A 144,179-nucleotide genomic window follows, 5' to 3' on the forward strand; every position below is an offset into this window, starting at 1 on the left:
GCGCGGTAAGTTATTTTTTAATAAAGACTTCGCAATTTAAAAGTTTCATTTTGTCTTTTTTTTTTTTTTTTTTTTTTTCATTCTATGCTAACGCGTTTTTTTAAAAAAAGAATTGATGTTACTGGTCCTTTAACAAACAAACCAATAGATATATATATATATATAGCGCATCAGGTATTTTAATTGGCTACAGAACACCGTAGGGGAGGTCACTGTAAGAGGAGGAGCAATACATCACTTTGAATGTACAGTGTTTTCCTATTTGAATCACTAAATTCTGTGGCTCTTCGTTCCATTGAAAGACAATTTTTTGCAGAGTGCTGAGACGGTGATGTAACTTTGCTTTTATGTTTCTATATATAAGCTCTACCATTCCTTTCACAAATCACTTTTATGGGCAGAGACGCGATGCGATTCGGGGAGATTAGTCAGACGGCGACAAATCTCCTCTTCTTCAGGGCAACTAATCTCCCAGAACTGCCTTCCCGCCGGCTAAAATGAAAATTAGCGGCGGGATGGCATTTGGAGAGATTAGTTGCCCTGAAGAAGAGATTTGTCAGCGGGCGACTAATCTCCCCGAATCTAATCATGTGTCTCCGCCCTTAGGCGTCTTTCACTGGTGTGTGGGGCGCCTTTTTGTATTTTTCTTTTGCTGTGTGTGTATGTAACACATTTGGGGGGTGGGTGGGGCTAGTACCAAGCTGTAGTCGGAGCCACTGCTGTTTTGTATGGCTAGGCCAACCTGTAGCTAGTCAGGACATTGAAGTTAAAGGGGAACTATCACGAACATGAAAATGTAATATAAACTTCATGATACTGAAATAAGAAACTTTGTAAATGTAATCAATTAAATATTCTGCATTGTTTCTGAAATAATCAAGTTTATCTTCACTATTCTTTTCTCAGCATCTGTTTCACTTCATTCTGTCTTCATGCAGCACTTGGGTGTCAGATGAATGATCCAATATATCTTATAGGGGGGCTTCCTTTCCTAGCAGATGTATTAGAGCTCACTCAAATAACTGATTCCAGTGCAAACAAAATCTAACAAAATAACTGCCTTTTGCACATATTCTGCATGTAGAGAGACGCATGATGTCTGGTGATTTTAATAGAGTGAGCTCTAATACATCTTCTAGGCAAAAGGAGCCCCCTATAAGATATACTGGATCATTCATCTGACGCCCAACTGCTGCATGAATACAGAATGTGGAGAAACAGATGCTGAGAGAGATGGTGAAGATAAACTTGATTATTTCAGAAGAAATGCAGAATTTTTTAATTGATTGTTTTTAGAAAGTTTCTTACTTTCGTATGCTGAAGCTTATATTAAATTTTCGGCATAGTTCCCCTTTAACTGCAGTAGCAAGTAATTCCTCTAAAGGTACCCATGCAGTACTACTGAATGACCAGCGTCCCACTGAACTCACACAGAGGGGTGTCACGTGGAACTTGCCACTAAACCCCCCCGGGGTCAGAGGGCACGTTCCATTCTGCAGTATAAAGAAAGACAGGGCCGCTGCTGTCTGGAAGTGGATAAACTGTCCCTGAATTAAATCTGATCTATTGAGCATAATTACAAAGGTTTCACATTTTGCAGCTTGTGGCTGGATATATAAAGTGCTGTACAAAGCTGATCAATAATGAAACATGTAAATGGAAGCTGCCAGACTGGGTTATCCACATTGTGTCTAATGTATATATATATTCACTGCATCTTGTGTTAATGGCATCTCATTCTGCTAACTTATGCTACCTGTCCATGCTGAACATTGGAAATCCATGTGCTCATCTGAAAACAAATAAAACTTGTTAACACTGAGTATGATGTCAGAGCTAGGTCACTGATGGCTTCCATTGGATCTCTCATTCACACTGCTCTGCAGATTCACAGAACAGAAACTTATAAATGCAGGTCAATGGCCAAGGCCATTACTTACATTGCTGAGTGTGCATTAGGGCTCCCTTTGCTAGCAGATGTATTAGAGCTCGCTCAAATAACTGATTCCAGTACAAACAAAATCGAACACAATTAACTGCCTTTTGCACAAATTCTGCATGTAGAGAGACAGGATTTCTGGTGATTTAATATAGTGAGCTCATGTACATCTTATAGGTAATAGGAGCCCCTTATAAGAAATATTGGATCATTCATCTGACACCCAACTCCTGCATGAAGACCGAATGAGGAGAGTGAGACAGTGAAGATAAACTTGACTTCCTGTAAATGTGAAATATATGTGATTTTCTAGTAGATTTAAGGTATGAAGATCCACATTATGGAAAGATCCATTATCCGGGAAAACCCCCAGGTCCCGAACTATAACGTTATGAATTGTAGTAGAGCAACTCGTGCTGGGACTGACCATAGATTTCTTAGATTCATTGTAACACCTGTTCTGTGGGACTTTAACACCAAGCAATATGGTACTTCAACAGCCTGGGATTCATATAGATATCAAGTTATTCACAATTCTGTGTCCTTCCCACTTCAGTGTTAGAAATATCTGTTGAGACGGGAGGTTGTGAATGAGCCTGCTGCACATGTGCTCCTGTTGTTACAAATCTGAGCTTGTATGATGTTTTACTTAATATGTGAGACGGTCAGATCTCCTCATGTATTTTGAAGTGTAACAGAGGAAAGCTTGGGTAGTGTCTAAGAGCTATAGGTATGTGGATATACTGAGCTTTGTGTGGCTGCTTGACTTGCCATGTTTTTGCAATGAGCCCAACACACAAAAGATACGCGTGGGGAGTATAGTTTTGGTTTTAGCCAAAAGGCCAGTAATAAGATTCAGCACAATGCCATTACAGGTAGGGTTGCCACCTTTATAAAAAAAAAAAAAAAAATACCGGCCAGTGGTGGGGGCGGATAATAAAGGGGCAGGCTGTGAAGCAAAAGGGGCGGAGCCGGTCGGTCAGCAACGTAAAAAGGGGCGGAGCCACAGGGTAGCGCTGCAAAAGGGCCGGGGCCACATAGCAGAAGCCAAAAGGAATTACGTTTTTACTGGAGGGCAAGGGCTTTTGTACAAGGTATTACAAATTACCGGCAGCTACATTGCCGGTAAATTTCTAATACTGGCCCTGGCAGGTGTTTTACTGGCTAGGCCGGTAAAATACCGGCTGGGTGACAACCCTAATTACAGGTATGGGATCCGCTATCCAGAAACCCCCAAATTACTGAAAGGCCTTTTCCCATAGACTCCATTGTAAGCAAATAATTCTAGTTTTCAAAAATGATTTCCTTTTTCTCTGTTATAATAAAACAGTAGCTTGTACTTGATCCCATATAAAATATATATATAAATATAATATTGGGTCTATTTAATGTTTATGTGATTTTATAGTAAACTTAAGGTATGAAATTACAGAAAGATCCATTATCTGGAAAACCCCAGATCCCGAGCATTCTGGATAACCAGACCCATACCTGTACACCAGAACCATGAATATCCTGTTAATTATATCCCACTAAATAGAGCTTAGCGATATAATTTGTCACATGACTTACTGAAACTTGTGTATTATAAGAAATACGGTAATGTTCCTCTTGTCAAATATGAGGATATTTTTTTCAAGTCACCTTGGAGTTCCATGACCTGTATAAATACACCTTGGTGACTTACAGGGGGTTATTTATCAAAGGTTGAGTTATTTTTTCCAAAATATTTAGTTTTCGGGGTGTTCAGTAAAACCTCAATTTTTTTGAGATTTATTATACCCCGAAGCTGGAAATAAGTTGAATCCAAAAATACATCTTGTGGGAGTCGATGGCAGAGATCCCTTGAACCATTTGAAGATGTTTGTAGCCTTCACGATGTTTGGGATTATTCGATGGTTTGCTCTCAAAACCTGTCAATTTGAGCGATTCAGTTTTTTTCCATGAAAACTCTATACATTAGAGTATTATGGCTTTTCACCTCAAATTCACGGATTCGAGTTTTTTTCTATTCGAGTTTTTTTCTATTCGAGTTTTTTCATAAATAAGAAAACGTTCAAGTTGTGAGTTTATTTGTGGTATAAAACACAAACTCGACCTTTGATAATATCCCTATATTTTACAACAGGGGGTACATACGTCACTATATAAACGTGTGACTGTGCAGCATGCAGTGATGATGTGGAATGTACTCTAACATCTGAATTAAAGGGCATGTAAAGTCTAAAATAGAATAAGGCTAGAAATGCTGTATTTTGTATACTAAATATAAACATGAACTTACAGCACCACAAGCCTAATCAAACAAATGATTTATGCTTTCAAAGTTGGCTACAGGGGGTCACCATCTTGTAACTTTGTTGAACATCTTTGCAAGACTAAGACTGTGCACATGCTCAGTGTGGTCTGGGCTGCTTAGGGATTGTCATAAACAAAGCTGCTTGAGTTCTGCATGGCTGGGAAGTAAGGCGGGGGCTCCCCCTGCTGTTCATAAGTATGATTGTTTCCCTGCTCATCAGTTAGGGTCTGTCTGACAATTCCTATCCACAGCAGTAAATGAAGGGAGAATTTCACTGCATACAGTCAGGTTTCTTATAAAACGGTACACATTTTTTAATTAAAGTATATTGGAGATAGGTTTCTTTTTCATTAAAGAAAGTAAACATGGGATTTTATTTTTTTGTCTTTGCATGCCCTTTAATTGTCCCAGGGCAACAACATGGTGTCTGTGAACCTCCTGCATCTGATGTAAAACACACAGCAATGTGGCCGGCTGGGATTGCAATCTTTTGTTCACAGTCAGAAAAATATGTGACAGCATGAGGTTTTGGGGTCCACATAAAAAATGTAATTTCTATACATATAACAGAACTGTAAATAAGTTGTTACCTGAATAAACCTTCCAATGCTGCCACTAACTTCTCACTAACCAATAACCAGCTTCAATGTGTTGTAACAAATAAAAACTTGGTTGAAAAAAAAAGGCTCAAAAGCCAGTATCTTATGGCAATAGATTGTGCCAAAATTGCTATATATACAGTCGTATGAAAAAGTTTGGGAACCCCTCTTCATTCTTTGGAGTTTTGTTTATCATTGGCTGAGCAACTTCCTTTTAATATATAAAATGTCTTATGGAAACAGTAGTATTTCAGCAGAGACATAACGTTTATTGGATGAACAGAAAATATGCACCATAACAAAATTAGACGGGTGCATAAATTTTGGCACCCCAACAGAGATATTACATCAATACTTAGTTGAGCCTCCTTTTGCAAATGTAACAGCCTCTAGACGCCTCCTATAGCCTTTGATGAGTTTCTGGATGGGCGATATTTTTGACCATTCGCTCATACAAAATCTCTCCAGTTCAGTTAAATTTGATGGCTGCCGAGCATGGACAGTCCGCTTCAAATCATCCCATAGATTTTCGAGTTCAAGTCGGGGGACTGTGACGGCCATTCCAGAATATTGTACTTCTCCCTCTGCATAAATGCCTTTGTAGATTTTTAATCTCTTGTTGGAATATCCAACCCCTGTGTAACTTCAACTTTGTGACTGATGCTTGAACATTATCCTGAAGAATTTGTTGATATTGGGTTGAATTCATCCGACCCTGGACTTTAACAAGGGCCCCAGTCCCTGAACTAACCCCACAGCCCCACAGCATGATGGAACCTCCACCAAATTTGACAGTCGGTAGCAGGTGTTTTCTTGGAATGCGGTGTTCTTCTTTTGCCATGCAAAGTGATTTTTGTTATGATCAAATAACTACATTTTTGTCTTGTCAGTCCAAAACACTTTGTTCCAAAATGACTGTGGCTTGTCTAAATGAGCTTTTGCATACAACAAGTGACTCTGTTTGTGGGGTGAGTGCAGAAAGGGTTTCTTTCTCATCACCCTGCCATACAGATGTTCTTTGTGCAAACTGTGCTGAATTGTAGAACAGATAAGATACACCATCTGCAGCAAGATGTTCTTGCAGGTCTTTGGAGGTGATCTTTGGGTTGTCTGTAACCATTCTCACAATCCTCCCCATATGTCGCACCTGGATTATACAGCAACTGTGCCTGTGGCCTTCCATTTCCTGATTACCTTCCTTACAGTTAAAACTGACAGTTTAAACCTCTGAGATAGCTTTTTATAGCCTTCCCCTAAACCATGATACTGAACCATCTTTGTTTTCCGATCTTTTGAGAGTTGCTTTGAGGATCCCATGCTGTCACTCTTCAGAGGAGAGTCAAAAAGAAGCACAACTTTCAATTGGCCACCTTAAATACCTTTTCTCATGATTGGTCACACCTGCCTATGAAGTTCTAGGCTTAACGAGCTAATCCAATCAATTTGGTGTTGCCAGTAATCAGTATTGAGCAGTTACATGCCTTCAAATTAGCAAAATTACCCAATTATGTACTTAATTACCCACATTTTTGCACAGCCAGTTTTTCACATTTGATTTAATTCCATACAACTGAATACTGCTTCACTAAAAATCTTTGTTCAGAAAACTCCCCAGTACTCAGATGTTCCTGGGAAATGAAAGACATACCACTGTTATCTTTTTTGTTGAAAGTGGAGTAAATTATTATGCAGACTGAGAGGGGTTCCCAAACTTTTTCACAAGACTGTATATATGTATAGATATATGTGTCTGTGTGTAGTACATACCATAACACCCTCAGGCAAAGTTCCCGTGACCCTGGTCCCACACTCTCCATCTCAATGCCCAGCGCTGACTGACTGTCAGGGTTACTGGTTGGGTGTTTCTTTAATTAACATACATTAAAACTTGCTTCATGTTTCAGAATATATTTTTAAAGTAGGGAATGATCGACCTGCTCTTACAATATCATGTTATAAACATTTAATAAACATTGAAACGTTGCTGTATTCCTTCATTTCTTGTGTAAATCTCCCAGTCCCATGGAGGAAACCTTATTGAACTGCCTGGCTCATACAGAACATGGGAAAGACCCTTTATAAGTGTGTCTGTATAGAATATACTGTGCTCATCTCACTGATATATGGGCTATATCATGAGGACAAAGTGATTTCTAGCCCTTATACGTTAAAGCCACACAAGCTTTGGTGTGACAGGTCTTCCAAGCATTCAATCAGTGAGGCTCTGGCTCCCTCTCTTCCAAAAAATATGCTTTTTCTTTTTAAGCCCTAAAGTCTAGTGATGTGCGGGCTGGCCTGATACCCGCGGGTCGGGCCGACCTCGCATGCTCCTTTCCCGGTTGTAGGCGGGTGCGGTTTGATGCTCTTACTGCTCTCCCCACCTGCTTCCGACTTCCTGGTTCAGTTTTTATAGCCGAGTGCCTCTCACTCAGCCCCTATAGACCCGCCTCTCACTAGGTGGGGCAGGTCTATAAGAATGACCCAGAGGTCAGGCTCGGGCGGGCGTGGGTCGTGGGAGGGTGTGTTTGCGGGTAAAACTCGACCCGCACATCACTATCAGTCAGTGCAAGGACCTCATTTAATGAAATAATGTCTGCATTTCACCTCATACTTCCCTTTGACTGGTAAAAAACTAGACAGGACTCTAACCCCCATATGTAATATAAGGCACTAAGTTTGCCTAGGAGCAGTAACCCATGACAACCAGTAGCTTCTTGCATTTAAAGTGACTAGTAGATGCTACCTGCTGATTGGTTGCTGTGGGTTACTGCCCCTGGGAAAATTAAGTGTCATTTATTACACAACCCCATAAGGGTTCTATTTATCATGCTGTGTAAAAAGTGGTGTGAAACATTACCGGTGATACCAATCGGATTCTTGCTTTGTTGAAATCGAATTGCCAATTGGTTGCCCTGAGCAACATCACCAGTAATGCTTCCCTACACTCCAAGATAAATAGACTCCTGACTCCTGCAGTCACATCTACTGATGTTCATGGGATCAGACTGGTTGCAACTGATTTTTATGCAACTCAACCCAGAACTGAAACACAACAACATGGTCACCTTGTGTTAGAAATGGAGCATTTAAAGGGGTTAGTTCACCTTTAAATGTAAACTTGTATGATGTAGACAGTGGTAGCCTTTAACTTTTACATTTTCGGGGTTGAATTATTTACCTTTTTGTTCAGCAGCTCCGCAGTTTGGACTTTCAGTAGCTGGCTGGTTGCTAGGGTCTCATTTACCCTTGGAACCAGGTCATGTTTTGAACAAGAGACTGCATAGGATATATAATGGTTAGAAAAGGGCCTGAATAGAAAGATACATTACAAAAAGTAACTATAATAAAGCTGTAGCCTTACAAAGCAATAGAGTTTTGGCTTCCAGGGGTCACTGACCCCCATTTGGAAGCTGGAAAGGGCAAATCTTTTAAAAACTATACCAAAAAAAAAGATCAACAGGGGATTCTATAACATACTAAAAGTTAACTTAAAGGAAAACTATACCCCTCAAACAATGTAGGTCTCTATACAAAGATATTGTATAAAACAGCTCATATATAAAACTATAAATAAACCATAGTATGTTAATAGTATGTGCCATTGGGTAATCATAAATAGAAAACTGACATTTTAAAAAATAAGGGCTGCCCCCTGGGATCATATGATTCACGGTGCACACAAACATACCATAGTTGTTAGGTCACATGAGCTGTTGTGTCTTTTGCTTCCACACTTCTTCCTGTTACAGTTAGAGTTGTAGTATTTCTGGTCAGGTGATCTCTGAGGCAGCACACAGACCATCACGAAAGGGGGGTTCAAGGCAAGAGATGTAAAAGGGCAATATTTACTTAAATATATATTCCAGTTTGGTAAGATTCTTTAATATACCAATTAAATGGGTGTTTCACCTTTAAGGTAACTTTTATTATGTTATAGAACGGCCAATTCATTATCATTTTCATTATTTATTTTTTTTTAGTTTTATAGTTATTTGCCTTTTTCTTCTGAATCTTTGCAGCTTTCAAATGGGCGTCGCTGACCCCTTCTAAAAAACAAATGCTCTGTAAGGCTACACATTTATTGTTATGGTTACTTTTTATTACTGATCCTTCTATTCAGACCCTCTCCTATTCATATTCCAGTCTCTTATTCAAATCAATGCATGGTTGCTAGGGTAATTTGGACCCTAGTTACCAGATTGCTTACAATGCAAATTGAAGAGTTGCTGAATAAAAAACGAAAATAACTCAAAAACCTTCACAAATAAAAAATGAAAACCAAGTGCAAATTATCTCAGAATATCACTCATACTAAAAGGTATCTCAAAGGCAAACAACCCCTTTAAGTATTCATTTTGGGGGTATAGTTTTCCTTTAAGTTCAGCTACCCCATACATGCAGACTTGGTCCACGAGCTGATTAAAATGACGTCTGAAACCGAATAGAAACGTGACTGTACATGAGCAGCTTTAGAAACAAATCACCAGCAAGTGCCCGTGGCTGTTCTTTTGAATAAAAGTGTATATATGAACAATAATAAACATACTGGTTCTGTATGAATTCCATGTAAAAAGCCCATATACAATTCATACTCAAATGTGAATACAAAGAAACATAAAAAACAAGCCTTTAAAGTACCCAATCATTTGTGATAGACACTAGTGCTGATCTGTGGAACAGCCAGGAGCCTGTATAATACAACACGGACACTAATATTAACACTGACGTTGCTCTTATATTTTGGGAGAAATACTTTTTTTGTTTTTTCTCTGATCTGTGCATGTGGCATAAGGCGACTTCTGGAGAGATTCTGTTCAGGATAAATAATGGAGCCGACTTCTCTTCACTCTGTACTGCCTGCAAAGAAGAAAGAATAAGTGACGCGTCTATGTCAAGATACAAAACAACTTGTAGATTTTATTCTGCTTCTGGTCACTAAGGCTCTGCTGAATGACATATCCATATCAGCTTGTGCTCTCCAATGTATAAGGTGTTACTGGTACAGGTATGAGACCTGTTATCCAGAATCCTCATGACCTGGGGTTTTCCGGATAACTGATCTTTCTGGATCTTCATACCTTAAGTCTACGAGATGTAAACAATAAATAAAGCCAATAGGCTGGTTTTGCTTCCAATAAAGATTAATTATATCTTAGTTTGGATCAAGTACAACAAGGTACAGGTATGGGACCTGTTATCCAGAATGCTCGGGACCAGGGCTTTTCCGGATAACGGATCTTTACGTAATTTGGATCTTCATACCTTAAGTCTACAAGAAAATCATGTAAAAATTAAATAAACCCAATATGCTGGTTTTGCTTCCATTAAGGATTAATTATATTTTAAGGTAGAGCCCTGCAGCGGGTCGGGTACCCGCAAAAAAGCGAGTACCCGCGGCATGAGGGGAGGATTTTCAGGTGCGGGTATACCCGCGGGTCTGCGGGTCGCATCTATATTTCTTATCTTATGTAATATTGTCTACATTTTACTCCTTTTAAAGTTTTACAAATCTTATTGCTGTCCCTGCCCACTTTTGATGACGTCACTTCCGGTTTGCAGCACCATCACTTCCTGTTTGATGGTGGTCAGTCGGGTTGCGGATAAGAGTTTCAGGTCAGGGTTGGGTAGCGGATCAAAGTGGGTAATTATGCGGGTTGGGGGTTTGGGTCAGGGTCTTAGAAATTGGAATATCTCAAGGTGGCCATACACTGAGAGAGATCCGCTCCCAAACTAGCGGATCTCTCCCCGATATGCCCACCTTGAGATGAGCGATATCGGGCTGATCCGATCATGGGCCCTAGGGCCCAACAATCACATCATAACAAAGGGTAACGGGCGGTCGGATGCCAGGAACATTTTTAGTCCAGTCCGATCGACATCTGGCCGACTTTTGCCCAGATATCGAATGGGGAAGCCCGTTGGGGGGCCCCATACATGGGCTAAAAGCTGCCGTCTCTGTCTGTCAGCAGCTTTTATCAGCCCGTGTATGGCCACCTTAAGTTTGGATCAAATACAAGATACTGTTTTATTATTACAGAGAAAAGGGAAATCATTTTTGAAAATTTGGATTATTTGGATTTAATAAGAGTCTATGGGAGACTGCTTTTCCGTAATTCAGAGCTTTCTGCATAACGGGTTTCCAGATAACAGATCCTATACCTGTACTTGAGTTTGAACCTGGCCATTTGGACAGCACTCCAAATCAAATTCATACAATAAAAAAACCTTTATTAATAGCATCTTGTCACATGAAGCACACTCACTAAATCATAGTCTACGCCAATACGTCATTAATAAAGTTTTTTTTTTTTTTTTTAATGATTTGAATTTGATGGAGTGCTGTCAAAATGATCACTGTATTGGACCAATGAGAGAGATGCACCCAGTGAATTGTGCCGGAGGATTACTAGTTACCTATTAATGATAAGACACTAGCATCTATATGATATATATATATATATATATATATATATATATATCCACATTAATGTGCCTGACGGTTAACTTTACTACAACATTCCCACCTCCTGGAAAAGGAAAGGCCCCTGCTGAAATCCTAAGCAACATGTAGACAATGGCAATGAGAATCTGTTTATTTTTAGATTGTATGTGTGATAGGGAATTCCATGCAACCGTACAGCCTCTGTGTGCTTTTTCCAATATTGTTCCATGCAAAGTGTCTAATACAGGTATGGGATCCATTATCCGGAATTACGGAAAGGCCGACTCCCATAGACTCCATTTTATCCAAAAGTTTAAAAATGAAATAATAAAACAGTAGCTTGTACTTGATCCAAACTAAGATATAATTAATCCTTATTGGAGGCAAAACCAGCCTATTGGGTTTATTTAATGTTAATATGATTTTCTACTAAATTAACTTTTGGTATGTTATAGAATGTCCAGTTCTAAACAACTTTTGAATTGGTCTTTGTTATTTATTTTGTATAGTTTATTTCATTATTAGCTTTCTTCTTCTGACTCTTTCCAGCTTTCAAATAAAAGGGGGGTCACTAACACCATCTAAAAACAAAGGTTCTGTAAGGCTACAAATGTATTGTTATTGCTACTTTTTATTACTCATCTTTCTATTCAGGCCTCTCCTATTCATATTCCACGGTTGCTAGGGGAATTTGGACACAAGCAACCAGGTTGCTAAAACTGGAGAGATGCTGGATAAAAAGCTAAATAACTCAAAAACCTTAAAGAATAAAATATGAAAACCAATTGCAAATTGTCTGAGAATATCACTCTGTACATCATACTAAAAGTTAACTCGTAGGTGAACAACCCCTTTAAGGTATGAAGATCTAAATTATGGAAAGATCCATCATCAGGAAAACTCCAGGTCCCAAGCATTCTGGATATCAAGGCTCCTTACCTGTACAAAACACATCAAACCTCAGTTTTTAACGGCCGTATACTCGGTGAGCAACTATTTATTCAAATACCCTTTTCACACCTAATCCTGTTAAATGTATAAAATATACACACACTGCACAGATCTGTTGCTTCTTTTGTTGTGTTCAGCAAAGTTCCACTTGCAGTTACAGATTGCTCATCACATTTACAGGCTGGGTATGGCCACACAGTGCATACAAAATGCAAAAGGCAAATAGCCACAGCTATATCATTAATCATGACTGGTCCCTCTAAGCTGTGAGCTTGTGCACATGCAGTAGATAGTGTTGCACACAATAAAACATGTAGTGACACGCAATTCAAACACTTGTTTGGCTTTGTGTGTACACAGTGTCTTGGTGTTTACTCCAGTGTGTTTGCTTAACTGCTGTAACAACTTCAGACATATTTTTTGTTGATGAGGTCCCGTGATCGACCGCCCGTATGGCCTCCATTCTGATCCGATCGTTGGGCCCCTCAGCCAATATCGCCCCCCTCAAGGTGGGCATATCGGGATCGCTCATTTAGCGTCTGGCCACCTTTATTCCCCTGTGCTCAGTAATTACTTATCATCACAAGGGCTACAGTGTATCAGTGATTTCTGATGACAGAAAACTATATGGAACTGGCTTTCACATCTATGACTGCTAGGAGAGATCTATGAGAGAAGCTGAGGAATTGATGAGAAAAAGTATTGGGGCACAATCGGGTGTTGCACACACCTTGTATTTTGAGAAAATATTGGAATGTACACTTGGGTAGTCCCCCTACAGCTTTATGCTAACATGCAGCTACAACGTCTTGTAGTCCCTTTATAGTTCTATTCTTACATGCAACTACAGCTACTTGTAGTCCCCCTACAGCTCTATGCTTACATGCAGCTACAACTTCTTGTAGTCCCCCTACAGCTCTATGCGTACATGCAGCTACAACTTCTTGTAGTCCCCCAACAGTTCTATGCTTACAAGCAGCTACAACTTCTTGTAGCCCCCCTACGGTTCTATGCTTACATGCAGCTACAACTTCTTGTAGTCCCCCTACAGCTCTATGCGTACATGCAGCTACAACTTCTTGTAGCCCCCCTACAGTTCTATGCTTACATGCAGCTACAACTTCTTGCAGTCCCCCTACAGCTCTATGCGTACATGCAGCTACAACTTCTTGTAGCCCCCCTACAGTTCTATGCTTACATGCAGCTACAACTTCTTGTAGTCCCCCTACAGCTCTATGCGTACATGCAGCTACAACTTCTTGTAGTCACCCTACAGCTCTATGCTTACATGCACCTACAACTTCTTGTAGTCCCCCTACAGCTCTATGCTTACATGCAGCTACAACTTCTTGTAGTCCCTCTACAGTTCTATGCTTCCATGCAGCTACAACTTCTTGTAGTCCCCCTACAGCTCTATGCTTACATGCAGCTACAACTTCTTGTAGTCCCCCTACAGCTCTATGCTTCCATGCAGCTACAACTTCTTGTTCAAACACACACACACTCAAAAAGTGATGATGTTTCAGGTTACATTCCTTTTCTGTTCCTACCTAACTTGATTCCATCTCCAGGGAAACGCACTGTTTTAGGTTACTAGTCGTCCCCAAGCTGTCATCAGAGATGGTGTCCATAGCTTCCAGCACTGAGGAGTACAGGCGCTCCGCTTGTCTGTCCAGCTCTCCTCGTTGTTTAGAAACTAACGACAGGGTGTCTTTCAGCACTAAAGAGCAATTACAAAAATGTTTATTGGCATCCATGTAAAAAGAAGACTATACCTGGCCAAGCCCTCGGCTCTAGGCCAAATGCCCAGACTAATGTGCAGTGCAGGCAAAGGTCAAGCTGCTGAGATTTAAATAATTCATAGGCCATGATGGAAAGAAGATTTCTATTAATCTGCTATAGTAGTCAGGTAATCCTAGCCTCATTGCACTTCATTTTAATATAAAGGGAAACTTAAGCCCTGAGAAAAGTGAGACCCAAGTACCAATTGCAGAGCTGCTCTACGCTTCTGAACGCACACCAACTCGCTGAAAAGGACTCAAATAGGGGTGCAAAGTGCAAAAAAATTGGCACAATCCATCAAACATTTAGGGGCAGATTTACTAAGGGTCGAATATCGAGGGTTAATTAACCCTCGATATTCGACCAGGAACTAAAATTGTTCGACTTCGAATATCGAAGTCGAACGATTTAGCGCAAATCCTGCGATCGAAGGATTATTCGTTCGATCGAACGATTAAATCCTTCGAATCGAACGATTCGAAGGATTTTAATCCAACGATCGAAGGAATATCCTTCGATCAAAAAAACGCAGGCAAGCCCATGGGGACCTTCCCCATAGGCTAACATTGAGTTCGGTAGCTTTTAGCTGCCGAACTAGGGGGTCGAAGTTTTTCTTAAAGAGACAGTACTTCGATTATCGAATGGTCGAATAGTCGAACGATTTTTAGTTCGAATCGTTCGATTCGAAGTAGTAGTCGAAGGTCGAAGTAGCCCATTCGATGGTCGAAGTAGCCAAAAAAACACTTCGAAATTCGAAGTTTTTTTAATTCGAATCCTTCACTCGAGCTTTGTAAATGTGCCCCTTACTTTTTGTGATCTGCTGCAACTTGCATGCTCTTTAGACACACATATTAGGGAATGCTCAAATTTTGTATTTCTGGAGTAAGGTGCAGAGCACAGTCAAGCCCCTGATGCTAGCACTAAGGAGTGTACTTTGGCACCTATTAGTCTGTCCAGGGTGTCACTAAAGACCTCAAATGTGTTTCACGCACTATACATTAGTCGTATTGCAGTACAGGTATGGGATCTGTTATCTAGAAACCCGTCATCCATAAAGTTACAGGAAGACCATCTCCTGTAGACTCCATTTTAATCAAATAATTCACATTTCAAATACAGTTTTATTTCTTTTTTCCTCTGTAATAATAAAACTGTACCTTGTACAAAGATATAATTCATCCTTATTAGAGACAAAACAATTCTATTGGGTTTATTCAATGTTTAAATTATTTTTTAGTAGACTAAAGGAATGAAGATCCAAATTACAGAAATATCCCATATCCGGAAAACCCCAGGTCCCGAGGATTCTGTATAACAGGTCCCATACCTGTAGCAATAATGCTGTTAATCTATGAGATGCACTTACCTGAGGAATTAAGAGACAGGCATTTAAGCAGGTGTTCTCCGTCCTTCACAACTGTGTCTGCCAGTATCTGGTGCTCTGATATGGTTTTCTTCAATTTCTAAATCAAAACCAACCCAAACAGTGAAAATAAAACAAATTCAACTGCAATTACAGTCTGTGCAAGGCAAATACAGAAAGGAACATTATGTTTTAAGACAAAACCTTCAAAATGTAATAATAAATTTGCCATAAACCTTAAAGCATTAAAGGGGTGGTTCATCTTTAAGTCAACTTTTAGAATCGCCAATTTTAAGCAACTTTTCAATTGGTCTTCATTACTTTTACAGTTGTTTATAGTCGTAATTGTTTGCCCCTTCTTCTGAATATCAATCTTTACATCATACCAAAAGTTAACTCGGAGGTGAACAACCCCTTTAAGATGAGCGGTACCAGTTTATGGTTCAGTTGGCTGGGGCCAGAAAGATAATGGGGGTCAATTATCAACACTGGACATGGGCAGTAACCCATGGCAACAAATCAGATTGCTGCATTGTTCTAATTGCAGCTGGCTTTAAAAAGCTAATCACTGATTGGTTGCTATAGGTAACTGCCCATGGGCAAATTTGCCCAGTGTTGATAAATGAGCCCCAATGTCTGCTAGAGCCTCATATGACTGCAGTCACACAGGCAAATCAGAAGTGAAGCACATACAGGGCAAGGGACACCTCCCTATTACTCATTATAGGACATCAGAAAGAATGTCATGGTATTTGCTTATTGACATGCCACTTGGTATTTACTACGAGCTGCATCAGATAAGGTGACCTGAATCACCCTGCTTCTTAACCCATGGTCCCCAGATGTTGATGGACTACAAGTCCCAGAATGCAGTTGACTATATGTTGACGAATGCTGGAAATTGTAGGGGTTGTTCACCTTTAAATTAACCTTTAGTATGATGTAGTGAGTGATATTCTGAGATCATTTGCGATTGGTTTTCATTTTTTATCATTTTTTGCGTTATTTAGCTTTTTATTCAGCAGCTTTCCAGTTTGATATTTCAGCAATCTGGTTCATATGGTCCAAATTCCCCTAGCAACCATGCATTGATTTGAAAAAAAGACTGGAATATGAATAGGAGAGGCCTGAATAGCAAGATTAGTAATACAAAGTAGCAATAACAATACATGTGTAGCCTTGCAGAGCATTTGTTTTTAGATGGGGTCGATGACCCCCATTTGAAAGCTGGAAAGAGTCAGAAGAAAAAGGCAAATAATTTAAAAACTATTTAAAAATAAATAATGAAAACCAATTGAAAAGGTGCTTAGAATTGGCAATTCTAGAACATTCTAAAAGTTAACGTTAAGGTCAACCAGCCTTTAAAGGAGAAACAACCCTTTAATAAAAAAAACCCTACCCTACATAGACCCACCTCCCCCCCCCCACCCTAACTGCTCCCCGGGCAAATGCCCCAAACTCTTTACTTACCCCTCAATGCAGATTCTGTCCACTGGAGTTTATGGGCGCCATCTTCGGCCACCTTGGTAATCTTCAAATGAGCCCGGTCGAAGAGGCCCATGCACAACAACTGCGCATGCGCCGAAACTCGCGAAAATTGCCAAAGCGCCGGTCTCATTCAGAAGATTACCGAAGTGGCTGAAGATGGCATCCGTGAACTCCGCTGGACATAATCTGCATGGGGGGTAAGTAAAGAGTTAGGGGCTAGTGATTTGCGGGTCAAGGTTTTTCCGACCAGCGCCCGACCCTAGCCCGCCCGCCATCAGCCAGCACCCGCAGCCACACTTTTGGGTTCCTTTTATAGACCCGTGCCGCCCCGCTGATGAAGTCACAAAAGGGGCTGGGCGAGCAGGCACACGGCTATAAAGCAGGAAGCCGGCAATTGAAGGTGGCGGGCGGGGAGAGCAAGAGAAGAGCTCAACCTGCACCCGCGCAGAGCAATGCGAGGTCGACCCGAACCCGCCCGGATTCCACGGGTATTGGGTCGGCACGCACATCACTATTAGGGGCATTTGCCTGGGGCGGGGCAGCTAGGCTGGGGGGGAGGAGGGGGTTTCTATGTAGGGTAGGGGGTAGGATTTTTTTTTATGAAGGCTTTGTTTCTCCTTTAAGGCCTTCCACCAGGATACAACTTCCATTAGTTCTAGGCTTTGCTTGAGGCTTGGCGTGTCTGTGACTAGTTCTGAATGACTGCAAGTGTGTACAGAAGGTTTATCATTATCATGCTTTTACATATGAAAGGGATTTGTCTGCCTAAATTCATTGTTTGGTGGCAATGCAATTACAGGGAACCTTGCCACCAAGCAAAGATTTTCGTGTGAAAACACAATTTTTTACAGCATTTAAAATGTGTGCTCAAAAAGAAGCTTTTGCGCACACAAAATTAGAGGGAACATTGCTTGTTGGACAGAGTGTGAGGTGCAGTCATGTTTATTTATCAGTCATGAACATTGCTACTGAAGGCTAATGATACATAGTGGGCTTTTGGCATTAAATACTTGAGCTGTAGCACACCATTATTCTGAATTTGAGAGAAAAAAAAACTACAAGAGAGACAGATGTGCTGATATGGAATGCGATTCTTACCAGGTAAAGGCTCAGAGACAGCTGTATGCTCTCCACATTAGGCTTAGGCTCAACCCAGCTGTCTGATAGTTCTGCAAAGCTGTACAGCCACTGAATGAGTTGGTCAAGGTGATGGCAGAATCCCTACATGGAAGCAAAAAACATTATTACCCTTCCAGGACACTAGCCTGGCTGTCATAGTATAAAATGTCTGAATTTACTGTATCTTTAAGAACCTCTGTCATTGGCTCTTCATTCCTTAAAGCGATGCGATACTGACACTTCCCTATACAAATCATAGGAACGTGGCAGTATCAAGCATGTGCTGCACCCACAATAGCCCCCCTCAAAGCCCCCCCCCTAGCCCCGCAAACCTTGAAGCAGCAGACTGGCTGAAACTTCTAACAGATCTTCCGTATTGCTTCAGTGACGCTGGGCTGGGGCGGAGCGATCCTTCTATTGGCTAAAGTCCTGTTTTCATTAGTAATCAGCCTATGAAAGGATCGCACCGCCCCCAGCCCAGCGTCAATAAAACAGCACAGAAGATCTTTTAACAGCGTCGGAAAAATTTGGATTATTTAGATAAAATGGAGTCTATAGGAGACAACCTTTCCGTAATTCAGAGCTTTCTGGATAATGGGTTTCCAGATAACGGATCTTATACCTGTAAATATATTTAGAGAAAACCAACAGAAAGAGGGTGAGAAGGGTGGATTAATAGTGGCTTTGGGCCTGGGCTGCAATGTCAACATGACCCCCATCGTCCCAGCAACGCTCATTTGTATATGTGCTATATAAATTAGTATAATCCAAGCAATGCTCCTATGCAGTTCGTAATGGAAATTGGAACAAATGAAAACAATCCTAATGAAAAGAAGGTATATTTTCTAATTAACTATAGACATTAAATGTCTTCCTGTGACTTAAATGCGAGAGAAGCAATTTCGACTGAAAAGCACCATCTCTTCCACTGGTATAAAAAAAAGCCTCCTGACTGCACAATGGGCTCATTTTTTAACAATGCCCAAATTTGTACCTGGTAGTAACTCATGGTAGAGTCCTGCGCGGGTCCATTTTTTGGGACCCGTACCCGCAACCCGGACTTGCATTCTTACCCGCTTGGAACCGCTACCCGACCCTACCCACAGGTACCTTATCCGCAACCCAGACCCACTGACCATCAAGAATCAGGAAGTGCTGTCATTGTAAACCGGAAGTGACGTCATCTGAAGTAGCCGTGACCAGAAAAAAGCAGTAAATATCGCTATTGAGAAGACCCGCGGCAGGACCCGCGACCCGCGTCTTTACCTGCACCCAGAACTTCTACCCTCAACCCACAAGGTACCACAGGTTTTTGCGGGTAACCCGCGGGGACCCGACCAGCTGCAGGACTCTAACTCATGGCAACCAATCAAATTTTTGCTTTCCCTGTTCTAGCTGCAGCTGACTGAAAACAGCTCATAAGTGATTGGTTGCTATGGATTACTGCCCAGGGGTAAATTTGCCTAGTTTTGATAAATGAGCCCCTGTGCATTTGTCTGTGTGGGAGCAATGTGGCATCATGTATACTTATCTAAATACAACTTTGCCTTTTAACTGGAGGTCATTGTGTTACAATTGCTAGACAACAGTGAATATCACTTGTTGAACCACTGGTAAAACAAATACTATATGGATGTAGTAACATTTGTGGTCCCAAAGGTTTCAGTGCGAAAACCAGACATCTGGGGGCAGATTTAATAAGGTTCAAGGTATTTTTTTCAACAAAAAATTCGAGTTTTCTGGGTTTAAGAAAAAAACTAAAAATTTTTCAAGATTTATTATATCCCGAACCTGGAAATAGCTAGAATCTAAAAGCTGTCGAGGTCATGTAGGAGGTCCCTTGAACCATTCGAAGATGTTAATAGCCTGCATGATGTTTGAGTTTTTTTCGGAGGGTTTTGAATGAAAATTCAAAGGATTCTAGTTTATTCTAGTTTCGCAACTGGAACTCGCAGAATTGAGTTTTCTCCTAAATAAGATACCATTCGAGTTCAACCGAGGTATAAAAAACTCTTAACATTTGACCTTTGATAAATAATCCCCCTGTTGTTCTGAATTTAATGAAGGAATTAACACTTCTATGGTGCTATTTAACTTCATCAATTTACCTGAATAATGTGAACTAGCGATGGGGTTCCATGGACTTTTGGCACAAATGAAGATCCACCGATTTCCAAGGAAGGTGAAGACTCCCCTCCATCCAGCATATCTCTCAATGAGAAGAATTTATTTAATGACGTCCCTGATGCATTGTGCTTCAGGTTATTCACTTTACTACCTGCCAGGCCTTCGGGAAAGTATGATGACTGGCTGAGCGTCGCGTCTTTACTCCCTATTCTTTTGTCGATTCCCTTTTCTCCTTGACCATATGTAAACCATGGTCGCCTTTCATCCTCTTCTAGGGCACCACTCACTTCACTCTTCTGAGTTACATTTAAAGACAAGTCTTTTAAATGAGTGGCAAGATGTTCTATCTCTTTGAGGTGTGGGGGCAATGAAAGAAATTCCTCATCACTTTCCAATTCTGGGTTCAGCGGGAGGACTCGCGTTGTCGGTATAAACTGGCCCAAACTGTGTATTTTCTCTTTTAGCATACCCCCAGCATGCGATGGTTCCTCGTGAAGGTCCTCTTTGCTAAAACACGGTGAAAGCTCTTCAAAAGATGCTTCGTTAGAGGAGTCAGACTCCTTCCGCAAATTTCGGTAGCTGGCTTTCTTGAACAAAGGAGTCGAGTAGGCATAGGGTGAACTCAAGTGATTTAACCTTGAGTAGGAGGTGCTTTTCACTTCAGGTTGCTTTTGATACCGTGAGCGGGTAGAATGCAGCTTGGTGTCATAAGAAACGTTATAACTATCCAGATCTATTCCGGAATCATGGAAAAATGGATCGGTGTCACTCTCCTCGCTATCTTTATAGATAAAGTACTTTGGATTTAATGGGTATGTATAGTCAAGAAGGTCCTGATACTCTTTATTTGGGTCCCAACGAGGAGACGTACGATCAGGGCATGGAGGAGGGGAGTCCGGAATTGCACATGTCCAGTACTGTTCCTGGAAGCTTTTCTGCTTCAAAGCCATTTCTGTTCCTTGCGATGTGCAAAATCTTGGATGCAAGGACCTGCGTGCCTCCAACTTAGCTCTGTACTCATGGCGAGGTGCTAAATCACCGTACAGAGATGATGTATTGCCGGAAAAAGTCTTAAGTATTGTCCTGTCTTGCTCAAGGTCATCGTGACTAGTGCTTGTCTCAGAGAGGCTTCTGGGTAGCACCTCCGAGCTGGGGCAAGCGCCAAATAAAGATTGATTGCTGGATGTATTCAGTGGAAATGCAGCTGCCTGCTCAGTAAATTCCATCTTACTTGGTCAAAAACCTGTCGTACATGTTATGGGTGCTCTTTGGTGGCCTCCTGAAAAAGAAAATGATGCATGTTTCCTGTTATCACGCAACAATATCCTAACATATGTACCTAGAAACATTAAAGGAAACTATACAGTAATACTGTCTGTTAAAGGGGTTGTTCACCTTTATATTAACTTTTAATATGATGTAGAGAGTGAAATTCTGAGACAATTTGCAATTGGTTTCCATTTGTTATTATTTGTGCTTTTTTCAGTTATTTAGCTTTTTATTCAGCAGCTCTCCAGTTATCCATTTCAGCAGTCTTGTTGCTAGGGTCCAAATTCCCCTAGCAACCATGCATTGATTTGAATAAGAGTCTGGAATAGAGGCCCCGGATAGAAAGATGACCAATAAAAAGTAGCAATAACAATAAATGTGTAGCCTTACAGAGCATTTGTTTTTAGATGGGGTCAGTGACCCCATTTGAAAGCTGTAAATAGTCAGAAGAAGCAAATAATTTAGAAACTATGAAAAAAATAGATAAAGGCCAATTGAAAACTTGCTTACAATTAGCCATTCTACAACATTACATCCCACCACCAAAAAGATATATATATATTTAAAACTTTTACGGGACGAATTTAACATTTACACTCCAACAAAGGATATTTAAAACTATTCACAAAAATAATAACCTGATATAAGGTGCTGCATTGCTCTGTGATTTCATACTTGAATTCAGTTGCATTCAGTTTATTATTAATAAATTCAGCACTTTACCAATGGATTCTGAACACCTAATTCCCTTGTTTGTTGCTCAAAACTGTGGAATCTCGGCAGTTCAGCCCAAGTTCCCCAACTCAGCCAGGACATGCAGGAAGTCATGTGACTTCCTACTTACCTAGCGAAATACAGACATGCAGCGCCACTTCCTGTGTATCTACGTGAGTTGGGCAAGGAAAGTACAGCTGAAATTCCATTGTTTTATACATAAAAAAATAACATCACCCTAGGAAATGATGGTTTAGGATAAAAAAAAGGCACCATTCATACTACTGCATCGGTATCCATTTAAAAAGAACTTCATATATTTTTTGCATAATGAGAATATATAAGAAATAAATACTTTAAATGGTTTTAAAATTATCTGTACATGTAATTGATACAGACTGGTCTGCTCCTTGCTATTCTCTGCACTGCTGGTTCTGAAAAAATACAGCAGAAGCCAGGTCTGAGGCAACACAGAAGGGTGCCCAAGGCTTCATATGCCCCCTACCTAATCCTTGGCAACTTCTGTCCTACCTAAGTGCAGGAGGCAGAAAAGGTCTGTTCCTAGGGCTCTAGTACCCCCACTGCTGTGTCCTAGGCACATATCTCTTCTACCTACCCCTAGGTGTAGCCCTGGCAGAAGCCAAAAGATTAATAGAACTGAGAAGAAGCGTATCAGGCATTGTGGCAACTGGAATATGAGCTGGAGGAGAGCTGGTTTCTGCTAAATTGTTTAAAAGTCAGAAGCAGCAGTGCAGAAAGAGATGCAATTACATTTAAAAATAACTTTAACCCATTTTGAATGAATGAATGAATGAATGAATGAATGAATGAATATTGGAAAGTTCTTTAGAATGACTTTTTCTTTCACTATATAAAAACTGCATTTCTCTTTTGTAGGGTTTATATGGAAAAACAATGTGGTGTATGTTATCCTGCATGTTCTTTGTGCATGTTATTCTCTGCATACTTGTGTTTATTCATATCAATAGGAGAAGCCACGGTTGCTCTGTTACAGTAGCCTCACCCAGCCATTAATTATGTTGGCTTTGAAAAAGCCAACATCTTGATCTACTAGTTATACATATCCTCCAGTAACCAATTTATGGTGAAAATAGTGGAACGCTTGTTCACCTGTCCCAGACTATAAACTAGGGGAGTGCCTTGCTCTTACTCAGGAAGAAAGGCCAAATAAACTGTTTTGAGTTATAAATTCATCATTGGTCAGCATAATGTTCCTTTTATAGAGTATAATTTATAGGGTATTATTTATAGGGCATCATTTATAGGGCATCATTTATAGGGCATCATTTATAGGGTATTATTTATAGGGCATCATTTATAGGGCATCATTTATAGGGCATCATTTATAGGGCATCATTTATAGGGTATTATTTATAGGGTATTATTTATAGGGCATAATTTATAAGGTATTATTTATAGGGTATTAGTTATAGGGCATAATTTATAGGGTATTAGTTATAGGGCATAATTTATAGGGTATTATTTATAGGGTATTAGTTATAGGGCATAATTTATAAGGTATTATTTATAGGGTATTAGTTATAGGGCATAATTTATAGGGTATTAGTTATAGGGCATAATTTATATGGTATTATTTATAGGGTATTAGTTATAGGGCATAATTTATAGGGTATTATGGAACTGCCTCCTGCTTCTTGGGCTGCTCAGCGATTCTCTTGGTGGAACACAGTGTACTACAGTGTAATAATGGAATTTAAAGGAGAGCATGCTGGCTGGCATACACATAGTGGAGTCAGAGGGGGAGAGAGGTGGAGGTCTGTCTATCACGTGACAGTGATGGTGAAATCCCTGTAAGATTTGGGCTTAAATTCAGTTGAATTTTTCATAATAGCAACATCACTATCCATATTTTGCAGCGCTGGTGCTGTTTCCTGCAACTATTGCTCTCTGTGAATTACCATTTCTCATTTATAAGTGATAGAAACGCCTAAAGGAAGCATAATTCTACATGATTTCGGAGTTATTTATCAAAGGTTGAGTTTTAGAGGTTCGTGAGCTTTTTTAGACCTCGAATTAACTCACAACTCGAATGGTTTCTAATTCATGAAAGAACTTGAATCAGTGTAGTTGGGATTAAAAACATGAATACTTGAATTGATTGAGTTTTCAGGCAAAAACCCCCCCAAAAAAACAAAAAACTTGAACATCATGAAGGCTACAGACCTTCAAATGGTTCAAGGGACCTCTGCCATTGACTCCAACATGACCTTGATAGGTTTTAGATGGTGTATTTTTGGATTCAAGCTTTTTTAGGGTTGGGCATAATAAACTTGGAAGAATTTTCAAAAATAGATTTTTGACTTAAAAATACCCTTGAAAACTCAAGATTTTCAGGGTTAAATACAACTTGACCTTTGATAAATAACCCAAGGCACAAACAAAAACAATTTGGCTTTGTTATACCTATTCTATGAGCAAAAATAAGAGAGAGAGGCAGAGCAGGGAACGTAATTGTGTATGATGTATAGATTAAAACTGTATGTGGGAAGGCCAGAGTGTTGCCGCAGTGATATTAGTATACATTGTGGGACCCTGGCTACGCTCTGAGGGGGGCCCAGCTAAAATCTTGATCGTGCCTGGGCAAGCTGTGACATGCCAGAACCCAGGGGGCATTAGTTAATGGATGCAACAGACTCTTTCTTATATATACGGCTGCTCAGATGAAATATCTACAGTCTCTTAAACATGTGAATATGAAGAATGAATGAAATGTATTCATTAGAAAAAGGAATGCCTCGGAGTTAAACAAAGCAAGTTCCCCTCTGCAGGCAGGAGGCACAGCCCCATACACAATACAATGCCTCCTGCCTGTCTCTGCAAAGTAGGGTGCACCATATACTCCTCTAAGAGCTTATTTTGACCTAAGTTAGGTATGGGACCTATAAGCCATAATGCTCAGGACCTGGGGCTTTCTGGATAACTGGTCTTTCCGTAATTTGGATCTTCCTACCTTAAGTCTACTAGAAAATAAGGATGCGCCAATTCCACTATTTTGGATTCGGCTGAACCCCTGAATCCTTCGCGAAAGATCCGGCTGAATCCTAATTTGCATATGCGGTGGGAAGGGGAAAACATTTTTTACTTTCTTGTTTTGTGACAAAAAGTCACTCATTTTACCTCCCCGCCCCTAATTTGCATTTGCCTCGATTCGGTGCAGCCCTACTAGAAAATCATGTAAACATTAAATAAATCCAACAGGCTGGTTTTGCTTCCAATAAGGATTAATTATATCCTTAGTTTGGATCAAGTACAAGGTATTATTTTATTATTACAGAGAAAAAGGAAATATTTTTTTTTAAAATGTGGATTTTTTGATTATAATGGAGTCTATGGGAGGCGGCTTTTCCGTAATTTGGAACACATTGCTATAGCACGCATATGAATAATATGAGCAACACACAAGTATAATGGCCTGAGCGTATGAGGGAAAAAGAGAAGATTTACAAATCCAGAAGAAGCGCATGTTCATAGCTCAGAAAATAAAAACACAGCAATATACTGACGGCTACACTGAACAGCTGTTCTTATTCTCTGAATCAATCCCTGTGGGTGGGTGGCCAGTATATAAGGTCCCAGCAGAGTGTGCATGCCAATAGCTCAGTGTTGCAGTTATTCACGGCTCTGCCTAACTATATAAATATGGAATAAATATGGCTCAGTGGAATAACTATCTATGTTAAACATTGGGGAAGCTTGGGACGTCCTGTCACGTTTAAGTACTAAAACAGAAACCCTTTGTCTATGGAGGAAGAGTTACCGCTATAGTCCTGAACCTTGATATACTGGAATCAGAGTTTTCTGAAGGGGTGGCTCAACTTCAAATGACATGTAACCCCCCCCCACACACACACAAACATTTAACCAATGAACAGACTCTTTGAAATCTTTAGATAACTGCCACTCTGGTTGTTAAAAGTAAGGCTGCAGCATCCCCATAATCACTTAGAATTCCTTCTCCTCCTCTAACCCACTCTGCCCCTCCCTCAGGAATTTACTTTGGCTATTGGCTAATGAGCATGCTCAGTTCTTCTCAGCTCAGACTACTAAACACACCCTCCAGTCTAACAGCCAATGAAGAGATAGCATTGCTGGTTCCCATAGAAACTCTAGCGGTCTGATCCTATTTTTCTTCCTAACCACCTCTCCTGAGCTCAGTGTAACCATTACAATGCTCAACCCCAGCAAAACTTTTTATCAGAGTATGTTGTGTCTGTGTAACCTGCATTCTGCATTGCATGAACTTTAAAGCATTACATGTCCTGTTAGCAGATGTCAATGTTACTGATGATCTGTCAGGGGAAAATGGCCACCGGATGAAAGCTGCTATTTGTTTTAGGAAAATGTGATGGCGCTAGGCAAATGGAAGGGGTATATGCAGTACAAATGATGTGGCTTGGGTGGGGAAGATATGCCCAGCATATACATGGTAGAAAAATGTAATCTTTACATGTCCTTTAAGGTAAATGTCAGTATATTATAGAATAGCTAATTCTGAGCAACTTTTCAATTGGCCTTCATTTTTTTTTTTAGTTTTTTAATTATTTGCCTTCTTTCCAACTTTCAAAAGGGGGTCACTGACCCATCTAAAAAAAAACAAATGTTCTGGGCTATTTATTACTCATCTTTCTATCCAGGCCTCCTCCTATTCGTATTTCAGTCTCTTATTCAAATCAGTGCATGGTTGCTAGGGTAATTTGGACCCTAGCAACCAGATGGCTGAAACTGCAAACTGGAGAGCAGCTGAATAAATCAAAAGTCACAAATAAAAAAAAAATGAATACCAATTGCAAACTGTCACAGAAAATCACTCTCTACACCAGGGGTCCCCAACCTTTTTTACCCATGAGCCACATTTAAATCTAAAAAAAGTTGGAGAGTTTCCAGGAGTGCAAAATATGGGCTGTAATTGTCTATTGGTAGCCCATATGTGGACTTGCAGCCTAAAGAAGGCTCTGTTTTGCAGTACACATGGTTTTTATGCAACTAAATATTGCCTTCTAGCCAGGAATTCAAAAATAAGCACCTGCTTTGAGGACATTAGAGCAACATCCAAGGGGTCGGAGAGCAACATGTTGCTCACGAGCCACTGGTTCGGGATCACTTTAAAGGCAAAACAAGCCCTTTAATCTTGGTTCTGATAACAGCAGGAGAGCAGAACAAACTTGTTACTACTACGTTACTACTAATAGTGCAACTGGAATTTAGTTGCCTGGAATTAGCTGTGATGCTTGCACAGTAAAGGTGGCCATAGACGCACAGATAATATCGTACGAAACAAAATTTCGTACGATATTCGGTGAGAAAAGAGCCGACCCATATCGGCAGAAGACTTGGATATTGGTCGGCTCGTCGATCGGGCTGGACGGAAAAAAGGCACCCAAACATCGGCCATTGTTAGTGCTGAACCGTCAGATACAGGTAGAATTACTATTTTTTCTGTCTGTATATCTGACAATTCAGCTCTACACATGTGTATTGAAATAAACGATCTATCTTGGAAAGATCTTTTCCAAGAAAGATCGCAATTGTTACGTCTATGGCCACCTTAACTCTACTTGAAGTCCCAGAGACAATGAGGACATTCCAGTGTCAATATAAACAAAAGGAGAAAATATTAAAGACAAGAGGTTGCTAAGTTGTATAGTACAGACATGTCCATGGTGTGACCTTACAGATGTTGTCTAATGACAATTCCAGGCTTCATTCCAAAGCTGAATATCGGAGGGGGAGGTGATGTCAGGCAGCCCTGTTGTACAGTAAAACTCACACATATATCCAGCTGCAATGCAGATTTATTATAGCTAGTCTGTGTGGATAGTGGTACCTAGAGATTCATTAAATTCAGCTGACAAAAAAACCTTCAAAAGTTTTTTATGCCTATGGGCCCCAGGGACGTCAGCTGCATTCCCTGCACCCCCTGAATTTACACTTATGGGTGCAGTACAGGGTTTGGCTGGTATATTTGCCACCCTCACTGTCCTTGTATGCATTACAAACAGAATAAATATCTGTATATGTAGAGAATGTATTGCTCATCGTGTTATCATTATCACTATCAACATTATCACTATACTGTAAATAACAATTTCTAAAGCGATGCCAAGAGCAGTGCCAGCATTTATGCAGCAATTAAACAATGCAAGTACATGTATGGGACCAGTTATCCAGAATGCTTGGGACCCGAGGTTTATCGCATAAGGGATCTTTCTGTAATTTGGATCTTCATACCATAAATCTACTAGAAAATCATTTAAATAAACCTAATCGTCTGGTTTTGCTTCCAATAAGGATTCATTAATTTGGATCCAGTACAAGGTACTGATTTATTATTACAGAGAAAAAGGGAAAACTTTTTTTTTTTTTTTTTAAATCGCATTATTTTGATAAAAAGGGCCTATGGGAGATGGCCTTCTGGTAATTCTAAGCTTTCTGGAAAACTGGTATCACATACCTGTGTAACGATGCCAAGAGCAGTGCCAGTATAATACAGCCATAAGCAATGCCAGTATAATGGTGAGAGGAGCAGTGCCAGTATAATGGTGAGAGGAGCAGTGCCAGTATAATGGTGAGAGGAGCAGTGCCAGTATAATGGTGAGAGGAGCAGTGCCAGTATAATGGTGAGAGGAGCAGTGCCAGTATAATGGTGAGAGGAGCAGTGCCAGTATAATGGTGAGAGGGGCAGTGCCAGTATAATGGTGAGAGGAGCAGTGCCAGTATAATGGTGACAGGAGCAGTGCCAGTATAATGGTGACAGGAGCAGTGCCAGTATAATGGTGACAGGAGCAGTGCCAGTATAATGGTGACAGGAGCAGTGCCAGTATAATGGTGAGAGGGGCAGTGCCAGTATCATGGTGAGAGGAGCAGTGCCAGTCTAATGGTAACAGGGGCAGTGCCAGTATAATGGTGACAGGAGCAGTGCCAGTATAATGGTGAGAGGGGCAGTGCCAGTATAATGGTGAGAGGGGCAGTGCCAGTATAATGGTGACAGGGGCAGTGCCAGTATAATGGTGACAGGGGCAGTGCCAGTCTAATGGTGACAGGGGCAGTGCCAGTATAATGGTGAGAGGAGCAGTGCCAGTCTAATGGTGAGAGGAGCAGTGCCAGTCTAATGGTGACAGGGGCAGTGCCAGTCTAATGGTGACAGGGGCAGTGCCAGTATAATGGTGAGGGGCAGTGCCAGTATAATGGTGAGAGGAGCAGTGCCAGTATAATGGTGAGAGGAGCAGTGCCAGTCTAATGGTGACAGGGGCAGTGCCAGTATAATGGTGAGAGGGGCAGTGCCAGTATAATGGTGAGAGGAGTAGTGTAGTATATATAATGGAGCAATGAAACCCGTTAGAAAGGAAAGAGCATTCCAATAGCCATAACAAAGCAGCACTAACATCTCTAATATTATGGACGTGGGACTGATACTGAACACACACACACACATTAGCCACTACTGTTTCCTTCAACATTACATTGCCAAGCTGCACAGGGAGAAAGAGAGACGCGCCCATAGTATTAATCACACAACAGATACAGTACCTTGCAGTGAGGGATGTCTGAGAAGAATAAACTACAATCCACAGACGACAAGCTTGGGCTGCTGCAACCCGACACCTCTTCCGGTACCATGTGACTGACGTACTACTGGCTCGCTTGTTTGTTCTTGCCATCCACAAGATGGCCTCCTTCTGTTGTTAAAGAATAAGTTCAACTTTTTTTCCTCTAACTCTAAAATGACTTTAAACAGCCACCCCAGAACAACATACCTGTTAATCCCTGCATTTAGTTTAATGTCGTTTCTGAATAATAAGTGGAACTCCCCAGCTCATTTCACCTACTTCCTCCTCTAGCGTGAAACCCCGCCCCCTTTCCCCTCTGCGCTCTCCTTGGTTCTTCCACAATGAAGTTAGTTGGAGCCAGCACCACGTGACACCAACAGAGCAGAAGCTGCATTTTTTTTCTCTGCCTGATTCACTGCTCATTCTAGTTGTGATTGTGAGCTCACGCTGGAAGGATGGGGTTTTTGTTTTTAGTATGTGTTGAATTCTTCCTTAATAGGGAAAAAAGATAAATATATAGGAAGGCCGGAACTTTTTTTTCCAGAAAAGCTGATAACCCTTACAGAGCAGAAGCGAGGAATATGAATTAATATACAAGATATTAGTTCACTTTAACCCATTGTGTGCTGTACTATATTGGGCTGTAATAATGTGGGTACATTTCTCTATTTAAAGGTTTACATCTCCTTTAAATCAGTGAGGCGTGCTTCTTGTATGCCGTGTTCTTATCTGGGGTACTGCTAGGATTCGTACAGTAGTGATGTGTGGGGTTCAGGCCTCGCTCGCTGCACCTTTTGTGTGTCGCAGACAGGTTTGGGTTGAGCTCTACTGCCTGCTCTCCCCACCCTATTGTGACATCATTGGTGGGTCTGTAAGTGGAGGGCGGAAGCCAGGTGCGGTTTTCGGGTCTGTGCAGGTCGAGCTTGTCTCAACCTGCACATCACTATGGCACAGGCATGTGATTATGTAGATTTCTTGTAATTGTTGTAAGTTGTTCTGACAACTATGTCTGTTTTGTGAAAGTCAATCCCAAATAGTCCATAAGTGCCTTATTCACTTCATGGAGTAAGGCATTTTTTAGTAGTTTAAGTTAAGGTGGCCATAGACTCAAAGATCCGCTCGTTTGGCGACATCGCCAAACGAGCGGATCTTTCCCCGATATGCCACTAAACTGCATGTCTATATCGGGGGTAATTCGAGCGTTCAGCCGTATGGCCGAACGATCGAATTACGATGCGCCAAGCGGCTCTGACGGGTCGGTCGGGTAAAAATCCAACCTTCCCGATCGATATCGTGGCCAGATATCGATCGGGATGACCCGTCGGAAGCCCCCATACACGCGCAGATAAGCTGTCAAATCGGTCCAAAAGACCGATATCGGCAGCTTTATCTGCCCGTGTATGGCCACCTTTAGAGTCCTGTGCCTGACTCCTGACCTGACCCTCCCCCGCCACCCAACACATTCCCCTACCCAGAGCCACTACCAGACTTGCATACCTCCCAACATTTTGGAAATAACAAAAGGGACAAAAAGAGTTGCCGCAAGTAGCGCCCACTTTTGTGGCCACACCCCCTAATTACGATGTTCATTTTACAAAATTTGGCAGGTTATGAAAGTTTGAACACATTTCTGTGTTTTTTTTCCAGTTATTACAGTTTTGCTAACAAAGGCAAATTGTCCTTTAAGCTGTGAGTCTAAATTCTCCCAAGAGAGCTGTTTATCTTATTTGCTTATCTCAAAATGGTTACAAACGTATCTTAGAGCATCTGGTGGCTGTTCTGGGCTTTCTGGCAAAAGCCAAATAAGTTAGAAACTTTGTATCTTTTTCTAGCTGTTCAGTGCAGAGAAAGTCGGGATATTTCAGTACAAATGCTGGACTGTGGGTTAAGCTGTCAAAATCGGGACTGTCCAGCTCAAAACGGGACAGTTGGAAGGTATGGACCCGGACCCTATAAGTTAAACTTACTTCCGACCTGGGACCTGTGAAACCGGAAGTGATGTCATTGTAGACGTCACATCGTAGTGACATCACTCCGACACCCATTCACCCAGAAAGGTACCAAAAGAAATATAAATATTAAACATTAAAATGACTTATATAAATATAATAGTTTGTAATTTCATAAACCTGGTTGCTAGGGTCCAAATTATCCTAGCAACAATAGGGCACCTGTACTATCTACAAACTTTAAAAGGACTTTAGGTAAGTACAGTATTCGGCACAGCAGCAGGCTGTTCACCACTTTGTGTTCTCCTTTATAATACAGGTATGGGATCTATTATCTGGAAACCCTTATCCAGAAAGTTCCGAATTACGGAAAGGCTGTCTTCCCATAGACTCCAATTTATCCAAATTTTTAAAGAGGATTTCCCTTTTCTCTGGGATAATGAAACGGAACATTTTGTTCTAAAACACATTTTGTTCTATAAATGGTAGTTTAGATGATTGGATTTCTAAAGATTTCCCCTTTGATAATGATTGGTTTATAGAAGTAATGGCAGACTATAAAGAGTGGTGAGAATCAAGCCTCATATTATTCATTTTCTACTCACCTCAGTTGCCTGAAAAAGAATGAGCTTATCGGGTAACTGTTCTTTTACACCTTAAAGGGGTTGTTCACCTTTAAGGTAACTTTTATTATGTTATAGTACGGCAAATTCAAAGCAACTTTCAATTGCTTTTCATGAATTTTTTATAGTTATTTGTCTTTTTCTTCTGACTCTTTGCAGCTTTCAAATCGTCGCTGACTCCCTTCTAAAAAAAACAAATACTCTCTCTGCAAGGCTACAAATGTATTGTTATTATTACTTTTTATTACTGATCCTTCTATTCAGGCCTCTCCTATTCATATTCCAGTCTCTTATTCAAATCAATGCATGGTTGCTAGGGTCATTTGGACCATAGTTACCAGAAGAGCTGCTGAATAAAAAGCTAAATAACTCAAAAACCTTCAATAATAAAAAAATTAAAACAAATTGCAAATTGTCTCAGAATATCACTCTCTATATCATACTAAAAGTTATCTCATAGGTGAACAACCCTTTTAAGTTTGTACATTGTTACATCAGAGATGTAATCACGTGACCTAGCTGGTGCATGTAATGTTGTGACGTCACTCCATGCTCAGCCAGAGAAATACATTATTTACTTATGTCAGATAAGGAGATTTTTTTAATGCTATGTAATAAGTCTCAACAGGTGGGGGGAGCGGCATAGCAGCTGGGCCAGGGGGGGGCATAAAGATCAATCCGGTCGTGGTAACCCTTATAGCAAACACGGCTATCCACTCTTTTCTGGTGATAGTTGCATGGTTTATGAATGTGCCATGCTGTTGAGAATATGTGCAGCTGCTTCATTCCAGAAAACAGACACCCCATGGGCCAAAATAGCAGTTGCACAATGTTGAACTATTCAACTGCTAAATGCCTGGAGGACTCCTGACTGCGGGTTAGTTGGTGATGTCCCAATGCACACTAATGGCAAATATTAGCATTCTGGATAAAACAATCAAATGGCATGGAATGTCATCAAATGTCTGCACGGGCCCTTGGTTATTGTGTTATTTGCTTAACCAAACAAATGGGCAAATAACACTGATTGAGCCAGATGCTGTTGTCTTCTACTGCAAGTATTGTACATCTGTACTGATGGTTGGGCAAATCAGCTAAAACTCTGCGTCCCTCTTGAACTGTGTCCCCTGAACTTTTAACTCCATTTGTACTTATTTATTTACTATTATTTATACTAACCCATTTACCAGCTGGGGGAAAGTGCAAAAAAAGAAAACTGGCACAGAAATACAGCTTAAAGGGGAGATTTTAAGTTAACTTTTAGTATGTTATAGAATGGTCATTTCTAAGCAACTCTTCAATTGGTCTTCATTATTTATTTTTTATTGTTTTAAAGTTATTTGCCTTCTTCTTTTGACACTTTGTAGCTTTCAAATGGGCGTCGCTGACCCCCTCTAAAAAGCAAATGCTCTGTAAGGCTACAAATGTATTGTTATTGCTACTTTTTATTACTCATTGTTCTGTGCAGGCCTCTCCTATTCATATTCCAGCCTCTTATTCAAATCAATTCATGGTTGCTAGGGGAATTTGGACCTTTTTACCAGACTGTTTAAATTGCAAACTGGGCTGCCAAATCAAAAGCTAAATAACCTTAAATAATAAACAATCAAAATCAATTGCAAATTGTCTCAGAATATCACTCTCTACAGTCTACATCATACTAAAAGTTATCTCAAAGGCGAACAACCCCTTTGGAATATGCTAAACATTTTTGCTCGAGACACTCTGATTGATTAATAACCAACAAGTAGGAAATGCAAAAAGTGAATGCATGATTGTGTAAATGAAGCACCGGGAAGTCACCTCAGATTGCTACCTTAAAATTATGGATTCACCAAATCGATAAATCTGTAATGCTGAATCTTCCATACAAGATTTGGTGGAATACCAAAAGAAATACAGACTCTAATTCACATTTGAGAGCAATCTCCAAAAAAGGCTCCCATATGTTTTTTTTTTTTTTCTGTGAACTTCCTTCTTTTTAGGCTTTACCCGGTGTCCCAATATAGTGCTCCACTGTCCTTGTTTTTTTTTTTGTTTCACTAATTCAACAAGTTTATTTACATCTCATTGGAGGTTTTTTTAGTCACCTGCTTATTAGAGCGCCCCAAGCTGGCATGATTGTAGGCATGGTTGTTGTCATGCTTATTACAGTACAGGTACTGCAGTATATTCATCCCGCCACCTCCTGTCTCCAAAATCTGGAAGCCATATGCAAGGAGCCCCTGGGATGCTAGGGTCCTAGTGCAAATACCCTTTTCCCCCTACCCTAAAACCAGTACAGACCCGGCCTCACAGATTACGTTACACTGGTCTAGTAGAATCTGCATGACATTTATCCTTAGAATATTTCCAAAACAACAATAAATAATTTCAATAAAAAGAGCAAGAAATAACAGGAAGCAGTCATAGGGGCAGATTCACTTTGCCAGGCTTAGATTCGCCAGGACAATGCTAATTCACTTAAATCCAAAGTTGCTTCCAGGGCGCCGAATGCTGGCGAAGTTGCGCTAGCGTTACTGCGCGAAGTTGCACTATCGTTGGCTAATTTGCATATGGTGGGATGTTAAAGTTCAATGGGCGTATATGTAGCAGCAAATACATTACACTACACAAGCCCAGGGAAACCTTAATAAAATAAAGTTATATTGCCCTACACATGAGCCCAGTGTATAGTTTATGTGCCATATGTTAGGAAATGTAGGGGGGTTACCCCAAAAAAATGTACGCTGTTTTTCAGCCTATTACCATGAAAAAGGAAAAGACGCTAGCATTTTTTGGGACTTATTAAACAATTTTTTTAGGAACTCCTATCTACTCTATTCCACTTCGCCTGGTCGAAGGTAAGTCTTGCCCAAGAGGTAGCATTCAATAAAACCCGCATCTTAGTGAATTTGCGTAGTTACGTCCATTCGCCAGAGCAAGAATTCGCCAGGCATTAGGGAGTGAAGTACCGCTAGAATCTATCTCCTTCACTAGCGAAGTTAAACCAGTGACCGTTAGTAAATCAGCGAAGTACCGAAATTACGTCACGCTGGCAAATTTTTGCCCGCGTTAGTCACTTCACCCCTTAGTAAATTTTCCCTATAGACTTAGGTCAATTGGAGAGGCCAAGCAAATATCACTCAGCAGCTAAACCATGATGATGCAGGTAAAACCCACGTTGCAGGCTGAAAAAGTGCCTGAAGTTACGAGACCAGTTTCTTGTTTGATCTCCGGAAGTCAAGGACATGGTAACCTTTAAGTAAACACCTCTCGGAAACAAACACCACCACGTCACAAAAAGGAAAAATAATGAAAATACATTAAACACTTTATATTAAAAGAATGATTTTCAGAAATGAAATGCAAATATTTAATGTTTAAGGTATAATAAGCAATGTAAACATTTAATTAACCAGTTACTGATTTGCTGAACAAGAAAGGAAAGTAAATACCATTACAGGCAAAGTCTGTAAAGGCAGTTTAAAGTGTGAAGAGCTGATGTACACGTCCACTTGCATACTATCTCAATGGAAATACAGACTTTGAAAGGTTACACTCAGCAGTGAATTTACAGGTTAAATACCCTTCTGATCTTCTGGTAATTTTGCCAATACAGTATATCCCATTTTACTTTCTAAATGAGATAATATTTATTTACTCTGGAACCTTGTTAACCTTAGGTCCCCCAATTTCACTGGACTACAATTCACAGCATAGCTCTTGATTATATGTCAAAGAATACTGGGAATTAGTAGTTAGTAGTCCAGCAACATCTGGACTACTATTAAGAAAACAGGGCTCTATTTTTTACAACAACTTTTGAATTGGCCTTCATTTTTATAGTTGTAAACTTATTTTCTTTCTTCTTCTGCCTTTTTTCCAGTTTTCAAATGTGGGTCACTGATCCCAGCAGCCAAAAACCTATTGCTCTACAAGGTGACAATCTTACTATTTCTGTTACTTCCTTTTATGCATCTTTTTATTCAGGGACTCTGCTATTCATCTCAATCAAACTGCTGCCTGGTTGCTAGGGTAAATTGGACCCTAGCTACCAGAAACTGCTGAAATTCCAAACTAGAAAAAAAAAGCGAAATAACCACAAAATGTTGACCATGCACCAACTATTAGAGGAGGGTTACTAGGTAGCCACATCCTACATCCTACTTTATACTTTATTACATAATCCCCATAGCATACAGACCAATATATATAGTTATAATGTTAATATAATCTCCACATTGCCCCCCTTCTGTTTCACAATTCTGTACATGCTTTTAGTCAATGAGACTGAACCCAATTTGTTATATCTCTCCTGCCACCTACTGGTTAATTATCTTATGGCACTTGAAAGGAGCTAAGTCTAACTTCAGATAGAATACAACAGAGCTGTATCTTTCTGTTACAATTTACCTTTAAGTTTCAGCTGAATTTTTCAGCTATACTCTGGATTCCCTTTATGGTTTCCAACTAAAACAAAGGACACAAAGAAAGAGGTAAATGCACAGCCCCAGATCAGTGCCTGTGCATTCAGTTTCCCATTATAGTCTGCTTTCATGCACAATTAAAGATTTTGATTTGGAAGAAATAGAGGCAATAGTTTCTCTTTAGAAGGGACTGTCCTGAATTTGCCCTGAAACTGCCCCAAATTTGCATATGCAAACTAGGATTCTGTTCGTTATTCGGATCTTTCACCAAGGATTCAGGGATTCGGCTGAATAACAAACAGAGGATTCGGTGCAACCCTACTCTAAACTATTGTAGACATGTAATAGTCCCACCCTTCATGGAGTCCTTAGAATTCCACTTGTTAATACCATTGCACATTTATGATGGTGAAATGGTAACTGTGGGGTTGTCATATTGATCTCAGAGGAAGGAGATGTACATGTGAGACATGGTTTATTAGTAAAATTGGGTTTGCTGGCTTCAGTGTTAATGGACAAGGAGCATGAATTTCCTACTGTGCGTGTGATTGGTTCTGGACAGCTGCAATGGATCAACGAGAGCAGTGAAGATGGCATGGTGGTGCTCAGAGGAAAGTATAAGAATACCTGATTAGGGATGTAGCGAACGTCGGAAAAAAAGTTCGCGAACATATTCGCGAACTTGCGTCAAAAATGCGAACGGTTCGCGAACGTCGCGAACCCCATAGACTTCAATGGGAAGGCGAATTTTAAAAGCTAGAAAAGACATTTCTGGCCAGAAAAATGATTTTAAAGTTGTTTAAAGGGTGCAACGACCTGGACAGTGCCATGCCAGAGGGGGATCAAGGGCAAATATGTTTCTAAAAAATCCATTGTTGACACAGCGCTGCGTTTTGTGCTGTAAAGGGCAGAAATCACACTACATTTCTAAACCTGTGTAATAAAATGCTTTAAAATGTCCGGCGTCTACATGCCAATCAAGTCGTGTAAAGGTTACAGCCTGTTCACACGCAAAGACGAAACGCGGCGCTTACTGCAACGCAAAAAAACGCAAAGAGCTTTAATGAATGATACCGTCAAGTGAGCAAATGATAGTTGTTAATTACTAGTTGCTTGTCACCTCCAGGATGTTCGTCCTGTTGGTGGCAATATTTCTGTAGTGGTGTGTTTAGCAGTCACCGTGCTTGTGCGCACGTGCACGGTCAGGCAGAGGTAATTCAATGTACAGTGAAGTGAACCAAAAAACACTGATTCTGCAGTGTGGGCCCAGTTTTGGTCTACTTTATTGATCACCTGCGGTGACCATAAAAGATGCGATTTTGCCACTGTTGCAGAACCCTGAAAAATAGGCATGTGTACTTTCCTGAAAAATTATGTTTTTTTTGTCGCAGCCACTGAACCAGAAGGCCAGAAACAATATGCCATATAAATGCTGAAAATATTAATTTTTTTTGTCGCAGCCACTGCAGCACAGAGGCCAGAAAAAATATGCCATATAAATGCTGAAAATATTAATTTTTTTTTGTCGCAGCCACTGCAGCACAGAGGCCAGGAAAAATATGCCATATAAATGCTGAAAATATTAATTTTTTTTGTCGCAGCCACTGCAGCACAGAGGCCAGGAAAAATATGCCATATAAATGCTGAAAATATTAATTTTTTTTTGTCGCAGCCACTGCAGCACAGAGGCCAGGAAAAATATGCCATATAAATGCTGAAAATATTCATTTTTTTTTGTCGCACCCACTGCAGCACAGAGGCCAGAAAAAATATGCCATGTAAATGCTGAAAATATTCATTTTTTTTTGTCACAGCCACTGAAGCACAGAGGCCAGAAAAAATATGCCATATAAATGCTGAAAATAGTCATTTATTTTTGTCGCAGCCACTGAAGCACAGAGGCCAGAAACAATATGCCATATAAATGCTGAAAATATTCATTTATTTTTGTCACAGCCACTGAAGCACAGAGGCCAGAAACAATATGCCATATAAATGCTGAAAATATTCATTTTTTTTTGTCACAGCCGCTGAAGCACAGAGGCCAGAAAAAATATGCCATATAAATGCTGAAAATAGTCATTTATTTTTGTCGCAGCCACTGAAGCACAGAGGCCAGAAACAATATGCCATATAAATGCTGAAAATATTAATTTTTTTTGTCACAGCCACTGAAGCACAGAGGCCAGAAACAATATGCCATATAAATGCTGAAAATATTAATTTTTTTTGTCACAGCCACTGAAGCACAGAGGCCAGAAAAAATATGCCATATAAATGCTGAAAATATTCATTTTTTTTGTCACAGCCACTGAAGCACAGAGGCCAGAAAAAATATGCCATATAAATGCTGAAAATATTCATTTATTTTTGTCGCAGCCACTGAAGCACAGAGGCCAGAAAAACTCAGGATTTACCTGGATTCAAATTAAACCAGTAGGGTTTGCACCCTAGTTTGTAACGGTGGTGGAGGGAGGAGGACGCTAAAGGACAGCTGTGTGTGGAGTCATGAGGCGTGCAGAGAAGGACAGCTGCATGGGGAGTCAGAAACTCAGAACAAGTCTTCCGGCGTGCAGTAACCCTCCGAGATCCACCCCTCATTCATTTTAATAAAGGTCAGGTAATCCACACTTTTGTGACCTAGGCGAGTTCTCTTCTCAGTTACAATCCCTCCTGCTGCACTGAAGGTCCTTTCTGAGAGGACACTTGAGGCGGGGCAAGACAAGAGGTTCATGGCAAATTGTGACAGCTCTGGCCACAGATCAAGCCTGCGCACCCAGTAGTCCAGGGGTTCATCGCTCCTCAGAGTGTCGATATCTGCAGTTAATGCCAGGTAGTCCGCTACCTGCCGGTTGAGGCGTTCTTTGAGGGTGGATCCAGAAGGGTTCTGGCGCTGCCTTGGACAAAAAAACATTTGCATGTCTGACGTTACAGAGTGGCCAAAGTGCTTTGTCCTTGCAGGTGCGCTCGTGGCAGGATTACTGGCACCTCTGCCCCTGGAATGTTGATGAGTTCCTGAAGTGACATCACCCTTAAAAGCATTGTACAACATGTTTTGCAGGCTGGTTTGTAAATGCAGCATCCTTTCAGACTTGTGGTATGTTGGTAACATTTCTGCCACTTTATGCTTGTACCGAGGGTCTAGTAGAGTCGCGACCCAGTACAGGTCCTTCTCCTTAAGCCTCTTGATACGGGGGTCCTTCAACAGGCATGACAGCATGAAAGACCCCATTCTCACAAGGTTGGATGCAGAGGTATCCATCTCCGCTTCCTCGTTATCAAGGACTGCATCATCCACGGTCTCCTCCCCCCAGCCACGTACAAGACCAGGGGTCCCCAAAAGGTCACCACTAGCCCCCTGGGAAGCCTGCTCCTGTTGGTCCTCCTCCTCCACAAAGCCACCTTCATCCTCTGACTCCACTTCTGACACCTCTCCCTGCGTTGCAGCAGGTGCCTGGGTTCGTTCTGGTGATTCCGACCAGAAATCGTGCGCTTCCTGCTCCTCGTCACGCTGGTCTACAGCCTCATCTGTCACTCGTCGCACGGCACGCTCCAGGAAGAAAGCAAAGGGTATTAGGTCGCTGATGGTGCCTTCGGTGCGACTGACCATATTTGTAACCTCTTCAAAAGGGCGCATGAGCCTGCAGGCATCGCGCATAAGCACCCAGTAACGGGGGAAAAAAATCCCCAGCTCTGCAGATCCAGTCCTACCACCCAGTTCAAACAGGTATTCGTTGATGGCTCTTTGTTGTTGCAGCAGACGTTCCAACTGAGGAGCGTTGAATTCCAGCGAGTCTGGCTGTCGCAAATCAAACGCCTGACTGGCATGTTGTACCGCTGCTGAATGTCAGCAAGGCGTGCCATGGCTGTATAGGAACGTCTGAAATGGGCCGACACCTTCCTGGACTGCCTGAGAACGTCCTGGAATCCTGGGTACTTTGAGACAAAACGTTGGACTATTAAATTCAGAACATGTGCCATGCAGGGCACATGTGTTAAATTGCCCCAGTCTCAGTGCTGCCAACAGATTGCTTCCATTGTCACACACCACTTTTCCGATCTTCAGTTGGTGTGGGGTCAGCCACCGATCGGCCTGTGACTGCAGAGATGACAGGAGTACAGATCCGGTATGCAGGGCCGCCATTAGAAATCACGGGGCCCCGTACAACAAAATTTTTGGGGCCCCCTGGGCCCCGCCCACACTGACGACCAAGCTCCGCCCCATATCCCGCCCACATCGCAGTTAAAAGACCACACAGACATCAGCGCTAAAAAAGTAACCCCCCCCCACACAAGTTGTAAAAAGCTATTGATGGTCAGGGCCCCCTTATAAAAAAAATTGGGGCCCCAAAAAAAAAAAATTAAAAAATTTTTTTTTAAAAAAACATTGGTGGCAGGGGCCCCCTGTTAAAAAAAACTTGGGGCCCCAACAAAAAAAAATGTAAAAAAAACTAAAAAATAAACAAACATTGGTGGCAGGGGCCCCCTTCTAAGTTAAAAACAAATTGGGGCCCCAAAAAAAATTTGAAAAAAAATTAATTTTTTTTTGAAAAAAAAAAAAAACATTGGCGGCAGGGGCCCCCTTATAAGTTAAAAACAAATTGGGGCCCCAAAAAAAAAATTTGGAGAAAAAAAATTTTTTTTGAAAAAAAAAAAAATGGTGGCAGGGGCCCCCTTACAAGTTAAAAACAAATTGGGGCCCCAAAAAAAATGTAAAAAAAAAATAATTTTTTTTTGAAAAAAAAAAAAAAAACTGGTGGCAGGGGCCCCCTTACAAGTTAAAAAAATTTGGGGCCACCAAAAAGAAAATTAATTTTTTTTTTCAAAAAAAAACCCCAAAAAAAACAATGGTGGCAAGGGGCCCCTTACGAGTTAAAAAAAAAATTGGGGCCCCAAAAACAAAAGTTTTAAAAAAAAGATTGGTGGCAGGGGCCTATAGAATATTAAAATAATACATTGGTGGCCAGGGGATTAAAAAAAAAACAAAACACAAACTGGTGTTCAGTAGAATTGAACTCATGGCTTCAGTACTTCAACTTCGCCTCCTTTCGTGACTTCGGGTCTTTTCACCGCTTCAGGACTTCGGCTTCGGCTGTTTTCGTGACTTCGGGTCTTTGCGCTGCTTCAGGACTTCGGCTTCGGCTGTTTTCGTGACTTCGGGTCTTTTCGGCGCTTCGTGACTTCGGCTTTTTCCGTGACTTCGGGTCTTTTCGTCGCATCGGCTTCGGCTTTTCGGCACTTCCGCATTCGGCACTGAAGAGGCAAGACGTACGGCTCGGGCGCTCGTAAGGGGGGCCCGGATCTTCAAAAAAATGCAGCGCTGCCGGGCCCCCCTTCATGCCCGGGCCCGGTACGCTTGTCCCCCCTGTCCCCCCCTGATGGCGGCCCTGCCGGTATGGTTTCTGCTTTCCAGGCACGTCATCCCCAAGACAGCATGACAACGGCGTACCTGGCACGTCGAATAGCCTAGGGGGAGCTGGGGGTGCACAGGTGTGGAGGAGGAGGACCCAGCAGCAGAGGAGGAAGAAGAGGAAGAAGACGAGGTAGAGAGCGAAGGAGGAGTAGAGGTGGTGGCAGAACCGCGTGCAATCCGTGGTGGTGACACCAACTCCACTGTCGTTGTTGAGCCACACATTCCCTGCTTCCCAGCCATTACCAAGTTCACCCAGTGGGCAGTGTAGGTGACATACCTGCCCTGACCATGCTTGGAGGACCATGCGTCAGTAGTCATATGGACCTTTGGCCCAACACTAAGTGACAGAGATGCGGTGACTTGGCTCTGCACATGGTGGTACAGGTGTGGTATTCCCTTTTTTGAAAAAAAATTGCGGCTGGGTACCTTCCACTGCGGTGTCCCAATTGCTACAAATTTGCGGAAGGCCTCAGAGTCCACCAGCTGGTATGGTAAAAGCTGGCGGGCTAAGAGTGCAGACAAGCCAGCTGTCAGACGCCGGGCAAGGGGGTGACTCGCAGACATTGTCTTCTTACGCTCAAACATGGCCCTCACAGAAACTTGGCTGGGGGCAGATGACTGGGAATGGGAACTGGTGGTCAAGGTGGAAGGCGGAGTGGAGGGTGGTTCAGACGGGTCAAGGACAGCAGAGGTAGAGCAGTAAGATGCTGGACCAGAAGGAGGGTGGCTTTTAGTTTGCCTGTTGCCTTTGAGGTGTTGCTCCCAAAGTGCTTTGTGCTTGCCGTTCATGTGCCTTCGCATAGAAGTTGTACCTATGTGGCTGTTGGGCTTCCCAAGACTCAGTTTCTGACTGCACTCATTGCAAATTACAACGCTTTTGTCAGAGGCACACACATTAAAAAAATCCCACACTGCTGACCTTTTTGAAGCTGGCAATCTGGCGGTAACAGTAAAAGTTGGCGGCGTTGGCGGCAATGGCGGGTGCGTTGGCCGGCTGACCACAGGTGCCGATACATGTTGTTGCCCTACTGTTCCCTGCGAGCTGTCCTCCCTGCTTCTTCCAAGTCTTATTCTCCTCCTGCCTCTCTGACTCTCCGTCTCTCCATCTGAACTATCCTCCTCTTGCTCTCTTCTACTGGGCACCCACAAAACATCAATCTCCTCATCATCATTCTCCTCAGATGCATCAATTTCTTCTGACAGCTCACAGAAGGAAGCAGCAGCGGGGACCTCCTCATCACTCATTATGTCCATCTCTGTTGTGTTCTCTGCCAGAATTAAATCTGGTGTAACGTCCTCATCTCCTTCATCTTCTTCTGCCAATAATGGTTGCGCATCACTCAGTTCAAGAAACTCATGTGAAAATAACTCCTCTGACTCCAGCGAAGAAGGGGCGCCGGTGGTGGAGGAAGTGTTACGTGGGGTGGCCATAGCAGTGGAGGATGAGGATGTTGTGGTAAAGTTAGAAACGGTAGAGGATGGGGTGTGCTGTGTAAGCCAGTCAACTACCTCTTCAGCATTTTGGGAGTTCAGGGTCATTGCCTTTTTAAAACTGGGCAATTTCCTAGGGCCACAGGATAGCATAGCAGCACGGCCCCTAGTGCCTCTGCGTGGCGGCCTGCCTTTGCCTGGCATTATTTTTAAAACAACAACAACAACTCAGGTGGTGTTTCTGGAGACGGTATTATTATTGATATTTAGACAGAATGTGAACAAGCTCACACAGCTAGATGGCCGTTGTTTGAAAATGAAGAACACACTGGGCAAACAATGCCTACAAGGTCAACGTATACACTACTACAGCAGTGGATACGAAATATATTATTGCTGCTTGAAAAACGTCACTCAGGCGGTGTTTCTGGAGACGGTATTATTATTGATATTTAGACAGAATGTGAACAAGCTCACACAGCTAGATGGCCGTTGTTTGAAAATGAAGAACACACTGGGCAAACAATGCCTACAAGGTCAACGTATACACTACTACAGCAGTGGATACGGAATATATTATTGCTGCTTGAAAAACGTCACTCAGGCGGTGTTCCTGGAGACGGTATTATTATTGATATTTAGACAGAATGTGAAAAAGCTCACACAGCTAGATGGCCGTTGTTTGAAAATGAAGAACACACTGGGCAAACAAATTGAAACAATGCCTGCAAGGTCAACGTATACACTACTACAGCAGTGGATACGGAATATATTATTGCTGCTTGAAAAACGTCACTCAGGCGGTGTTTCTGGAGACGGTATTATTATGGATATTTAGACAGAATGTGAACAAGCTCACACAGCTAGATGGCCGTTGTTTGAAAATGAAGAACACACTGGGCAAACAATGCCTACAAGGTCAACGTATACACTACTACAGCAGTGGATACGGAATATATTATTGCTGCTTGAAAAACGTCACTCAGGCGGTGTTCCTGGAGACGGTATTATTATTGATATTTAGACAGAATGTGAAAAAGCTCACACAGCTAGATGGCCGTTGTTTGAAAATGAAGAACACACTGGGCAAACAAATTGAAACAATGCCTGCAAGGTCAACGTATACACTACTACAGCAGTGGATACGGAATATATTATTGCTGCTTGAAAAACGTCACTCAGGCGGTGTTCCTGGAGACGGTATTATTATGGATATTTAGACAGAATGTGAACAAGCTCACACAGCTAGATGGCCGTTGTTTGAAAATGAAGAACACACTGGGCAAACAATGCCTACAAGGTCAACGTATACACTACTACAGCAGTGGATACGGAATATATTATTGCTGCTTGAAAAACGTCACTCAGGCGGTGTTCCTGGAGACGGTATTATTATTGATATTTAGACAGAATGTGAAAAAGCTCACACAGCTAGATGGCCGTTGTTTGAAAATGAAGAACACACTGGGCAAACAAATTGAAACAATGCCTGCAAGGTCAACGTATACACTACTACAGCAGTGGATACGGAATATATTATTGCTGCTTGAAAAACGTCACTCAGGCGGTGTTCCTGGAGACGGTATTATTATTGATATTTAGACAGAATGTGAAAAAGCTCACACAGCTAGATGGCCGTTGTTTGAAAATGAAGAACACACTGGGCAAACAAATTGAAACAATGCCTGCAAGGTCAACGTATACACTACTACAGCAGTGGATACGGAATATATTATTGCTGCTTGAAAAACGTCACTCAGGCGGTGTTTCTGGAGACGGTATTATTATGGATATTTAGACAGAATGTGAACAAGCTCACACAGCTAGATGGCCGTTGTTTGAAAATGAAGAACACACTGGGCAAACAATGCCTACAAGGTCAACGTATACACTACTACAGCAGTGGATACGGAATATATTATTGCTGCTTGAAAAACGTCACTCAGGCGGTGTTCCTGGAGACGGTATTATTATTGATATTTAGACAGAATGTGAAAAAGCTCACACAGCTAGATGGCCGTTGTTTGAAAATGAAGAACACACTGGGCAAACAAATTGAAACAATGCCTGCAAGGTCAACGTATACACTACTACAGCAGTGGATACGGAATATATTATTGCTGCTTGAAAAACGTCACTCAGGCGGTGTTCCTGGAGACGGTATTATTATTGATATTTAGACAGAATGTGAAAAAGCTCACACAGCTAGATGGCCGTTGTTTGAAAATGAAGAACACACTGGGCAAACAAATTGAAACAATGCCTGCAAGGTCAACGTATACACTACTACAGCAGTGGATACGGAATATATTATTGCTGCTTGAAAAACGTCACTCAGGTGGTGTTTCTGGAGACGGTATTATTATTGATATTTAGACAGAATGTGAACAAGCTCACACAGCTAGATGGCCGTTGTTTGAAAATGAAGAACACACTGGGCAAACAATGCCTACAAGGTCAACGTATACACTACTACAGCAGTGGATACGGAATATATTATTGCTGCTTGAAAAACGTCACTCAGGCGGTGTTCCTGGAGACGGTATTATTATTGATATTTAGACAGAATGTGAAAAAGCTCACACAGCTAGATGGCCGTTGTTTGAAAATGAAGAACACACTGGGCAAACAAATTGAAACAATGCCTGCAAGGTCAACGTATACACTACTACAGAAGTGGATACGGAATATATTATTGCTGCTTGAAAAACGTCACTCAGGTGGTGTTTCTGGAGACGGTATTATTATTGATATTTAGACAGAATGTGAACAAGCTCACACAGCTAGATGGCCGTTGTTTGAAAATGAAGAACACACTGGGCAAACAATGCCTACAAGGTCAACGTATACACTACTACAGCAGTGGATACGGAATATATTATTGCTGCTTGAAAAACGTCACTCAGGCGGTGTTCCTGGAGACGGTATTATTATTGATATTTAGACAGAATGTGAAAAAGCTCACACAGCTAGATGGCCGTTGTTTGAAAATGAAGAACACACTGGGCAAACAATGCCTACAAGGTCAACGTATACACTACTACAGCAGTGGATACGGAATATATTATTGCTGCTTGAAAAACGTCACTCAGGCGGTGTTCCTGGAGACGGTATTATTATTGATATTTAGACAGAATGTGAAAAAGCTCACACAGCTAGATGGCCGTTGTTTGAAAATGAAGAACACACTGGGCAAACAAATTGAAACAATGCCTGCAAGGTCAACGTATACACTACTACAGCAGTGGATACGGAATATATTATTGCTGCTTGAAAAACGTCACTCAGGTGGTGTTTCTGGAGACGGTATTATTATTGATATTTAGACAGAATGTGAACAAGCTCACACAGCTAGATGGCCGTTGTTTGAAAATGAAGAACACACTGGGCAAACAATGCCTACAAGGTCAACGTATACACTACTACAGCAGTGGATACGGAATATATTATTGCTGCTTGAAAAACGTCACTCAGGCGGTGTTCCTGGAGACGGTATTATTATTGATATTTAGACAGAATGTGAAAAAGCTCACACAGCTAGATGGCCGTTGTTTGAAAATGAAGAACACACTGGGCAAACAAATTGAAACAATGCCTGCAAGGTCAACGTATACACTACTACAGCAGTGGATACGGAATATATTATTGCTGCTTGAAAAACGTCACTCAGGTGGTGTTTCTGGAGACGGTATTATTATTGATATTTAGACAGAATGTGAAAAAGCTCACACAGCTAGATGGCCGTTGTTTGAAAATGAAGAACACACTGGGCAAACAATGCCTACAAGGTCAACGTATACACTACTACAGCAGTGGATACGGAATATATTATTGCTGCTTGAAAAACGTCACTCAGGTGGTGTTTCTGGAGACGGTATTATTATTGATATTTAGACAGAATGTGAACAAGCTCACACAGCTAGATGGCCGTTGTTTGAAAATGAAGAACACACTGGGCAAACAAATTGAAACAATGCCTGCAAGGTCAACGTATACACTACTACAGCAGTGGATACGGAATATATTATTGCTGCTTGAAAAACGTCACTCAGGTGGTGTTTCTGGAGACGGTATTATTATTGATATTTAGACAGAATGTGAAAAAGCTCACACAGCTAGATGGCCGTTGTTTGAAGAACACACTGGGCAAATAATGCCTGCAAGTGCACTACTATTGGTGCACTACTATGAAGAACAGCAAACAGCACTGTACACGTTAAAGAACAGTAAGATAAGTAAAATAAAAAAAAATTATATGTATATTAAAAAAAAAAAAAATTCTCGGGTTGGTGCTGCTGAACTACTAGGAGCAGCACAGTAGCACACCAGTCCCACTCCCCAACACTGCTAGACTAATAGCACTGGGCTCTTATAGTAGCAACTAGCAAAGTAAAAAAACAAAAAAGAAAATAAAAGCAGTCCTTACAAGGACTATTGGGTTATTACAGCAGTCAGCAGATGAGATCAGAAGAGATCAGTGCCCACAGCAGGCAGCTACATACAGAGCACTGCAGTAGAAGGTAGATTACTAGCCAGCAAAGCTACCTAACCTAAAATGTCCCTCAAATCCCTGCAGACTTCTGTCCCTCCAATACGGAGCAGTATCAAGTAGATTACTAGCCAGCAAACTTACTATCAACTGTCCCTCAAATCAGTGAAATCACTAACAGCTCTCTCCCTACACTAGCTCTTCCAAGCACACACAGGCAGAATGAAAAAACGCTGCAGGGCTTCAGTTTATATATGGAAGGGGAGTGGTCCAGGGGGTGTGGGGGTGGTCCAGGAGGGAGAGCTTCCTGATTGGCTGCCATGTATCTGCTGGTCTGGGGTGAGAGGGCAAAAAAAAGCGCCAGGTAAGGCGAACCCAAAATGGCGAACGTCGCGCGACGTTCGCGAACATTCGGCGAGCGCGAACACCCGATGTTCGCGCGAACAAGTTCGCCGGCGAACAGTCCGCGACATCCCTATACCTGATGGTCTAGTGAGGACATTTAAAGGGCTTGCACTTGCTAACACTCTGCCCAAAGTAAGTCTGTTTTCTATAGTTCCTGGGTGCACGTCCAAGTCTGTTTAAACCTGTTCTTGACCTTCCCTTGTTTGCTGCCTGACCTGAACCTAGCCTGTTCTTGACCACCCTTCGGAATCTGATTACGTACCGCGTTCCTGTTTGGGTTTATCACCCCGGCCTGTGACCTTGACTATTCTCTCGTCTCTATACTGCTTCTCCTGATTGGTATTGATCTGTCCCTTGACCACGCTCCTTGTTCTCCGTTCCTGTTGCAAACATACGATTTTGTTGCCTGCCCAGAACTCTTTCCTTAGTCCTCTCACATTAAGACCTGGCGGCATCTGAGTAGCGGAGGGCTCCTCCTGAAGTGATAGGCAGCTGTTATAGGTGGAAGAGTGAGCCATGACTGGGACCTTGATGTTAGTTCTGGGTTTGAGATCCCGTACGTAACAAGTACTCTCGGCTGCTGTATTTTTTCCTGAAGAGGAACACTGGCCAAGGTTAAAAAGTACAGAGCATTTGGTTTTTAGATATGGTCAGTGACCCAAAAAAACAAAAATGAAGGTGAATTAAAAAGGTAAAATTAAAAGCAGCCATTCTATAACATACTAAAAGTTAACTTAAAGGTGAACTACCACTTGTAAACAACAAGTTTACAAATATAAGAAACCAATGCTGTATAGTTCCATGAATATGTAAGACAGCAAACAAGAGTTGCCTCAAATCTCACACTTAGGGGCAGATTTATCGAAGGTCGAAGTTAAAAAACTTCGAACTTCGAATTCAAAAAGACCAACCAAATGGAGGTCGAAGTTTTTTGGGGTCGAAGCAGGCCGTATTCAGCCTGCTTCGAATCGTACGATCATACTTCGACCTTCGATCTCCCAAACTCCCCCAATTGCCTCCATACAGGTTTGAGGAGGTCCCCCATAGGCTAAAACAGCACTTTGGCAGCTTTTAGGTGGTGAATGGTAGAAGTCAAAGTTTAAAGAGACAGACAGACAGACAATTACAAAAATTTTCGACCTTCGAATTTCAAAGTTTTTTAAAATTTGAATCGAAGTATGACTATTCCCTAGTCGAAGTACACAAAAAATAGCATGAAATTTAAAGTTTTTCAATTTCAAACTTACACAGATGTTTGTCTTAATTAGTATTTAGTAATAGTATTTATTTTTACCTTTCTGTGCATATTTATTTTTACCTTTCTGTGCTCTGCAGTAGACTACACATGCCAGAGGGGATTGTGGCAGGTGGTTTATTAAAGCTAAATGCTAATAAAAGCCAAGCAAACCACAGAATGTTACTGTAATAGCTTCTGTATGTAAATATCAGTTGTATGTAAGTCAGGTGTAGGTAGCTCGAGAGAAATCTTCAAAGCCCAGCTTACAGCAGGATTCACAAGACAAGTATGTAGGTTAAAATCCAAATTTATTTAAATAATAAAAAAAAAATCATAGCTTAAATGTATATCTGTATAAGCAGGTAGTGTAGTACCACGTGACCAGCGTGGAGTAGCCTTGACCATCAGCAGTTGATCCCTCACCACGTTTGTCTCCGGGTTGGACTCTCGTGCAGCGTGTTTTTCTTGGCTGTTAGCAATAGCGCACTGTATGTAGCTCGAGGTCTCCCTGTAATACATCCCATTCCTACAAAAATTTTCAACCTTCGAATTTCAAAGTTTTTTTAAAATTTGAATCAAAGTATGACTATTCCCTAGTCGAAGTACACAAAAAATAGCATGAAATTGAAAGTTTTTCAATTTCAAACTTCACCTCGACCTTTGATAAATCTGTCCCTTAATGGCATAAGTGCTGGGCTTGCAGGAGTATCTAGGAGTCCAAAGAAGCTTTTCCAGAAATCTTCCTTACACAAATTAGAAGGCACTAATGTATCATTGTGTATGCAATACATAACAGGTAAGACTGAAGGCTTATATGATGAAAAACATCCTTGTTAGCGCCCGTACAGACAAACCCCTCAAACTGCCAACTCTGGAAAGGTTAGTGGAATAGCCTGCTCTATGGTAATGGGATAGCTATGTTGCTTAAAAATTCATGATCATTTAATACACAGCTGCTAGTTAAACCATTACTACAAAACAATAGGGATGCTCCGAATCCAGGATTCAGTTCAGATTCGGCCTTTTTCAGCAGGATTTGGATTTGGCCAAATCCTTCAGCCCGGCCGAACCGAATCCTAATTTGCATATGGAAATTAGGGTCAGGGAGGGAAATTGCGTGACTTTTTGTCAGAAAACAAGGAAGTAAAAAATGTTTTCTTCTTCCCACACCCACGGTTCGTATTCAACTGAATCTTTCGCGAAGGATTCGGGGGTTCGGCCGAATCCAAAAAAGTCGATTCGGTGCATCCCTACAAAACAATCCTATTGGGTTAATTTAATGTTTTTCTTTTTTAGAATTTAAATGTTTTTAGTAGTCTCAAGGTATGATGATAAAAATTATGAAGAAAAACCCTTATTTGGAAAACCCCATGTCCCAAGTATTCCAAATTCAGGCAGTCCCTGGGTTATGTATGAGATAGAGTCTGTAGGTTTGTTCTTTAGTTGAATTTGTATGATGTCATTTCTGTCACATGACTCACGAAGACTTGTGTATTATAATAAATAAAGTACCCCCTGTTGCAAAATATGAGGATATTACAAGTTTTTATATGGTCATGAAACTCCTCGGTAACTTATAATATCCTTATATTTTACAAGAGGGGGTACTTTATTCACTATTTCTAGCACAGAGCAAATATTTCATTTATCCTCATGTTTGCTTACAGTTTAATATAATGAAACCGAAAGAACGCCATTATCTAGATAAGTACGGCAAGATGCCTGACATTGCACTAGAAGTCAGCATTCTCACCGGTGACGTCTCTTGCATCTGTAATTAAGTTTTTGGTCTAAACAATGATTTTAATGTAGTTCTCTCACTGTGCAAAACGAAGCATTGTGATGCAGTAGGGCTAATTAATAAGGGCTGAAACACACAGGTGTTTCTTTTAATGCACATTTGAGACACAATTTGCTAATTGATTTCATTATTTTCTGCCTGGCTGTACTCATGAGTGTCTTGAGTTGCATTTCACTACATCTGCGTTTCTTCGTGTTTGATTAGATGCAACATGCTGTGTTTTCTTGTGCTTGAAATGCATTCAGAAACCAGTAAACATAGAGTTTCATTTGGAACTTACAAAAACGCATTAAGCTGCATTTAAAAAAAATATAATAAACGCAATATATGCGTTTTTTCCTTGTTCGGCATGTATTTGATAAAACTCTGTAAAAAATCCAGGTTTAAAGCAGAACTAAACCCTAAAAATGAATATGGCTAAAAATGCCATATTTTATATACTTAACTTGCCCCAGCCTAAAGTTTCAGCTTGTTAATAGCAGCAATGATCCAGGACTTCTAACTTGTCACAGGGGGTCACCATCTTGGAAAGTGTCTGTGACACTCACATGCTCAGTGGGCTCTGAGCAGCTGTTGAGAAGCTAAACTTAGGGCTCGTCACTAATTATCCAGCAGAGGTTTTGTCAGTAATATAAGCTGATGCTACAGGGCTGATTATTAAATTCTGATGCTAGTTGCACTGGTTTCTGAGCTGCCATGTAGTAATTATCTGTATTAATTACTAATCAGCCTTATATTGTGACATTTATATTCTATGGGGCAGATTTATCAAGGGTCGAAATTTCGAAGTTGAAAATCCTTCAAAATTCGACCATCGAATTGAATTACTTCAAATATTGAAGTCAAAGTTTTTTTTCATCGAATTAGGCCATTTGCGGTCGAAGTAAAATCGAACGATTGTAAGGATTTCAGCGATCGATCTAACTATTTTTTTTCGACTTCAAAAAACTTAGAAAACTGCGCTAGAAGGTCATCATAGGCTAACATAGCACTTTGGCAGGTTTAATTTGGCGAAGTATTGAATTCGAAGCTTTTTTAAAGAGACAGTACTATTATCGAATGGTTGAATATTCAAACTATTTTACTTCTAAACTAAGTCGAAGTCGTACTATCCTATTCGATGGTCAAAGTATCCAAAAAATTTGTTTGAATTTCGAATTCCCTCGAATTCACTTCAACCCTTGATAAATCTGCCCCTATGTGTACTGTATATTGTGAGTGGGGCCCTGAGCTACCTAAGTGACAGCAGCACAGAGCATGTGCAGTGAATTAGCCAAGAAAAGATTGGGAGCTACTGGGGCATCTTTGGAGACACAGGTCTTAACTGCTAAAGGGTTGTGGTTGCCTTGGGCTGTTACAGAAACCCAAAACATAATGTACAACATTTCTAGCTACTTCTTTATTTAAACTTTAGTTTCCTTTCCAGGAAAGATTGTTTCAATACACACGTGTAGAGCTGAATCGTCAGATATACATATAGAAACAATAGAATTCTACCTGTATCTGACGATTCAGCACTAACAATGGCCGATGTTTTTCTGGCCAGCCTGATCGACAAGCCGACTGATATCCAAACTTTCTACAGATATCAGTCGACTCGTCTCCCACCTACTTGCACTGAATATTATATGAAAATTTGTTTTGTATGATATTATCGGTGTGTCTATGGCCATAAGCTGGTCAGTAGAAGAAAGGATCCTTATGATCAGGGAACCCAGTGGGCCCAAGGGTCCAACCCTGGTTGCAGGTGCAAGTCAGTTAGTTGCATAGGTGCAACGTGCAAAGGTATTAGGACCTTTACACGTGACTATTTCAGCCCACGTTCACCTGCCGTGGATATCTAGTGGAACAGAGGAAGAAACACAGACCATTTCTTCGGCTTTCCCTGTACTGACTCACAGAGTGGCCTCTAATCTCATGCTGAATAACTGGGTACTGGGTTTGCAGGGGTATCTAGGAGTCCAAAGAAGCTTTTCCAGAAATCTCTTTTGCACATAGTAGAAACAATGTAAGTGCCAAATGCAATTAGAAATATATATTCATGAACGACACTCTCCATATATAAGTCTCAGGCATAATTGTTAAAGAAAAGTTTAATTTTGTCTTTCACAGCACGACAATACAGGGGACAGCTCTTCTGACAATGAACAAGCAGACACAAGGTACATGCAAACACATTTCCTCAGATGCTGCGTATGTGCATATCTTTGGGTGACAGGAGCAAGGGAAGCTCTCACCTGCCGGCTCTTACAGATTCCTCTCTCTCACACGTCTCTGCTCACTTGCACCAGAACATAGAAAAGGCACGTGGCAGTAGTGCACATATTGTCACAAGGAGGGTTTAACAAAAGCACCGCAGGCTACAGACACAATATACAAACTGGTACATGTTGTTTCCTGACAGCAGTGTAACGTCGTGACAAGTGCACTTTATGGCAAAGTAATACAAGTTGCAGTTTTAGAGCAAAACCACACACCTTCCCTCCTCGATAACCGTGGTTTTTAAATTTGTTGATTTAGGAGAATCTAGTGATAGTCAGGCTCTGTTTCTGAATTTTTTTTTGGCACAATTTGAATTTTTTTTTTAAAACATCCAGTTTACAATGAATGATAATTCATACCTCATTACTTTAAATCTCCTGTGCAGGGATACAGCACTGGACCCCAACAAACCACTTCATATGTCACCCTAATAATAAATTCAGCAAATATAAGGACGCTACAAAGACAGTGCTGAAGATTGGTAGATAGTCTTAAAGGGAACTTAACGCACTATACCAACATAGGACGCTTGTCAAGGGCCTACTCCCAAATCACTGCAACTTCGCTTCTCAAAAACAGCCATGCTCCCTTGTACTAGTCATATACGTTCTCATTTTTAGGGAGCAAGGTTCGCAAGCTATGAGGGGATCTGTACACCAGCCCTATGTTGACTAAGTGGGTTTAGTTCTCCTTTAAGTGTAGCTCATAGCACAGGGCATAAGTGGAGGAAACCCAAGCTCAACCCAACGCAACTGTCATTGCCAGTGTCTGCTATAGGAAGAGATTGCTTCCATGCTTTTCAGTAGTAACCAAAGGCTGCCAATTGAGAAATTTTAATAAAACTTAACTCTAGGTCCTCAACCAAGTCCTCCACCCCCCCTTCCCACTATGACTATAGCTTCTGCTCCTTCTATTGCTACAACACAGTTGCCAGTTTAATGCCTCTTCTACTATTCCACAGTGCCACTTGTACAGTAGCATGTGATTGGTCACGCTCAAAAATAATTTAGGCAAGTCATCTAAGAAACAATATTTCTATTTTTAGGGGCTATCATACATGTATTAGAATTATCTTCTGCACCAGGCCTGCCAACCTGCACTTTCCCCCCCAAGAACAGCTCACTGGACCATGTTTATAAAGGAGTCTTGGAATCTTTTAAATTAGAACTATGTTTTACGACTGCTGGATAGTGTTGAAACGGAGCATATGTATATTTATAAATAACTCCAATATCTACTCAATTTGGAATGGAGAATAGGAGTTACAACACTGGAGAGTCCAGGTTGGTGACCTAATACTTTGCGAAGGTACAGTATGTCTATTCAACTGCATTTGTAGCTATTAATCTTATATACAGAGGAAGAGAATATGTAACACTGCTGCATTACTGAAATGTAGTAACCCCATTCTAGGGGTAAACTGCCATTGGTACAAGGGTGCTGGGGCCCTGCATCTTTCAGCTGAGTTTTGGAAACAGCATAATTAAAGGGACTTTTTGCCCAAAAACTGAGAAGTGTTAGTACATAGTTACATAGTTAAATTGGGTTGAAAAAAGACAAAGTCCATCAAGTTCAACCCCTCAAAATGAAAACCCAGCATCCATACACACACCCCTCTCTACTTTTAATTAAATCCTATATACCCATACCTATACTAACTAGATAATAGAGCTTAGTATCACAATAGCCTTTGATATTATGTCTGTCCAAAAAATCAGATGCTGATTTAATAAGTAATTTAATTTCCCCACATCTGTCTGGCAGGCCAACAAGCGGGGGGGGGGGCCCTGCTGTTTTACATTCATACTGTTAGCAATGCACAAGCTGCGGCTGCCTTGACCACTAGGGTGAACAATAATGTAAGTTGCAAGAGTGCTCAGAAGAGAAAAATATAATTAATGTTTCATTGAATTTAATTTCCGTTCATTCCAGAAAAAAAAAGAGAGTTTGGGGGTGAGCATCCCAGTCAAACCAACAATATTTGTCCCTGAACCCTCCACCTCATTGTTCCACGACACACAACATTGTATATATTTCACAGTGAAATCTGATGATTTCTTAAGAATTACTAGTTTTTATAAACGCAAGACAAAATATTGTCACTAACATGCTAATGAGTCTGTGAGCAGGACCCCACAACTAATAGTAAAGAGAATGCAGGATCAGGACATCGGCTTTTTCAAACGGAAGTTCAACCCATTCCCCAAAAAATGACAACAAATTGATTCTACATCGGAAATACTTTTTTGTGTCATTACCCTATTTTTGTTTTTGTTTGGTGTTTCCTTGAAACTCTACAATTTTACCACAATGGGAGTGAGCTTTAACAAATGTACTGGTGCTAATTATTTGGCATTTTGTATAGAGCACCAAGCACCAATGACAGTGATAAAACTGTGCTTAACTTGCGCCTATAAAGGAGGCATTTTTGACACACGTGTGTTAGTTTTAAGTGACTGTAAATGTGGCACATTTGGCACAACTCAAGCCTATGACTAAGTGTCCTAGGGACACGAAACGCGTCAGGCAAGAGATGTTTGTACAATAAAGGTTTCAATTTCTATTTATCTTTTGGTCTGATCTATTCGTGGCATAGCGGAGTCCTTGCACCAACATTAGTTTGTTTGCTTACATTTGGCACAATTGACTTGAATAAAGTGGCATAATACATTTTTTGGGTAACCTGATGACTTAAAATGCAGCTTATGGTGATGGACAGAAAACAGACCATTATTAACTGATTATAATTATTTACCATCACCTATTTGTCCCACTGAACATGTGGTGAATACATATTTAAAGTAATATCACCAAAGAGACTTTTGGAACAACAGTGTGACCATTCACCAATGTTTCTAATTGTAGTGAGGTTAACCCCAGGCAAGGAGATGGGCCTGTGGCTTTCACAGCAAAGTATTCTAGTGGTTGCAGTGAAATAAACCAATTTCTCACAATCAGTTTCTACTGTAGGTAGTAAGTCTGCAAGGTATATAAAAATTGGATGTAATTTTCCCTCTAGATCTATGGAACAATTAGTAATTTAGGGGTCTTTTGCCCACCCCCATTGCTGACAACTGATATGACAACTACAGCAGTTGATTCTTGTCTTTTTAATGCCTAAAAGCTGTGTATTCACTATATAAAGGATCTATAGATTATTATTATTTGATTATTATTAATCAAACTACCATGGTTTACAAACCTTTTCATATTATTAATTTAGCCTTCTGCAGATGAATCAATGTTTTGTGCCCTATAAAACAGCGGAACAATAGATTTATTTAGTATTTTACAAGCAATTGCACCAAGAAAGAAATTGTTACGATTTCAGTATTTACATCAATGTCAGTAAAACAATGCAGGGTAAAAAAAAAAGAGAAAAAAGGCCAAACTGATATTGGGTAAACAAAACTTTTTTTCTTTCCAACTGCATTTAGCATAATTGAATTATAAAAAAAAGACTAATACCCAAATATATTTCCACCAGCGGGCCTCCCTTATGTCTATGAAGGATTCACTTATGCAGTCTGCCATATCACTTCCCAAAACCCTCCTTTCAATTTAATAATCTTCTTACAGGAAATCAACAGAGAATTGTGGCCTGATCTCAGCCAGTTAAAGGAAGTGGTGACGGCAAAGACTGAACAAAGTAGCAGGAGGAACAACCTATATAAAGATATATCAAGATTATATCTTGCATTTGTAGTTCCCTGTACAATTCACCAAGAGCAGTTTTAATTTTTGTTGATTTGTGAGCAAACCAGGTTGTGGAAATACTTCACCTTTAAAGGGTTTACATATACTGTAACTAGTATTACCCCAGACACTTGAGCACATATTATGTTCTGCCATATTACTGGGGGGGCCTGTATAAATTTGATTCAGTTATATACATACTTCTGAGTGGAGAAAAGTACAAGCATTATAATCTAATTATACTGGCAATAAGTGCTGGAATATATATCAGACCAAACAATTAAGTGCATAGGCCCATGTTCAAACTTTGGGCCCTATAATGGATCATAGGGAAGGAAGGGCTAAAAGCCTATGGAGCAGCAGCAGCCGCCCCTCTGACATGCCCAGTGTGGGTGTAAGTTCAGTGATATTTTCCCTTTAACCTTGGCTCTTACTATATATATAATCAATTGTAGAATATAGGTTTCCCTACATTTTCAAACTTAGTGGTTCTTTACCCAGCCTGAGGGCCCTTAGAAGAGAGGGGTCTGGAGTCGCTATTGTAACCATTACAAAGGGCACATTATGGCAGTGAGCAACATTTGGTCTTAAGATCACCAGTCTAACTGTAAAGGTAAAACCTCTGCATCCCATAGCATTTTTACAACACAGATTCCTTTGATTCCGGTACAAGGACGCTGGGAGGGTCTGAAGCATTCTCCCTGTGCATTACAAGCGGAGATGTTTCCTCTTCTGATTTCAGGTTTGGCACGGCCTCAACACAAACATCAACAAGCTCGTACTGCTTTTTAGTGATTTCCTTTTGGTTGAGATGATGGATAATTCCGGCCCCAAGTGCATCGCCTTCAACATTTACAACTGTGGTGGTTCGATCGCTAAAAAAGAGTTCAAAATATAGATGATGGGAATATTAGTGATTGAGCTATAGAGACAGTTAATGAGACTCAATACAAAATACTTAGGAAAATTCCTTGTTAGTGCTGTCTACTCCAAGTCATGTGACTCGACACAAATATTATCCAGGACCAACAAAAAGAAAAGAGAAGAGCGCTACGTTTGGTACACCGCAGCAAATCTTAGAGTTTGTTTTATCTCTTCTTTTTGTTGGTCATTGAGTTATAGAGCACATTAATTAGTTTGGTAGGAAGTTCATTAAGGAGTACATGCTATATATAAAGAATTGCATGCCAGGATGAAAGTGAACTTTTTATTTAGAGAGGCCACCATTAGAAGGCTTTTATGCCAGAGCTTATAACTAGACATTTATATATGACAGCTGGGTTTTTTTTAAGGGGAGGATAAGCCTCCAAACCTTTATTGTTATCCACCTATGATAGCATGGATGAAAAGTGGATTGTGTAGGGACAGGTATATTCTTTAACTTGAAAATGGTGTGCCATATTTTATATACTGAGCTTAATGCACCAGCCTAAAGGTTCAGCATCTCTATAACAGTAATGATCCAGTTGTCATATCTTGGATTTTGAGGGAAGTGTCAGGGCTGGTATCAAAACAGTGTCAGTTGGGTGCAATTTCCTAACCTGTAACAGGAGGGGCTAGTAGCCTTCATTGGCTTTTAGGATAATTATTTAATAAATGATAGTGGCATGTAGTCATGGTTAATATGGCCATTCAAGGAGTTTTTGGCACCTTATCAATTGTCAAAGGCTTCAAAGACATGTATTCATTAAAACCACAATATTTGCTATATGAGAGGTTGTACTCGAGGTTATCAATCATTGCCTGATGTAACAGTTTTGGACAAAGTGGCACAGTCTAATTATCCAGGTCCTGCCAGTGTTCCAATAAAGGCATTTTTATTTATAGAAAAGACTTGTGGTGCTGTACTCCAATCAATACTTGTGAGAGGATTGTGGCCAGCCAGGGTACGTGCACCAGGAGCACAGTCTAACCATTTGTCTAATATCTGATTATGTTGCACATATATAAAAGAGTGAAACAAGAGCTTACCACACTTCACCAGAGTGTCTGTCCATTTCTATGGGATTTATGGGAAAGAGTCAATATTTACACCCCTTTGTAAATATTCCTTTAAAAAGACTATAGCAATGAATACACAATGACAAGCTCCATTTTCACTTTTTGATTAATATGCCCCAAAGCTGGAGGACCTTTGCAGAAGAGGATTACATTCACGACCAGATGCAGTTCTTGGCCGGTGGGATTTTCCAGCCTTTTCAAACAATGTCAGGCCTTAGCCCAATCCGACATCGGTTGGACAGGCATTTGTTTTGGTGCCATACATGGGTCAATAAGCTCCATCAGGATTTGCAGAGTTGGCAGCAAATATCAGCCTGCCTAAACCAATGTATCACTGAGTGGGTGTATGACAAGCAAATCAGAGCATCATCATATACTTACACAATCCAGTCTACAGCAAGTATGAGTGACAGGTCATTTGTAGGGAGTCCAATGGCCTCTAAGATAATAGCAATGGTGAGCACACCCCCTGCAGGGATCCCAGCAGCTCCAACGCTTGATGCAGTAGCAGTGACACTGGCAAATTATCACAAATAAATATAGATCGTTAAGAAGGCTGTACATAATGTAGATCAGAACTGCTTTTATCCATCTTAAACCAAACAGATTATGTCAATTTTAATCCTACAAAGCACCTCTAAAGCTGTAGTCTGCAGGACGTTTGATTTAAATCAGGGCAATTTAGGCCATGCCCTGTTCCACCCAGTTTGCCCCAGTTATGCCCACAAACCACAGCCCTTTTCAAGCTTATCCATGTAGCATCAAAATGACAGCCATCTAGTGAACTGGGAATAACAACACAATTTATAAACAGCCTACACAATGGTTATGATATTTAACATTGATTACTTCCATATCTTACAGAATAGTGAAGATCTGGCCAGCATTTAGTTCGACATTGTTCATCTGCGCAATAAATACAGCAGCCATACACTGGAAAATAGCAGCACCGTCCATATTCACAGTGGCACCAATAGGCAGAATGAATCTGCTAATCCTCTTGTCAACTCCGTTGTTTTCTTCAATGCACTTAATCATTGTAGGAAGAGTTGCCGAACTGGAGACAAAACAGAGATGAAGCTCAGTCTGGCATTATCAGTAACGAAAGAGCAACTTTCCACAGATTTATAGCTAGGTCCCTGCTACTCTCCCAGTTTCAGACTTGGTACATGGGCAATACAAACCCTCTGTACTACAGTGTAAGTCTAAAGTAGTGTAAGAGAATGAGAATTAAGCTGGCCACATATGGACCCAAATTGTCTGCTGACTTGGCAACTCCTGATTTATTCAACATTTTACTGGACCGTTTATGGGTCAGAGCTCAGACACATACACTGGTCTAGTGGAAAAATCCAGTTGGGTGAAGACCATCTCTCTCTGATATGGAAAAAAATACAATATGGGAAAGTCAGGAGACAAAAAAGCTTTTTGCTCAACTTCAAGCCATTATATACATGTACCAAAGCTACACCTTGACAGCCTACCCATATAACATAGAAATAACAAAAAGAAATATAACTGACCTTGAAGATGTGGCAAATGCTGTAGCAAAAGGGGTGATTAGCCCCAGCAGGAATGTAAATGGGTTTTTGCGAGTGACAGCGAAATAAATGAGCGGCAGGACTATTCCTCCATGAATAATGTGGCCCAGAATGGACGCCATTATATACTTCCCCAGGCTGGTCACTAGAAGGACTATGTTTCCCATTTCAACAATCTTGCTTCCGACAAGAAACATGATTCCAATAGGGACATACCTGTGGGACAGACAGACAGACTGGTGATACAACCACAGCTTTATTAAAGTGGTTAAATTAACTTTTTTTTTTAATAGGTAACTTTTTATTATTATTTTCAAGGTAAATAAGGTGGGATACAGAAAAGAAAAAAAGGGGGGGGGAGTACAGCAAGGTCCATAGAAGCAGAACATTGTTTACATTATATAAAAACACAAAACAATATTATTCACATCTCAAGGCAATGTTGTCAGGTGCACATCAGTCCAAGGGTCCCAAATATTACCAAACTTTCCAGGACAACCTCTGGCTTCATAGGTTAGTTTGATCAAAGGGAGCATTTGGTTAACATATTGTACCCAGTCACCTTTTTTTGGGGGGAGAGGAGCCATCCATTTCATAATTATTATTTTTCTAGCACAGTAGAGGAGGGACCTAACTAGAACTCTTGTTCTGGTTGCATTAAGAAAGTCGTCCACTAGGCCCAACAGACATATTTCAGGGATACAGATCAGGCCTGGACTGGCAATCTGTGGGTTCTGGCAAATGGCCAGAGGGGCCGCTATAAGGTCCCATAGAAAGTCAGTATTTAGTGGGCTGGTGGGAGATGTTTGGGCCTCTCTGTGGACTGATTGGGCCTCTGTGTACCTGAAATGCCAGGGCCTATTTTAATTCTCAGTCCGGACCTGATACAGATAGGGGGGGAGGTCAAGAATTTCCTTCACGTGGTGTGTTACCTCTGTCCAATATCTATGGATGACCGGGCATGTCCAAAGCATGTGCCAGTAGGACCCATCCTGATCCCCACACCGCTTACATATTGGTGCATGAATTTTCCCCATGCGATTCAATCTTTTGGGAGTGAGGTAAGTTCTCAAAATAAATTTGTGCCGTATGAGTTTGTTTCTCGCACTTATGTGGAAGTTGTAAAGGTTTCCTGTCAGTTGTAAAGGTTTCCCACTGATCAACGCTGAGATTTGGAATGTCGCTTTTCCACGCTGCTAGAGCTTTGGTTAGAGTAACGTTTAGTATGTTGAGAACAACCATGCATTGATTGAATAAGAGACTGGAATGTGAATAGGAGAGAGTCTGAATAGAAAGACGAGTAATAAAAAGTAGCCATAGCAATACATTTGTAGCCTTACAGAACATTTTTTTAGTTGGGTTCAGCGACACCCTGTTAAAAGTTGGAAAGAGGGAAAAAGAGCTTTTATAACTATAAAATATAAATAATTGAGACCAATTGCAAAGTTGCTAGGGATCAGACATTCTATAACATATTAAAAGGTGAAACACCCCTTTAACTCATTGAGCAGCCAGTTATTTTCATACACTATTAGAGTGACAAAATACACAGCAAATGTTTGTCATCCCCATTGCCAGAGAAGTGTATAGTAAACCTAGAGCAAAGCAAGAACTGCATCTATTTAGTAGTGTTTCTCTGGGAAAGGATTAGTGGCATTGCCTCCGTTAGTACCAGTGTTCTGTGATTACTGCAGTCAGATAGGGGAGCTCAGGGTGGCACGGAAGAAATCACTCCTCAAAATTAGTACAAAAATACTGATGTAAAAGTCAGTGTATAGGAACTAAGTCATTAGCTTAAGTTGCACCAAACAACACCAGGAAGTTTAAGACCCTAAGTTTAAGGTGGTTGTTCTATGGTATAGCGATCACTGGAAATATTGATGTATTTCTATCTTTATATTCCTCTACTTGCATTCAATGAAGAATAAATAAGATATATACAAGGACATCAAAGATTATGTGCTTTGCTTTAGAAAACACAGGACTAAGGAGATCCCTGCCCCATACAATTTTCAATCTAATTGGGTGTTGGGATAATTAACAAACGCAAATGGGAGAATATTAAATGGAGCAATTCACAATAGTTGGGGAACTCCAATATTGGCCATGGCTGAATGAGATACTGTGCTAGTGCAAACTCATGTGACTCACCACATAATCCAGGACACAAGCACCATGGTGGCCTCATTGAAAGCATTAAAAAATCGGATAAGCTCTTCTCCTTCAGGTCCCAGCTTTTTCAAAGCAACTCCCAGTACTAGAGCAAAAAGGACCAGTCCCAGAATGTTCATTCCTTCAACCTCTGTGCCAATAGGGATCTGCAAGGGAAGAAATACTTTATTATGTGGTACATATGCATTAAGAATATATTGGACTCCAAAATACTATCCAGGCAAGCCAAAATCTCTACCACGAACACAATGGAAACGTCTTGGTGCTGCCCATCTTTTTATTAATAGGATTATAGAGGGGACATACATAGTCGCTGGCTAATTTTCTATACTACAAATACTATGAGGCTCTGCATTTTATTGTATTTCACAAATCTGCGGATAGGTGTCACTGTTCATGCACGCTACTATATCAGCAGATGCCAATGTACATTGCTAAGCAGGGAATGTAGAACAGAATAGGTTTTTGTCAAAAGTGATTATAATCCTTTATTTATATTGGAACAATTTTTTGCAGAGAATATTTAATCATCCGTATCTGTCTCTGCTCATACGGCAGTTTCCATTCTACCGTAGGGGATGCAGTTATACCAGAACTATACATTATGCATCATAGCTAGTAAATTCTCTTTGGTAAAGGATAACCGGTTGCAAAACACAAAAGTGCCACACGTGCATAAGGGGTGCTGTTAGACAGTGCCTCAAAAGAGGCAAGTTCCAAAAACTCAGAGGCACCGGCCAAAAGGCACAGGATGTATTTAAGTTTTTGAGTCTGCCTTCACCCAAAGGCTAGGGCTGACCCCTTTATCCTCGACCCCCCAGTCAAGGACAAAAAGAATCTTCAAGGCTAGGGGGGGTCCCTTTATCCAAATCCCCAATGGCCTAATGGCTGTCACAGTCAAAATGAAAACCAATGACCTCCAAAGAGGTCCAACGTCAAGCCAGGAATTGAAGAAGATGCACCTGGTTTGAGGCCAATGGTGTTGGAGAGCAACATGTTACTCACGAGCCACTGGTTTGGGATCACTGATGTAGAGAGAAACCACAGAGAAAGAAAACTGTATCTAATCTATCAGTCTAATGGGTCTTTCAGACAGATAATAAGTACAGAACTACTGTCTGCAGATAATAATTAGAACATCATTAGATGGTATTAGATGGTATTAAACTCTGATTAATCTCCAGCTTCCTGTAATGGGCCAGACAATCATTACAAACACCAGTATTGGTTCCTTCACCTAACTGGAATTTCAATTGCCTTCTAATGTCTGTATTAATATGTAGAGACAGGCATGCTCCTCTTACAGTAATTAGGGCGAGCCACAAAGGAAACAGGATTTCTAATTAGCTGGTAAGGGAAATGACCAAAAAGCAGAATGAGTAATAATCATAAATAATCATTTTATAGTCATTAATTCAATGTTTTCATGAATACCAACTCACTGCAAATTAATTTCTTTTTCTTTTTTAAAGAGAATGTTTTGTCTTCCTAGTAATTTGGGAATATGCTGTAATGCTTGCATGTCCCCAGTAGCCCTTCAGTCTATGAACCCAAGGGCCCACTGAAGGACTTGAACCCCAGGGCCTTGGCTTGGACCACCCCTCACCCCCCTGCTGGTCTGCCACTACCAATGCCTCCTTTTCTTCTGCTGCAACCCACCATGCACTGACCCAGAGCAGGTGGGCCCACCAGGAATTATCCTGGTGCCCTGATGGGTCAGTCCAACACTAGCATTTAACAGCCCCAGCAATTTTCAATGACTACATTATAATCACTGGCAGAACTGGGGGTCTGGGAGTGTAAAGCCTCTCCAAAGCTCTCTAAATCCACCAATTTACTTACTTGACAGGTTGCAGTCCAAAGACCCTCGCCAATCCTTTACAACCCATAACAGTGCCACCTGCTGGTTAGTTCTTCTAACTGTACCGTCAAGGTGTATATGTTCAGAAAGAATAAAGAACTGTTCTGATGTTGCTCTTCTTAAGAAAGAGATTAGAACACTCATGTAGTTCCAAAGTAGTTTCTTTCTGAACATGTTCTCCTTGACTGTACAGTTGAAAAGACTGACCATCAGTCCATTCATTATAAACCACTTAATAGGAAGTAGTGATTCTGGAAATATTGTTGCCCAGGTGATTAAAAGCTTCATGTGTGGGTGGCAAAATCTCAGAATGATTCCATATTGATTCGTAACGGCAGTAGCCTGGTACACCAGAGATTAAAACATCTTTAATTGCTGCATGTGCCATTACCCTTAGACACCTACTACTGTGTTTTATTAATGCAACAGTATAAGCATTGTGTATTGGTTTTTAATGAAACTCTGCAAAGATACCACAAAAACAAAAATGCGGTGCACTATAACAATAATAGCTACTGGCAGAGCAAATCACATATAATACCTGCTATTTGTATCTTACCTTCTCAGTGATCAGTCCATCAGTTGTGTTCCTTGTGATTATTGTGTAGTCAGTTGCATGCTGTAAATGAAGGGGCATATTGTCAACTAGATTTTTGCAAAATACATATTTTGGAACATACTTTCATCTCAAAAAGGTTCCCTTTCTTATTTTTTTCTAAAACAGAGTTATGCATATGAAGGACATAGTTCTGTTGTGTCTCAATATACTATTTTAACTCAAGGGGGCAGATTTTCACTGGATGCAAAAAATTGACCCAGCTAGCAGGCAAGGGTCTTTCAGTCTAGCACCTGGACCTGCATAGGTGGATACAAGAGGGTAGAGCACTCCTAACTATTGCTATCCAGGGCCCCCCCTCCAGTGATGCCCATGAGGGTCGGGGTCCACCAAGTTATACCTGGTGTCCCACCGGGCCAGTCCGACACTGTGGGGCTGATTCACTAAGGGTCGAATATCGAGGGTTAATTAACCCTCGATATTCGACTAGGAACTAAAATCGTTCGACTTTGAATATCGAAGTCAAACGATTTAGCGCTAATCCTACGATCGAACGATCGAAGGATTATTCGTTCGATCGAACGATTAAATCCTTCGAATCGAACGATTCGAAGGATTTTAATCCAACGATCGAAGGAATATCCTTCGATCAAAAAAACACAGGCAAGCCTATGGGGAGCTTCCCCATAGGCTAACATTGAGTTCGGTAGCTTTTAGCTGCCGAACTAGGGGGTCGAAGTTTTTCTTAAAGAGACAGTACTTCGATTATCGAATGGTCGAATAGTCAAACGATTTTTAGTTCGAATCGTTCGATTCGAAGTCGAAGTCGTAGTCGAAGGTCGAAGTAGCCCATTCGATGGTCGAAGTAGCCAAAAAAACACTTCGAAATTCGAAGTTTTTTTAATTTGAATCCTTCACTCGAGCTTTGTAAATGTGCCCCAAGGTGTTCCTTTATTATGCTGCCATTCAAGCCTCTCCTTTTCTGTCCAAGAAATAAGACTGTTCTTATTAGCTTGGGTCCTCAGAAATCAAGATAATAGACAATAAGCTCTGCTACATACAGTACATAGATACAGCCCATTCTATTCTAATAGTGGTGTAAGGGGTGGAATAACGTGTGCCCACTTTCTTTCAGTGCAGTTGATTCACCACCAGTCTAAGAAAACCGTCTTATTGGGAACATTGCATGACCTGAACACACTGTAACATAGCAGTATACCAGGGATTACTCCAAAGGTGTAAAATAAATAACCTTTACTTACTGATCGAAAAGCTGCGGCCACAAGATTAGAAGGCATCAGGTTTCTGTAAACAAAATTATAGTTTTACCAGAAGTCGGTAATGGAAGACATATTCAAGTTACTAACTAGGACTAGACATGGTTTATATTATTGTTTTAGGCTTTCTTTCAATTTATATTTACAGTACACTGGTAATGAAGAACACTACGTCCTGGCTAATATTGGAAAGGCAAAAGAGTCTTTGCAGTAAAGGTAACCCATGATACCACTTACAAAAAAAAAGTCACAGATTCTTATTTGGGTTACAGAGAGAGAGCATAAAGGGTAGGTCACCCTGTATAAGAGGAGCATACCATATTGCAAATGACAGACACCTATACTTCTGCACCTGCCACTTATGACATACTGATGCTCTAGAATTAGATACACTTACAGACTGATATCACCTTGGTTGCACCAGAGACACTATCTCCATGTAAATGTATGGGACTGGTACATTAAATATTCCAACATTTTTCTTGGCCTGTGCCCTAAGCGTAATCACATACAGCCTGATATGTGCACTTTAAGTAGTCCAAAAATATTACATTGACGTGCCTAAAACAGAACCCAATAGACTACATTGCAATTTCCTGACAAGTGTGTAGTTGTGTACTAGCAGGTGACAGTTGTCAAAAAAAAACATTATAGGTGCTTTCCCAGGCAACTTTTTCCTAAGAAGAGCTAATGCATACTAGTCAACTGTTGGCTGCTACTGAAAACCCTGGCAGTTAAAGCACCCAAAACATTCCATGTGCCATCACAGTAGGGTTATGAGGTTTTTCTTTACTCTTCCGTACATCTTACTAACAGGCCCAGACTGGCAACTTCTGGGTTATGGCAAATGCCAGAGGGGCTGCTGTATGATGCCATAGAAAGTTACTGTTTAGTGGGCTGGTGGGAGGCTGTTTAGGCCTCTGTGTACTTGGAATGCCAGGGCCTATTTTGACTCCCGGTCCAGACCTGCTTGCTAGACTTAGCCTTGAGTTTAGGTGCTTCTCCAACATATGAGACGGTGAATCGTGTGCAATGAGCCTTAGTGAACAACATATCTTCTATCTATAGGCAGAGATTTCTGAACTGGGAGACTCTGCTAGAATGTTAAAGATCTCAGTTCTTGTCCCCATGCTCTACCACAAATAAAGACACAGTTATGAATCCATCCCAAGAATGTCTTTCCATGCTCTAATTATTCTATCCTTGTATGTTACCTATGGCATCTCTTATGCAACCTCTGTACATTCAATTGGTCCCCTGACCCTGCTACCATTGCAACTGCTGATACCTTGATGGTCCACCTAGAGATGTAGCAGGTTTTAAGGGTACAATGTAACTGTGAAACATATTTCAGACTGACACAGTTTACTACAATGCAACTTGTTGAGATGAATGTTCCTATAAGGAAGTCTGGGAAGAAGAAAGGGGTGCAGTGTGTAGGGTGCAGACATTGAATATTTTGCTGCATACAGTAGCATGTATCTAAACTCTGAACCCACCCTGCTCTTCATTGCAATGCTTAATATGTATTAGGGATTGTTTAAAAAAGAGATTTATCAAATCTGCCGTTACAAAAGTATAAGAAGATATTTTGGAAGTATACTGGGGGCGTAAGGAATCTTCAGAAAGTGATGCAGCAGGCCACATGAGCAAACATCTGTAATGACTGGGGGCACCAAATGATCCTCAGAGTATAGACAGCGTGACTATGTCTCATATAATAATAGTGCACAGTCACAACCTACCAAGATTTTGTCTACCCATTTCCATGCTCCTTTTTGTTTATACAGTAAGGTTTTGGTTTGTTACCAGTAAATCTGTTTCCCACAGGAATACACTGATATATGTTTGTTTAACACATTCCAATTATCCACTCTGATGAAACCTATAAAGGGTCAGCACGGGGTCTATGAACAGCAGACGTGCCCTGTCCATGCTAATGACATCTGTCCAAAATGAAGCATCTCCACTGACCCTTATGAAGTTGTATGTGTGACAAGAAATCCATAAACATAATGGCAAGTATGCTTTCATGCCTTCCTTGGACTAGGATGAAACAGAATGGACAGACCACTGGGACAAGATGAAGACATAATAAAAAGAACGCTTAGGGAATATAAATAGCCCAGGTACAGGGTAGAGAAGGAGCAAACTGTATTCTGACATCACATGGCATACCATTTTGTTCAGTGGAAAAAGTTGTGATGATTTCTTTAAATAAAGTGTTATGGTGGGACATTATGAGAAGAACGTGTCTATCTGGGGAGCCTTCAGTTCTGTAGCTTCAATGCCTAATTACACTACAATGTTGAAATTGGATATATACCTCTGTTCCACATGAGTTCAATTAATAAGTCTTATGCTGAATATACTCACAGACTATTGTTTTAACTAAGAAATATCTATGTTAAATTATTACGGATGAGTTCAGAACAGTGCCATTGAAAGTTCTTTAAGTTTTCAACTTCACTGGTTCTTCAGAGCCATTGTGGATGGAGTAGAAGCTGATCAAATTACAGATACAGTTAAACCCTATGTATAATAAACTCCTCCTTGTCTGTAAGCCTAAGACTCAGTCAGGGTCTCATTTATAAAAAGCTCATTTTAACTATTCCGATTATAAGGAGGGATGGAAAAGTAAAGAATATATGGGGTGTTGTGTTAAGAGAATAGGCACTATACATTTCCAAAACAGATTCTGTTTATTTTGCACTGATAAACACGGGTGCATTAAGAAATCTTAGTATGGACAGGTACAAAACTGTTACTATCTATGGAACATTAAGCCTTCAGCCCATATATGAGGCAGCAGCAGCAACAACAAAAAATATGATGTTTGCCAAACAAGAGTGTCACATACCAAACATGAACATCCTGTGCAGAATTGGAACATGATTGACCAATTTAGCAAACATGAACTCTGTTGTTTTTGGCCAAACATGAAGTCTGTTACTACTAGCATGACTGACTCAGAAGAGAGGTTACCCGGGGCCAGCAGAAAGAATGAAATGGATGCGCCTGGTAGATACAATTGTAATCAAAAGTCTTTTAGGGGCATATTTACAAAAGGGCGAACTGTGGATGTTGGCAAAGAGGACAATTCACAAGTGAAAAACCTCAGTGCTAGAGAACTTTTGAACTGTTCTCATCGAAAATTCGGTAATTAATCAATGTGTGAATGCTACCCTTTTCACTAAAGTGTATTTCAGCAGGTTCAGGCTGGCGAACTCCTATTATAAAGACAGCAGCCACTTTTAAATCGCAATCAACATTACCCTTTCCATGCTACTTTTCTCCATGGCGAAAAAATTTTCTAGTGAAAATTTGTCATAGAAAATTCTCTAAAGAATTATCCCTACTACTATTGTATGGGAAATATACAGCGTCGGACTGGGGGGCCCAGGGCCCACCAAGCCGCAGCCTCAGGGGCCCCCCACACCGCCCCCCAAGCCGCGAAGTAATCTCTGCCGCACGTTCGTGCATGCGCATACATTTGGCTGACGCGACCGGGGTCCGGGAAGTAAGGCAGAAGTGCAGGGAGCGAGCCTGTGCCGGCCAGTGAGGGCAGCGTGTGCGCCCATCGATATCTTCTGCCGATAAGGAGGTAGTGCAGGCAGCGGGTCTGGCCCAGTCTGACCCTGGAAATATACTGGCCAATTTTTTGCAAAGAAATTTTGCCAGGAGAAAATTCACCACAATTCTCTTGAAAAAGTGAAATTACGATTTTTATTAAATATGGACATGTGTTATGAAAATACGCCTGGCGAAGTGAAGTTAGGTGGAGTGAAAATTCACACTTTAGTAGACGTGCCCCTTAGTCTACTAATAGTTTAAATACAGAGCTCACAGCAATATTTCTACTTTTTAATTCTGATGTTTCCATTTATACTGGCTGGGTCCTAAAAATATTTACCTTATAAGCAGTCATAGGATCCCTTGTATCTGAGTGTTTTAGAAGTGCCTCTGACTTTTTACTATTTGGCAAACGTAACACTCACCAGTTATGTAAAATTGCTCATATTGCTGAACACACTTTTGAAATTGATCTAAAAATTTAATTTTTTTTTAGTTTTCATTATATTAGCAGTTTTACACATGGATTTGCAACAGGAGCGCCCCCTGGTACTCTCTTCCTGTTGCAGATTCATGATATCAGCAGGGTATAAACACCATGAAAAATCACATTTGGTTTGTGTGTGTGTGTATATTCCTTTTTTTGTCTGAATAACAGCACATACACTTAATGCTTGCAGTACAACCGTTGATCATTAGGAATGAGTAAAATATATGCAAATAGGGATTATGGGAAAAGTAACAGGTGCAGTAACATATCAGGGAACATTGTGGGAATGAACATATGTATAGTGGTTTTTGGTTTATCTATAACCTTCATTAAAAGACAAACACTTTCCACTCAAATGTATTATAAAGCAGAAAAAAAACTAACTTCCAACAGGTAACAGGCAGACAGACGGGGACCTGACTAGACCCCTCTGGACTCCAACATGGATTGGCTAGAGTTTACATGTTTAAGTTAAACAGTGATACGGGGAGAGCTCAAGCAAAGGGAATACACAGAGTTGGTTAATAGGTCCTGAGTTATCAGTCAGCCTGCTCAGTCCTGTGATGAGCGAATCTGACCCCTTTCATTTGGCCAGCAATTAGTGAAATGATGAAAATTCGCCAGAATGCATTGGTCTATGGGCGACACAATTTTTTTTGACGTGCAACTAATTTTTTCACCCATATATGGGTGTCATTTTCACTGCGAAACTTGGTGAAAAATTTCGCTCACCAGTATTCTTTCATATAAAAGCCTTAAAGGACAAGTAACACTAAGGCACATGTTAAGTTTCTATATCAGCAGACCCAGTGCTATTTGACACAATTAGCTGTCACCTGCAAATTACTGTCATTTACAATCCCAGAGGACACAGGGGGGCAAGGAGGTCTAAATTCTGCATGAGCGACCACACACTTAATGGAGTACTCCGGCTTACAAATCAAAATTTGATAAAGAGGCCCACATAACATAGAAACCCCTAATATACCCATCACAGTTATCTATTTCTTCAAAAAGTATGAATAAATGCAATTTTCTTTCCTGAAATTCAGCTGTTTAACAGTTCTTCTCTTTTTGCATCATTTGAAATTCTGGCAAGAAAGAAGGGATTAAATACTGATGTTACAAATTGTAACAATTTCGCCACAGCTTACAGACAGCATGCAGGAACTACATAACCCACAATGCATTGCACTGTGATGTTCCTTATTGAAATCATGTGTGCAGGGAATTGTGGGGTTTGGAGGATGCAGGCTGAGGACAGCTGGCTGTTGAGACAAAGTAACAGTAGTCAGCCAGCTCAGCAAAGTAGTCAGAGAGATCAGCAGGAGAGCAGGGGGCTAAGCTTAGGGAACTATTCCCAACCAAAATCATGAAAAGTCTGCATATTTTTTAATTTATGTATATTACAAAGCTGACATTAAGTTTACTTTTCAAAAAGCTTAAGTTACGTTTGTGTTTAGTTCCCCTTTAATTACAGAGTTTTAGAACATTCTGGTGACATTTCTATGTATGCTGGGAAACTTACACTTCCCAATGTACCATGGTACATAGCAGCCCTATACTTAACAACTGCCATAGGCTGCCTCGTTTGTTAGTCTAAGTGATACCCAAGCCTACCTGCCAGCTCCTGTCAGAAGACACTGTTCCTTGCACTCCATTTTGGATACAACAAACATGCTGCTTTTATTTGACTCTCACTGATGTAACAAATTCATTGGCCACCTTTGAATTATTCAATTGCAGACTGGTATCATGACCTGTAATGTGCCTGTCCCTGGAATAGACTTGCCCCAGTCTGGTTCAGCATTGCCTGTGTGGGTTTCAATGTTCTTGAAGCCCTAATAAAAATCCTCCCACAATGTGACATCACTGCCCCATGCCATCCATGACAACCCTGTCTCTAAATGACATCACTAACACCCCCCCACCCCCCAATATCACAGCCCCAGCTTTATATTTCACTTTCTGCCACTGGCAAAGTTGGCAACCCTACCCTGGAATTAAAATAATGCTATTTGTTGGCATCAGAGCAACTTTGTCCAACTTGAGGTCTGAATGTAGCCCTCTAAGGCCTGGCTCCCAGATTGCCCAAGGTCTCCACTGACTATAGGGTATGGCACAAGAATTTTATTAGAATCTGGCCCATGAATATGTCATTAGATAGACACCTCTTATTTGGAGAATGTAGTAATGCAGTCATTTTTACTCTGTGAATTAGTTAGCAGTGGCTACCCCACAAACTATGTAGAAGCGTCTTTCTTTTGTATGTGAGAGAGTTTTGCTAAGTTTGTCTTCAGAACAGAAACCAAGATTCAGTACGAGTAGCAGGTGACATGCATGCTAATGAGGATATAACAGAAACAGCCAAGAGGCCCAATGTGGGAGGCTGTAGTAAGGGGTACGATCAGGGACATAACTATCATGTAGACCTGCAACTGGGTATGACTGCTGCCATGGTGTTGAGTACTGCACGAGAAGAATGCTGCTTTGTTTATGGAAGTGATGCTTATAAATCCATCCAGATGTCCATCTGAAGAACATGCTCCACATCAGCTAGATATGTAAGTTAACAAAAACAAAAATAATAAAGTCTTTGGAATCTTATCAATTAAGTTTGAGTTATTTAGACATCTGTTGAGGATATTGGTATAATCAGACTCATTTTAAAAACAATTTGGACATAAGATACATATAAAAAGTTATCTAGATGATGAAATAAGGATTCTAAAATCAGCTAGCACCAATCAGGCTGCCCTCCCATCTATTTTTAGGGTTCTAGTGTGGGAACCACTGGTGCAGAAAGTGCCAGTCTCAGAGTGCAAGCATCAGTTGCTTCATGATTTGGTTTCACAATGAGTGTAAGACCCATGGACGTAATCACAAAGTATGGAGGGGGGCCACTACAGTTGAGTTTAGATAGTTAAAGCTCCTGACAAACCCTTTTTAATGAAGGGTTTTTAATTGCCCTTTGATGTCATGGCAGGGAAAAACACCCCCTCCAATACGCAGAGACCTGCCCAGGAACCAGTAGACAAGCAACATTCTATTGGGTCCACGTAGACCAAGGCATCAAATGGCTCCATATCTGCTATGTCATATAATTAACAAACGGATGGGAAGTAAGATTACACTGGGCAGGCATGTGCCCTATTCCGGTTCTCCCAGTAAGCATCCAAAGAATTTGCTTTCTAAGGCTCTCACACGACTGTCACCCTTCCCAAAACTGAAATGGATCATTCTATGAATAACTCCAAGCACACAGGATATTTTCAGCTCTGCCCAGAGAGTTTGCATCACTGCTGCTTTCCTAACAAGTCGATACATAAGAAAAGAGTCTTATTTTATATAGTTTCTCAAAACACCTCTATGTTTTAGAAATATCAAACTCCCAAAATGGTCACCCTCCTTTCAGACAACACACGATGACAATACACAGTGGGGTCTATCTACACAATATGGCAGCACTGTCTGAGCCACTTTTCTTGGAATGTTTAAGCACCGTCAACAAAAATGACTGGCAGGACCCTTTCTGGCATAAGACAAACCAGTGCTGCTTGCTTGTTGATGGGAAATTCTTGAGCCATTTTGGTCTTTGGCCATTGGGCTTGACAATTGGTAGGCAACTACCACTTTCTTAGGTCACATAGACTGATTAGAGGGAACTGCTGCTGACGGCTACTTATTGACCTTATTATCAGCCACTTGGCACTCCCATGAGGTCAATGTTTCCCATTTGCAAGAGTGGGAAGCAGCAATGCCCCTGTATGGTCAGTGTAGTGCTTCCCGAGGAAATCTGCAGTGATCGACTAGCCCTGTGAGGCATTAGCCTAAAGAGGTCTGAAATATTTATAGCCCATTATATCAAAACATTCTATCATACCTGCACATTTTCTAAACATATTGTTAATTCATAATCCAAAGTACAACACACACAGCCCACAGTGTCCAGTTACTTGAAAACACCAGAATGATTTGCATTAGAGGTAAATTATGGGACAGATTAAATGCAAATATGGAGAAAACTTTGGACATGGGGTTTAGCAGTATAACTGTAACTGCATATCAGTAACAGATAGATAATAGATAGATAGATAGATAGATAGATAGATAGATAGATAGATAGATAGATAGATAGATAGATAGATAGATGATAGATGATAGATGATAGAAGATAGATAGATAGATAGATAGATAGATAGATAGATAGATAGATAGATAGATAGATAGATAGATAGATAGATAGATAGATAGATAGATGATAGAAGATAGATAGATAGATAGATAGATAGATAGATAGATAGATAGATGATAGATAGATAGAAAGATAGATAGATGCATACATAGTTATATCGGGTTAAAAAAGACCAAAGTCCATCAAGTTCAACCCATACAAATGAAACTCTGCATTCATAAATATACACACACTGACCCCTCCATACCCTCACAAATTATATATACAATGATAGATAATTTGTGGACCTATTTGTTCAGTTCATAACAAAGTTAGAGACACATAACAGACTGTTATTATAGTTCCCCTGCTACAGTATCCAGAACAGCACATTAGCATTCAACCCACATCTTATTCACATGCAATGCTAGGTGCCCCCTGCAGGGTGAGCCCCTCCTAATACTGGCTTTCTTAACCTTAGATTAAGGCAGATTAAGCCTGGGTATATTCTTTGCACCCCAAACTCTGGTTTAGAATCTGTTGTGTACCTCATTTTAAAAGCTGTAATCTTTTGTTTGAAGTGATAACATTGTATTAAAGAGGAGGAACCCTGGGCAGCATGTGGATATGTGAAGTAAAGGAACCTTCAGAATCTAGACATATTATTATTATTATTTTTGTGTTGCTGTAATTAGTTCACACTCACATTAATATGTGACAAGTGTATTATCAGTCTGGCCACCTGATCTAGGTTTCTGATGCTGGGAGACAGCACAGCACCCTTGAGAGGTGCAGCAGACATGCAAATTGCTGGTATGATTGCATCAGGCGGCACAGATCAGCACAGCGTAACTAGTATTGCACTGGATTAATGAAGACCAGAGAAGATAGGGTAGGGGGATAAGCTCTGCCCTGTAACATGAGTAAAACATGATATTGAGTCTATTAGACTGTAAGCTCTGTTGAGCAGGGCCCTCTTTACCATTTGTATGGGTTGTATTTTTGCATCTGATCTTTATGTTCAGTGTATACCCCATTTATTGTACAGTGCCACAGAATATGTTATTGCTTTAGAAAGACTTCCCAAGCCCAGTTTTAGACCAGTTGGGTCCTTCGAAGGTGGGTTCACAGGTCAGGTGATCTTTCTGCTGTCCAAAAACTGGTGCTAAGTGGCCTGTACTAAAATGGAAGATTTTATAGGTGTGTCAGGGTGTGCAAAGAACTGTTTTAGCTGCTCTGAGAGCACTCTAAGATGGTTTAAAGGACTTTTCTGGACATTACAATGCACCCTCTACACAAAGGATTTAAGCCCTGATTCCACTAAACAGGAGCATTGTAACAAAGAGCACTTTGTAACAAAGAGCCCTTAGCGGCCTCTCAGTGGCTGAGCAATACTTGGGTACAAAGTAATTCTGTAACAGAGAGCTTGCAATCATATATATATATATATATGTATATAAATGTACCACTAATAAATGAAATTAATTTATTTTAGTGTTTTAACTTTTTTCTTAATTTCCTCAGAAATTCAGCATTTTTCTGTGTTTATGGCTGTTAAAATAGAGACAAATCTTATTATAAATAACAATGGAGTTTAGATATGAATATGAAATGCAGACGGATGCAAAGGCTAAATATAGCTAAACTTGTGCTGAGGCAGACCAGTTAGTTTGCAGGAGAGATAGGAAATAGAAAGCTGGGTTATACTGTGTATGGGCTGCACTGAAAGTGCCAGGGAAGTGGCACTAAATACATAAAAGCAGCCCATTAGTGTGTAGCAATGAGTGGGTGTCACGTGTCAGTAGAATTACCTGGCAAGGTCCAGGAATGAGTCCACCGTCTCTTTGTTTGTACTTACAGCTTCTTCTATGCCAAGGGCATCAGAGTTGAGGGCACCTGCCCCAGCACCAGGCTTGATGATGAAACCCAAGGCTATGGCTAAACCAGATGCCATAAGGGTGGTGACTAAGAAGTAGGCTACGGCGATGCCACCCAGCTTGCCCAGAGAGCGGGTGTCCAGACTGGCAGCCCCAGAGATTAGACTGCACACCACCAGCGGGAGGATAATCATCTTCAGCATCCGCAGGAGCATCTCACCCGGGAAAGCAAAGTAGCTCATCTGTGCCTTGGTCAGGTTCATCTTCCTCACTGCGGTGCCCAGCCCAACACCAACCAATACCCCCAATACGGTGAGGATCACTATGGCATTCTTCTTGAGGAACTGGGCACACCTGTGCCCTGCTGGTGCTTTCTGCTTTTTGGGGCTGCCATTCTCTGGTTCTTTATCACCCATCTCGCACACTGTGCCATCTGGGTACCTGTTAATGTGCCCGTTGGTCTCGCTTAGCTTTTCCATCCTGACCAGGCTGCTTTGTGTGAGGCCCGGTGGCTGATTAAAGGAGTGATGAGGACAGGGAAAGCTGCTGGCAGATGTTGGCAGTGAGTTGGTGGCAGCCAAAGTACAAGCTGAACTCCTGTCTCAGTCTGCTCCTAAATAAGCTGCAGCTGATGCAAGAAATCCCCTTCCATGCTCACCCTCCCTCCTGAGCAGCCTCTTTGTATCTCTAGCAGCCCCGCCCCCTTCTCATCAATCTCCTCCCTCTTCTTCATTTGCAGCCAGTGCAGCTCACACTAAACGTTTGCATTAAGGCATTTTTCATAAAAATACATTGCGACTGCTTATCAGCTTGTGCCCCCTATAGCTCCTGAGCCCTTAGCAGTTTCAGTCTCTGCTGCTTCTATAGTTACTGTGGAGCATTGACTGCAGTTCAGGGTTCTGCTTTGGATAAATAGATGAAAAGAGCAGCAGAATCCAGTGTAATTATCTTCTTTTCTCTCCTGTATCCACAGTGGTGCCAGTGTATACTGCTAATAAATATTGCTGCACCCATTCTACCTCTATAACAACACTGTAGTAGGCAAAGTGTGTATTTTGTTTTCATAATGAAAGAAAATGATCATCCTAAGCTGCTTTCCAATATGCATTCGTTACACATTTTCCAGTGGTTTCAAAGTTATTTGTCTATGTAATTGCAAGTAAAAGCAAAGTATTTGTCCGACTGTTTTGTGGACTTCTGGTTCCAACTCCTGGAACAATGCAGCAGAAGCCACCTGTTAAACAAACACTGCTTTCTATAGCCGTTGCATGTACAGTTAGCGTTAAAACCACTGGAAATATGTAATTTATGTATATTGGAACATTTTCAGAGACGTCAACTCTGATCTAAGTAAATCTAAGTCGATTTTTCCGTTTACTAGAGACGTCACTGTACATGCACATAAACTGAAAATCAGCCAGATATTTATTGGACAAATTTAAAAGCCAAATCTGTGTGAGACCTGTATCAGCTCGTTGATTTAGATCTTGTCTTGACAACCTGCATTTACCATCATCCCTTGGACCAAATGATTGGATCATCCTGATATTGCCCACCATATCGGGGAAAGATCTGTTTGTTTTTCGACTGGTAGCCCACGCACACACGTAACGTATCTCCCCATAGGACGGACAAGATGAAACTGAAATAAAACTTCCACCAGTAGTCAAAGGTTCCATTGGTTTCTGGGAGTTGTAGTTCACAATCATATTATCGACTGCAGGTTTCTCAAAGCTGCAGCCTAAGCCTTTTATTGTCTTTTAGGGTCTTTTGGGACCCCAATCCATCATATTGTTCTTGTGCACCCTATCTGAATCTCAGCTTCTCTCATTGGTTGTGATGTTGAGAGTGATATTTGCAATCTGCAACTGTTTTTCATTTTTATTATTTGCGTTTTTTTCAATTATCCAGTTAGCTTTTTTTTTTGGAAGCTCACTACTTTGCTATTTCAGCAATCTGGATGCTAGGGTCCAAATTACCCTAGCAACCATGCAATGATGTGAGAGACTGGAATATGGAATAGGAGAGTCCTTAACTGAAAGATGAGTAATAAAAAGTAGCAATAACAATACATTTTAGCCTTACATTCCTTTTTTTTTTTTAGACGGGGTCAATGAACCCCAATTGAAAGCTGGAAAGGGTCAGACGAAAAATGCAAATCATTTTTAAAAGAATGAAGACCAATTGAAAAGTTGCTTAGAATTGGCAATTCTATAACATACTAAAAGTTTATCTGAAGGTGAACCACCCCTTTAAATGTATTGGGGAGGATAGTTTCACTCTTGTCCATTAACTCTCTAATTAAAGTGTCAGGGGAGATTTACTGAGAAGAAATTGTGCAGTCAGACAAGAAGACAATCACACTGGGTCCTGCGGGTTTTTAGATCTATTCACCCACTTCCTGGAAATAGCAGAGCAGAACCCTGCACTTCAGTTCATTCTACACAGTATCCAGCATTATAACTATACAGAAAGCAGAGCCTTCGACTGCTGGGGGCCAATGAGGTATACGGGGGTATAGCAAAAGTTTATAAGCAGTTGCAATACATGTTTATGAAAAATGCCTTATTCCAGACATTTCGGGGGCCCCTAAAATAATTTTGCTCTGGGACCCAGTACCTTCTAGTTACACATCCGAGAGTAAGATTTATTTGCATAAGAAGTTTTAGTCTCACAACTAGCAGGTGACAGGAGACACTGACACTCAGGAGAATAGCAGGTTTAGGTTAAGGTTTGTTAATGTTCTGTTTTTTTAGTTGAGAAAATTGGGTTGTTTCCAATACCTTTGGAGAAGTTTGGATATACATATATCCAGAATGCTCGAAACCTGGGGTTTTTCTGATAAGTGATCTTTACCTCTCTATGTAGCGCAGTCGCACCGGAGCACTGGGGACCCCAGCAAGCAGCTCGGTGGCATGCCGCCCTAACAACTTGCCGCCCTAGGCCCGGGCCTTTGTGGCCTTGCCACAAATCCGGGCCTGATCTTTCCGTAATTTATGTCAGCATGCTTTGTCTATTAAAAAATTATTAAGACGAAATAAAAACCAAAGCATTGTCTTCCTTCAGTAAGGATTAATCATATATAGACGAGGAATAGATATTGTGCATGTGATGTGGTTTGTTTTTAGACAGACATACATGGTTGCTGAGACTGACAAGTAACCATGATAGTCTGCCTCTGACCCACAGGGATAATTTTTCCACTCCCCTTTAGGTTGATTAAATCCCTCCCTCACCTTTTTTAGGGTTGCCATCTTCTTTACTGCCGATCTTCAAGCAGGGGACGGGGCCATGATGCATGTTAGCGGGTTCTGATGTAATGGGGGACAGGTCTGTGATGTGAGGGGGCGTGTCACTGTGTCAAGGGGCGGGTCTATGATGTGATGATCGGCGATTGGACATCAATCTTAGGAAATCCCGCCCGGTTTTCCTTATGTGGAAAACCGGGCAGGTAGTTTTGACTCCGGCAGCCGGGCTGTCCGGGTCAAAACTGGACAGGAGCCTATGACTAAGTGTTGGAAACATGAAACTCGTAAGGCTGTGTATCTATATGTGACATAATAAACTATTTTACCTATAGCTACTGCCTGGTGGAAAATTGCCTTTACCTGAGTGCCTGCTCTACTATTTTCTGAGGTGGCAACCCTAACCTTGTTACATGTTAAAGTTCCTCAGCTTCCACAGGGAACGTTGCACAGATTCCCTGGAAACCTCGAATCCCAGAATCCATCAACTTCCTGTAAGAGTGCCCAGAATCCATCAACTTCCTGCTGGAGGTCATTGGCAGCAGAAATAGGGCTCCATCTCTCCGGGACTCCCATGGAGCACAAGTAGAAGAAGAATTAGAAGTATAATAACCTTTACAATATTTAAAATACATTAACTTAAAGAGGTTGTTCACCTTTGAGATTACTTTAAGTATGATGTAGAGAGTGATATTCTGAGCTAATTTGCAATTGGTCTTCCTTTTTTATTATTTTTGAGTTAACTTATTTAGCTTTTTATGCAGCAGCTCTTCAATTAGCAATTTTAGCAATCCGGTAGCTAGGGTTCAAATTAACCTAGCAACCATGCATTGATTTGAATAAGAGAAGGGAATATGAATAGGAGAGGCCTTAACAGAAAGATAATAAAGAAATAACAATACATTTGTAGCCTTACAGAGCATATGCTTTTTCGAAGGGAGTCAGCGATGCCCATTTGAAAGCTGCAAAGAGTCAGACGAAAAAGGCAAATAACTATAAACCTATAAAAAATAAATAATGAAAGCTAATTGAAAAGTTGCTTAGAATTGGCCATTCTATAACATACTAAAAGTTACCTTAAAGATGAACCACCCCTTTAAAGGAGAAGGAAAGCTGCGGAGTCATTTTATTGCCAATAGATGAGCTGCAATAGTGCAAGCTAGAATGCTATATTTATTCTGTAGAATGTTTTACCATACCCGAGTAAAAAGCTCTAGGAACTCTCTGTTTGTTTAGGATAGGAGCTGCAGTATTAATGTGGGGTGACATCACTTCCTGCCTGAGTCTCTCCCTGCTCTGGGCTCAGATTACAGTAGAGAAGGGAGGGGGAGGGGCAAGAGGAGCAAACTGAGCATGCTCACGCCCAGGGCAATGAGGTTTAAGCTGAAGGCAGGAAGTCTGACACAGAAGCCCATGAGTACACAATAGAAGGAAATAAATGTGGTGTTTCTTTTGACAGGGGACTCAGAGCAGCACCACTTTGGGGGTTTACTGGTATATTTCGATGGACCTTTCTGATAAGGCTTACTTAGTTTTAACCTTTCCTTCTCCTTTAATTGCACCAAATATTAGGAACCTTTATAAATGCAAATTAAAATTCCATAAGAGCCCCCCTACAAAGGTTTCTGCTGTGTCTGTGCAATAAAATAATCTTACAGGCATTTATAAAGATAATACCACAGAATATGTGCCTTTCCTCCTAAAATCTGTAGCTGCAGCTTCAGTCAACGAATGGGGAAATATTGGTCCATTAGATTCTAGTTCTCAGGCGATTATCAGGAAGTTGCCACAGATAAGTTTTAGTTTAGGAGTTGCCTCAGAGTCACATGCAGACAGCGTGGCCTTGGTTGATAGTAAGACCCAACTTGCTTTCATTTCTTATTTCTTAAAGGGAACATATACCTTGTTTTAGGCCCAAGGCCACAGACACTGCTACTGATTGTTGTTCATACACAAATGGGTAAAATCTGACAGACTCCCTGTAACTGAATGACCCATGTGATCATCACCAGAGTATGTTTTCCCATCAATCTTTAGTATCCTGAAAGGTTTCTGATCAGAATATTGCATCATTTTGGACCACCACTTAGTCTTAGACAGATACAGAGCCAGTTCACATTAGTTCAGGGTCGGACCCACATACACAATATGAAGGCTTCTTAACATTGCATGCATTTGTGCATATGCACAAACGCTGCACGCCGACGCAGCAGGGGGACCCTGGGGCAGCAACCCCGGTGAGCCCCGGGCCCCCCAGTGCGACCCTGCATTAGTAGTATATATAAATGACCAGTATAATGATCAGCTACATACATACTATCTCTTGGCAATAGATGCCATGTTTTATATGAGAAAAGTTTTCATTCTGTGATCTGTTCATGAAAGGCATTTATTTTACTGTGTAAGAACTAAACCCATTGTATTCTACACAGCTTTTTATCCACTGTGTAACCTTTGCCTTTTTACCTTATTAACTTGAATGCCTGCCCCCATGGTTACACTGCAGCTTAATTATTGAAACTGTATTTACATTACTGAAGCAAACACACACACTCTTTACCATTGCAGGGAAACAATAGATTCTATTTAAATGCATAGAAAATTATTTCATTTTCAGAAGGGGGCCACCGGTGGCTGACAGGAGGGCTCTTGGTGTTGCAGCCCCAGTGGGCCAGTGTAAAAACAAGGGGCAGATTTCTTTCTTTAGAGCAGGGGTCCCCAACTTTTTTTATGAAAAAATGTTCCTGGGGGGTACCAAATAGGGCTGCAATTGGCTATTTGTTAGCCCCTACGTGAACTGGCAGCCTACAGGACACTCTGTGCAACATGTTGCTCATGAGCCACTAGTTGGGGATCACTGCTTTAGAGCTTGTCTCGATATGTTCCAATGTCTTTAAAACAGTCTTTGAAACAGTTTAAGAAAACTCATTTAACTTTAGAACTACATTTTGTCCTAATTAATTTAAGACTCCATTTGCCAGTAGGGTGTTTGAGCACTAGTTTAAATACTAGTCAAATATTTATTATTGGTAAATAAATGACTTTACAAAGAAGCAGTCAGACAAGAATGTTGAGTTATACATACAGGCTTTTTTTTGTAGAATTTATTTCCTGACAGAGTAAACCAAAATCCCATATTTTATGGATATTTAGGCATTTTTATAATGCAAATAAAGTGCCTTTATCGTAAACTAATGTTTATACAACATGCTGGAAGTGGAAGGCACATTTAAGCTAATGGCACATGGGTTTGGTGGGATGTTCTGATTGGGCAAAATTCAACTACCAGTAGTGGTTATTCCTGGGAGAAAGTTACTGTAACATTCCCAAATTGTAACAGCTATAACTGTAACATAAGAATATGTGAGAAAGACCCTTCCAGGTGTCAGTTCCAGAGTTGGAAACATCTTTATAGAAGCTAGAGAAAGACCTGCAACAGGAACACCATTACGCGTGTATCTCTATAAGTCATGATTTGCCATCTCCATGATTTGACTCAGGATTTGTCAGAAATTCAGAATTCTAAAAATGTTTGCAGATTTTAGCTGAATGCAATCATGTCATCATTCATCTGACTTTAAAGCTCTAGACAGGTGATCATAACAATGTTTTTGTTCATAAAGGGTGTCATTTTCTACTCTCAAATATATGCAAAATGAGGGTTTGGTATTGGGCCAAATCTTTTATCGAATATTTTAGTATTTGATCCAAAATCCTGTGCATCGTTATATTAAAGGGGTTGTTCAACTTTAAATTAACACTTAGTTTGATGTATAGAGTGATATTCTGAGACAATTAGCATTTGGTTTTCAACTTTTTATTCAGCAGTTCTCTGCTTTGCAATTTCTGCAATCTTGTTGTTAGGGTCCAAACGAGGTCGGATTGGGATGGTGGAACACTGGAAAAAAAACCCGGAAGTAGATAAGCGCCGATCAGGACTGGGGACGGGTGGCAGGCGGCGGCCCTGAAGTTGGCGGGGGGTGGAGGCCCGGAGTGGGGGGCCGTGTGGGCTCCTGTGCATGACCGGACCCCCCCCCCAGTCCGACACTAGCAATTACCCTAGCAACCATGCATTGATTTGAATAAGAGAGTGGAATATGAATAGGAGAGGGCCTGAATAGAAAGATGAATAATTAAAAAGTAGAAATAAAAATAAACGTATAGCTTTACAAAGCCGTTTTTTAAGATGGGGTCAGTGACCTCAATTTGAATGCTGGAAAGAGTCAGAGGAAAAAAGGCAAATAATTAAAAAAAAATATAAAAAATAAATAAATAATGAAGACCAATTGCAACATTGCTTAGAATTAGCCATTCTATAACTAAAAGGGAACCACTGCTTTAACATTAGACCTACATGTTCATATATTATTAATATAACGTTTATCAGTTATTCATTTATTTGCTTGATTATTTTATTTAACCTAGTGTTCTTCTTGTGTGGTGTTTTCCTAAATGGGAATACGGGCATCCGTGTATAGTACTGTATGACAGGGCATATGCTTGACAAATTGCATGGCCCTCCACCAAAGAGCTTCCTCCTTTCAAGTGATTTTATAAATCAGAGAGATCCAAAGATTCAGATTTGTTTAACATTATATTACAACATATAATGGGTATAAAAGCATACCCTGGCCAGTCTGCAGCTCTCAGAATCCTAAGCCAGGATTGTAAAATAGTAGGAGTATGAGATGCTGCACTGTGTATGTATTTTGTGTGACAGTGTATTGTTAGGCAAAGGCTGCTAATGCTGCACTGAAGCCACTGCACTGCTCACTGAACTGGAACAATTGTGTCCCTCCCAATATCAGACCCCTTTCTATGGAATTCTCCTGCATCAGCAAATATCCCGTCTAACAGAAGGCTTGGGAAAATGTATTTGCTTTTCATAAGGATAAGACTAAAGTAACAAACAGTTCTGAGAGTAGGGTGGCAGAATAATCAGGCTGCACACAAGTCTCCCTGTTAGCCGTGCCAAGTCCCAGTGAAAGCACTTGCTGCACTTGCCTTGAGGATCAGTATTATCATACGGGTGAAGGTTACAATCATTATGCAACTCTTGCTGCTCAGCATTTCAATGTCCTGAGCTTTTAGTAGGTTAACTTTTAGTATGTTATAGAAGGGCAAATTCTAAACAACTTTTCAACTGGTCTTTATTTTTTTATAGTTTTTGAATTACTTTCCTTCTTCTGACTCTTTCCAGCTTTCAAATGGGGGTCAATGACCTCATCTAAAAAACAAATGCTCTGTAAGGGTAAGGCCACACAAGGAGATTCGGGGAGATTTTGTCGCCTGGCGACTAATCGCCTCGTCTTTTGAGCGACTATCTCCCCGAACTGCCTCAGCGTTTTTCCCCATAGGCTACAATGCAAAATCGCCTGCGCTAATGCACACGCAGCGTCACGCGTGTCGCCAGACGATAAAATCTCCCCAAATCTCCTCGTGTGGACTAGCTCTTAAAGCTACAAATTTATTGTTATTGCTACTTTTTATTACTCGTTAGGGATGCATTTAAATCCACTTTTCTGGATTTGGCCTAACCCCGAAGACATTGCGAAAGATTCTGTCGAATACTGAACCGAATCCGAATCTTAATTTGCATATGTAAAGGGTGGGAAGGGGAAAACATTTTTTACTTTCTTGCTTTGTGACAAAAAGTCACACAATTTCCCTCCCCTAATTTGCATATTTGCAATTTAGGATTCTGATTCGGTTCGGCCAGGCAGAAGGATTGGGCCTAATCCGAATCCTGCTGAAAAAGACCGAATCCTGGCCGAATTCCGAACCGAATCCCGAACTGAATCCTGGATTTGGTGTATCCCTATTACTCGTCTTTCAATTCAGACCCTCTCCTTTAAATTCTTGCCGGCGGGGAGGCAGTTCAGGGAGATTAGTCACCCGAAAAAGAGGCGATTTGTTGCCGGGCGACTAATCTCCCCGAATCTTCTCCTCTGTCTCTGCCCTAAAACGTATAACATAATTAGAATTGTTTACTGATACCCGAGGCAAATGTGCTAGAGCGCTAATGAGTGCAATCGACTTTTAACCCCTTTAAGGGTGGGTCTTTTGATCCCCTTTTAATTGTAAAAATTGCAGTTATATCTGTTAATATGAAGATCTTTTTATTTCCTCATACTGGACTATGAACTGCTAAAAATGTGAGCTTTGTTTATATAAAGGAAGTGTCTTCCAGAAGTGTAAGTTCTTTGGTGAAGGGACCCCTTGCACTAGTTGCCCCATTGTATCTAACTTTGTTTATAAAATCCTCATCTCTTGCCTAGTGCTGCATAACCTTGCAGAATACATAAATACACAGCTCCCTAGGAGACTATGGTCTAAATACAATGCACATTCCTTGCTCATCTTAAACCATCTGAAATAACAATCCTGGTTCCCTGATGTTTGTACATGGAGCCTGAAAGGGAATATGTTACATACAGACACGGCATATACATTATATTGCACATTCAAGTGCCTTATCACATTTATTGTCAGTTACTCTAATTTAAAGACATTTTTGGGGTTTTTTATTTTCTGCTCTTGAAACTGGATTCTTGCAGAGCTCAGTATTTTCAGAAGAAAGACAAAGTCTTTTCCAATAACAATGCAGCACAAAGGGAATCTGAAGGAGAACAACAAAAGCTCATGAGATTGAGTGTGTGCCCTTTTCCTTCCAGCGATGCCAATAAACTGTATGCCGTATAAGTAATTAGTAAAAGGTAATATATTATCCTTAATTCAGTGATCCAATTGTGAACTCATGAGCATGAGTAAATTCCAGATCTGAGAAAAAGGTTCTCTTATTCTAATAATACAGCATTCTGTGGACTTAAGGCAACACTAGACCTCCCCTTTATATAATAAATTCTTAATTTGGAATCTACTGGTGACAACTTTTCGTTAATTCCTTCCTGCATTAGAAAAGACATTGAACCTATGCTAGACTGTAAGCTCCATGGGACAGGGATGTATTGTGCCTGAAGATTTCTGTGTTATCCTTTCTGTGCATGGTCAGTAGCTTTGTATAACACTGTAATAATTGTTATGTATAAAGAGACAAAGGAATATTGTTTTCAGTTGTTTAGATGGATTGTAGTAGGGCACAGAGCTTGGCATGGGGTAGATAAATGACCAAAACTGGGCCCCCAAGGGTGGTAAATACAGATCCACATATAAAAAGGGCTTACTAGCAAACATAGTTTTAAAGGGGTAGTTTGCCTTTGAGGTAAAATGCCTAGCAACTTTGCAATTGGTCTTCATTATTTATATTTTATAGTTTTTGAGTTATTTGCCTTTTTCTTCCGACTTCCGTCACTGAACATCTAAAAACAAATGCTCTGTAAGGCTACAGATGTATTGTTATTGCTACTTTACTCATCTTTATATTCAGGCCCTCTCCTATTCATATTCCAGTCTCTTGTTCAAATCAGTGCATGGCTGCTAGGGTAACATGGGCCCTAGCCAGGCCCGGATTTGTGGAAAGGCCACCTAGGCCTGGGCCTTGGGCGGCAGCATTTTAGGGGGGAGGCATGCTGCCCAACCACATTGGTTCAAAAACACTGGGGATGCGCTGGAGATACAATAATTTTTTTTAATTTCCAGTGCGACGATCCCCATTGCTCCAGTTCAGATGATGAACCAATGCATTGTTGCTAGGGTAATTTGGACCCTAGCAACCAGATAACTGAAACTACAAACTGGAGATATTCTGAATAAAAAGCTAAATAACTCAAAAACCACAAATAATAAAAAATGAAAACTTGCACATTGTCTCAGAATATCACTCTCTACATCATACTAAAAGATAAAGGTGAAAAACCCCTCTAAAGAGGAAATATCTTTAGATATATAGATAGATAGATAGATAGATAGATAGATAGATAGATAGATAGATAGATAATAGATAGATAAATAGATGATAGATAAATAGATGATAGATAGATAGATGATAGATAGACAGACAGACACACAGATAGATAGATGATAGTTAGATGATAGATAGACAAACAGATAACATACCTCCCAACATTTGAAAATCAGAAATAGAGGCAAAAAGTTATGTAGCGTGTAGTGAGGTGAAACAATTCTGACCACGTCTATTTGTGACCACACCCCCTAAATACCATGTCCATTTTACAAAATTTGGCAGGTTATGTACAGTTTGAACACATTTCGGAGGGTTTTAGTGTCATGTTTTATGTGTTATTACAGTTTTGCTAATGAAAGTGAATTGCCCATTAAGCTGAAAGTCTCCCAAGAGACCTGCTTATCTTAAATAGTTACAATTGTATCTCAGTGTAAGTTCTGAGTATTCTGGACTCTCTGCCAAAAGGCCTCTTGTTTAATTAAGTTTTAGAATCTTTTTCTGGTGTCAGTGCAGTAGATCAAACAGAAACTCTGGGCACTTTGGTAACAATCCGGGACTGTGGGCTGAGCTGTCAAAATCGGGATTGTCCTGCGTAAAATGGGACAGTTAGGAGGTATGAGATAGATCTCAAGAAGAAGAAATCTACATGACTCAATGTTAGCTTCCACAATAAAGCACTTTACAGTTTCTACTAAGTCCCGAGTCCTGCTGAATGGCTACATTAAACTACACAATTCATGCGCCACAGAGACTGTTTCATATATATATATATATATATATATATATATATATATATATATATATATATATATATATATATATATATATATATATCTATCTATCTATATATACAGTATATATACTGTATATATATATTCTGAAGCTTGAAACAAAGGCAGCTGGAAATAAATCAGAAGTGAGGGGCTACACTGAAAGGAATACAAAACAGGCTAATCAACAAGTCCATTATTTATATAGTCAGGGTCTAAAAAAAGTCTTATTCAGCAAATGTCTCCATATAAAAACAGCCAGGATCCCTTTGAGTTGAAAGGCAATCCTTTTGCTGCTGCTGCTAAGCAGGAACAAATGTGAAAGACCAGGGGAGCAGAAAGGAGCAGGCTGTAACTTAGGAAGATAAAACAGTCTTTGTTCAGTTAGGAGTTCTTCTTCCTCCTCCACGAGAAGCATGCTTTATGGCACAATGGCAGCTCGTCATCACACTCAACCTGTTTTTGTTCTGATAGTAACACATTTGTCTTGTTGCACAATATTTTCTGTTTCCAGTGATTTTTGATTCAGTTTATAAATGATTTAATGAAATCCCCAACTAGCATAATTTTTTTTAGCAGTTCAGGTGTCAACCATTTGTACCTTATGCATGGGGCTGTTTTATCAAGAAGGCAAACCTTTTTTCTCAACATCTCTTAACTTCACTTGGGGATCATTTATTAAATTGCAACTTTTTCGGGTTGGGCTTTTGACGCCAAGAATCCCAAAAAAGTCACAGTTAATGCAACAAAACAATTTAAACCCAGCTAAAATCTATTGAAATCATGTAGAAGTCAATGGCAGATTTTCCTTTTACAACTGGAAGCTCTTTCTGGTTTTAGAGGTTTTCAGGTGTTTCTGATGCTGACTTTTGTGTGACAATGCAAAAAAGGCATAGTTATTGCGAGACAAGTTTGAAAAAGTTGCGTTTTTTTGCGACTTTTCTGTGACTTTTCCTGTTCGTGCTTTTTAAGTTCAGAACTTTTGATAAATCTGATGAAATTTGTGGTTTTAGAGAATGTGAGTTTAGTCGTGTTCTCAAAAACCTTTAAAATCAATAAAATTAGATAAATAGGCCTCCACATGTTTAGATATAAATACAGGTTATCCTGAATGCTCCGGACTTGTGGTTTTCCGGATAATGGATCTTTCCGTGATTTGGATCTTCATACCTTAAGTCTACTAGAAAATCATGTAAACATTAATTAAACCCAATAGGCTGGTTTTGCTTCCAATAAGGATTATTGATATCTTAATTTGGATCAAGTACGAGGTAATTTTATTATTACAAAGAAAAATGAAATCATTTTAAAAAATTTGGATTATTTGGATAAAATTGAGTCTATGGGAGATGGCCTTTCCGTAATTCTGGATAACGGGTTTCAGGATAACGGATCCCATACCTGTATACTAATTACTGAATTAACATGTTTGTCCTGTATAATTCGGCATAGAAGAGAATTGTGGCACTGAGCATGTCTGTTTCCTTTGCACTTTGAGAGGCCTCTTGTAAGTAGAAGGGAGCTGGGAATGAGCTTTTCAAGTAACAAGTGGTTACTGCTGGAAGGAGGCCAGACCTGTGTACAAGCCAGAGCTGTGAGACCTGCACTGACAGATATAAATATGTATATATATATATATATATATACACATATATATATATATATATATACACATATATATATATATATATATATATATATACACATATATAGACAATCGATGACAACAGGTGCACACTGGGAGCCTTTAAAAGTTAAAAACTTGTTTTATTTATTAATACATATTCAAAAGGAACAGGCCAACTTTTCGGTCTCCGTTTAAGACCTTTGTCAAGACCAAGTTCACATGTAGAAATGCTGATAGTTATAGATAAAAGACACTACACTCACCCAATCAAATGAAATACATCCGGTCATGTGATCAAGGAAACAGCCCTGCACCAGAAAGGGAGAATATTAAAACCCCTTGTTAAGTGAAACCATTGCCACCAGAAGGAGACATAGTATAAAAACATATATACAGAGTAGCAGAGACTTGCGACGTTTCATTAATACAATGTTGCAATATAACCCCCAAAATGCAAAAATATGTCTACGCTGAGAATGGATACATAAAGAAAATTAATCTAGGATTTACAAAGCACGTAAGTATTGAGTTTTTTTTTTTATCCAAAAGACCTCTCTCTCTGTAATAACATGCAAGATCTATCCCCTCCCCTACGTAAAGGATGGATATGGTCAATAGCGATGTACCAGAAGGTGGGCAATCTGTGGCCTGATTCTACAAAGTGTTTAGCTACTGGTTTAGTTGTAGTTCCATCTCTAAACGCAGTACTTATAGCAGAGCGATGGGCATTCATCCTTAATCTCAGGGTCAGATCCGTTTTCCCAACATAAAATAGTCCACAAGGACATGTGACCAAATAAATTAGATAAACAGTGATGTGATGTTTGATTTTGAACCTTTTTCTGGTTTGGGGTGCAAAAAGGTTTGGCCAGGTGTCGTGTATCTACACGAAGTGCAACTAGGGCATTGGATACAACCAGGTTTACCCCCCGACAACCAAGTCTGTGTTTTACTACTATAACACTGTATTGGGTCACTCTTAACCAAAATGTCCCTTAAATTGGTACCTCTCTTGTAGCAAATCTTTGGTGGATCCGGCATGACTCTGGCCAACTCATTATCAGCCCTTATAAGGCTCCAGTGCTTTCTCACTACTCTGCCAGTGTTTTTAGTACAACTATTGTATTTGGTACTAAACACCAAACCAGATTGTTTTTTATCCCGTGAAACCACTTCTAGACATTGTTCTTGAGCTTTTTCCAAAGCTTGTCTAAGTAATTGCTCAGGGTAACCCCTCTCTCGAAATCTGGTCCAAATCTCGGAGAGTTGTTGTTTGCTTGAGGAGTTAGAGGAATTATTCCTCAAAACCATACAGAATTGGGAAATCTGTAAAACTTTTTTCATGTGACTCAGGTGGCAACTATCATAATGTAATGAAACATTTTTGTCTGTAGGTTTCCGGTATAGCGTATATTCCAAATGATCACCATTCACCAAATCTCACCAGTGGCACCTTTCTCCTCCTGAGTCTCTAGCAGTTTGGCAGGGAACAGGATGGGCTCTCTCTGTACTATCACAGATGCAACAGCTTGGACAGTCTCACACAAACTGGTTCTGGCTGGATGTTTCAGCATACAACCCCTGTTAAGCTCTGTTGGAGACCCTGTAAAAAGGCTTCAAAGTCAAGGACACCCTCTCTCCCAAGGATGCACTGAGGTGCCCAGCCAATTGGATGGATCTCCAGCCTGTAACTGGGCTGGATGATGTCACAAACAGAAAAACAGGGGAAGGATTTCTCTGGTCCCCTACATAAGGTTACACTGAAGGCATACAGTGAGCTGGCCTAGTAGAATAGCAATAACAGTGTATACATTTCACAAAATTCTTCCCTGAACATCAGTATCTTCCCAAATTCAATGTTCATCTCATCCTCCCAACCATAGCCTATGACATACCTCCCAACTGTCCAGTTTTGAGCGGGACAGTCCCTCTTTTGACAGCAAAACCCGCAGTCCTGGGTTGGAAAGTCCCGATTTCTCTGCACTGAACAGCCAAAAAAGATAAAAAGTTTCTAACTTAATTGGCTCTTAGCAGAGATCAAATAATAATAATTCCACTGGAGAGCTGGTTACAATGCAGTGTTATGTTTTATTGAAGATGCATAAGAACTACATGTTTTGGACCTCTAGGGTCCTCCCTCTGGTGCAGTTCTTGGCAGAGAGCCCAGAATAGATACTTAAGATACATTTGTAAAAGTTTTATCCCTTGGGAGAAGTTAGACTCACAACTTAAAGGGCAATTCGCCTTCATTAGTAAAACTATAATAAAACATAAAAACTACAAAAATGTGTTCAAACGTTCATAACCTAGCAAATTTTGTAAAATGGGCATGGTACGGAGCGCTGCAAAAGTTCCCCCCCCTCTTTTTCCCTCTTTCTGTTTCCAGAATGTTGGGAGGTATGGCCTATGAGTAAGTGCTTCATGGGACACATTAGGACTTTTGTGGACATTATTTGAATAAAACTGTTTTTACTTTTTTAGAATTGGCCTTTAAGTTGGAATTTTTAAGGCTGTAAGTCTATGTTTCATTTCTGCAGAAACCAGATCATAATCTCATACTGGCATGTTACAGAATAGTGACCATGTCATTCCCAGAACTGATAATCCTTCTCTGCTATCCCTTAGTTACCAGTATGATACATCATGCACATCAGTCCCTGCCCCAGAGGAGCGAACAATCTTATTATAGTGATAATTCTTACCAGTTCTTTATAAAACTCCAGACATTGGTATTGGCATGTTGAGGGAGGTATGTGACTTCAAAATCAGCTGTTTTCATGCACATAAAAAAGTTTCCATTGTAATTATACATTATACATTTTAAGTGTATATACTTTTTAAATTAAAAAAATAGAATGTGATCTGCATGTTTGGCCACAAGACGACAGTACTGCCTTAAACTTGTTTATTTTGAAATAATCCTCCCTTTCTATTTGTTATATGACATATAATGCATTCTGTAATTCATAAAACATATATATGCAATATTGCCCCCACAGATAGTGCTGATCTAAAAGATTCCCCAGTGTCCCTAGAGTCCCTGGCTGTCCAACTTCTGTGGTACACACTAGTATTAAGGGCTGGAATTTTTCTGGCCTACGTGGTGGAGGGCCGATAATGGAAGCCAGTGGGCTCAGTTTAAGCAGGGGGGGAGAGAGGGTTGTAGGCCGGGGAGACCCGTGTGAGAAGTCAGGGTGCTGGTAGTTGGTCGCTACTCCGGGCTACCCCGGGCTTTCCCGGGGGTACTGTCACATTCCTTAGTGCAGGTTCCATACCTGGAGGAAGCGGCCGGGGGATCGGGCAGCTCGGGCCAGTGGTTGGGATCCTGCTCCATGTTCTCCTCATCTTCCTCTTGCATAGCCGCTCTGCGCTCTCACCTCTCCACCGCTCCCGGTACAGACACATCCTGAGCTCCCGCTGTCAGGCCCAGGGTCCGGCTGCCATGGGAAAGCCTGGGCGCTGGCTGCTAGATAGTCCTGGAGGAGAGCAGACCAGGCCCGTAACAGTGCAAAGTCTCATCTTGTGAGACTTGTGACTTCACAGCCACAAAGCGCCATTTAAACTTCTGGCAGGTCGCGGTCTACCAGGAATATTACCGGAATTTACTGGTAGACCGCGTCCGCAATCAATGTCCTGGGCTCCCCTGAGCTACAGCCAGATGGTGCAGGCAGTGGACATTTTTTTTTTTAAATTGCAAAAAACCCCATGGGCCCCTGACCACTATGGGCCCCTAGGCTATAGCCTAGGATAGCCTAGGCATTAATCCGCCCCTGCACAGGTAGCATAGGGCAGGCAGAGTATGGCACACACAGGGAGCATAGGACAGGTAGAATATGGCACACACAGGGAGCATAGGGAAAGCAGAGTATGGCACACACAGGAAGCATAGGGCAGACAGACTATAGCACAGAAACAAGGAAATAATTGAGCTCAATTCAGTATATGTGTTCCACTCCACTGCAAGCTTTTAACACACAAGTGTAATCAAAATCAAAATCAAAAAATTGTGGCGAATAGCTGGACACCAATAGGCAGTAGGTGACCTTTCATTTGCCACTAAGTAAGCTAGTTCAGGAAGTGGTAACACCGAAAAAAGTAACAAAGTATAATTAAAACGTAACTTTTACTGTTGTAATTCTAAAAAACACGCTCACTGAGACACACACCCACTAGCCAACCAATCCGTCGGCAGTGCTGGACCGTTTCCTGGAGTCCAGGTATATGGAGGGGTAGAATTCAATTCCACAACAATTAATGAAGTCTCTTTGAGACCCCACCGTCACACCTTATGCTCAATTTGTTTTAAACTGCATGTCATTTTTATGGAAACGGTCCAGCACTGCCGACGGATTGCTTGGCTAGTGGGTGTGTGTCTCAGTGAGCGTGTTTTTTAGAATTACAACAGTAAAAGTTACGTTTTAATTATACTTTGTTACTTTTTTCGGTGTTACCACTTCCTGAACTAGCTTACTTAGTGGCAAATGAAAGGTCACCTACTGCCTATTGGTGTCCAGCTATTCGCCACAATTTTTTGATTTAGACTATAGCACACACAGGGAACTTGGGGCAGGCAGAGTATGGCACACGGGAAGCATAGGGCAGGCTACATACAGTGACACAATGTTGCTGCCCCTCCAGCAGTCAGTATGAACAGATATACAATGTGGGCACTTTCAGTCTGGGCCTGAGGTATGAACAGTATAGGGCTTTAGGGTGTGAACAATAGAGGTGATACAGGTGTGAAAAATGCAGGGGGATTACAGTCTGAATTTGAGGTTTAAACAATGCAGGGACCAGTTAATCTCAGTACTGATACCATTTAAAGTTTACATAACAGGTAAGCATTCACTACAGGCAGACTTTCATATGGGGGGCCACACAAGGGGGCTGCATCTGCCATTTGGAAAGCACTGCCCTAGTGCAACCTTAAAAGTTATATTGAGTGCAATTTAGGATTTATTCCTGTTTGGCACATTTGTATTAATATGTATTTATAGAACACCAACATATTCTATGTAATGCAATGTTTCACCCACATTGAATTTAGGCTCCTCTTTTACCGCCTACAAATATCTCTTAGTACAAAAGGAATGCATAACTATAGAATATAATCTTAGTCTTACTCTTTCAACTCTATGACACATCATGGCTCTTTTTAGGCAAGGCAAGAAATACAGGTAGGTGACCTGTTATCCAGAATGCTCCTGATCTGGGGTTTTCAGAATAAAAGATCTGTCTGTAATTTTTATCTTCACACCTTAAGTCTACTAGAAATTATGTAAATATTAAATAAACCCAATGGGCTGGTTTTGCTTCCAAGAGGATTAATTATATCTTAGTTTGGATCAAGTACAAGGTAGAATTATTATTACAGAGAATAAAGAAATCAATTTAAAAATTTGCATTATTTGAACAAAATGGAGTTAATAGGAGAAGGCCTTTCTATAAATCAAGTTTTTTGGATAATGAGTTTCCGGATAACAGATCCTATACCTGTACTTAGTGTGAGACACATATTGACACCTACTGTATTGGTCTATTTTCCTAGTCCTTTATATAATATCCCATTCCATGTTTAATGTTTATAAAGCCCATGCTGCCATCTAGTGGCATAATGACTAATGAGACTGGGCATCATTTTCCCCACATTATTCTTATGTAATCAGTTATTATCTACCTAGTTCTTTTTCTTTACAGTGAACAGAAAATAAAAGAAAGCCACTTTTTAGCAGAACAGGTTGATGATTAGTTGCAATGTGGGTTAGTAACAGGACTCATTTACAGTCAATAGTTGCCCGTTGCCCCAGTTTCTGCACAAATGAATGTCTTGCACCTTTTTTCGTTTTGGCATCAAACACCAATGCATTCCATGATTCTGTACAGATGAATGGTGCTCAGTGTGCCTATTGATACATAGGAAACCTGGAGCTACCACCTCCTGTGGTGTAACTACAGGTGGTAAAGGGGGTGCAGTAGCACCCAAGCCTGTGGCCCCTTGCAGCCCTCTGACTACTTCTTAAGTGAATTTTCCTTCTACTGGAGGAGAGGAAACATGTCTGGGGTGATGTCTGGGGTGATGTCTGGGGTGGGTGCACATCCTGCATACTGGAGAGAGAGCTGCTGCTTATAATACTAACTGCCACCTCAAAGTGGCGGTAGATTCACGGTTCCAACTGCTGCCAGCGTCAAAACATATATTGAAATTGTGCCTAAGAATCAGGTATAGTAACAATGAGGCCAACCTCATTGTCTGCTGGATAATTTGCGATGACCCCTAAGTATTGTATTACAATAGTCCCATTCCGAAATTGTGCATACAGAATGTATCCGGTCTAACAAAACCTGCATTAGGAATTGCGTTTGTTTTGACGCATTGAATGTGCCTCGCCGGCATTTCATTTTAAAAGTATATGCTCGTCTTATGGGCCAAGGGCTTTTGTTCTGTTACTACTGATAGAACGAACACTTTTTTTTAGGGCTGATTTTATTTCTATTTTTCTGTTTTAAGATGAAAGTGACGCATTACTACAAAAACTGACTGTGCTAGTGTTACAAAGAAATCAGGATCACAATTTTCTTCTTGTACAAAACTGCCCCCGACCCAAGTGGAGTTGCAGTCATGAACAAGAGAGAGCTGTGGGAGCAAGCATTACTTGCCTTAGTCACACTGGGCTGGTGTTATACTTCCACGTGCTGAACTACAAATGTAAACAGTACAGAAGCCTGCCAATGGATTGTGCCCCCTCCAGTCCAACTTTAGAGACACATCAGCCTCTTCACTCCCAGTCACTTAAAGGAGAACTAAACCCTAAAAATTAATAGTCTAAAAATGCCTTATTTTATATACTAAACTTATTGCCCCAGCTTAAAGTTTCATCTTGTTATTAGCAGCAATGATCCAGGACTTCAAACTTGTCAAAGGGGGTCACCATCTTGGAAAGTGTCTGTGATACTCACATGCTCAGTGGGCTCCGAGCAGCTGTTGAGAAGCTAAACTTAGGGGTCATCACTAATTATCCAGCAGAAAATGAGGTTGGTCTGTAATATAAGCTGATGCTACAGTACTGATTATTAAATTATGATGCTAGTTGCACTGGTTTGTGCTGCCATGTAGTAATTATCTGTATTAATTACTAATCAGCCTTATATTGTGACATTTATATTCTATGTGTACTGTATATTTTGAGTGAGGCTCCAGGGCTCAGTAAGTGACAGCAGAGCATGTGCAGTGAATCCGCAGAAAAGAAGATGGGGAGCTACTGGGGCATCTTTGGAGACACATATGTATAGAGGAGGTCCCACTGACCCTCTTCAGATTATTTTTACCCCCAGTGTCCAGTTCATTTGAGAAGCAATCTGTCACACTGAGTCCAGCAACATTATTTATTGCAGGAATGTTTGCATGTATGTGTTTCATAGGAAGAACTATCAATACCCACCTCAGCCTATTGGTGTCAGCATTGCCTAAAGCAAGAGGAACATGTAGCGTGACTGGGTTCCCTGTTGCACCTCACTGAAGAGGCTGCATTTGTTTTGTAACTCTGTGGTGGGCTATAACTGCATCTGGCATGGCTAAAAGTTATTTGGTGTAGCTAATGCCTGACTTTACAAGTTAATTGTACTTGTGCATTTTTGTGCATAGCAGAATGTGATAGAACATTTCACCTACATAAACATTCAGGGAAAGCATTTACTTACAAGCAGCAAGCGTGTGAATAGTTACTGAAATGCCGGATATCTTGCAGCCAACTGCTCTCGTCTTTGCCACTGTGTTGCGCACAAGGAAGGAAAGTGAATCCCTAGACAAGAATATGGCTTTCACTGAAGTCTACAACTACGCCAGCTCGGAATGCTTAGCTTGGGTGACAGCCTTAAATCTGCCCATAAATTTCAGACTTTATGATTTGTAGGAGATTTATGCTGGCTGATCAGCTGAAGACTTGTACAATAATTATATTTTCATATTTTGTTTATTCCACTTCCCTGATCACAACATAACAATATCTTTTAAAATGAATATGGAAATAGACAGAATGTGGAATATATATATATACTGTATTATATATATATATATATATATATATATACATAAATATTATTATATCCACTCCAAATCCAATAATGTCAGCACTGTCAGGACTTTTTTAGGGCTATATATTATTATATAATATAAATGGCCTTCAGCCAGACAAGTAGAGCTAATAAACAGGTGGGAGAAAAATCATCTTTGTTTGTGTTGCAGAACTCTACAGGAGTGCAAATGAATGAATTATAATCTGCTTTTCCAACAGATACAGTACAGGTATTGGATCCATTATCTGGAAACCCATTATCCAGAAAGTTTTGAATTACGGAAAGGTTTTCTCCAATAAACTCCATTTTTTCCCACTATAACCCACGTTTAAAAAAAGAAAATCTCTGTGATAATAAAACAGTGTCTTGTACTTGATATCAGACTATCGGCCAGTTTCTTATTGGCTGAGCAATCAGGGTCCTAACGATAAGGCTTTGGTCTCCTTTTGCACTGAGCATACATGTACATGTTTCAGTATGTTGTTAAAAGGAAATCTCATTGCTCATTAATCCTTAGCATAAAAGATAATACAAAAAGAGTAATAAAACATATATTAAGGAAAGAGCTTAAGAAGAAGGGAATGGGTTAAGGCATACCTCCCAATTGTCCCTTTTTCGGAGGGACAGTCCCTCTTTTGACAGCTCAACCCGCAGTCCCTCATTTGTACTGGAAAGTCTGCACTGAACAGCCAGAAAAAGTTTCTCACTTAATTGGCTTTTAGCAGAGAGCACAGAACAGCTAACAGGTGCAAATAAGATACTTTGTAACATTTTTGACACACAAAAAAACTGTTAAAATATTTTCAAACTTTCATAACCTGCCAAATTTTGTAAAAGTAACATGGTAATTAGGGGGTGTGGCCACAGAAAGGGGTGTGGCCAAAAAGTGTCACTTGTTTTTTTTTCTTTGGTCCCTCTTTTTACTTCCAAAATGTTGGGAGGTATGGGTTAAGGAGAGGCAATGAGAGTGGGGCAGGAGAGGAGGAGGAAATTGTAAGACAGATACTGATACAATTCCAAGCAGTGGATAATGTGGCAAAACTGTGTTGCAGAGGGGACAGGGTTAAATAATCATGAAAAAATGAAGCAAAGTGGATCCACTGCCTGGAAACAATGGAAACTCTTTTTAGGAGAGTTTATGAGATGCATTCTATATTCCGTTGAGCTTCTTTTTGTTTATTTTTATTCATTTATATTTGTTACAGATAATACTATATGCTCATGGAGTGGTATTTAACTGGATACAACTAAGAGTATATTACAAGAATCCATTTGAATTGAAACTGTATCTTCTATCCTGTAACAATCCTTGTTATTATATTGTGGCGTTGCCACTTTTTATATATTGACTGTACCAGCAGGGGGCACATACAGATGAGCATTATTTTACTGCATTCTTCTGCACTGGATCTTTCATGCATTCCAGTGCAGGGGAACGCAGGAAGAATCGCAGGCCTGTGTTTCCTATTAGGCTGTATAAACATGAAATACCTAAGCCATGTAAATAGAGAGTGTCCCTGGGGGTGTGGGGTGGAGGAGAGTCAAGAGCACATTTTGGTGGGTTGTTCTGTGTCGTGTAGTTTATATGAGGGTGTGCTTAATGTGTTTAAGGGTTTTATAATATATATGTCAATGATTATGCTGAGAGAGTCTACGGAATCATTTCCAGGAAGCATCTCTTTAACCAAGAGACTGTGTACATTATTTTGCCAGTGGTTCGGTATCCCCTCTGAGATGCATGGAAACTTTGGGGAGAGAGAATTATTCGATAGACCTTACAATAAACAAAATCTTAAAGGAAATAAGTTTTATTAAAGGGGTGGTTACCTCCAGGTTAACGTTTGGCATGTAATAGAGTTGCTAATTCTAAGCAACTTTTCAATTGGCCTTCATTATTTATTTTTTTATAGTTTTTGAATTATTTGCCTTCGTCTGAGTCGGACCCCATCTTAAAAACAAATGTAACCCTAGCAACCAGATTGTTAAAAAATGCAAACTGGAGAGCTGCTGAATAACAATCTAAATAACTCAAAAACCACAAATAATAAAAAATGAAAACCAACTGCAAATTAGCTCAGAATTTCACTCTCTATCTACATCATACTGAAAGTTAATTTAAAGGTGACCAACCCCTTATGATTAATGAGATCCAGAAACTTGTGAATGACAAATATTGGATGTACTTGGATTTTTCTTGGACTCGTGCTTCTGCTTTCCCTTTGTTAATAATGTACATATTGTAATATAGCATCATTCTGATATGTCATGATTTTGGTTTTGTTTTGTAAAAGTTTTTTAATTTTTAATAAAAATCCCTAATAGGCTGTACACGATGTGGGGCAAGCAAGGAAGACAGGACGATGCTTGGCACCTGTGTTTGGCATTTGCCTCTAGTTCAATAAGTCCAATGAAGAGAAGGTGTTGTGTTTACTCCTACGTTCCCTTGTGGTAGAACGTGCGAAAACTCTGCGCCAAAGGAACACACTACAACCGCCCATATGTAAGAGCCAAATAGGGAACAACCTGCAAAGTTCAACACAGAGAACTGAACTCATTTACACATTTCTAAGGTTCTTTTTTCATTTTGTTGGGAGGAAGTAACCCTCCCCCTCAAAATAACAAATTAGATGTATCATATGTATTGGTTGTGCTCTACAGTCTGACTCAACCACTGACTTTTTAGACTAGTTATATTCACTCTTCCTTTCCTGTACTTTATGATGAATTGTACAGTATAATCTGGTCGCAATATGATTAGACTTATTCCCAGCACATATAAGTATGTACTTGAAGGGGTGGTTCACTTTCAAGCTAACTTTTTGTTATGTTATGGAATGGCCTATTCTTAGCAACTCTTCAATCGGTCTTAATTTTGTTATCGTTTTTGAATTATAAGCCTTCCTCTCCTGACCATTTCCATCTTTCAAATAAGGGTCACTGAACCCAGCAGCCAGAAATCTATTGCTCTGTGAGGCTACAAGTTTATGTTTATTAAGGATGCACCGAATCCTGGATTTGGTCGGCAGGACAAGAACTAGCAGTAGGCAAAGTAGGCATGTCCCTAGGGCGCAAAGCTGGGGGGGGGGCGCCAGGCACCTATCTTCACTGCCTCCTACCCCCTTGTTCAGCCCCCCCACTCCTCTGTGCCCAACTGTCCGCAAGTGCGTCGATTGACATGTGCGCATGCACCTATTCCCACTTGTGTGCACACCCAGACGCCGCCTCAACCGCCCAGACTGCCTTTTCCATGGCCCGGTTCTGTTGGTTGTGGATTCAGCTAAGTCCGAGCTATTTTTATCGGAATTCGGCTAAATCCAAAAGTCTGGTACATGTCCGTTTGGGTGTATGTGTCCCACGCGTATTGGGTATTTCCGCCCATGCACAAGAAGGGTTCAGATTTTGTTCAGATTCAGTTTGGTATTCGGGGGTGCATCCCTAATATTTAGTCCCTCCTCTAGTCATATTCCTTTCTCTCCTTCAATCCCCTGCCTGGTTGCTAGGTTAAATTTGACCATAGCAAGAAGATAGCTACCCACTGAAACAATAAAAAATTAGGACCTTTTGCAAATTGTCTCATGAATTGCAACCTCTACATTATACTAAAAGTTCATTTAAAGGAGAAGGAAAGTCTTCTTCCACTTGGAAGTGCCAAATGTTAGGGACCTCCAAATGATTGTATCTACTTACCTGAAACCCCGGGCCGGTACTCCTATCAGCAGAAAACTGCACTGGCCCGGTATTCTTCCAGTGTGCACCACAAAGCGATCCTCTTCCGGCTTCTTCTTTCTTCAAATTTCCCGGGGTAGACGCATGCGCAGTAGAATGAAATAGATGACTTGGTTAAAGTTCGGCTTTTATGCGCATGCGCAGCCGCAAGAAGAAAGAAGAGGATCGCTCCGTGGTGCTCACTGGAATAACCCCTGGACCAGTGCAGTTTTCTGCTGATAGGAGCACCGACCCAAGGTTTCAGGTAAGTAAATACATTTACTTGGGGTGCCTAACATTTGGCAACCCCAAGTGGAACAAGACTTTCCTTCTCCTTTAAAGGGGAACAACCGCTTTAACAATGTGCAATGTGCATTTTAAGTCAGAAATCTCCATGTTTTTCTACACAATGTAGCATCTCCCCCCCCCAGAATTCGAACCTCAATGCAGCCATGCACAGAGTTGTGTTACATTAAAGGAGAAGGAAAGCTAACAAAGCAGTTTATTGCCAATAGATTAGCAACAAAAGTGCGGGCTATAACACTATACTTATTCTGCAGAATACTTTACCATACCTGAGTAAACAGCTCTAGAGTCTCTCTCTGTTTGATAGCAGCTGCCATATAAGCTTGGTGTGACATAATTTCCTGCCTGAGTCTCCCTGCTCACTCGTAGCTCTGGGCTCAGAATACAGCAGAGAAAAAAGGAGAGAGGAAAGAGAAGGGAAGGGGAGAGAAGAGCAAACTGAGCATGTTCAAGCCCAAGCCCTGGAGAGTTATGCTGAAAACAGGAAGTCTGATACAGAAGCCCATGTGTACACAATAGAAGGAGAGAAATTTGGTGATTAATTTGACGGAGGACTCAGAGCAGCATTTCTTTGACGGTTTACTGGTGTATTTATATAGACCTTTCTGATAAAGCTAACTCCAAACATACACCATTGCATGTGCCTGTTTTCTGTAAATTTGACACAATTGCAGCTAGCATCTTCAGTAATGTTTCCGATTTACTGGGTGCAAGTACATAGCACCTAGTGACACAACCCACTATGAGAACCCTTCAATGTCTGCAACTTTCAGGCTCCAGGGTTGCTCAGAGTCAATAAGTGCACTTGCACACCATTCATCAAAAGAGGCGGAACAGGAGCAATGGCCCTCGTGGCACTTGCGGAAGTGCAAGGGAATATATGGCCACCTGTGCCTTTAATGAATAAATTCCATTTTAGTGTGCATTCACTTTGGTTATGGTTGTAAAGGAGGCTGTTTAGAACACAACGAAAAAACAGCATGTGTTCATTTGGGATGGTACGTGATGATATATCCATCAGTCGTCATTTTTCAGACTGTAATTGTAGGACAACTGTGGAATTCTGAGGCTTTTTTCTTTCTCTTTTGTATATTTATTCCCTTATGGGATCCTACCTACGCAGGGGGGGGCTTCGCCAATGAGGCAACTTGAGACTGTCGCCTCAGGCGGCAGCGCCCCACTAGGTACCAGGGGTGGCAAAAATGCTGCTCCTGGTACTTTAAGTTTAAGGTTACATTTCGCTCTTCTAGCGCAGAGAGCGCAGTTAGGCTCTCTGCGCTAGCGTACTGGCCCTCTCTGCTGCCCTGGTGGACCCCCAGGTCCGCCTCAGGTGCAAAAAGGTAAGCGCACGGGGGAGGGGGGGCGGCAGCAACTGCTGCTGCATTGGGTGGCGGAGGGGCCAGGATCGCCCCTGTATGTACGGGACCATATATGGCATCACAGCATCTAAAACAGACCCACAGGGACAGATGTATCAAAACATTTAAATTCTTCTCTATTTTTCTCACTGAGTCTCGCAAGAACTAAGTAAAAAACTGACGGAATCTGCAAAAAGAAAAGTGTTTTCTTCTCTCGCTTTCAACTGATTTAAAGGATATTAACACTACAGGGGGGGTCAAGATAGGCTCTTTAAAAAAGTGAATTGTCAGGTCTGTTCATCCTGAGGGCCACACTAGTGAATCTCTTGTGTCCTGCACCATTTGTCTGCTTGCCTTTGTGCCTAGTTTACACCAAAATATTGTTTTATTGTTGTCTTCTGAACCAGCAGTTACTTGAAGTAAAGTTCCATTGACCCCCCCACTAATTTTAAAATGGTTTTCCCATTACTGTGTATGCCAGTTAAGTCAAGCTGAACTACAGCTCCCAGAAGCCTGTGCTGTCAGATTCAAATTCTTGCTATCTCCTATTCGAAGTGACTGCCGCATGTTTTCTTTTATAGATTCATACGGATGCATTTTATTCTCTGTATTGTTTACGACAGTGTTCTCTCATTTTTCCCATTTTTTCCAAGCTGCTCCTTGGATAGTGGCTGTTTTTTTTTTCTTTCTTTCAATGACTCCCTTTGACTTTACAACCAGTATGTTCTTTGGTAACTTGGCAGCCGCAGCGGCTGCTTTCTCTCTCTCTCTCTCTCTGCTCCCAGCCTCTCCTTTATTGCTTGGCTCGGCTCTCCCGCCCCCCTTCATAAGGGTAATATGAGGATAAAGTCTCCACTCCAACTCCAACTATTTATTGCGTATTGGTGAAAAGTAGGAATTAATATAAACAAGGAACTAGCGAGTGGGCGGAATCTTCTGCAGATATAAAAATAAAAAATGGGTAGCAATCATCTAAGGGAGAAGGGTGCTAAGCCATCCGTATAATATTGTGACATGTTTACAAATCATTTGCTGATACATCAATATTGTGTTGCTGTCTAAGCAGGTTTGTAAGCAGTCTGAATGGCTCCACTGAACCCTCCCTAGGTTATAGGATATGAAGGTTCTGTGGCAATCTGACTGCTAGATATGGATATATATTGCACCAAGTCGGACAAGGTGTGGAAAAAGTCCCTGGTTTTTTTGTAGGGTTGAATGTCTGCTCTGAAGGATTCCAGCAGGTCATAGTAATTGCAAGAACATGCTCAGCAGTCACATTTTTGAATGATATTGGACAAATCTGACTTCATGGGATGCAAGATGGGGGCACTTTGATTCCAAGTTTTGCATTTGCAGAATCCTAAAGGCTATAGATTTATTGTTGTTCACTTTAGGATATTCTGTATAACAAGGAAAAATGATGGGGGTCATTGGACCCTGGATGGAAAAGCTTGTCCAACTTGCGTTCAGCTCTGAACCTGGAGATGGATAGGAAATCCGGAGCTAGGTGTAGAGAGCAGTGCACACAGATACAATGTGCAGGTAAGGCAGACATTTTTTTGGCACTTTGCACCCTCCCAACTGTCCTGTTTTTTGCAATACAGTCCCGAATTTGACAGCTCAACCCGAAATCCCAGATTAATCCTAAAACGTCCCGAGTTTCTCTTTGATCTCCTGCACTGAACAGCCAGAAAAAGATACAATGTTTCTGAAATGTAATTAAATAAGTGGCTTGTGGCAGAGAGCCCAGAATACTCAGCAGCTGCACTTATATGCATTTGTAACAATTTAAGATAAGCAAAGATACAATTGTAGCTATGTAAATGTTGGAAGTGCACCTTGCACTTAATAAATGACCCCTGATGTCTCTATATCAGACATGTTAAAACTGCTGCCTACAGCTGCTGTGGCCTGACGGAGAAGGAGGCCTATTCTCACAACACATGCAGCAAGGAGATCCACATACATTAGCTGCACTTTGCGTTCTTTTGTCAAAACATCCCGGGAGTAGTGACGTTTTACATCCCGGGAGTAGTGACGTTTTGCTACACTGGAAAATTTGCGGAGCAGCTGAAAAATTTGAGGAAAGGCGAAAAAAAAATTGCAAAATGCATCACATTCAATGGGTGTTTCTTGTTCACACGCAATGGTTTGAAGTCAATGGGCAGTTTTTCTCATCCAAAATACATTAAAGTCAGTGGGAGTTTTTTTCTCACTTCAAATGCACTGAAGTTAATGTGCATTTTTTTCTCAAACAGATAAATAATAGAGAGATAGATAATATATGATAGACGATAGACAGATAGATGATGATAGATAGATAGATAGATAGATAGATAGATAGATAGATAGATAGATAGATAGATAGATAGATAGATGATAGATAGATAGATAGATAGATAGATGATAGATAGATAGATAGATAGATAGATAGATAGATGATAGATAGATAGATAATAGATTGATTGATTGATAGATTATTAGATAGATGATAGATACAATCCATAAAATTTGAATAATGATAGATAAATAGATAGATAGATGATAGTAGATGGATATATAGAATAATAGATAAATAGACAGATAGAGTATAGATTAACAGATAGATAGATAGATAGATAAATAGATTGATTAATAGATAGAGAGATTAATAGATAGACTGATAGATACAAACCATAAAATATAAATAATGATATATAAATAAATGATAGAAAGATTTTAGATGACAGATAGATTATAGATAGATAGATAGATTATAGATAGATACCACTAAAATCTACTAGACTCGGTACTGCCCTCTGCAAAGCACAATTCTTCAGTAAAAAAAACTTCAGATCCAGTCACCTTCATCAGTTTTCCCCTAACACATTGAGAGTATTCCTTCTAATTGAAAGTAATTCGAGTTGTATAGGAAACGTGCACAATGAAATCATGTATACACAGCTTTGGCACGTATAGACGTCTAATTAACAGACTGTTTACATCCAAATATTCCAAACCTGAATGGGAAAAACACATAATAATTGGCAAAGCAAAATGAAACAAATTTCCCCAGAAAAGTGTATATTTTTTTTGGTTACCGTATGTTTGTTTATCATGGAAAAAAGAATTAAAACATGGGCAAAATATTTTTACACAAAGACATATTTCTGAGATTTTTGTTAAAATCGCGTATTTATGCTATAAACCAATACTACCAAAATTTCTAATTTTAAAGGGAACCATCAAACATAGCATTTTATATGTATCTGGAACAATCATGTCTGGGACCCCAGGAAAAAAAGTGAAGAAAAAATTGCAACCGAAGGGGAAAAAAATGTTACCAATTAGCTGAATGTGTTATGTTACCTATTGGTACAGTATATTACAGATTGACGAAAGTAACTTTTAATTTTTTCCTTCATTATTTATTTTGAACATTTTTTACATGATTAACCCTCAATCCTGGCTTTATCCAGCATATGCAGCTGAAAATGCTCTCTGGTTATGTCTGGGTGATTCTATTTTATTGTTGTAGGGGACTGGTAAATGAGTCTCCCAGTATTATGTAGCAGGCAGTCCCCTAGTGTTATAGATGCTTAACTGGATCCTAAAATACAGTTAGGAGGGGGACCTGTTCCCTTATCCTGCTTAAAGCTATGCCCCTTGATGTTCTCACAGTGCCCAGTAGATAACACTGAGCTAAAGTATAAAGTCCTGAGCAGCCATGTGCTCAGGGTTCATTTTGTTCTAGCTTTGGCCTGAGCAGGCAGGCAGAGCTCCAATGGAACCTAGACAGGTCAGGTCTAGTAAGGATAGGCTACTCACCTTTAGAGGTCACTCTAGGACAGGGATCCCCAACCTTTTGAATCTGTGAGCAACATACAGAAGTAAAAGGAGTTGGGGAGCAACGCAAGCATGAAAAATGTTCTTGGCGTGCCAAATAAGGGCTGTGATTGGCCATATATTAGCCCCTATGTGGATTGCAAACCTAAATTGAGGCTCTGTTTGGCAGTACACATGGTTTTTATACAACCACAACTTGCTCCCAAGCCAGGAATTCAAAAATAATCACCTACTGGGAGCAAAATCCAAGAGGTTGGAGAGCAACATGTTGCTCACGAGCTACTGGTTGGGGATCATTGCTCTAGGAGATACAAATAGTTAGGCTATTTAGTCAAGCATCTTGAAGCTCCTCCGAGGATTGTGAGTGGGATGATAATCCCGGGTACGAATTGCCCCCCAGAAGTGGGGACTAAGTGTACAGACCTAGGGATGTGAAGTTCCCCTCAGGTTCCACTTAGGGAAAAGGCTGAAAGCTGAGTGTACCCCGAGCATTGCTGCTGTACATGTTCTCTTCCCTGCGGGGACTGATACTGACCAAAGGTGCTGTAAATATATGTCTATCCACTGTTGCTGTATGATCCTGTTTGCCTATATGTACACTCCTATGTGGATGCTTCTGTTCAATAAATATGTTCTCTGGTTAAGTTATAATTACTACTGGAGCCAATTATTGTACCCTGCACCAAGTTACAGTTATACTACACCCTGCCTCCAAACCGTTTGTGAGGGCTCACTCCCTAGGAATTAAGGTCTCATCCGGAGCACAGTATTTGGAGTGGAGCCTATAGACAGAGAACGGTGCACTCAATTTACTATAGCACCACATTGCTATTTTTGTTTTATTTCATATTGTTCTTTTCAAGCCTTCTGCTCTTTTAGGGTTAAAGAAATACTGTTATGGGAAAAACATTTTTTTCAAAACGCATCAGTTAATAGTGCTGCTCCAGCAGAATTCTGCACTGAAATCCAATTCTCAAAAGAGCAAACAGATTTATTTATATTTAATTTTGAAATCTGACATGGGGCTAGACATATTGTCAGTTTCAAAGCTGCCCCCAGTCATGTGACTTATGTTCTGACTTCACAAGTCAGTCACTCCTAACTGCTGTACTGCAAGTTGGAGTGATATCACCCCATTTGCCCCCAGCAGCCTAACAACAGAACAATGGGAAGGTAATCAGATAGCAGCTCCCTAACACAAGATAACAGCTGCCTGGTAGATCTAAGAACAGCACTCAATATTAAAAAGCCAAGTCCCACTGAGACTGATTCAGTTACAACAGCCTGCCAGAAAGCAGTTCCATCCTAAAGTGCTGGCACTTTCTGAAATCACATGACCAGGCAAAATGACCTGAGATGGCGCCTACACACCAATATTACAATCACATTTCAAATATATATAGATACACACAAACACACAGAACAGAAGTAATATAGACCAAACTAGGACATTTTTGCTGAAATTAATTTCTACCAAGCCCCAAGTAATGTCTCAATGTGCTGTTTAATTTTTACAGAGACAAGGGACATTATTTTAATCAAAGGGAACTGTTTGATTAAAATGGACTCTATGGGAGCTGGCCTCACATAATTCAGAACTTTCTGGATAATGGGTTTCCAGATCCCATACCTTTATATAGAAGATAGGTGAATGTGTCCTAGGAGAATTCAGCTAAGTAGAAATTATTAAAAATGTTAGCATCTCTTCTTCCAGATCATAACTTTTCTATCAACCCTTTTGACTTCAGTGGCCAGCCTGTTATCTTCAATACTCATCTATATGTCAATTATTTCAAAGGTCTGCCAGCAGAAGCCTCATCATTTTGGCAACAAATTCCACAGGCTTTTCCCAGAATGAGCTATGTGTGTGATATATATGGAAGAGTTTATTATGAGGTTATGCAGGTATACCCTGAACCATCTGTGCCTGGTCATTACATGGCAACAACTGTTCATAGCTCAGATATGTATCTAAACAGCCATGATGTAACTTATATGGAAACACCTGTTATACCTCAACAGCACCCACTACAACAGATGGACATAAGTTCCATTTCTGAGCATGGATAGGAATGTATGGAAAACAAAAGTCCAAGAAAGCCTGAACAGAACAAGGAAGACTGTGATGAATCTTCTGTGATCGTATCTACAGAAGAACCCAGTATCCAGCATCCTAAACAGTTGGAGGATTCCAGATCCTTTCTAAAAAAAGAAAATGAACAGGAATAAAACATAAATTGGTCAGCAGTGATTGGGATGTTGCAATAAAGAAGGATCAAGGACTTGCCACAAAACCTTGCTGTGAATTTCAGAAGAAAATGCTTGAATGCATAAATGCATTCAGGACAACCATGCCACAGTCAGTATTCAAAGCCATCTCCTCTAAACCCTGGTCAGATGAAAACCCAGAGCAGCAATCTACCAAACTTGCTTCCTTCTCACATTAGAGATGCTCATGTGAAGAGAAGATCTAATCCATCTTTGAACAAAATGGGACCAAAAAAATCCAATCTGAGGCAACAATCCAGAAAGCACATCCTCTTGCCCTTACTTTGCCCTTACCTTGCCCTTACTGTGCCCTTACCTTGCCCATAGCTTGCCCTTACCTTGCCTTTGCATCAACTTGGGTTTTTTTTCCCCATATAGAACCCTTTTTGGGGTTTGTCTAGCTATGGAACTTTACTGAACCCTACGTATTGGTTACTCATTTATGTAGCCTGAGGAAAGTGCAACCGATACCTTTGTATACAACAGACACAGACAGGTACCAAACAGGCTTGGAACTAGGAGCAGAAAACAGGCAATTTGCCACATGCTCCAAAGAGCAGACAGGCCATCTTGGGGCATGGGGGGAGCGATTTTGCGGACTTGAAAGTAGAGGTTGCTCTTGAATGCAGCATGAAGGTGAAGGTAGCCTGCCTGTGATGGAAGGAGGGGCAAGCTGTCTACCCTTAGGTCGGTCACTGGGATTTCCAAGCCGTCCGTCACAAAGTCTTCTCTCACTTGGGTACCCAGGCAGTGTATTGACTCTGTTAGGTGGAAGATGGCCTGCAGGCACTTCATGACAATGTAAAGGTAAACAGGACATATGGTTGTTGTGGTCGTCGGGAACCTGACCGAGCAGGTATAGGCTTTGTGGCTTTTTTCACCCATTGTGCAGAACGCTGTCCTCATTAAGAAATGTACCGAGGTCGAAGGGAGGCCACATGGGACATAACTGTGCAGTGAGTTTGCCAAAAGCAACAGTTCTGCCCCATCTGGCCCCCCTCAAGTCACTGATTGGTTACAGCCTGGTAACCAATCAATGGAAACCAAGAGAGCTGCAAAGCAGGAAGTATTACGGCTATTAGACATCCAGTCACTCCAGCCTTTATACATTACATTTTTGTCTAATTAACTATGTTAGAAACATAAGAAACATTTTTTATTTTGCACAGCCTGTCTATTTACCCAGTTTTTATTTTTATACAATTCCTTTCAAATTCTTGGCATATAGCAACATATTATCAAGGGTTAAAATACACTGAGAGCTATAGTTCAGCAATATCAGTTCAGATTTTTACATCAGTTACATCATCATCATCTCACAACCAGGCTTATACCTGTATGTGGGGAAAATGCACATTGCACTTGTGCTCATAAATAAGCCCAATCTCTGTCTGTTTATTTCTATAAGAAATAACTGAGCCCTGTACTGTCTGTCAGTTCTCTTTTCATGGAAATAATTGTTCTCTGTACCATATTTTTAATATAGTGCTTCAAAAGTCATAATCGGCATTGTGTGCGCCAGCTTAACAGATTGCACAGAATGATACCATAAGGTAAAGGTATTGTAAAACATCTCTTCTTTTAAGTACAAATCAGGATGCTCAAATGAGTAACTGGCAGAGCTTTCAGAGCTTTCTCTGCTGTTTCTAAAGGAATTTTAGCTGAAGCTCATTGAAATATTCAGCTGTGAATAACTCAAGCACTCACATAAAGAACGGGGAAATTGTATTTTGTTTTCCAGCAGGAAGCAGTGGTGGAACTCTGGGTAAGTTGGTGGAACTCTGGGCAACTGGTGGAAGTGTGGGAAATTTGGTGGAACAGTAGACAATTTGGTGGAACTCTGGACAACTTGGTGGAACTCTGGACAAGCTGGTGGACGTTGGTGGAAACAGTTCCACCAACTTTCCCAGACTTCCACCTGCTTGTCCAGAGTTTCACCAAATTGTCTATAGTTCCACCACTGCTTCCTGCTGGAAATCAAAATCTAATTTCCCATTCTCTATTAGTTCTTGAGTTATTCACACCTGAATATTGAAATGAGTTTCAGCTAGGATTACTTTAGAAACAGCAGAGAAAGTGCTTGTCTAAGCTGGTAGAAGTCTGGGAAAATTGATGGAACTGTAGATGAGTTGGTGGAGTTCTGGACAAGTTGGTGAAAGTGTGGGCAGGTTGGTTGTACTCTGGACAGGCTAGTGGATTTCTAGACAAGTTAATGGAACTCTGGACAAGTTGTCTAGGCAAGTTGGTGGTACTCTAGACCATTTGGTGGAGCTCTGAATAATTTGGTGGAACTCTGGACTAATAAAAGTGTGGGCAAGTTGATGAAGCTCAAGAGAAGTTGGTGGAATTCTGGACAAATTGATGGAATGTCTGGGCAGGTTGCCTTGCTGCATGCACATGGGATTTGTGCAAAATATTATTAATATTCTTAGGACCAATGCATTCTGCAGCCCAGGTTTTGCAAGAAAACTGGCAAAGAATTATCAGACACAGAGTGATACTCATTGCTGAAATCAGAAGGAAAAAGTTCTTATTTTGACAGTATTTATCAATCGTCAGACAATAAATTACAGTCCTTACTTAAAATGATAGTGCAGGAACTGTGTAAGCTTCTAGTAAGAGACCAATAATTTGATCTTATGACAACTCTCGTGACCTGCCAATGCACACAATACTCCTCACATCTTCTCTAAACCCATACTAATCTGTGCTCAGCTTTTCACCACTCAGCACAAGGATCTTGCTGAGATAATGTTCTATCTTTCTTTTATAATGAAGATACAGGCATCTCCCAGCTGCTCTACATACAGAACCCTGTACAGTTTGTCCTTGAAGGGTTTTTTCTTCTTCATTTCACTGTTCTGTCTGTCTGTTTTTTAGGATTTTCTCCTTTTTAGTTGTCTTTCCTTCCTTACTTCCTTCCTACTGTACCTGACATGTCTGTGTTATCTTTAGCGAACTGTATTATTTACAGGAAAGTTCTATTTCATGTAATGTTAAGTTCTCTGCAGCAGGTTCTCAGTGGTACAATACTTGCTACTGCTCAGCTCACAAGGTCAGGGTGGGTAAATCTAGTCAAATAAAGATTAGAGGTTAACATGGTCTTATAGATTTACAAATTTACCCCATGCAACTCTCATTGATATGACTTGCAGACACTTTTGGATATAATTCTTGGTGTTCTGACTTAACGGATAGCAACATTCTGCTCTTTCTCCCTTCTCCCCACTGCAAGTAAGTGAAAAGAATTCATTGCCAGTGCTTTAGGTGCATGTCATTAGCCGTGTCACCTAATGTTCTTCCAGCAGCAGCCAAATAATCCAGATGCCCACTTGCACAAAATCATTTCTCAGCAGTGGCAGCAGCAAGAAACATCTGGCTGCTTAACAAACCCAGCATGGCACTGAGCTGATAAGCACCCATTCACATCTGCCCGCTCCTTTCATTACTATGCCAGCTGTAAATTGACTCCCACGCCTTGACCTTTAAGATACTCTTCAACCTTGACACCCTTCTTTTCTGTTTAATGCTGCCACGAGTTATTTAAGGTGAAAATGTTTTTTCCATAGCAATCTTCTATCTGATATAACCCCGATACAATGAATGCAATTGTTCTCTTTTTAAAGAAGTGGGTTAAAACTGCCTAATAAAACATTATTCTAAGCAACCTTATAATATACATTTATTAAAAATGTTCAGTGTGCTTTTAAAGGGGACCCGTCACCCAAAAAAATTATTCAAAATTCTACTTTATCACATTAGTCAAGCAAAATGAAATATAATAACACTATGTAAATTATTGTAATCTTGTTTCCTTCAGTCTGGGAATTCATAATTATAGCAAGTAGGCAGGAGCCATTTTGTGGACACTGTTATTAAGTCAAGTCTTGTATCATCTCAGAATCTTGTTTGTGCACCAGAATGGGGGATCTGATGTCCATCCCCATGTCCTGGCTACACAATTAAACAGTGAAGAGAACGGGGGAATGTGTGGAGAGCAGTGAGTTCTAGGAAGTGCTGAATGGAAAGTGAAAGTAATTGCCTGCCCCGCCTCTATAGATCATAGAGGAGGGGCAGACAATATTTGATTGAGACTTTTAAATGAGCTTAAAACAGCTATGAATGCTTTCATTAATAATAGAAATTGGCCTTATATGGTATCACACATTAATCCATAGCTACAAAAATAGTTAGTATTCAGATTCGTTTTCACCCCACATCTCTCCAAAACTGACCTCCAAGTTGGGGTTTCAGGTATATCTGAAGAGCAAATTCCCCAAATCTTCCCTAACTGGTTTCTAAGTTGAGACCCTCTGCCATTCTCCAGGTCCCCCATTAAGGCTCAGACCCACAGTTTGTGAACCACTGCTTTAATGAGCCTTTAGGAACTCGGGTTGCTTCCCTCTTTTCTCAGTGGGGTGAGGAGCAGCCCACAGTATTTTGATTGACTCAGACCTAAAAGTTTGGGGACTGTACACTCAAATACAAGGAGAAAAAATAGTGGATCCTGGGAATGGCTTAGAATAAACTTAAAAATAGTGGAAAGTATGGTATACAGTAAAATACAGCATTTCTAGTAATATTCTCCATTACATTTTAGTTCTCCTTTAGATTTTCAAAGCAGGTGTTAAAGGTGTTGTTCACCTTTGAGATAACGTTTAATATATGTAGAGAGTGATATTATGAGACAATTTGCAATTGGTTTTCATTTTTTATTACTTGTGTTTTTTGAGTTTTTTAGCTTTTTATTCAACAGTTTTACAGTTTGAAATTTCAGCAATATGGTTACTAAGGTCAAAATTACCCTAGCAACCATGCACTGATTTGATTAAGAGACTGGAAAATGAATATGAGAGGGTGTAAATAGAAAGATGAGTCATAAAAAGTAGCAATAGCAATATATGTGTAGCCTTACAGGGCATTTGTTTGTAGAAGGGGGTCAGTGACCCCCATTTGAAAGCTGGAGAGAGGCAGAAGAAGAAGGCAAATAATTCAAAAACTGTAAAAAAATAAATAATGAAGACCAATTGAAAAGTTGCCTAGAATTGGCCATGCTATAACATGCTAAAAGATAACTTAAATGTGAACCACCCCTTTAAAGGAAAACTATATCCCTCAAACAATGTAGGTCTCTATAAAATAATATTGCATAAAATAGTTCATATGTAACACCCTGCTTCATGTAAATAAACCATTTTCATAATAATATACTTTTTTAGTAGTATGTGCCATTGGGCAATAATAAATAGAAAACTGTTATTTTCAAAAATAAGGGCCTCCCCTGGGATCGTATGATTTACAGTGCACACAAACAAACCAAACAAACTATACATGTAAGGTCACATGAGCCAATTAACAGACAGAGTCCTGTCTTTTGCTTCCATACTTCGTCCTGTTACAGTTAGAGCTGCAGTATTTCTGGTCAGGTGATCTCTGAGGCAACACACAGACCATCACAATATAGTGGCTCACGCAAGAGATGTAAAAGGGCAATATTTACTTACATATATATTCCAGTTTGATAATATTCTTTAATATGTCACTTAAGTTGATATAAACTATCTGTTGCTCAAGTATTCATTTTGGGGGTATAGTTTTCCTTTAAGTAATGGTTGCCTTATATAATCCGATATAAATGCAGACAGATTAAGTCGACAGTTTATTGAGAAGTGTATGGGGGCCTCTGATGGGCTTCCCATGATCGATATCAGGTTGTTGATGCAGACTTCGGTCTAACCGCCAATATTCTTTGCATTGTTTTCCAATTGTTGAGCCCTGGGCCCACGAGCGAATCAGCCCAATATCACCATCCTTAAAATGGCCATATTGGGGAGAGATCCGCTCTTTTGGAAACCTCAACAAACGAGCATACCTCTGTATGTATGGCCATCTTAAGTATCACTTGCATTCAATCTTGCACCACTTGTGGCAACAAAAGTCCACAGCACAATGTTCAGAACCTGCAAGTTAAGGAGCAGTAAAGTGCACCTTGCTGAGTTGGTAACTCAGCAAGAGTTATGTTCAGGGCTCCCTTGAGCCTGGCAGTGCTCTGCAATAAATCTGTAATCCAGCTCAGAAGACATAGCACAGTAACAGTACTTAAAGGGTTAAACACCATCTGTTAATGCTCCTGCGTTTGTACCTGGGCCCTTATGCAGGTATGGGACCTGTTATCCATAATGCATGTCACATGGGGTTTTCCGGATAACAGATCTTTCTGTAATTTGGATCTTCATAAGTCTAGTAGTACATCATGTAAACATCAAATAAACCAAATAGGCTGGTTTTGCTTCCAATAAGGATTAATTATATCTTATCTGGGATCAAGTACAAGCTACTGTTTTATTATTACAGAGAAAAAGGAAGTCAATTTTAAAAATTTGGATTATTTGTATAAAATGGAGTCTATGGGAGGCAGATTTCTGGATAATGGGTTTCCGGATACTACAAGATCATGAATGTAATGTAGCAGAAATGTAGCGCAGCAAAATATATATATATTAATCAGGATTTAGAGCATTGGAGAAACATATCATTAAATAGTGTGGGGATGCTGCATTCTGAGAGTTAACATTTAAAATAGCTGAGACTCAGCACAGTTGGGACAATCGCAGAGAGCAAGAGAATGACATTCTTTTTATACTCGAAATATCTATATGTATATAGTGTTGCTTTGACTTTGCATCTCAGGCTTTTTCACAGCATTTCCTTTGTGCATAAATATTTCACTTTTACCCCCAAATGGTGTTTCTTTCTACTTCCTCCTGTCTTGCGCTCTGCATAAGAGAAAGGTCTGTGCTCTGCATTAGAGAAAGGTCTGTGCTCTGCATAGTCTATAAATAGCAGCTGCTACTCTAATAGTAATACCATGCGTCACGCCGACCCCTCCCATAGGCTGTTTGGTGCTGCTGCACACGCCGGGTGCCCCCAACAAACACATTTCGTTTTCATGGAAACTCAAACCCTTCCCAGCAGGGACACATATTCTCAACATTATTAACATAATATCAAATTGTATTAGAGAAACTTGAAAACATAAAAAAAGAACTTTCCAACAGAAACACATGAAACAGCTAACAGACTCCCTTTCTTGGCTTTATCTTGGCTCTATTTCTTTATGCATAAATTGTAAGCTCCTTGGGGGAGAGATGTCATCTAATATCCGGGCGATAATGATCCAGTTCTGGTATTTTTTAACCCCAGTTCTACTTTAAAAAGAATAAGGTATTCATTATGCCAGGAGTGGATCACCCTCTCCCCGATGGCAGGACTTCTTTGATAACCAACTGCATCACTAATTCTCTGCACTTATCTGTGCAACTGTATTCAGTGAAACTCTACAGATGAGTCGTTAAAGGGGAACTATCACAAAAATGAATATGTCAAGGGGTTGTTTGCCTTTTCAGTTAACTTATAGTATAGTAGAGAGTGATATTCTGAGATAATTTGCAGTTGGTTTTCATTTTTTATCATTTGTGGTTTTCAAGTTATTTAGCTTTTTATTCAGCTCCCCAGTTTGCAATTTCAGTCATCTGGTTGCTAAGGTCCAAATTACCCTAGCAACATGCATTGGTTTAAATAAGAGACTGGAATATGAATAGGAGAGGACCCAAATATAAAGATGAGTAATACAAAGTAGCAATAACAATAAATGTGTAGCATTAAAGCGTATTTGTTTTTTAAATGGGGTCAATGATCCCCATTTGAAAGCTAGAAAGAGTCAGAAGAATAAGAATGTAAATGATTTAAAAAACTATGAAAAATAAACAATAAAGACCAATAGAAAAGTTGCTTAGAATTGACCATTCTATAGCATATAACAGTTTACTTTAAAGTGAACCACGCTTTCTTAATGTGATCAATTTACTAATTCAAATTTTTTTTTTTATCATACTAGTCCCAACATTATTGATATTCTTTGCTTGTTTTAAACTCTGGGTATTTTTCAATTAAAAATTATGTACCATTTCTGGCATAATCATAATTGGGTAGCTGAGGATGAGTAGAGTATAACAGTGCTTTATTAGCAGATTCATGCAGCCATTTCACCACAGTAACTTTCACTTTCACTTTTAAGCTACCAGGAAGTATGCACAATATACGTATGAGCACAGTGACATCTACAGGCCATTTGTATAAACACCACATATTCCCCCTATAGTAGGAAAACATTTGAGCAAATGTAATAAACAACAACAATGCATCTTAAAGCAATAATATACATTATTCACATCACATAGTCCTGGGTCTATGCAAGTAGTTTTCTGATTCTCTCAGTACGCCTTATAGGTTCACTTTCTTCAGGCCTGTTGTAGTTGACATCAGGAGTAGGAAAATGTCCTTCATCAAATGGACCCTTATGTACCCTTATTCACAATGTAAAAGTCACATTTTGCAGTATTTGATTCAAATTGTACAATCACTGGGAAGCAACCAAGCACAGGGATTGGATCCTTTAAGTAACTGACCAGTTTCAGGGCAGGTGCAACAAGCAGATCTTTTGCAAAGTATTTCAAGAAAATATCCTTTGGTAGTATAGAAACAGCTGAACCTGTATCAAGCATCAGGTTAATGGAGTGTCCCTTGTCAGCCGAAGCAGTACTGACACTGACAGTGCATATAAACTTGTCTGGAATAAATGTACCAGCTTTATCCACACTTAATACTGTGACATTTGTAGTAATGACTTCATGAACATCTTTAGCAGAACTACGGCAGATCTTAGCAAAATGTTCGACTTTTGTGCATTTGCGGCACCGTAAAGCTTTTGCAGGACATGTAACATGATTTGTTGAACCACAGCGAAAGCAGTATTTTCTATTTGTATTTGCTGCACGGTTTTGCAGTGTAGCTGAATCCCTTTCCTTAGCACTGTATTTTGCCTGTGACTCTGCATTATTAGGCCACAGTGCTGAATTCACAATCTGTACATTCCCAGCAGTTCCCTGACTGAGAGTTTTAGCCTCTGCCACTGTTGTTTCAATTTGGCTAGAAACTGTAATAGCCTTCGCAAGGGTTAAAGCAGTCTCTCTCTAATGAGAGGTGAGTTTGTTTTTTCCACTATTTGGTCTCTTAGCATTTCATCTGTTAGATTCCCAAACTCACAAGTAACAACCAGCTCTCTCAAAGCTGCTACAAATTGTTCTGTGGATTCGCCCATTACGTTGTCCACGTTGGTGGAATTTATATCTTTCAGCAACCACATTTACTCTTGGCACAAAAAAGTTCTTTATAGCAGTAAGTGCAGTTTCATAAGTCTCATCAGGTAATGGTTATGTATAGAATATACGCTGTCCCTCTTCTCTCAGGCAGTGAATAAGTAAAGCACGCTTTCTAGCAGCAGAAATCTCCCCTTGGTCAGCAGCAATAATGTAATTTTCAAACATACGGATCCAAGCAGTAAAAGGTATGGTAGGCTCACCAGGGTTCGGAAGAAAAGGTGCAGGCTGCTGCAGAGGTAACCGAGGATGAGTAGAGTATAACTAGGGGTGCCACCTTTTAAAAAAAAAATTACCAGTCAGTGGTGGCGGCTGGAATTAAGGGTGGGCTGTAACACGAAAAGGGGCGGAGCCACGGGGGTAGTGCCCCAAAAGGGCCACGGCCACATCGCCCGAAGCCGAAGAAAATGTAAGTTTTCACGGGCGGGCAAAGGCTTTTGTAAATGGTATTACAAATTACCGGCAGCTACATTGCGGTACATTGCCCTGGCGGGTGTTTTACCAGCCGGGTGGCAACCCTAAGTATAACAGTGCTTTATTAGCAGATTCATGCAGCCATTTCACCACAGTAACTTTCACTTGTAAGCTACCAGGAAGTATGCACAGTAGAAGTATGAGCACAGTGACATCTACAGGCCATTTGCATAAACACCACGTATCAGTTCTGTTTTTTTCATGGAGATAAAGTAATGGAAGCTTGCATTTCTTTAAATGTATCCCCTGAATTTTTCAAAATGTGATTTTAATAAAGAAAAACTCCCCTACGTTCTATTCATTCACCCACTCATAAGTATGATTCTAAAAGTCCCATAGGAATGAATTGAACATGAGTGAATTTTTATTAATTAGGCTCTAAACTCACATTTTGATCACTCTGCCCCCATGGTATGGGATCCGTTATCCCTAAGCCTGTTACCGGAAGTATGGAACGGCCGCCTCCCATCGACACTATTTTACTCAAATAATAAAGATTTTTTTAAATGATTTCCCCCTAGTATAACAGATGCTGTAGAACTCATTTACTAAATCTGGATACAATTGATATTACATTATTATTAGTCTAGAAACATGTAACAAAACAGTTTTGGGTGATGATCCGTCTTTATAATAGATTGCTCCCAAAAGCCCATTGGTAAGGGAAGATGGATATTAAAGTGCTCTTCAATTAGGGGCCTATTTCATTAACCTTTACTGCAAAGAGAGAGTTATTTAAAACATTTTCTTTTCAAGCTACACAAGCAGGGATAATGTGTATTGGTTCTGGTTCTTGGGATCAAAAAGAGATTTCTTACCATGAACAAGGGGCATCTCAGTATGAACTGAATCACTGTCAAATGCCATCTTAGAAAATGCCATAGCTATAAATCTGGCAGCTCATCAAACTGCTCCTAGACTGAATCAAACCAATTGTGTTAGACCGCTAGCTCCCTGTTGTAGACAGAGTGAAGAGAATGATTCAGTGTCACAAGAGGCCAATAAGGGAGTGAAAGAAGCTAGCCTTCCCTCAGAACCAAGTGTGTCAGCCAGGGTCGGACTGGGCCGGTGGGACACAGGGAAAAAACCCGGTGGGCCCTGGCTCTTGCGCCAGCCCAGACCCGCTCCCTTTAAAGATGAACTTCAGTCAGCAATGTCCGCACACGCATATGCAATCGCGGCGGAAACCGAGTAGGCGCACATCCACAATAGCGGGGAGAAGAAACTGCGCGAATGTGCAGCACATTGTGGTGGGGCAAGGGGCCGAAAGGGGGCCCGGAGACAACAGCCCCAGTGGGCCTCGGGGCACCCAGTCCGACCCTGGTGTCAGCCACCTCCTAATAAAGGAAACCTACCTTAAATAGCAGGGACACCCAGGAACTTGAGTAATTAGAGCTCACCTCAGAAAAACTCGTTAATTCAGGTGTAGGTAAAGGGCCCTCTTTTTATCCTTACTGTGTTAGGTTCCTCCAACAGAGCATAGGAGCCGCCACTTCTCCTTATCTTCATAAATCCAAATCACCACTCTGGAGAACCAATATCATCAATCAAGTGTTCTTTTATTTAGTAGCACCTCAGAAAAACTCATCCACTTTCAATTCCCTATTGGATTTTAAAAGTGTATTTTTTTATTATTTGTGGTTTTTAGTTTTTATTCTAGTTTGCATTTTCAGCTATCTGGTTGATATAGTCCAAATTACTCTAGTAACAATGCATTGATTTGAATTAGAGACGAGAATATGAATAGGAGAGGACTTGAATAGAAAGATGAGTAATAAAAAGTAGCGATAACAATACATTTTTAGTCTTACAGGGAATATGTTTTTAGATGGGGGTATAGACCCACAATTGAAAGCTGGAAAGAGTCTGAAGGCAAATAATTAAAAAAACTATAACAAATAAATAATGATGAATTGAAACTTTGCTTACATTTACCCATTCTATAACATACTAAAAGTTAACTGAAAGATAACCACCACTGTAAATCTGCAATATATTATACAGAGTGATTTAGCTCCTGAAGGCAAATATCAGTTTGATTTCACTCAAACTTCATCTTCAGCATGGAGATAAAATTTTAGCAAGTTTCTTGGAACCAAATTTGTAATTTTGTGACAGATTCAATTTGACGAGAAAAGCTTTGCTCCTAATTGAACTCCAGATTTTTCCATATACAATTAGGTGAGAATTGAAGACTCTATTGAGGTCTATGGGAAGGAAACTGGAACTGAATTAGGAGAAAAGTTCAACATTCAATCTAGTGATACTTTATGGTGATATACCATAAAGTATGACTTATATGGAAAAAATACCAGCCGACCTGTCGCCCAAAAAAAAATATTCCAAATCCTATTTTATCAAGTTAGTCAAGCAAAATAAACTTTAATTACACTACATAAATTATTTGAATCTTGTTTCCTTAGTCTGGGAAATTAATAATTATAGCAAGCAGACAGGCACCATTTTGTGGACACTGTTATTAAGACAAGCCTTGTATCATCTCAGAATCTTGTTTGTGCACCAGAACGGGGGACCTGATGTCCATCCCCATGCACTGGCTACATAATTAAATGGTGAGGAGAGAGGGGGAATGTGGGGAGCACAGTGACATTTACTAAGTGCTGAATGGAAAGTGAAGGTAATTGCCTGCCCTGCCTCTATTCCTTAAGGAGATCCGCTCGTTTGGCAATGTCAGACCTTTATTATTCATCTTTTTATGTCTAGGTGGCAGGTCTGCTTTAACTCATATACAAAAAAAGGAGAGAAATTGAAAGAACTAGCCCTCACAATTGCACCTTCCCATATATAACCTCCGAATTAATTAGAAGTATTAAAATTAAAACATAACTTTTAATCAGCATTTAAAATGGATGTCCAAACAAAAAATGTTTAAAAAGACAGCTGGAAACAGGACGTTGATTGACCGGGTAAAAGGAGGGTTGTCACGAGTAGTGCTGAGCAACAGTTTAACCAAGTGATTGGTTAATCCTAGTATGTGTTAGGTATTGATTATGAACCAAATTAGCAAATGGCTACCTTGCTGTACTGGTTACTACCAGTTCTGTGACGCACCCTCCCGATCCGTTTTCCCATTAAAGTCCCTATCAGACGTCCTGCCTAACTGAAAACTAAAAGGTGTGCTAGACGCGCGTTTCACCCGCCAGTTGCGGGCTTTGTCAAAGGCTTTAACTCATATATCCTTTATAATTTTTATATTTTGACTGGCCAAAATACTAGCCAGATGGTAAGCTAAAAAACACTATGCCACTGTACAGGTTCTTTCTAATGACAAGACTCATGTATTGTGACATCAGTAATGGCAAGAACCACCGGTAAGTCCCATAGACTTCTTGCCTTCTGCTCTCAAACTGAATTTGGCCTGGCCAACTTGGTAGTTTTCCACTTGCAAATGATCTTCAGGACAATGTAATGTCTCAACTGAAGACAATCCTGGAAAAAAAACTTGAATACCACAAAGTTTTGAGTTTACAAGATAAAGAAAAACTCAAATTTGTGATTTTAAAAGCTCAAAAAACTAGCAAAACTTGAAAATCTCATTAAAAATATGCTTGAATTTTGCCTAGGACAACGTCCATTCACTTTTACATAAACTCACAAGCTTTTACAGTATATGAAATTTTTTGTGCTTAATAAATACTAGACATTCCAGTTTTTTATATTACTATTCAAAAGAGTTTTTGTGCAAAAAAAAAAAAACAATCATGGAAAAACATTGATAAATCATCCCCAATATGTGTTTAAATGAGACTGATTCCTTCTAGATCCCCTTTAATGACAAGTACCTAGGTTAGGGACCCCTGCTGTGTTTGTCTTCGTTGGCGCCCGGCTCCTTGAATGTGCACACTTCCAGGTTCGCGCCGCTCAGCTGTTTCCAGATTTATACGGAAATCGCAGAATGTGACATCATCCGCGGCGCATAATTCAAATATTTAAAGGGATTTATGTGTAGTTTTCTTTGCCCAACGTAAAGGTCTAGTTATTACTTCCTGGGTGAGATTCTCTGTGTGTATATTAGTGTCTGACCCTGCCTGTTTTGATCAATTCCTGTCTACTGCCTGTCTTTGACCCCTACCGGAATTCTGACCCCTGTCAGATTAACGTGCGGTTCGCTTACTTGCCTAGAACTCTTCCCTGGGTCCTCTCATATTAAGACCTTGGGGCATCCGTGTAGCGGAGGGCTCCCCCCAAAGCCAAGGCTGCTACAGGCAGAAGACTGAGCTGTGACTGGGACCTAGAGGTTTGTTCTAGGTCCGGGATAGCAATCGTAGCAATTTCGTGACAACAGAATTTGTCCAGTCCTTCTGTCATTGGCTATCGTGGAAATTGCCTGTTACTGCTGGTGACAGACTAAAACTGAGCTAAATTCTTTATTCTTAATTTCACATCAAATTATTACAGAATTAGTCAAGATAGTCAAGAAATAATTTGCCTAGTAATAAGCATTTCTTAAATACTATTTATAGTACAGTGAATGGGTAATGGCCATGAAAACATCCTTAACGGGAGCCTGACTGAGAAGGCCCACTGTCCCATTGTGCTCTGTTGGTGCTATACGTATATACCTGTATGTATATTTATATTGATTTATATTTTTCAAATATTGTCACAATGCTTTTCATTGGAGTATTTTGTCCCCACAAGTGACTTGCTATAGAGTGATGAAGGTGTTTGCCACATCTTATTCCCCTGTTCTGAGGTTCTATGACTTAACCATTATCAATCAGTCAGTCGATTCCCCAAAAGTATGAATTAACTCCAGCCAGAGCCGTGTGTTTAATCAAATCATTTCCACTGGTTCTAATGTAAGATATTTTAGACAGATTTGAAGCAATGCCCTTTTCTCCAACCTCATACTTTACAGACAAGAGTCCTAAATCACAATAATTTTCTGCAGGAACTGGACTCGTGATCTTGTGATTTCATCTGGTATAGGCTGCACACACATTGCTATGGGAACAGATGTCTTGTTGTTGAGGGAATGCGTCTTAATATTCTGAATTACTTTGAATTCTTCTTCCTGCGCACAGACGGCGTCTTTATGTTTTTCCGTATGTATATGTATGTGTGTGTGCGAGTCATAGAGTTGTATGGTGCAGAAGATGCTTAAAAGGACAACTAAAACCTAATGAATAATGTTTTGCTCAGCCATTTCTTTCTCTGTATTGGACTGTTGTATGATTTACCATGTACAGCTGACTAAAGTACTTTAAGCGTTGTTAAAGGGATCCTGTCATGGGATACCACGTTCTTTTCAAAACCCATCAGTTAATTGTGCTGCTCAAGCAGAATTCTGCACTGAAATTAGTTTCTCAAAAGAGCAAACAGATTTTTTTCATATCTAATTTTGAAATCTGACATGGGGCTAGACATATTGTTAGTTTCCCAGCTGCTCCTAGTCATGTGAGTTGTGCTCTGATAAACTTCAATCACTCTTTACTGCTGTACTGCAAGTTGGAGTGATATCACCTCCCTCCCCCCTCCAGCAGCCTAACAACAGAACAATGGGAAGTTAACCAGATAGCAGCTCCCTAACACAAGATAACAGCTGCCTGGTAGATCTAAGAACAGCACTCAATAGTAAAATCCAGGTCCCACTGAGACACATTCAGTTACATTGAGTAGAAGAAACAACAGCCTGCCAGAAAGCAGTTCCATCCTAAAGTGCTGGCTCTTTCTGAAAGCACATGACCAGGCCAGTAACATTCCGTACGCCCGGAAACGGCTGCAATTACTGAAGAACTCAGTGGCGCGCGAGCTGCGGGAGGGCCCTGAGGGGGTGCGGACCCTGGCCCAATCGCATCCCCTGCTCCCCCAGTAGTTACGCCACTGGACCAGGCAAAATGACCTGAGATGGCACCTACACACCAATATTATAAATTAAAAAAAAATACACTTGCTGGTTCAGGAATTAAATTTTATATTGTAGAGTGAATTATTTCTAGATTGTAGGATGGGAATCAAGTCAAATCAGAAGAAAACCTCTCAACTGGGAGGTATATGTTTATCCCCTTACGACAAATAGCCATAAGGGAGTGTTTTGCATGGCTGCCAAGTGACACCATCAGTAATACAGGTTTGAGATCTGTTATCTAGAATGCTCAAGACCTGGGGTTTTCTGGATAACAGATCTTTCCATATTTTGGATCTTCATACCTTAAGTCTACTAGAAAATCATTCAAACATTAAATAAAACCAATAAGATTTTTTTGCCTCCAATAAGGATTAATTATATCTTAGTTTGGAACAAGTACAAGATTTTTATTATTACAAAGAAAAAGGAAATCAGATTTGGATTATTTGGATCAAATGGAATCTATGGGAGATGGCCTTTCCATAATTCAGAGCTTTCTGGATAATGGGTTTTCGGATAACGGATCCCATACCTTTATGGTCCATGGGAAATAGATGAAAATACAGCAATTATAAGGATAAGTAGAATTAAATTCATATGGAGTTGACAATTGGGCTCTTGGGTGGTGCTCCTCTTCAATAAATAACAGACAAGCCCAGGGCATACGTCTATGAGTGCCATGCATTTTTTTTAGCAAATAGGAGAACTGGCCCACGGTCCAAGATAAGCGATCGTATTCACTAGAGGTGAATTGTCATTTAACTATAAACATTCAGCAGGAGTGATCTCTAATAGTCAGGGCACACAGGCAGATTCGGAGAGATTAGTCGCCCGGCGACAAATCTCCTCTTCTTCGTCCGAACTGCCTTCCCGCCAGCTAAAATGTAACTCTCTGAGCACTTTTTCCGAAGTCACCATAGTTTCCTTGTCAGACAACTTCGGTGACTTCGGAAAACGAATTGCTCCGAGTGCCATCCTGCCAGCGATTTACGTCGCCCCAAAGAAGAGGAGATTTCCCCGAACCTGCCTGTGTGCCCTGACCCTAAATGTCCTCGTATCCTGTAGTGAGAGTGATGCAATAAGATTATTCCTCTGTATTAAATGCAATTCTACAAGAATGTGTCCTCTTATAGGGTATACATATAACATATATATTATGCCTATTAATAAATGTGGTTCTTCTTCTGAGGTCAAATGAAATGGCCAACTTGGACCCTGATGTCAAACAAGACCCTTAGTGACCAACAAGCATGACAAAAACAGACTGTAAAACATGCCTCAGAATCCATAACCAGTTAATATAAAGTCCCATAAAGGTCACAATGCCCTTGAATCTTTATGCATGATGAACAGCCGACAGGTTCAAGGAGCCACGCACTTATCACTGGAGATGGCATTTTTACTGGGACAGGTATATTATATATTGATTAGGAAAGACAGTGGAGAGTTTCCAGCCGAGATTACAGAACAATAACACAACACGCCGGCTGCACCTTTTATACCGCTCTCTATAAGCATTCTTTTGTTCTGTACTCTTCATCATTATACACATTACTTCATAATCAGTTCCATAATGTCTACAGAGAGAGAAAACCTGACATGTGAGCTTGGGAGCTAGCTCCACATCATTAGTCAGAATGGGACGTCTCCTTCCAATCTGCCGATGAGACTTCACCTCACCAGTCACTGTACTGCAAGTCTTTGATTCCTTACCATTCATTTATCCAAGTCACAAACACACAAAAAGCCAAGGCTATGTTATATATATATATATATATATATATATATATATATATATATATATATGTATATTCAGTACAGCCATGATGTTAGCTTTTTTTTAAAAACTTAAAAGGGTGGTTCACCTTTAAGTGAACTTTTAGTATGCTATAGAATAGCTAATTCTAAGCAACTTTTCACTTGGTCTTCATTTTTTCTTTTTAGAGTTTTTGAATTATTTGCCTTCTTATTCCAACTGTTTCCAGCATTCAAATGGGAGAAATGCTCTGTAAGGGTGGTGGCAGACGGGGAGATTAGTCACCCAGCGACAAATCTTCTCTACTTCGGTTGATCTCTCGGAAATGCCTTCCCGCCGGCAAGAATACGAATTGATAGCGGGATGGCATACGAATCGCTTCAGATGTCCGAAGTCACCTGAAGTTGCCTCACGAAGAAACTAAACGAAGCAATACGTATGCCATCCCGCCCGCAATTCATATCCTTGCAGGAAGAAAATCGGGGAAATCATTCACCCCGAAGTAGAGAATATTTGTCTCTGGGTGACTAATTTCCTTGTCACTACTATAAGGCTACAAGTTTAGTGCTACTTTTTATTATTCCCCTTGTACTTCTTAAGTAGACTTAAAGGGGAGGTTCTCCTTTAAATTAACCTTGGTTAATTCTAAGCAACTTTTTAGCTTGCCTTAATTTTTTTCTTTTTTAAAGTTTTTCAAGTATTTGCCTTTTTCTTCTGACTCTTTCCAGCTTTCAAATAGGGGTCACTGACCCCATCTAAAAACAAATGCTCTGTAAGGCTACAAATGTATAATTATTGCTACTTTGTATTATTCATCTTTATATTCAGGCCCTCTCCTATTCATATTCCAGTCTCTTGTTCAAATCAGTGCATGGTTGCTAGGGTAACATGGGCCCTAGCAATCAGTTTGCTAAAACAGCAAACTGAAGAGCTGCAGAATAAAAAAGCTAAATAACTCAAAATCCGCAAATAATAAAAAATGAAAATCCACTGCAAATTGACTCAGAATATCAGTCTCTACATCATACTAAACTTTAATTAATAGGTGAACAACCCCTTTACAGTTATTATTAAGGATGCACTAAATCCAAGATTCAGTTTGGGATTCGGCCAGGATTCGACCTGAAGCGGGAAGGGAAATCACGTAACTCTTTGTCACAGAAGTAAAAAACGTCTTTTGCACTTTTTCCCTTCCTGTCCCTAATGTAAATAAGGATTTGGTTCGATATTTGGCCAAATCTTTTCTGAAGGATTCAGGGATTCAGTCGAATCCCAGATAGTGGATTCAGTGCATCAGTTCAGGATTCAGTTAATATTATAAAGGAAAAAAAGACATTTATAGAGTATGCTAAATGAAGCTAGCCCATATTTGGATAGCAAAGCCCCTAAAACCAATGTCGGTGTAGCTAATGGCTTATATAAAACAGGACAAAAAGCAGATTACATTTCTGTAGCCTTAAACAGCCATTATCACTTAGGGTCCGTAGTGGGGCCAACACCATTATGGTAAAACACATGAGCTGCTTGGTGTGACATTTACGAGGTGTGATACTTATTACAGCAGGTGACAAGCATTTGTAAATAAAGCAGATTCTGTTAGATGGCCGACCAAAGTGTTGTGCTGTTGGGGTAAGCACTTTCTAGGATCAAGGTCGAGATCTTGTAAGGGAAATATTTGATACAAGTCTGAAGAAAATACAAATACATTAGAGAGAAAGAAAGATTCGCTCGGTTGTGAAAGGGAAAACTGGCGTCCTGGCAAAGTCAGAGAGAGGACATATTTCTATTCATTCGTGCATGTCTGGATTTCATAAACAGCCATAAATTAATCTTGAAAGGCACGGTGATCTGAGGGAAAATTCTTTTATTTCATTTTCTGTTCACACTGACAAATGCCTGGTTGCCTCCTGTATTTTCCAGTCCTCTAAAGGGGAAATAAACTGCTTTGTTTATCGTGAGCCGAAAAAATGGAGATATAGTTGAAATTGTGATTCATTCTCAGTTGATCTAATTCAATTATCATTAATTGTAATCATCCAGTAATCGCTATAGATTGATCAGAATTAATTGATTTATGCTGATTATGGATAAATATCTCCCTGATATTGAACACTGTAAGACAAACCTTTTAAACGGGTAGTTCACCCTTTAGTTAACCTCTAGTATATTATAGAATAGCCAATTCTAAGCAACTTTTCAATTGGTCTTCATTTTTTATACTTTTTAAAATTATTTCCCTTTCTCTTCTGACTGTACTGGAAAACTATACCCCCCAAACAATGTAGGTCTCTATTAAAAGATACTGAGTAAAACAGCTCATGTGTAAAACCCTGCTTCATGTAAATGAACCATTATCATAATAATATACTTTTTTAGTAGTATGTGCCATTGGGTAATCATAAATAGAAAATTGCCATTCTAAAAAATAAGGGCCACCCCCTGGGATCATAAGATTCACTGTGCACACATACAAACCACATGTAAGGTCACATGAGCCAATTAACAGACAGAATTCTGCCTTTTGCTTCCACACTTCTTCCTGTTACAGTTAGTGTTGTAGTATTTCTGGTCAGGTGATCTCTGAGGCAGCACAGATAGAGTCACGAAATGGTGGTTCAAGGCAAGAGATGTAAAAGGGCTATATTTATGTAAATATATATTCCAGTTTGGTAAGATTCTTTAATATGTCATTCAATTTGATATAAACTATCTGTTGCTTAAGTATTCATTTTGGGGGTATAGTTTTCCTTTAAATGGAAGTCGCTAACTCCCTCTGAAAAACAAATGCTCTGTAAAACTACACATGTATTGTTATTGCTTCTTTTTATTGCCCCTCTTTCTATTCAGGCCTCTCCTATTCATATTCATATAAATCAACGTATGGTTGCAAGGGTAATTTGGACCATAGCAACCAGATTGTTTATATTGCAAATTGAAGAGCTGATGAATAAAAAGCTAAATAACTAAAAAAACTTAAATAATAAAAAATGAAAACCAAAATCAAATTGTCTCAGAATACCACTCTCTACAATATACTAAAAGTTAACTCAAAGGTGAACAACCCCTATAAGACATTAACATCATACAATGAACAAAGTCACTCTAGATTTGTGATATTTAAAAGAGAGGAAGAACTCGTTCAATTTGACCAACTCTTCAAAAATATATGGCAGCCATTACTTTGGGTTAAAGAGGCAATATGCCCATGCTCAACATGAGTTTATGAATTGGTCTGAGCATACCTTTTGCCTCTCATTTAAGTAAGAAACATTTGTGGTTTTTGTATTGTTTACTAACAAAGCAAACAGTTGCAATGAAAATACTTTTATTTTACAACTTTCTGGTTCTTCTAAGCAATTGTAAGATTAGTTAATCAATGTACACAGCTACAATGAAAATCATTTTATTTTACAACTTTCTGGGACTCAGACAGCAGCTGGTGGTGGGGTGGGGTTTGTTAAAAGTATTAGTTTTCTAGAGGTTATACACTCTATCTTATTGTATATTGCCTTTAGGGTGTATTTATATATTTTAACCATAGATGATGATGATGATGATGATTTACTAACACAGAACACAAAATTAACATGAGCTGAAGGTCTGAAGGGGGGCTACTAGGGTTGCCACCTGGCCGGTATTTTACCGGCCTGGCCGGTAAAAATTATGGTTGATCCTAATGTTATTAATAGGGAAAAAAGATAAATATATAGGAAGGCCGCAAAAGGTGGCAACCCTAGAGGCTACAGTGTTGAGAATCTGTTAATATTGATGCCCCAAAGGCACATGGCTACAGTGTTGGACTGGGATGCCAGGGGCCACCCTGAAAACATTAGACCAAAGGCCCACTCTCTACATTATTCTTCCTCTTCTCATCACTCAGCGTCATTATTCCCCTCTTTATCTTTATCTATTTTATCATCTGCACTTTGCTCCATTACTTCCCTTTGTTCACATACAGAAAGAATGGATGACCAAGATGTTAGCATACGAGGCAATGGACAGGGGTGATCATGAATCTGCTATACCTACTTTTTGCTTCTCGACATTCTTTGTTTAAAGCCTAAAAACACCTAAATCTGCCCATCTCTGATTTATGGTAACCAAAACACATTTTTACAACCAAAGCACATTTTCAGTTGCAGACCAGAAAGAAGAAGAATGGGAAGGTGACTAGATATACAAAATAAAACAATGAAGACCATGTGAAAAGTTTCTTTGAACTGATCCAATACAGCTACACTTCTAGCCTAAATGACATAGATGCCACCAGGGGCATAACTATAGAGGAAGCAGACCCTGCGGCTGCAGGGGGCCCCATGAGGTCCTAAGTCACATACAATTTCAATAAATATTGGTAAAACTGGTCAACCTTCAGACATGTTTGGGGCCTGAAAAAAATCTGCTGTGGGACCCAGTAATAACTAGTTTCACCACTGGATGCCACAACTTAGTTTAAATACTGTTTGTCCTATGCCATTAGATGACCTAATGCAACATTTGGAGCAAGAGGCAGGATGAAGTCAGTGGAGCCTCATGCAGATGCAAGTAAGTACAGTACATGGAGTGGCTTTGGACACAACGTTTTTGGAAAACAAATGTACACACCGACTGCACCAAAAGTTGCATGACCACAACTGTGGTTTTCCTCATAAATTATCCCTATTGTACGTTGGTCAATGGAATATTAAAATACTTCTGTGCAGATGGTAAGTTTTAAAAACCCCAGACATTTCCAGCCAACAATTTCCAGGGAAATTTAATAGTGAAAATTAGGGATTGCGCCTAGAACTGAGGGACAACTGGCTACTATTAAATATTGGTATGTTGTTATTCTGAACAGTACATGGAAGAAGGCTGCAGATTTCCATACTTTAAAGGGGTTGTTCACCTTTAAATCAACTATTAGTATAATGTAAAGAGTGATATTTTGAGACAATGTGCGAATGGTTTTCATATTTTATTATTTGTGGAATTTGAGTTATTTAGGTTTTTATTCAGCAGCTCTACAGTTTGAAATTTCATCAATCTGGTTGCTACGGTCCAAAACAACCCATGCATTGATTTGAATAAGAGACTTGAATATGAATAGGAGAGGCCTTGAATAAAAGGAAGAGTAATAAAAGGTAGCAATAACAATAAATGTGTAGAATTACAGAGCATTTGTTTTTTGGATGTCAGTGACCCCTATTTAAAGGCTGGAAACAGTCAGAATAAGAAGGCAAATCATTTAAGAACTCTAAAAAGAAAAAACGAAGGCCACTTGAAAAGTTGCTTAGAATTAACCATTCTATAACACACTAAGGGGCACATTTACTTAGCTTGAGTGAAGGATTAGAATGAAAAATACTTCAAATTTCGAAGTATTTTTTTGGCTACTTCGGCCATCGAATTGGCTACTTCGACCTTCGACTACGATCCGAAAAATAGTTTGACTATTCGACCATTCAATAGTCAAAGCACTGTCTCTTTAAAAAAAACTTTGACTAGCTACTTCGCCAGCTAAAACCTACCAAGCACCAATGTTAGCCTATGGGGACCTTCCCCATAGGCTTTCTAAGTAATTTCTGATTGAAGGAAAATCGTTAAAATCCTTCGAATCGTTCGTTTTGAAGGATTTAATCGATCGAACGAACGAAATGCGGTAAATCCTTCGACTTCGATATTCGAAGTCGAAGGATTTTACTTCGACCAATAGTAAATGTGTCCCTAAAATTTACTTTAAAGGTGAACCACCCCTTTAAGTCTACTTAAGAATCATTTAAACCCAATAGGATTGTTTTATTATAATTGTATCTTAGTCTGGATCAAGTACAAGGTACTGTTTTATTATTCCAGAGAAAAAGGAAATACGATTTAAAATTTTGAATTATTTGATTAAAATGGAGTCTATGGGAGATGGCCTACCCATAATTCAGAGCTTTAAGGTTTCCAGATAACAGATCCCATACCTGAATAACTAAATATGCATTTACTGTATGTCTGTACACTTGTAGGCTGGTAAATGCTCATTGGAAATGGGATGGGAAGTTGCCCTGTCTGTACCCAGAGAGCACGTAATGGTGAAATCTAGGGATGCACCGAATCCAGGATTCGGTTCGGGATTCGGCCAGGATTCTGCCTTTTTTAGCAGGAAAACGGAATCCTAATTTGCATATGCAAATTAGGGGTGGGAGGGAAATCACATGATTTTTGGTCACAAAACAAGGAAGTAAAATTTTTTTCCCCTACCCACCCCTAATTTGCATATGCAAATTAGGATTTGGTACAGTATTCGGCTGAATCTTTCTCAAAGGATTCAGGGGGTTCGGCCGAATCCAAAATAGTGGATTCGGTGCATCCCTAGTGAAATCTATTGCTGATATATTATTAGCCTTGGTAATTGTGCCCTGCAGCCCCAGCTTTGCCTGCTGTATACAGGATACCCATGCACTGTTAAATCTTTGCTTCTCCCGAGCCACAGACCGGATTCTGCTGTCTTCAGCAAAGTGGAAGTTGGCAGAGTCCCATCTTCTGTAAACAACAGCTTAACCTCTGTTCCTGCAGGAGACTGCTGTGTGCAGTTACTTTCCCACTTTCACAATGGCCGGGGTGCTGAAAGCCTGTCTCTCTCATTGATAAGGCCTGGCTTCCCTTTAAAGAAAGGACCTGAAAATATGGATTGGCTCATGACAGGGATAATTGGATAAATCACGATAAGTGCATCAGAGGCGAAGTCTCTTTTCAGGCTGGTGTTTGTACATCGGGCATGTCTGAAATGAGACGATATGAAAGACATTTTTGTACTCCTAGAGCAACACAGTCTTCAGAGAAACAGGCCAACCGGATGGGGTTACGGATCTACATTCTGCCTCCATTCCTTTTCAACTACAGACTGTCGAGTGGGTTTTTTTTTACATTTATTCGAGACAAATAATATCGCCCTATTTGTTAAAACATTTTTCACATTTTGATTCCCCTCCTAGAATCAAAATAGACAGGGTTTTCAAGTATAAGTATGGGACCTGTTGACCTGTCCAGAATGTTTGGTAACTGATAACTGATCTTTCTGTAATTTGTCTATTAGAAAATCATGTAAACCTTTAGGGGGGATATTTATCAAAGAATGAATTTTAGATCTTGGTGAGTTTTTTATGCCTCAACTAGATTTTTAAATTTTTTAAGCAAAAAACTCAAATCAGTGAATTCGAGGTGAACAACCTGAAAACTCGAATTTAATTTTCGTATTGAGTTTTCCACAGGAAAAAGCTCAAATCACTCAAATTGATCGAGTTTTCAAGAGAAACCCCACCAAAAAAAACAAACATCATGAAGGCTATTAACATCTTCATATGGTTCAAGGGTCTTCTGCCATTGACTCCTACATGACCTCAACAGGTTTTAGCTGGAGTATTTTTGGATTGGAGCTATTTACAACCTTATTGTATAATAAATCTCGAAAAAATTTAGTTTCTATACAAAAACTCGAAAATTCTATTTTTTTATTATTAACCGGAATACAGTTTTGACTGAAAATACCCTAGAAAACCTGAATTTTTAGGGTTAAATACAAATTGCCCTTTAATAAATCTGCCCCTTAAAAAACCCAATAGGCAGGATTTAGTTCCAATAAGGAATCATTATATCTTAGTTTGGATCAAGTACAAGGTATTGTTTTATTATTACAGAGAAAAGGGAAATTTCAAAAATTTGGATTATTTGGAAAAAAGTCTATGGGAAACGGCTTTTCCGTAATTCTGAGCTTTCTGGATAACAGGTTTCCTTATATTGGATCCCATACCTGTATTGATTTAGTAACTGCCTTTGTGCCACTTTGATGGCGAAAACCATGATAGTCTTACAGCTTTAAAAATAATAAGTCAATGAACTCAAAAAAAGAAACCTAAAAATCTTGCAAAAAATTGTGACTTTCAACAAAAATGTCCTTAAGCGTCTTCACGCAAATCCAACACCTGAGTGATAAAATGATGAAACCGAGGAATGGTTTTCTCCATCAAACATTGTATATATTATTTTGATAGAATATTTGAATTTAATTCAGTGGGACATTCTTTTTTTTTTCTGCAGAAACAAAGGAGATTTTGGTTTGAATAATAGATCTGAGGCAATGTATTGCAAAACAATAAAAGCAATCTGCTGACGTTTCAAGGTTGCCATCCTTCTCTCGGAGTGAAAGCGGCAGCAACAGCTGCTAGCCAAGGCCTTAAACTGGCGGTCTGAAGTCATCAAAGCTAAGGTCATGCTGAGAGCCTCAGAAAGACAAGTCATCATAAAGGCATCTGTAGGCGCAACAGCAGCAGATTGGCTCTTCGAGGCGGAGGAACCAAAAGGCTTTGTGTGCTGAATGCAGTGTCATGTCACTCACTGAGGAGCGACCACTGAAAACAGCCTTAGCCAGGCCTCTCATGCACATTGCTATTAGGCCCCCAAATAAAATAAACTCAGTATTTATCTGACAGGTGCATCTTACAGAATGGTATGATTTATAAAGAGAAACACAAGTATTACATCTAAAGGGAATCCAGAGAAATGGAGGGAAATGTAATTCCATATGCAAACTCATAGTATGATGTGAATGGGCTCGTGCTGCCAGACAGTGTCGGACTGAGACACCAGGGGCCCACCCAAAAACCTTTGACTAGGGGCCCACCAATTAATCTTAGACCAGGGGCCCACTCTCAGTACTATTATTCTTCCTCTCCTCACTCACCTCTATTCTCCTAGTCTCTTTCTTTTACATACTATAATCTATTATTCCATCTATTTAGCCTCTTTGTTCTCATAGAATTTGGGAATAGCCATGAAATATGCCAAATGTTTAGCAGCATGAGGGCCCACTGACACCTTGGCCCACCGGGACTTTTCCTGGTATCCTGGTATCACTGACTCCCCAAATATGTTAAAACCCCATCCATGATCCAACCAAACACTGCTACTTCTGCCCCCTTTGTGGCCCATGAATCAGGCTATTTCATCTCGAGGATCCCATCTGCCATGGGGTACGTAAGTGCAGTGCCCACTGTACATCCCCTGTACATCCCATAACTAAGTGGCCCTGATGGTGGCTATTCAGTTGTTGGTATAGCAATATACCTCTAGGAAGGACTGTGGCTGTGGGATAGCAGGTAAAGTAAGGAGAGATGGTGCCTATAGTAACAGTGGGATAATAGTCTCTGGGAAGGGAGTGTGTCTATGGGATAGCAGGTATAGTAGAGAGAGATGGTGCCTATAGTAACAGTGGGATAATAGTCTCTGGGAAAGGACTGTGACTGTAAGATAGCAGGTATAGTAGGGAGAGATGGTGCCTATAGTAGCAGTGGGATAATAGTCTCTGGGAAAGGACTGTGACTGTAGGATAGCAGGTATAGTAGGGAGAGATGGTGCCTATAGTAACAGTGGATAATAGTCTCTGGGAAGGGAGTGTGGCTGTGGGATAGCAGGTATAGTAGGTAGAGATGGTGCCTATAGTAACAGTGGGATAATAGTCTCTGGGAAGGGAGTGTGGCTGTGGGATAGCAGGTATAGTAGGTAGAGATGGTGCCTATAGTAACAGTGGGATAATAGTCTCTGGGAAGGGAGTGTGACTGTGGGATAGCAGGTATAGTAGGTAGAGATGGTGCCTATAGTAGCAGTGGTATAATAGTCTCTGGGAAGGGACAGTGACTGTGGGATAGCAGGTTTAGTAGGGAGAGATGGTGCCTATAGTAGCAGTGGGATAATAGTCTCTGGGAAGGGACAGTGACTGTGGGATAGCAGGTATAGTAGGGAGAGATGGTGCCTATAGTAGCAGTGGGATAATAGTCTCTGGGAAGGGAATGTGACTATGGGATAGCAGGTAAAGTAGGGAGAGATGGTGCCTATAGTAACAGTGGGATAATAGTCTCTGGGAAAGGAGTGTAACTGTGGGATATCATGTATAGTAGGAAGAGATGGTGCCTATAGTAACAGTGGGATAATAGCCTCTGGGAAGGGACAGTGACTGTGGGATAGCAGGTATAGTAGGGAGAGGTGGTGCCTATAGTAACAGTGGGATAATTGTCTCTGAGAAGGGAGTGTGACTGTGGGATAGCAGGTATAGTAGGGAGAGATGGTGCCTATAGTAACAGTGGGATAATAGTCTCTGGGAAGGGACTGTGACTGTGGGATAGCAGGTATAGTAGGGAGAGTTGGTGCCTATAGTAACAGTGGGATAATAGTCTCTGGGAAGGGAGTGTGACTGTGGGATAGCAGGTATAGTAGGGAGAGATGGTGTCTATAGTAACAGTGGGATAATAGCCTCTGGGAAGGGACTGTGGCTACATAAACTGCTGCCTTGATGAGACAACCTTTACTGTCTCTCTTTGTTTGTAGATAGGTTCATAACTCTTTTTCTCTTTTATTATTATGCTTTACATACCCTTTATGCTTTATTACATGTAGTAGTGCTAATCATGCACACTAGTCCCTGCCCCAGGGGTGCTTACAAAATAACAAGTGCTTAGAGGTCCCTATCATAGTCACACAGTACACTAGGGCCAATGTCACTAGGAGCCAATTTTCTATTTCAGTTATTCTGTTATCATTCATTTTACTTTAAAAAAGAGAAATTAGGAATTGAAATACATTTAGAAGTGCCCTTTCTGATTTGTCTGAATTATCTGTTACAGCAGAATAAATCTGAAGAAAAATAACAAACTCTTCTCACCAATATATACTCCTGGCCCCACTTCAGCCAGTCACATGTTAGTTGCTAGTCCTCAGTATGCCTCCAATGTACATGTTCTTCTCTTCTGTTGTCATGGATTCTAGGAAAATGTTTTCTTGGCTGCCGTACCAGTTAATTTCACATAAAAAGAGTTATTTTGTAGCAAAGTGAAAAATTGAGATTCTTATTTCAAGCCGTGTCCATATATTTGTAAATGAGATTCCAAATTGGCAAAGGCCAAAAGTAAGTGGCCAGGAGGCAGCACTTATACCCTGGAAGAGACAGGGCTGCGGTTTGTTTCTCTGCTTTTTTGTAGGAAACATTCAGAAAACTGATTTCATAGCTCAAAAATACCTATATATAAAATATATATATATATATATATATATATATATATATATATATATATATATATATATATGCCATTCTAATTAAAGTTGACGAAAAAGGGTAAAGCCATGTGCGCCCTTCTGCGGCTACTATTCTTCTCAGGAAGGAAAGCAATCAATAATAATTCAGTGGAAACCGACCTTCCTACTTTAACCCAATTTAAAAGGTTGGTCCATGTATATTGTCTTTAATACATCTCTATACATTGTACAGCTTATTTTACTCATCTTCTAGTTTATCCTTCTTTGGGCCAATTTACTAATCTTCCAATTTCAGATTTTTTCCACAATTTGTATTTTTCTCTAAAAATACATTTTTAAGCGATTTCTCTAAAAAACGAAATATTCGAGATTTATGAAATGTAGAAATCATGAAAAACTTTGCAAAGTAAAAGTAGTCAAATTCCTTTAGGAGTCAATGGGAGCTGTGCTGATCCTATTGGACCTTTTTTTAGCCATTCAGACTTTTAGAGGTTTTTAGATTTTCTTTCGTTAGTAGCTGATGAGTTTGATTATGGTTTCAAAAAGCTCTACCACTAAAATTCAACCTTTAATAAATGGGCCTCCAAATGGTAAATAAAAATGCCTCTTCCCCAGCCTGTTACTGGACACTGCGTGCTACCAACAGCTTTAGTGTAGCAGAGTTTCATCTATTAGATGGGGCAAAGAAACTGTCTATTGTCCTTATTATCATGAAAGGTCAGGTAAAGTTGTTAGAAGGATAGTCCTTTTTCTTTGGTAGTCATTTTCATTTAACTTTGCTGCCCTTAGCTTCTAAGGTGTTACTGTGAGCTTATATGTTGAGTTTTGCCTACATTGCCGACATCTTTATTCTTACCACCACCCATAGCTTTCCTAAACTGTACCTATATAACCTAAATACCAATGGGGGTTGTGACTCTGGCTAAGGGATGGCTGTGCACCAAACCAGTGGCCTCTAACCCCTTTTAAAAAATGGCACCTAGAACCATAAGTACAGAATAAGCAATTTCCCTTCTGTTGTAAATGAGCCCCATGATATCTGAATGTAAATCAACAGCCTTAGCCTAGCATGATACTATGCATCTTCCAAGCCCAGCAGATTTTCATGGCCGTATCTCAAATCCCTGGTGCTCGAATTTCATGTTATATGCTGATACTTTACGTATTCTGATAAAGTCCTGGATTAATAGACTTGATACAGTAGAGCCAAAGTTACGTACAAAGGATATACTCTATCAATGTCTGTTTTACGCATGGTTATGGATTGTATATACATTTTCTTATCATGCTTTGTTTTTAATTTTGTTCTTATTTTTTCTTTTGAAGGGCACTCGCCCTCTGCAATGAATACTTAGCTCAGCATGGGAGTCAGACCCCATATATCATGTGCTACAAAACGTCTGTTTCCTTACATTCAAAGCGGAAATTATTTATTGAGTTAAAACGCTGCACTTTTTTTTATTATCCTTATTTTCCATAAAAGGACAAATGCTTTTTTCTTCTTTTATTGGAGTGGGTGAATTTGTTTGGATTTATTAGGAGCCAGAGTTCTCACCCACTAAGAGGAATCATCTAAAAGCTGCCTTTTTCATATTTAAGAAATCCCACTTGGGGAAAAATAATTCAACTACCGGTAACAAGGGTTTTTTCCCCCAAAACCTGAAATGACTTGGGGTTCCCCTTAATGACTGCTTGTGCCAAAAGGATTGAGCAGTCTTAAATACATCTTGACCAAGTCAGCTTCTTAGGGCATGGACACACATAAAGATGTTAGTTGCATTTTTGGCGCGTTTCGTTGACTGCCGTGTATACGCTAGCGTAATGTGCCATTGCCTTAAACTGCTAAGCATGTCTACACAGCGGTCAGCTTATTTAACGACCTTGGTGCGAAAACACGCCTAAGATCTGCATGTGTGTCCATGCCCTTAGTATTAATGAGCTTTTTATGAGGCTAAAAAGAAGGATTTGCTTCAGGTGAAGAGCAAAGTAGACCACAGACTAGATCATGTCCTGATGGATCTACAGTACATGGGCCTTCATGTGACCCAGTTGTTTGCCCAAAGCCTAATTTGGTCCACAAGTTGTTTTGTCATATCAATCAAAGATCTGCTCATTTCATCTTCTCCTTAGTATTCATTGTCCACGATCCCAGTTGACTCATGATCAAGGCAAGCTTGTTGTACTCTGTGTATGGATGTAGAGATAGCTAGACAGATACTTGCAATTACATAAATATTGTCATCTCTTATTTACACATTTTAGGATAACTAAATGCTATAATATGGCATGTATAAGAGCATTTAGTTTGCAATAGTTTTCTTAGGGTCTGATACGCCATTATCATCAACTCTGGGTTTTTATACAAGCTGGTTCTCTACGCGGTTAGAGAAATCATTGGTGCTTAAGTAGCAATTCTTACAAGTGTTTGCTCTGATTTCTCATTCACTGAAGGAGGGTTTCTTATGTCAAGTGCTCTTTAACTAATCTCTCAAGAGGCAATAATTCCTCTGGCGTGAAGCATTGTGTAAAGCTATGAGACAACAGATCATAGAACACAAATATTTTCAAAGAAAATATAGCAAGAAGACTCTTTTATAGGTGTGAAAGTTATCAGCTTTATAACCACAATCTGCCATTGAAAACAAGGCTTGCAAATGTGGGAAATGAGCCAATGTTTCTCTGGCTCACAAAGCTACACTCCAATTCTGCTCCGTATGTGACAGACCGACAGATTTATCTAACATGGAAGGCTACAGAGTATAAAGCCAATATATAAAGCATTTTATAAGCAACTTATTCCATGTAGTAGGGGAATTATCTGATTAGTGGCACATTCCGAGGACAAATAATATTGAAATCATGATGTTTCATAAAGAAGTCTATGGCACTGGGTCATAAAAAAATCAATTAGATTTCCACAACTGGTCTACCTGCCTCCAACAGGACAACACTACCTTAGATCAATCTTTCTTTATCTTTTTCTCAAAGTACTCAAATAAAATTCATTTTAACCAGTGATGCACCTCATTTTAACATGTTTTTATTGAAGGAATAAACTGCACATTATTAAAGGGGATAATAGGGACCCGCACTAAACAACATGAGGACCCATATAGTAAGACCCCGGACCTTAGATAATTCAAGACATATGCACACAAGACAAAGTTGCAAACAAGCCAAAACATAAGTTAATTTGGAAGATCAGAGAGGTAATTTACAAAGTTCAGGGAAGGGTGCAAAGTGCAAAAAATAGGCATAAACAATGTCGTATTTTTGCACACGGCACTTTAGGAACAAGTTTTCACACTCCAGAATGTAGAGCAAAGCAACTGGTTACTGAATGAGCACTAAGAGGCATTATTTTGTGCTCTTTCAAGAAGCACTTCCATCCAAGATTGACTTGAGTATGACTCGATTTCGGACCAAAACCCCACACTCCAGTAAACACTCACAGCCACAACAACTTGAGTGGAAAGGCCACAGCTTGATTTATTAATTCACATTACACAAGCTTATGATAAATTAACCACCACAACAGTCCAACATTAGTATAACAAATGAATAGCATGTTTACATGTTTGAAACACTAGCCGCTGAAGGCTGCATATAACAGTTCACAATAGTTTACAATAAATTAACAGTAACCTTCTTAACCAACCCATTCTCCAGCCTAAGGCTAAGCCTCCGCCACCTATTTCCTTGCTTACTGTGCTTCCTTCACCTAAGCCTATCTGACACCAACCTCACCTTAACACTACAGCCCCCTTCTCGGCTACCCAGTAGGGCAGCCCCACCATGCCAGAGCTGCGACTCAATGTCCCAACTATCCCTACAGGGCTGGAGGGAGGGGAACACTACCTGCGTATGTGCAGTCACGAGGTAAGAAGGGTTCCCGCACTTTCTCCACCTCTATTTAAATATTAAGCCCTTTCCCCTTTTCCTTGCTGCTTCCATACTACAACTCCCATACTTCCTTGCCTGTTACCCCACTCTCTTTTCCTACTCGTCTCTCTGTCATGCCCCTTTCCATTCTACCTGTTCCAGGCTCACTCCAAGGGCTTCTGGATTACAATTCCCTAAAGAGGTAAAGAAGAAAATAGGGCCAACCGGCACTCAACGGATCCACAGGACCAAAGGAATTAAATTAAAAGAATATTTTATTTATACAAAGTTAAAAGTATATATAAATCTGCTTCTCCATCCACCCTACGCGTTCCACGCCTATTCAGGGCGCTTAGTCATGGGCTCTGATGTTTTTCACAGGATATGAGCATTTATACAGAAAAAAACAATCAAAAAAAACATAAAGAAAATAGTACAAAAAATTCATAAAGAGACAGTACCTCTCAATTTTTAAGGAATTAAATAGTCTTGACTTAGTATGTAAAGATATGCAGAGAGGAAAAATAGTAGAAAAGATGTATTTTAAAAACAAGCAATATATGTACACACAAAAAAAAGTCAAAGAGGAACGCACTTAAGCAAAGGCCCAGCAATATATATGTATTTGTATACACATATGTAAACACATCTCTATTCTATCAGAATTAGTATATGTTATTGGATTGTGATAAATATAAATGTAAACAGCTTTTCAAGAATAATAACATGTTACATCGAATCCGGAATTCCTACCACAGGGTATTCTAGTTTTAATTCTGTACCGGCGAATAAGGGTTGGTATATCCCTTTCTTTGAAAGGCAGATGGGTAATGTGTAATCTCTTCCACACCAATGTCAGAGGTGGAATGTTATAAAACTGTTCTCAGTTGTAGAAGTAATAAAGAATATGGGCCACCATACTGTGGTCTTTACTGTTTTCCTCCTCTTCTCTCTCTATCACTTACCCCTTATCTCACTTATCAATTATTACGGATACATGATGTCAAAATGAATACAAGATAGTCCAAAAAGCTTTAGGTACAGGTTACCTGACAGTTTAATGAAACAATAATACTGAAGATGTCCAAAAACGCTCTGCCTGTTCAGTGCAGGATACTAGTGCAACTTTCCTCTTACAGGTCACCACTTTCCTGATATTTATGCTTTTAGTATACAAGAAATGAGGAGAGCACTCAATAAGCATAAATGTGTCACTTGATAAAGGGCAAGGAAGCCCGAAACATGTCGTGTACTGGTGGTCGGCATTGAATAAAGTAACCACAGCATTTATGCTTATTGAGTGCTCTCCTCATTTCTTGTATACTAAAAGTTTAATGAAACAATTGAACTAAGTTATATGTTATTGAACACAAGCCGTTGTTTATATGCTTTACTCTATCTTGTATTTTTTGGAGATTTCTTCTTCTGTAAAAGTTACTGAAAAACAATAAATATGTATGAAACAAAAAAAAGGAATATGGGCCAAATTATACCATATCAATACATCAAGCAACTCACCCTTAAACAAACAAGCATTGGGTGGCTGAAATGTATAAATATCTTTTGAGCCCTAGATTGAATATAATAGTAGTAAATTATTGCATTGTGAGTTTAGGCCCTTATATGACTGCAGGGAGGCTAGAATGATCTAAGCCCATAACAATATAACAAAAGCATAATGCAAAATTGCTAATTATTCTAACAGTTTTCATGCAGACAGCATTCTACCAGTACCTAAAATAAAGATATACTGAAGCTGCAGAAGAGTTTGCAAACTGTATAGATCTGAACCTATTAACAGTAATAATCGATGCCTGTTATATTTACCCAATGCTTTTCTAGTCAAACAATTTCCCAGTTGCCACATTTCAGCAAATGACATATAGCGCTGATGTAATGAAATGCTCCACGATGCTCATCCTCCCACCCCACATCAGCCTCCATCAGTCCAGATAAATGTACAGTA

At 40.2% G+C, this 144,179-nt stretch overlaps 2 protein-coding genes and 1 long non-coding RNA gene across 4 annotated transcripts; 1 reads left to right on the forward strand and 2 right to left on the reverse strand.

Annotated features, from left to right (window-relative positions):
• Positions 1-9,340: 9,340 nt before the first annotated feature.
• Positions 9,341-29,972, reverse strand: cep68.L (centrosomal protein 68kDa L homeolog). Of its 2 annotated transcripts, XM_041562027.1 has the most exons (7): positions 29,889-29,972; positions 29,662-29,810; positions 20,091-21,388; positions 17,962-18,084; positions 15,379-15,475; positions 13,781-13,950; positions 9,341-9,694 (listed from the first exon to the last, which is right to left on the reverse strand). In XM_041562027.1, exons 3-6 carry the CDS (start codon positions 21,333-21,335, stop codon positions 13,781-13,783), a joined length of 1,635 nt encoding a protein of 544 aa, XP_041417961.1. In that variant the 5' UTR covers positions 21,336-21,388; positions 29,662-29,810; positions 29,889-29,972; the 3' UTR covers positions 9,341-9,694.
• Positions 29,973-36,103: 6,131 nt separating this feature from the next.
• Positions 36,104-57,283, forward strand: LOC121393621. The gene is made up of 3 exons (XR_005961194.1): positions 36,104-36,120; positions 49,925-49,927; positions 57,227-57,283. It is a non-coding gene; the product is annotated as an uncharacterized LOC121393621 (long non-coding RNA).
• Positions 55,704-77,605, reverse strand: slc1a4.L (solute carrier family 1 (glutamate/neutral amino acid transporter), member 4 L homeolog). The gene is made up of 8 exons (XM_018262818.2): positions 76,853-77,605; positions 66,790-66,832; positions 65,531-65,590; positions 63,090-63,256; positions 60,921-61,154; positions 60,260-60,454; positions 59,779-59,913; positions 55,704-58,271 (listed from the first exon to the last, which is right to left on the reverse strand). Exons 1-8 carry the CDS (start codon positions 77,395-77,397, stop codon positions 58,037-58,039), a joined length of 1,614 nt encoding a protein of 537 aa, XP_018118307.1. The 5' UTR covers positions 77,398-77,605; the 3' UTR covers positions 55,704-58,036.
• Between the last annotated feature and the right edge of the window lie 66,574 nt (positions 77,606-144,179).

This window comes from Xenopus laevis, chromosome 5L, assembly GCF_017654675.1.
Source record: "Xenopus laevis strain J_2021 chromosome 5L, Xenopus_laevis_v10.1, whole genome shotgun sequence".
Taxonomy (NCBI): Eukaryota; Metazoa; Chordata; class Amphibia; order Anura; family Pipidae; genus Xenopus; species Xenopus laevis.

Coding starts and splice junctions, on each gene's coding strand:
- slc1a4.L (XM_018262818.2), bottom strand. CDS start 77,397: ATGGAAAAGCTAAGCGAGACCAACGGGCACATTAACAGGTACCCAGAT. Junction 66,833..76,852: donor TCATTCCTGGACCTTGCCAG/GTAATTCTACTG, acceptor TTTTGTTTACAG/AAACCTGATGCCTTCTAATC. Junction 61,155..63,089: donor CTTGTGTCCTGGATTATGTG/GTGAGTCACATG, acceptor TCTGTCCCACAG/GTATGTCCCTATTGGAATCA.
- cep68.L (XM_041562027.1), bottom strand. CDS start 21,335: ATGGAATTTACTGAGCAGGCAGCTGCATTTCCACTGAATACATCCAGC. Junction 15,476..17,961: donor TGTCTCTGAGCCTTTACCTG/GTAAGAATCGCA, acceptor GTTTTGATTTAG/AAATTGAAGAAAACCATATC. Junction 13,951..15,378: donor CCTGTCTCTTAATTCCTCAG/GTAAGTGCATCT, acceptor ATTGCTCTTTAG/TGCTGAAAGACACCCTGTCG.